The following is a 128,411-nucleotide window of genomic DNA, read 5'->3' as shown; positions in this document are numbered from 1 at the left end:
GTGGGTACATGTCATGGGGCCAATATGGAGCCTGTGGACAGTCCCATATAGGGCCCATTTTTCAGCTCATTTACCACCCACATGGGCCCCACATACAAACGCTGGCTGGGAAAGAGACACAAAATCGCAAAGCATGCATTACAACTACAAAAAGATGCAAACCAACAACACAAAATGAGGCTAAACAACCGTAACCATAGTTACTGTGCATATTATATTTGTGGGTTATTATAGTTACTTAAGTCACCATACTAATTTATGTGTTACTGAATACTGTGGCATATTTTGGCAGGCATAATTCCACGTTATTATTTCGGACTTACAGATTTAATTTGTATTATTACTTGCAGCAACTATTCCTTTATCATTCAAAGCACTTCAGTGATAATTTTAGTTATATACCGTAAAACTTTAAATAAACACTAGTCTCAATTAGGCGCCCGGTCTGGTTACCATGTCGTTCATTTTTATACTTTTTTTTTTGGATGTATAAAACCGGGCTGTTTGCTGCCTGCTGAAGCTAAGGTTAATTAGCTGCTGAGATCGTGCATGCAAAGATTCTCCACAAGTCAATCATTCAGCTCATTTTACTGAAACCATGAGCACCAAAGAAGATGGTAATTCATTCAGATTTACTGGGCTGGTACTGGGCTACTACTTCATTCAAAACCAACATTATATAAACAAGTAATATTCACACTGGTTTAAATAAACACTTTGATTGTATTTCCCGTCTCTGCAGTGCAGCAGCTTTGTGTGAGAGGAATTAAAAGCCTGTCTCGTATAAACACCTGCCCCAAATCTGGTTTAGGCAAATAATAGCCCAGGCTACTAATTTAAATATTATGGTATGTTCATGTGTACCTTTAAGTTGCTATTTTTAGTTAGTCCCCTTTGCCTCAAGCGAGAGTACGAGTAGCTAGCTATAGTTCCTGTGTGACATTGTTTTGCAGGGGACAGGCGTTGACGTAACAGACCTGGGTTAACATGTGCTGCAGTTGAGAGTGAAGTTTGATATATGCTGTCTTGACATATGTTGGTGTGAATTAAAGAAACAAAACAAGAGAATCTGTCGCTTGCTTATTACCTACAAGCCAGAGGGACTGGAGAACGCAACTGAACAAGAAAGTAGGGTTACACAACTATAAGGTATGCCTCTTGCTCCCTTAGGAAACATGGGGTGGCTTCTGCATATCTGTGCCCAGGGGCCCATTGTCTGATAATCTGCCCCTGCCTACAGAAGTATTTATTTTATCCTGGCCTGACTAAAATTAAGTAAAGTATTGGCAGTATTGTTGTGCAAAGTTATAGACTGATAACACACTTCAAAAATATGATTAAGTCTGATTATATATAATTTACAGCCTAATTTGTAAGAAAAAAAACTATTAAAGATGGGAAAGCAATAATGATAATGATGATAAGATCTCAAAATTTAACACTTAAATAATGGTTAATGTGAGAACCACAGAAGAAGATATGGGCTACAATAATATTATGGATGAATAACTGAACAGGCCTGCTGGAGGACCAGATTAACACTTCCAACAACCACACAGAGGCACAAAGCGACCAAAAGATGACAAAAAATACCTTAAAGAGGCACAAAATGACTAAAAGATGCATCAAGACTGCAAAGAGGTGTAAAAAAAAACAATGTAAAAAGAGACAAAGCCACCACAAAGCCTGTGTATCCTGCCCTATTGTCGCATAGTCCGCCCATGCATAACATGGCAGACATTCAGTGGGGACCATTGCAGCTCTATGTGATGTGTGATCACTTCAGATCTTTTCTATCCCTGAAAAAGCAACACCATTTTGCAGCAGGGCAGCATAGCACACAAATAGAAACGCAGTAAAAGCACAGTATGACTTTAATGGTGGAGTATGAAGTGCTCTCTCTCTCTCTCTCTCTCTCTCTCTCTCTCTCTCTCTCTCTCTCTATCTTGGGGAATGAATGAATCATCCTGAATGAACCACAGTTACACCTCTCCACCACCAGATGGCGCTGCTGAACTGCACTTTTTTTTTTCCAGTTTAATGTGCATTTTTCAGCGCGCGGGTTTACGACAGTGCGGCGTGTTTACGGCCTCTCATGATAATTGCAGTGATAGAGGTAAACAAGCAAACTCGGCGTGACTTTCCGCTCCTATAAGTGCGAATACCATAAAGAGAGGTAAGGACATTTGAGTTACAAAGGTAAGGTGATTTAAATACGCATGTGTGGGTGTTGTTTTCAGCTGATATCACCTGTAAATAAACATGTTTGGATGCGCGCGGTAGTTTCTGCTAATGTGACAGAGCAGGGCAAGATTTAATCCCTATGTTAGCTAACTCGCTTCACGATGCTAAAGGCGACGTTATGCTAACGTACATTTTAAGAGTGTGTAAAAGACTGTGAACGTGCCAGCTAAAGTTAAATACCTTTACTGTCAAGATAAAGACATGGAGTTGCAGGTTGCCTCACAGGAAAACGGCGTATAGGCGTTTAAAGGGCAAACAGCAGCAACCGTGATGCAACTTAGCTGTTAACATGCGGAAATATGCAGAATATGTGCATAAGTACTTGCCTCAGATGGATTTCAGTCTGTATGCATTAACATGGCAGCCTGCAAAACCTGTTTAGACACAGTAGGCAAGTCCTGTGTGTTCAGCCTTGCATGCAGGGCGCACCCAGTTATCTTATTGTCCTTGCTAGTTTGTCTTTGTAGGCCGTTTTAAACCTGCCTCTCATTTTTACTTTCAACCCATATTTCTAAATGCATTGATGTAAGTATTAGTGCCAATAACCAGGCTTCCTCAGCTCTGTTGCAATGGCAGGGTAGGAGATAAGAGTGTCACTGCTTTGATTGCTCAGCCTCACTACGTGCTTTCCTGCAAATATCCAGTTTCAGTGGCGCTCAAATGGTGTGCTTTGGGGGTTTTAAGATAACCACACAGTGATGTTGCAATATTCAACTGGGATTAAACAAAAATGTATGAATGAATATGTAATTCACTGTAGCAGTATGTTGTGTACACCCATTTCTTAATAAAGAAGCAAACTCTGCCCAGAAAATGAAATTAAGTTAAGTTAAATTTGATTTAATTTAATCTAGAAAGTAGCCAAACAACACTGAATGCTGCTGAACTCACACAGCCAGTAATATCTAATATTTATACTTACATCCAGTGCAGTAACTTTATACATTTATATATTTTATGTGCAATAATTTGAACTTATTTTATGTTCACAGCATATGTTGGCACTACTTGTGTTTGTATGTGAGCATGCTTGTGTGTGAATGATATCTTATCCCCTCCTTTATTATTTATTTATTACGTTTATAATGATTGCCGTTTTATTCCGTGCATTGAATTTTGTTGTAATTATTTACAATGACATTTTAAACAAGAAATTGAAATGAAAACCTTCACAGGGAACCTATTTTTTTTTCGCCGTTCACACATGGGAATCATTATTTCCCATTTAAAGTGATTTGCTATTGGGGCTTTGATGTAATTTTAAAAGGTTTAAAATGAATTCTTCATGAGTTATAGTTGGTTGTCAATTGTTATTTGATATGAGTAAAAAATACAAACATATGTCATGATAAGAGTGATAAAACACATTACAGAGGCAGTTGTGCATGGTAATAAATACAGGTGTGCCATGAGATTTTGGCATTCCCTTTGGTGCGCTATGGACAGTTTCATATGTTGAAGTGATGTTATAGTGAGGCAGCTGCACATACACAGGCTTAGCTCTATTGAATTCCCCATTTAAAATAACTCCAAAGTGTCATATCTCGGAGCACTGTTGAGTATGTGCTTTTCCCACCAATCACTGCAACTACTGATGAGTAAACAAAACAAGATGGCATGTTCTTTATGGCCACACTATTACACCATGTGCATATAGGCATATGATTGAAATTGCAATATGGCCAAGTGCAATATCCAAATTGCAGGAGATGGAATTTGTTGATAAAGGTAAAATGTGACTGAAGCATTGTGGTGCTGCAGAGATGGTCTGGCCTTCTAATCATATTCCAAATGTAAGGGAACATGTGTGTTTGGTACGCCAGCAAAAAATCATATTAGCATTTTTATATTTCTTTTGTTCAGTGAAGATGAAATGCAAAAATGACCATTCCGCTAAAACTGTGACTCATTTTGCCATCACAATATCTGTCAAAATAATCGCAATATGATTTTCATTTTGCATAACATGCAGACCCACATATGTCTCAAATGTAGTGTGATGTATTTGCTGTCCTTGGGACCTTTGTGTGGGTTTGCTTGGATGCACAACATGAGTTTGTGAGGAAGAGTTAAGTACAGAATAGTCATAATGCATGTCGTGCAGACCACCAGGTTGACGACTAAAGGTATGAGTTAAAAGAGGGACTTCATGCTAATTTCTTGTCATTTTGTGTTCTCTTTCTTCTGTAACAACAGTGACAATGCTGCTCCAAAATCGAGCTGTGTTTGCTCTTGGTCTTCGCATGTGCTCCACTCATGTGTCGAGAGGACATTTGGTGGACACAGCGAGACCCAACTCAGGTAAGAAAAGCAAAAAAAGACTCTTAGATTTATATAATGCTGATTTGCTGCTGTGTCAAGTCAGTATTGGTGCATCCTTCTTGGCAGGCACTGTGCATAACATAATTATTCAGTGAAATGTTCAAATTGAATGTTTTTATGACGCCTCACAAAAAGGTACAGACACATAAATAGACCTCTTTCTCAAATCAGTTGTTCCTGATTCCACTAATGCAAAGTCTGCGACTGAGGCCGAAAAACACTTTAATATTTCTACATGTAGTCTCAAAAAAACTTAAACCTCTTACTAAATATCACGACAAGAAGTTAAGAATGATCAGTAGTAACAAAACATATCAAGACAATGAAAAAGCACTTAATTTTCTGTTGCTTTTCCGACAGACATGTCTGAATTCCGCGAGGTCTTTTCCAAAGCCAAGCACATAGCAATCATCACAGGGGCCGGTGTGAGTGCAGAGAGTGGAGTACCAACCTTCAGGGGAGAAAATGAGAAGTGGAGAAAGTGGCAATCTCAGGTAATTTCTGAAAAAGCAAAACACACACACTTCTGTGTGGCTGTATTATTTATTTATTGTCCTTTATTGTATTTAGGTCAAAGTTTAGTGTTTGGTCTAATTTCCAGCTGTGGTTCAGAGTTGTTGCTGTGGAGTGGGTGTACTTAATGTTTACATAATACATCTTCACAGCTCAGTGGATTTATCTCAGCAGCAACAGCCAGTAAAGAGAGAAGTGGTGTATGTTGCATAATCTGGATGCTTGTCGTGGGCTGCAGCAAGACTTACCTCCAGGAACGAAAATAGTCTTTCATACAAAAAAAATCATAATCTGCTCCCTAATTTAGGTGTTTAAACTTAATCTATGCTGCTTTTAGAATCTGTGCAATTCCTGCCTCTGAATCTTACCTTTATAATTACTACCCTCTACCTAAAACTTGCCTCTGTTGATGCATCCTCAGGACCTGGCAACCCCAGAGGCTTTCTCCCGCACCCCGTCACGGGTCTGGGAGTTCTACCACTACAGAAGGGAGATGACTTTGGGCAAGAGACCCAACGCTGCCCATCTGGCTATAGCAGAGTGTGAGGCCCGGCTGAAGAAGCAGGGACGCTCAGTGGTCGTCATCACCCAGTGCATCGACGACCTGCACCGACAGGCTGGGTCCAAACATGTGCTCAAGGTTCACGGTGAGACTGAAATTGTGAAATTTCACAGGAAGTTTTCTGTTGCACTGAGTACTAATTGTATAGGAAAAATAATAAAAATAAACTGATGTGTTTTTCTTTTGAAGTTTACGATTGAACAAGTTGCCATCTGCAGACAAAAATGCTGAGGGAGGGTAAAATAAAAAGACATTAAGGTCCAGTGTGAAGGATTTATGTGGATATATTGGCAGAAATGAAATATTATATAATTAGTATGTTTTCTATAGTGAGTGAAAACAAAAATCATCGTGTTTTCGTTACTTTAAAATGAGTTGTTTATGTCTGCATAGGTTCTCAACCATGGCGATTGCCATGTTGCACTGCCATGTTTCTACAGTAGCTCAGAATGCACAAACCAAACAATGGCTCTCGATAGGGCCATCATAGTTTACGGTCCCTTGAGACCTCTGCGGATAACCTTACTCCTCGTGAAAACCTGGTGAGCACACATGAGCAGTTGCTAGGCTCGCGGCCCGTCTTGGACATGCCAAATGTCATCGTCAAAACACCGATTTTATTCAGTGTTTTTACTGGTTTTAATCACCTGGTCCGTTTGTTATGGAGAGGAAGAGGCCTCTGCTGATAATTCGGCTCCCAGTTACAACCTAACACTGAAGGAATGCTAAGCAGGAGAAGTTTCAGCTGGTTGCAATCTGCAGTCCCCGCCACAAGATGCCGCTAAATTTCCCCAAGTCTTACACACCGTTCCTTTAATTTATCAGGATTAATAAAAAAAATAATGAAGCAGACTCTAACTGAAATTCTGAAGCCTCTCTGTAGTCAGTGATTACTGGAAGCTATGATTGCACCATTGTGTATCCACTGGTTTTACTGGAATATGGAATCATTTTGTGATTCATACTGTAGTTGTTGGTCTTTCAAACAAACATCCCATGAGCCCACAGAGTTTAGTCACTTATTTAATGTCAGTACACCAACTCCAAAAAGTTTGATGACATAATTTGAAGAGTTGATTCTCGCATTTCAATCTTAACAAGACAGCTTTGTCTGACTTTTCTGTTTTCACACCGTTTTGGGCGGATTGTGGCAAAAGTGCTTGTTGTATTTGCTAAAATCTTGCTTTAATTAACTGTGTATGAGTCAGAAAAACAAAACTATCACTGTCAACAAAGTCTGTGGTGAGGGAGATGTTTTCTGTGACTCCGGCAGGCCTGAATGAAAAACAGCTGTGTTTTGCGTGTGTAACTGCAGGCAATCTGATGGAGACGCGCTGTGTGAGTTGTGGACATGTGACCGTGAACAAGCGAAGCCCCATATGCGCTGCCCTAAAGGACAAAGGGTAAAAGGCAGCACCTCTGGAGTATACACACACACACTGATAAACATGCAGGATTTGTAGGCTGATCTCGTCAGGTTGACCCCAGTATGGGTACAGTGTCATTTAACTCGCTGTGTTTGTTCTCTTAACGTGCAGCTCACCTCACCCAGATGTTGCTGATGCCCAGATTCCTGTGGATAAACTGCCAAGGTGGGATTACTGTCACTTCATATTAATAACTCCGAGGTCAGATTTACTAAGCCTTTGGCACTGCTTTTCTGACGCACAACACACCTTGCGTTTTCCCTTATTAAAGGCAGAATGAGTCAGATTTTCCTTAAATGTGATGTATAGACTCAAGCACAGTTGGCACTTTGTTAATTTTTAACAGGGGGGATGCCCCCACCATGTCTAATGTCTAACTTGCGTCATGATTCAATGATTCTGTGCCACTTTACTGGAGTTGTACCTTGTATGGTTTCATGTAACAAACTAAATAATTGAACGATATAAAATATTTTATTTTCTGTGCCCTTTATAGGGGGTGCGTTTGCTCAAAAGATGCCCCGTGCTTTGTCTCACAGTGCTGCTCACATTGCCACTTACAATTGCCAGTATCTCTGATCATATGATGTGACCTACTGGTTTTGATCTGCCCGAGGGAAGAATCAACATCAGAGTCTGTTCATTCCTGATCAAAAGCTCTATTTTTTGTTTTCTTCGTATCTCCTTAGAGCACGTCATGTGAAATTACTTCTCTCTGATTCACTTACTTCTCTGACTGTTGTCTTTTGTCTCGTCTCTTTTCTGTCGCAATGCTTATGGGAATGCACAGATTTAAATAGATGAGCAGGATTGTCAGTTACTGTTTGTAAAAATGCTCGCCAGTGAAAGTGAAAGTAAAATTTGCATGCATTTTCGTATTTGCATGTTTTGGATGCTGTGTCTCTTGGATGCCTGCTGCTTATGGTCTGGCACCTGGTCGCTACCTTTTTATAAAGCAAAGGCCTCACCTGAGCGCTGTGGGACTACGCGCCCATAAACCCATAACCCATAAAACTCTGCAGAAATTCAATTAAAATGTAATAATTCTCAATGATTTATTGTTTATGGGATAGGATGATGTCAGGGTCTGGACTCAGGGGATGGAAGAGGATGGCAGGTTAACAGAGGGGATGCATTTTTTTAATCTGCTGTGTGCTTGATGCGTCAACCTTTATGCAGCGGTGCACAATTCGCAGGGTGTGAGTGCGGGACTCTATAAAAACATAGCGACCATGTGCCGGATCATAAGCAAGGAGGAGCTGTTGAGTCGGGGAGGAGGGCCCAACTTTAAATGTTGTGTTTACAAACTGCATCCAAACCTATTCATTCTGCCTTTAAAGAGGTGCACCAGCCTGAAAGCACAATTTACCTGTCATCTTTGGTGCATTCATGGCAGCACTGAGGTGTCTCTCTCCTCTATTTATACATGCATCTGAGGGAGGATTGTGCAAATATCAAGAGGAATTGTGAGCTAATTAACATGAAAAATTCCCTGCTGTTAAAGAGCAGGTGCAAGGATGTTAAAAGGGAAGGTTGTGTCGGGAAAGAAAAGCATTAACGAACCTGTGTTGCACAGAAATCTATGGCAGCAAACAAGTCATATAACAAAGGAACAAAATATCTGAACATCCCATAACACCAAAAGCAAAGACATGACAGTTTGTGGTCATTAAACATTAACTTAACGTTCAATTAATGGTGGAATCTCAGTGTAATACCAGTTGTGCTCTTCAGATAAGAGAGATTAAGTGGAATTAATTTGGTATGCTTGTGAGACATGAGTTGTATTAACCAGCATCTCCACCCTCCACCTGCTCTGCTTTGAGCTGCTGCTGGACCTGCTGCTCCTTCCTGCTCAGCGCCCTCTGTGTCCAGCTCTCCCTCACCACCTGTTGCAGTTCCTTGTGCATCTAATTAAGTTCCCCCTATTCTTTTTTATTCCCTTAGAATTTGATTTAATGAGTATTCCATTAATGAGATAAATACAAGCAATAGATCTTTGGTTTTCTTGGCTAACAGCGTCATCATTTTTTAAACTTGCACCCTCCCTCTCTTTCACTGATAGAATTTATGTTGTGCTGGTGTAGCAACAAGCTGCTGCTCGAGTAAATCACTGTGAGTGCAAATTCAATGAAGAAAATATTTCTATGGAGCTCTGCCCCACAGGACTTGGTTTTATAATGGATTGAGGTAACCTGGGAATTACACTCAATCCCCATATTAGTGATGGTGGAGTCAGGGCTTCCATGTGAGGGTAGTGGTTTGCTATGAAAATTCTGACTTTCCCCAGAGACCTTAGGCTAGCAACTGTTGCTAAATATGGCCAAAGTGTTGCACACTCACAGACCAAAAAATTGAGTTTTAGCTCAAATGCACATACAAAAAATGAACATGGGTTATACTGTTGAACAATAAAGAACAGCAAGAAAGTGATGCTTTCATTCAGTTGTCAGTCATGTCAATCACTGCTCGTGAATTTCAGTTAAACTGTCAAACTAGGCAGCACTATCAACTAGAAAAGCACTCAGAAAGTGCAGACCTCCGCCAAGTAGGTGATATTCCCTCTCCCTCTGCATCAGATTTTGCAGCCTGCATCACAATTAGGTTATTTGCATCACTATGATTATTAGGTTATATATGCCTTCACCATGGAGACACTGTGGTGTATTTACTTTGTTTTTATTTTGTACCAACACAGAATATAATGGTTTTTTTTTGTATTTTTCACTTTCTTTTTTCCCAACACAGAACATTAATTACATTAGAATTACAACAATATTTAGCAAGTAGAACAAGACGTGCTTTCCGGCCACCAGATGGTGCTATTTTTACCGTCTTTAGAAATTGGAATTGCTGCTGAGGCTGTCAGACGATAGACTTTATTTATTATTTTATCCACTTTGCTTCAACCGATCAACACCAAAATTTTATCGTATGTTCCTTGTCCCATTATCCACCTTTCCTGAAAATTTCATCAAAATCCGTTCTTAACTTTTTGAGTTATTTTGCAGACAAACAAACAGACCAACACCGGCGAAAACATAACCTCCTTGGCGCAGGTAAATATGTATCAGGATTCTGTTAAATGTCAGATATCTTAAAGAGCTCCAGCACATACTAGGATATGATGTTCCTAACAGTTGTTTGGTGCTTTATCTGTGTACATTTTCTGAAGAAAATATTATTGCTAATGATTGATATTTGATCAAAATATTGCTAGTAGCAAACAAGAAAGCTAACTAGGAACTGAGGTAAAGAAACACCCCCAACAAAGGGCCAATGGCTAACACTTGTGGATGAAATCTTTTTAATAGAGAAATGTAAACACATACTGAGACTACAAGAAGCACAACTAGAAAGAAAATGGGATAAATGGATTCTATACAAGACTCAAAAAGACAACACAGGATTGGAATGATAGTCAATAGATGTAAAAATGTGTGTACCCAAGAAGTTTTTGTTTTGTTAGCTTTTATTATTTTTAAATAATTTTATTATCCTGTTGTAACCGACATGTCAGTGTCACAAAAATATTTTAATAAAGATTTAAGTGAAAAAGAAATGTCAGATGTTTATAGAAAGATATTTTAGTGTACTGTTTAGCGGGCGGTGCTTAGTTATTGGCCTGACTGTTTCCAACGTAGCAGGTGGGTCACAAAACATCTCATTTCACAGCTAAACAGTACACTAAAATATGTTTCTGAAAGCATTCTATTAGCACTATCTAGTTTGACAGTTTGACCGCAGTTCATGAGCCGTGATTGACATTACTGACAGCTGTGTTAGACACGTCTCAGCTCTGATTGGCTGTTTTAGTTAAGCTGTGGTGGACTCTAGGAAGTGTCATTCGAAGCAGTACGAGGAGGAGGAACATGATTTTTTTCACAGACTATCTGTCTCATGCACTGCTGTGAAAATTCAGCAAATATAACAAGAAGTTATTTTTAAGTTCTACATCATCATTCTTTATTCTTTATGGATTTTAAAAGTCAAGCATGTTCCACCTCTGGCCACACAACAAGTGCAAATACATGTGTGAATTTACACCTTTGTGTCGTGGCTAATTATTCTTTGATAAATGCAGAGTAACACAATTAATCCTCCGACTGTTTATCGCTGCTGTATCAAGGTGCGGCGAACCTGACTGCCACGGTCTTCTGAGGCCCAACTTGGTGTTTTTCGGAGAAACCCTGGACTCTCACATCCTGACCAAAGTGGAGAAAGAGATGGAAACATGTGATCTCTGTCTGGTGGTGAGTCATCCTCATGTTGACATGCATACATGTCATATATTCTCCTCTTGTGTAATATTACATGAAACAGTGTTTGTTCAGAATCAAGGACTAGAGCTGAACTACAATACTGTACATACTGTAGATCTTAAGCTGACACCGGTGTCATCGCTCCCTGATGTTAACCTCTAGGTGGGCACGTCTTCAATCGTTTACCCAGCAGCCATGTTTGGCCCCCAGATTGCATCGAGGGGCATCCCGGTGGCGGAATTTAACACAAATCCTACTCCAAAATCGGAGTACTTCACGTAAGTAACTGAGTGTTGAAAAAGATGCTGCCTGTCTGGTTCTATAATGAATGAAGTTAGCATGAAAATACATGAATTAAAAGGCAAACTAGACCGGTGGATAATGATGCATGCAAATGTTGGTATTTAGTGCCATCCACTGGCAGCATGAGCAACATTCAGGCCCATTCCCAGTATTTGTTAGGCTGAATCAATAGGTGCATCCCATGTCTCTTATTTAACATTTTCTCGCCCCTCGCTTTAACCAGAAGTCGCTTTGGTGCAGCATCTTGAAGGCTGTGTCAGAGCTCTTATTTGTGCTCTGATGAGTGAGGAGATAGAGCAGCTTGCGTGTCTTTTATTGGCCAGCAACCCTTTTTGGATCTCAGTTACCGATCGGACTGATCTGATCACAACATCACAGGAGTTTCATGCCGGACCTAAGACAGATTAAACTCAAGTGTGTCACTCGCAAGTTTAACTTACCATGTAATAAAAATAAATCAGCTGTTTAAATTTCTGCATTCATTAGACAGATTTTTCTTTTTATTAGCTGTTATTTCCCCCATTAACTTTCATTATAGATGCAGTTGAAGTCAGAGAGTCTTTCTGTCGGCTAGAAACGCTTTTAACATCATTCGTTGTCATATCCTTTCAGTCACACGTGAGGCCAATAATTTGGAGTGTCAGGTTTGATAAGTTACATAATATTTTCCCTGAAACATTTAGCATAATGAATCATTTCCAGTGTTCAGTGATCACCGTAATCATATTATAGGTTATAAAATAATGAATTCACCACCATTTATGAATAAATACAGAGGCAAAAAATGAATAAATAATGTAAACGCATTGAGCAGGACACAGTTCACAGTATAAATAAAGAAAGTAGGTTATTTGTGTGCAGGTGTTTTGTCAAACAGAGAGAAGACACTACCGCTTTGTGCCTGTATTACTACACATGCAAACACCACCAGCTCTCTACTGCTGTTGACGCCGACTGATATCTGATCCATCTGTGATCAGCTGCAGTGTCATAGGAAAAGGATGTTGCTTCATATGATGCTTTAGAGGCAAGGAGGTCTAATTTCTAGGGGTGGGTGATATGGCCTTAAAATAATGTCACGATATTTCAGGGTATATTTGTGCTAACGATGTTCTTAACAATATGACAAATTGGTAAAAAAAAAAAACAAAAAAAAAACAAACCCAACAACAACACATATCTATATTATTAATTTAAGAAAATGGAATTGCAGCAAAACAAGTGATGTAGTTTTACAGTTTGCCTTCAAATATTCAGTAACAACTAAACTAAAATGATCTCTTATTTCTTTAGTTTGTAAACAACCACAGGAACTCAGAGTGAGATTCAGATTTTGTGTACAAAATAAAATCTACCACTAATTCCACATTTAAACAGCTCCCAAATACAAAAAATGTCCCCTGGAATCTATTTATATAAATCAACAGGTGATTTCCTTCTTTTATTAAAATCACACATTCACATATATGGAGTTTATTGTTGAGCTGTGAGCGTCACTTAGGTCCACATTACCAGAGGTTTATGACAAAATCACTTGACGACACCGACTTGAGAGAGGAGAGGGAGAGACGCTGTGCTGCTGCCAGAGGAGCCGCTGAATGAGTTCCCCCTGAATCAAAATAGCGAAAAGAGTCTGAGAAGTCCGGGGCTGTTCATAAAACATTCAGGACGCCACAGTTTATTCCACACTACTGAAGCTGCTCCTCTTTGTGGAACCACCGCAGAGTCTGTAATAATTTCGTTTTCAGCCATGCTTGTTGTTGCCGTGGGTAACAGTATGACTTATAATGATACGTCATGAGTACCACAGTAAGAATTTTTTGTAACACTTTACTTGGAGGCATCTACATAAGAGTGACATGACACTGTCATAACTATGACATGACACTGTCATGAACATGTCATAAACGTTTATGACTGCTGTCATTAAGTGTCATTCGGTTTTTGTAATGACAAGTTGACATTGTTTGGGTTGTCTTGATTATGACAACTTGACATTAATCAAAGTGACATTACCAGAAGATGTCTTTGTCATGACAAGTTGACATTAAATTTGTTTGGGATGTCCTTATATTGACAACTTGACATTAACCAGGATGACATTACCAGAAGATGTCTTTGTCACGACAACTTGACATTAACCAGGATGACATTACCAGAAGATGTCTTTGTCATAACAATAATAATCATTATGTCAACTTGTCATAAACACAAAAAAAGGTGCATTTCTTGTTAATGTGAAGTTGTCATGACAATATGTCATCCTGGTTAATGTCAAGTTGTCAAAGTAAGGACTTTCCAAACATATTTAATGTCAACTTGTCATGACAAAGACAACTTCTGGTAATGTCACTTTGATTAATGTCAAGTTGATATAATCAAGACAACCCAAACAATGTCAACTTGTCATTACAAAAACCGAATGACACTTAATGACAGCAGTCATAAACGTTTATGGCATGTACATAATGTTCATGACAGGTTCTGTCATAGTTATGACAGTGTCATATCACCCTTATGTAGATACCTTCAAGTAAAGTGCTACCGAATTTTTCATATGATATTAAAAATGATACCAGTAACAGAATGAGATGAAATAGCACACCCCTACTAATGTCTCCAAAAACATAATTCCTTGCGTCACCTCTCCTCGCATGGTTTCCTTGTGTTTCTCCGTGCATCCACAATGGTGGGGACTAGACTCAAGGAAAAGACGCAAATTCAGCAAACATGGAGGCGATTAAAGAGACATGGGATGCACAGAATGAGTGATCTTTCACCTGTTAACCTATAATCCTCACCTTTGTTGTCTTTTCTGTGTGTGTGCTGTGGCTCAGGTTCCATTTCCAGGGCCCATGTGGAACCACGCTGCCTCCAGCTTTGGCGCGGCATGAGTCAGAGGTTGTTTAAAAGCTTGTTTGTAAAGAGAACAACTTTACAAACACCAACCAATGGCTTTTTCTACATACTAATGCAATCCAATGCTGGGCGGAGTCGGGGAATATTTTATTCCAAATGTTTGCCTTAAAAGCAGTTTAGCTCTCATTGCTTGGTAGCGGGAGAGTTAAGCTTAGAATGAGCTTTTTAAGACTTTGCAATGGGTCTCTTAATACTTGAATATACTGTATAGCTTAATAAACTGGAAATGGGATATTGGAAATTTGTCACTTTGAGTTAGGCAGGAGCGGTGCGGCTTGGTATTAGAAAGGGAATGCACTATGTATGTAATTATTTGCATAGGATAATATCTCAGATATCAGCAGGTATCTTGCAGATGCTGGCGAGGGACTGTCATATTGCTGTGGATTAGAACATACTCCTCCTGGTGCCAATGGAGAACATTCCTCTTTTCTCTTTCCACAGAATGAACAGATGTACAGAGCGAAGCATAATCTTGTGCCTTTCAAAACTGTTTACACAACCTTGACCAAACGCTCGCTTGAAACCTCAAGTGCAAATCAACCAATGTTACAGAGATGTAGTCAAGTGTACAGAGTTTGCTTTGGACCAAGGACAGAGAGGGTAGAGAGAGGGAAAATGTTGTCTCTCCAGTCCTGGTCTGATTCAGCATTATTCCCTTCTCATGCTCTTTGAATGTGTTTATCATAATATCAGTATCCTGTAGTCACATGTCATGGGTTAGTCATGATACATTTTTACATGTTAGAGTCTGTATTCAAAAACTATATGTGTTCAATAACTGTATATGGAATATGTGTAATAATGAGAGCAGTCTTATATTTGATAACATGATTATATTTTTTAACCACTGTTTTGCCCTTAAATATCGGGCACAATTCATTATGATAAAAAAAAACTGCCAATGCAGTTATACAGGACATAATAATTAAAACACTAAATCTACATTTGCTGTTTTGTGTCTTATTGTCTGCATTGAAAAAGCATCTGTGGCTTTTCTGAAGGCAGAGTGGAGCCTGCTGTGCTGTGCTGTGTTTGCCCAAAATGAACAGTAGATGACAGCATGTAGCTTTCCATCCAAAGCGCAGATTTTTACAGTAACACATAACTCTGCTTCGTAAGGCACAGAAAACATCTTTGTATCCGCTGAGATTCTTCTCTTAGGGCGCTTAAGTCAGCATTTCCTCTCACTAATGCACGCTAAGGCCATCAGTGAACTCAGATTCTTTACAGCTGAGCCGAGGAAACCGCGTCCACCTCAATCATGATGCTGCTGAAAATGGAAAAAGCAGTCTACGACACAAGGTGGCATCTTTTCTCCCTGCTGAACTCTCACAGAGATCTCAACACGTTTAATGTTCTTATAGTAGTGTTGTCACAATACTGGAATTTCTAACTTAATTATTTATTTATTTTTTTTAATCTTGTCCTACTGCTGCCTTTTTGCTTTGTTACTCTTTAAATAATCCCCTTCAAATCCTCTGTCCTTTCCAATGGACATAACTTTTCTAGGATGTGTGCCATCATCATCTAAAGTAGACTGCAATAGGGCTGCACTCCCTTTGTTAACAAGCGTGGCTGATCATGAAGCAAGGAGGAAGCTCAAGGCATGTTTCGGTCTCTAAATCGTATTGTTAAGGTACATTAATTGTGTTTAAACCGTGTTAAAGGTAAACATGAATGTTATATTACTTATACATGTTGATAATCATATGAAAGATTTATTGTGTTTACTCAGGATTTTTTCAAAAATGTCCGTCCCATGGAATGGACAGTGGATCTGAATGTCACCAGAAAATGAAGAGGAGACAGGGGTGTAAACATAGACAGTGCAGGCAGTGTGGTTGCACTGGGACCTGGAAGTGGGGGGCACATAGAGAGAGTGGGCCCTCCAACAATATGTTGGGTGGAGAATGGGCCCTTACGAGTGATTGCCACCTTGTCAACATGCCTGCGTTCAAAGAAGAATTCTCAAGAAATTAAAAGACAGTGCAGCGGCGCCCATTAGCTCTCCGGGTAGAGCAGATGCTCCAGGCAAAAAGGCCTTGTCCTTGCTGCAGTGGCCTCAAGCTCAATTCTAACCTACGGTCTTGTGCACGTCATCACCCTTCTCTTTCCCCCTTTCATGCTAAGTGTCCTATCAATTAAATGCAAAAAAGCCCTAAAAAAATGCGCCCTTGAAAAAGCTAAACTCATCACTATCATGTTTATTTTTTGCATTTTTGTAAAATATTCAATAGCATCTTTAACAAAATTGCATTCTTATTTTATAACTATAAATCAAATATTCTATACCTTTAAATCAACTACTGAAAATTTTAAATTAATTTTTTAATTTATTGTTTTCTTTAGTATTTTTTGTTGTATATAGATGTATGATGATGTGACGAGGTAATATGTGCATGGTAGCGTGCACCTGGACTCGTCATAATACCGTGCACCAGTGAGAAAAGATATACTGTTTAAATAGGGGAATACTGTTCTGATTTGATTTAGTAATAACACAATCAGTTTATAATACATTCGAACAATTAAATCCACAGAATATTCATCTCAGGAGGTTTTCAACATACTTTTTTTGGAGATACTTAAGAAATTAAGGATATTTTAAGTTGTGATGATGATTACAGTGCAAAATAAAAATGCAATGTGTTTTTAAGTATCATTTTATTCATTGATATGAGTTAACTGTTAATGAAAAATAAATAATCTCATGTTTATTGTGGGGTGGCACGGTGGTGTAGTGGTTAGCACTGTCGCCTCACAACAACAAGGTTCCTGATTCATCTGAAAGCTAACTGTGCTTTCAATTAAAGGCAAAAAAGCCCTAATCCCAGCTGGAGTTTGCGTGTTCTCTCCGTGTCAGCATGGGTTTCCTCCAGGTGCTCCAGCTTCCTCCCACAGTCCAAAGACATGCAGGTTAATTGGTGACTCTAAACTGCCCATAGGTGTGAATGTGAGTGTGAATGGTTGTCTGTCTCTTTGTGTTAGCCCTGTGATGTCCAGGGTGTACCCTGCCTCTTGGCCGATGTCAGCTGGGATAGGCTCCAGCCCCCATGTGGCCCTCAAGAGGATAAATGGTTACGAAAATGGATGGATGTTTATTGTTGAAAAAAGGTCAGTGAAATCCATTTATTGACATTTTTCCTACAAGGAGATTTTAGTGTTAAGAAGAAAAATGGACAGGAAAACAAACACACAATTAAGAATCCTAATAAAATAAAAGCTTATTATTTATAAGTGTATTTAGAGTAGAAAGTATTTCTTTGTGTGTTGGAACATTATTGGTCACTGGTTACATGTCTACCAGCTGTGCCAGGTTTAACCAAAGAGTGACCCTTTTTTATGTATTAGTATAGTTGTTAGAATCCTAAAGAAACTATCAATGATTCATAAGGGAATGGGCAAGTTGCAGAAATGTCTTTTTTTTTTGCTTGTCCAAGAATCTCATATTTTTCCTGCAGTTCCATGCGGAGGTCCCAGCCCCCAGATTTGGAAACAATCGTTACCTCGCACATCTCAGAGGCAGAAATCCATCTCCTTAACGTGTTCGTTGTCATTGACTGACTGGACTAACGTGGTTAAGTCATTCAGTGGAAATGAGAGAGACAGAGGGTTAGGAGTCATTCAAATTAGCCATGGAAGGTTATGTTCATTAGACAGTGTTATGATAATGTAATGACAGTCGTAAAGGAATTATCTCAAGAGAGCTAGGGAGAGTGCGTGCGAGACGAGAGCAGCACACACACACACACAGGTTCGTAATCCATCTCCAGTATCTCAGGGGAGTCACTCAGGGTTAGCTCATTTCATGCCCACTGTAGTTTCAGCACTCTCATTACAACATTTTTAGTCCACACAGCACCAACACACTACAGTTGGTTTAAATTGGTAAAACAGCCACATACTACTTCCTCTCAAGTTTTATTTTGTCTCCACTGTGGCGATCTAACCACTTGCTTTCTTTGCTCAACAATTAGCATCCAAATCAAATCCTTCTGTCTGTCCATAAAGTATCACCACCTGTTAATGTATATCATCATCATCATCATCATCATCATCATTGCCATGATTAGATTTCCTCATTTCCTCTTCTATTACCGCTGCTCCCCCTTCAAGGAAAGGTAAGGCCAAGTCCTATTTGTCATCAGAGGAAAAAGTACATGGAGGGGCACTTAAGAGAAATCTCAGCCGTCTGATACAGTCATTTCTGGGGCTGATGTGAACAAGGCTGCCAGAGAGCTGACAACTCTGCTCCCGAGTCCTGCAGCTCATTCATGAATGCAGTGGGAAGGAGTGGAAAGGTTCTCGTCTGACCCAAAAGCCTTGGGGTTAATAGACTCATCATCATTGGTGGGAGGTCTACAAATATCCCTCTGTCTCTTTGAATGAGGTGGTAGATTGACCGGGAGATGGCATCTCTGTGTGCGTAGGCATATATTGGTTTTAATGTGAGTGTCTGTATGTGTGTTTGACTGTGAATTATTTTGTTGGAGTCTTTGTGTTTGCAAAAAGCTGAGAGAGGTATTTGATGGCCAGCTGGATTGTGTGTGTGTGTGTGTGTGTGTGTGTGTGTGTGTGTGTGTTTGCTGTATCTGTACCAGTATGTTTTTCTTTCTGTATGCAGACCGGCAGAAGTGTCAGACTAAACCAGGTCAGGCTTGATGAGGAGCTGTGAACATTGCACAGATACGCATACTGTAGTTTTACTGTTACACAGAACTTGTCGATGTCCATTAGGCAAGGCATGGCTCATTCTACTGTTTCAGGAGTACAGTATCTGTATTTGAAATGGAGGAGGCTGTGTCTGCAGGTCCTTAAAAAGCCTTAAAAGATCTTAAATTCAACTTTATAAATATTAGGCCTTAAAAGTAGTAAAATAATCTCAAATTTGAACAGGTGAATTCTTAATTGCCACAAAAATGTTATGCAATTTCGTTTATCCATCTTTTAATATTTTGTCAAAATGAGTCAAGCTCTTCTGATTTTAAAAATCTTTAAACATATTATTGAATCTAATACTGTCTTTTTACTTTATACTTGCACTTACCTGGTTTAATAACCATGTTCTTACATAAAACCTACATCAGCACAGGTGTACATATTACCTTTTTATTTACACCTGAAATTCTTCGATAAGATAAAGATAATTTGTCCAGAAATCTGTCTGTGGTTTCGTCAGCACTGAATTTAAGTGTCTGATATCTATAGACACCCTGATTACATACTGACTATTTGAAAATGTGTGAAACTAATGACTGGAGTAAGTCTAAAAGAAATGGCTATATTTGAAAGGATAGATAACACAAGCCACAGGCAGCGATGACATCACAGCCAGACATTTGGAAGATCTATGTACTACTTTATCTATTTTAAAAAATTTTTTTTAATTTAGTACAATACCTACTTTAATGTTATACAATCACTTGGAGGCTGTGGTAACCTACAGTTACTTATTTTAAATCGGGGTAATCATAGTCAGCACATAAATACAGTATTAGTAGGACATGTGGTGTTCCACAGGTGTCAATCATAGGACCCTTGTTCTTCCTAATATATAAATGGTATGAAATTGTTAGTTTTTCTGTATGCCACTGATTTTTTTTCTTTAGTGGGAACAAACACACATCAACATGTCATTGCCTCATGTCATGGAGTACAGGGCTAATGGACAAATGGCTTTCACTACATGTGGGTAAGACTTGGACCCAAATTAGTGACAGTTTATCTTCCTCAAACAGGAAATTTTCTCAGACCAGATTTCCTAATGTCACCTGTAACGGAGTCACAGTAAAAGGCTCAGTAACCTATTAGATGGGTTACTTAATCAAAATCATCTATTTAAAAAATGTCCACAAGTTTAAGAAGAACAAAAAAGGTTACGTATAGCTATGCTGTCCTACAAAGGCTAACCACAGTAGCAACGCTAACACTTAAACTGAGGAGAATGGCTTTACATTGTTTCTGACTGTTCAGCTAAATGAGTAGGAAAGGGGCCATGCACTTATTAAAAAGTTATTCACAGAGTAATTTTTATGCCTGAAAAATATGATCCGTGATTTGACCTATGACCCTGAAAATGTACTCAAATTGTAGTTACTGCCTTTGTATTACCTTAAACAGCTATATGCAAAGGCAGAGTGCAGTAACTATAATTTGAGTCTTATCTTTTTTCTTTCTTTTTTTGTATTTGTTACATTTATAGATTTTTGTTTTAAAAAAACAGAAATCTTAAGCAGCTCTCACGTATTTTGTTGTAATTTTTACTTCATCAGCTTTGACCTAAATCAAGATTACTTGACATCCCCATCACTGATATTGCCATGGTAACTGTCATGTTATCAGTCATTTTGTCACTGACATCATCCTCATTCTCACATACACAATTCACCATAATGCATTTACTGCAATTTCCCTTGGCCCGATAGATACTATAGTTTTTGCCCTCTTGTCCAGAACAGAACAAGACTGAACCTGGAAATTTTGTCAGAAAATATAACTGTTTTGACTAAGACTGTAGTTACTGTGGTTAGCTTTTGTAGGGCAGCATGATACAAGAACTGACTATAAATGTAAATTCTGTTACAACGATCTTTTTAAGCGACAACAGGCCCACTTACAGACTGAAAAAATACATGCTGGTTACAGTAAAAGAACAGTTTTATTATCATTTAACTTATTAAACATTACAAAATGGCTTCAACATTTAGTAGCAAGTCATGTGTGTTTAATAAAATTTAATGTTTAAATAGCCAGACACTATTAGCAAGTGTTTGAGCATACTATAGGTATACTAATAGGTTGAATACTAGACCAGAATATATCAGATGTCATGAAAAACTGGAGTCTATTAAGAATTTTAATAGCAGGCGTTAAACATTTTAATAAAGGAAGTGGAAAGAGGATAGTGAAATGAAGTAAGAAATGTGCTATTTGTACAGTATAATGAATATTTTTTAACTATAAATTTTTGTCTTTTCGTGTCCATATTGCACGTTGGTTTGAATTTGTGTCTTTTGCTTTGGTTTTCGTCTTCGTATTTTTGTTTTGTGAGTATTTTGAAAAGTTTATAAAAATAGATCATAACCAAACCATGAATTTAATATATTTATGGCTTTAATTTGGCTGTATTGTTTGGAGGAAAACAGAACAACAGAGGCTTAGGTATGTTCTATTTATAGCACTTGTCAATTCACAACACTGGAGTGGAGACAGGCGCTTGTCTCACGTGAATGCAAACTCATGGGCGTGCACACACACACACACACACACACACACACACACTGCTAGCAACACATAGCCTATTAATCTCCTCATGGTCTCCTCTTCCTAACCTTTCCCTGAACTCTTTATGTTCGGCAGACTTGGCTGTGATACCAAAGGCTTACAGCTAATCGCTCTGTTGTCATGAGAACCATCGTTATTTAAAAGTAGCGATGGCACTAATAAACCTCCCCCCGCCCCTCTGTGAAAGACCCACCTGTCCCCACCCTGCTGTGTATTTTTTGACGCTTTATTTTTCATCTTCTGGATAATGAAAGCGTCATTTTCCCACGATGAGATGAACAATAGGCATAATTTGAGAAAATGTTTCATACACTAACTGAGGTGTCTTTCCTCCACCCACAACATGTCCCTGAGTTATGCTGATGCTGGTGCTTTTAGGTTGCCTGACAGGGAGGGAGCTGTTGTTTGAGAAAGGCTCAGATAGGGGCTCAGGTGCAAGCTAATCTGCTCTAACCCTGCACTAATTAGGATCAAGGCCAGCGGCCACTTTCTCCTGGTTATTGATCACCGGAGAAGTATTTGGCTCCTATGAGGACAGCAGCACAGGGCGCACATGAGAGGAAGCTCTTCCCTCCCTGCCTGCCGAATCTTGTTTGTGTCTTTGAAATTCAATATCCAGCTCCTATTCAACATTAGGCCTTTCCAAGTGTTGTTGAGTCTCATCCGTTTTGTCTCCAATCAGCTTGCTCTGTTTGTGCTTGCTTCCTAGATCAGTGCTCTTTAACTGACCTCATCTGACCCACTCAGTATTCATGGTAGGTGTCTGTTTGTTAACCAGCAGGACGGGCATCTCCAGCCGCCTCAGCTTTTTCTGTCTCTTATTTCTGCCTCCACCTCACTCTTACTTTCTCATTTCACTTCACTTTAACTTGAGATAGGCTTTGCTATATTTCCAAAGCTATTTCCACTCACCAAGTAAATTGCTGAGATATTCGGGAGTCGTCACTTTGGAGTCAGGAACATGAGCAATCAGAGGTTTTAAACAGTCCACACAAAATGTTTTGGAAGACAAAGCAAAGATGAATGGTAAAAATGATTATTATTATATTTATCATTATAAATTTGGAGGGATCTTTACTGATATTTAGGGAGGGCTCACTTGTGTGATCACCTGACTGCGTGTGGACTTTTTGTAGCTAGGCCGCCATGTTTCCAGATATCAGCCAAAAGCGTCGATTTCAGGGGGGATGCAGGGGACGCAATTCCCTAAATATTTTGGGTGCATTCCGAATCATATGCTTTTTCTTTTTACTTTTTGTAGGTAATGCAGTTGCCCTTAGTACGTACTGTTGCATGCAGTATGCACACAATCGGGACATACTACTGTCTCATTTCATTATGCCCTGAACTTTGATCCTCTTGCTTTTAAAAATGGAGATCAACCCAGAGAGCTCTGCTGTTGTTTCTTTGCAGTGTATGTAGTTCAACATTAAAGATAGAGCTGCACAGATTGTAGATTCGAACATATTATAATTGCAACAGTTAGATTACATCTGCAGTTCTCTGTAATTGTTAATTTTATAGTTGCTTGTAATATTTAGGGTTATTTTGTTCACTTAAACAGTTAAAATTCTGATTAATACTATTCGACTTGTCATCAGTAACTTGAATGCGCTGTCATCCATCATTGCGACCTCTGAGAGCTGTCAATCAGCTGTCAAGTCGTCATCTACGCAGAGGATTGTGGGTCAGAATAGCCAGAAAAGCATGCTGGCTTGCATACTGCAAAATCAGACCGGATGTAATAGAACATCGTGGTATATTTGGCATACTGCATTTCACCTACTGTGTACTGGGATATACTAAATCTTTTTCTGGCATACTATATAGTATGGTAGTATGGGTACTGGAAAGCACAGCTTGAATATGTGCATGTGTCCTTCCAATTAAACATAAAAGTAGCAGAAAACTTTTACCTTGACAAAATTAAAGACATTGCACTATAAATTGATGCAGGAAAATGCACAAATTGGTGCATAAACATTCACCAAAATGCAGGAAAATAAGCATTTGACAAACAAAATGTCCGCCCAATGCTGAAGTAAAACCTACACCCATGATCTCAGTGATTAATTTGGTGATTACAGTTTTATCAAAATGATATAAGTTAAGCTTAAGTGGTAATAAATCATAATTAACTCATCTTTTTTCCTTTATAATCAGGTTTAATGTTGTAGTAGAGCTAATATAGGTGCCTATATGTAGTTGTAATTAGTGCAGTGTCCTGCATGATCAGGTCTGTAAGTGAGCAGATAGATTTTTTTAGGAGAGCTGTCTCTTGTGTGTTTGTTTCTCTCCCTCTCCTGCTGTCTGTCTGTGTCCGTCTCTCTTACTGCACAGCCAACACTTCAAGCACTCATGTTCACCGAGGCACGTGATACTTTGGAAGACAGCCTTTGTGGGAGGGGACAAGGCACATGGACTGAACGCAAATACACAAACACACACAGCTACACACTCACACATTGCCTCTCCCAGATGACTCGAACTATCAGAAGCTTTAAGAGGATTTCACAATGGGGAGGGTGCTGCACTTGAATCTCATGCACCTGATGGCTATTGATCCATCCTAAGCTTGCACACAGACACATTGAAACAGACACAGTTGTTACTTTCTTGTTATTATAAACAAGCCTCTGACCTTGCCTCTTCATTTTTCAGTGTTTAGTGTTGTCGGGGGTTTTATTCTGCTGTGGCCTGCTCCTTTGAATTTAGGTTTACTTTAAGAATAGCATGGCCCCTGGTCTGTCTGTATAGCACGGATTGACTTGTTGGACAAAAAGCATCCAAACAGTAATCCACACCTTATAAAAGAAGAATAAATACACTAAGAAAAGGAAAATCCTGAATCGCTTTCTTTAAACAATCCCATTTCCATTATACTGTGCGGTTGAAATGTGATCCAATGAAATAAATGTGTCCACAAATTGTATACTGTAGCTGTTGGGCTTATTAGCAATGCTGATGTGAGTGGAAGATTAGAAGGGTGGTGTTGTCTGTAATGGAGGAGACGCTGAACGAGTCCCTCAGATGTGTAGGCTGATAAGCAAAAGGTTGCAATCAGCAAGCTGTCATGTGAGAAAACAGGATCATGTCATGTATACTGCTCAGGAAAGGAGGGTGATGCATCAGGATAACATTTAATGGTAATACTTGATGTATTAATTCTAACAAACCAGGTTTAATTTACATTTTCCTCTCAGTCGATGTATACAAATTGGTCAGTGTCACTTTACTTTAAGACAGATGATGATCTTTGACACCTTCTTCCTGTATTAACTTTTACACCGGTTACTTTAAATACTGATTTGCCTTCTCATATACCTATATCCTCCTGAGACCCTGCATCCTTATATGAGGACATCACATTCTGGGTTTACTTGACCTTATACTTCAATCTGTTCAACTTAGGCCTGTTGTCCTCATTCATGGACACTTTTTTGTCCCATCTAGTGGCCCTGGTGGAGCACCAAGAAGATGATCAAACTTGACTATCTAGTGCAGCTGCCATGGCAGGGCCGCATCGCCGTGTCCTTGATCTTCGGTTTTCCAGCGGACCGTTCGAGCAAGTCCGGCTTTTTTGCTGCTAACACTGCTGCCGGGAAACAGCGGAGGAGGAGCCGGCTGCTAATGCTATGTACCGGGACACTGCTAATGCTGCTTGCTGTGCTGCTGTAGCTCAGTCGTAACTGTAACTGAGGCTGAGACTCTACTGACTGTGTGACTGGTAGACGGCGGTGGGTGGCACAACAGGCCAAAACACAAATTCAAAACATAAACATGATTTGCAGACTGCAAAAATGTTTTTTAAATGCAAATATTCTGGCTGTACTATTGTCGGTGAGATCAGTATGTTATATGATTAATTATTCCTTAGTCTCTGTGACATATTAGGAGGATTTTATGACTCTTTGCTTTAGATTTCTTACATATAGCTCCTTTAACCATGTTTGTAATTTGATATGGCAACAAATTTGACCAAGGAAGTACCTGTTGAAGACACTAGGACTTTATTATCATCTTGTTTGAGGACATTGAGACTTTATTTTGGTCTTATTTAAGGACACTGGGACTTTATGATTGTTGACAATGCTTAGTTTTTTTATACGCGTTGGGTCCCACTGATCCCAAATAGCTAGGGGAAATTAAAAAAAGCATACTAAACAAAAGTTCGGGTCTCAGGAGGATATAGTTCTACCTCTAACACACATTATTAGAATGCAAACTGCAAAATATTTAGGAAGGAAAAGACATGCACATCCAAAGCCTGATAATACAATTCATTTGTTAAACCATATTTTTACACATTCCGTAAATCATTCCATAGATCTCAAGGCATAGCCAGAGGGAGGAGAGCGTCCGGTTTGGGGACCTCAGAACTGCATCACTTTGCAGATGATGTGGTTCTGTTGGCTTCCTCGCACCGTGATCTCCAGCACGCACTAGGACAGTTTGCAGCCGAGTGTAAAGTAGTCATGGATGAGAGTCAGTACCTCAAGTCTGAAGCTATGGTTCTCTGACAGAAAATGGTGGATTGCCCCTCAATCGAAGGAGTTAATGTATTTCAGGGTCTTTTTTACGAGGGTAGAATGGAGTGTGAGATGGACAGGCAGTTTTGCGCGGCATTGGCAGAGATGCAAGTGTTGCACTGGACGGTCACAGTGAAGAGGGAGCTGAGCCAGAAGGTTCGTCAAGGTTCCAACCCTTGAGCTTTGGGTAGAGACTGAAAGAATGAGATCACGGATACAAGCGGCCAAAATGATTTTTCTCTTTAGGGTTGCTGGACTCAGCCCTAAAGATAGGGCAAGGAGCTCAGACATCCAGAGGGAGCTCGGCGTAGAGCTGCTAATTCTCCATGTCGAAAGAGGGCAGTTGAGTTGGTTCGGGCATCTGATCAGGATGCCTCCTGGGCCCCTCCTGTAAGAGGTTCTCTGGGCATGTCCAACTGGTAGGAGGTCCTGGGGTAGACCCAGAACACGCTGGAGATATTACATATCTCATCTGGCCTGGGAACACCTAGGGGTCCCCCAGGAGGAGCTGGAAAGCATTGCTTAGGAGAGGGACGTCTGGAGTACCCTACTCAGCCTGCTGGCCCCACAAACTGGCCCTGGATGAGCAGATGAAAATGGATGGATAAATCATCTTTTGAACCCAAAAATAATTTCTTAGTCCACTGGGCGGGGATGAGTGCACTGATTCCAAAATCAAGATTCATTTAGCTGATCACATTTTCACACAAAAGATGCACAAAGCAAAACAGCAATAACTGGCTGTTAGGTTTTGTGTAATCATCTTTTTACCATGTGCATTACATTTTACAAATAATATCAACAAACAAGTAGGGAAGGTCCAGTCCAGATCTGATCAATGACCTTGCTGCCACCAAACTGACAAGTGCACCAACAGATGAATTATGTTTGCATCATGGACTCTGGGGTAACGTAGCTTCTCCATGTATTTGTTGTGACTGTGGATGATGTGGTCTTTGTAGAAGGGGACAAATCATTCTCCGCGCTGAATGAAGGATAAGCTTGTGGATTTTTTTCCCCCGAGTCCAGTTTTGATTTGGTAATTATGTGTGCATTAGGTTTTCAGCCCTGACAAATGGAGTTCTGCAGGTTCCTGCTCAAGGCTGGATTTGGACTCATTTCTTTTAAGTTTATGTGAAAAATAGCTGACTTGTGGCAATATTTGATTTATGTGTGGACTTTTTATTCTATTTCATAGCTAAAGGAAAAAAATAGATTCATCACCTTGTTATGAATATAAAATCTTATATAGCTCGTACTGCATCTCCATCTTTTCTTATCCTTCCAAGATGTAGCCGTTTCTCTGAGGAAACCAGGAGCAGCACACCTGACTGACAATCATGAAAAAAAAGGTGTTTTGTTTCTTAGCACATTTTAATTAAGGCTGACATTAGCTAATTCACAACATGCATTGCCAGTCCCTCTTGGGTCTGGCTTGGCTGTTTCATTTGCTGGTGTTGAGCCAATGTGTCTGTGATTATAAGACCAGCGATGCCTCAACCACATCTGGACACTGGTGGGACTTGCCGGATGCTGGGCTATCATTACAGATGATCACTTGATCACAGCGAGTGTAAAGCAGTGTTTAGATGGAGGCAGCAGCTCTGAACGTTCTTTTTAATATGCTCTGCTTTTTTTTTTTCATTCATCTGCTTTTTATCCTATTGTCCCCCTCCTGGACCAAACCAATGGTTTGTGTGTGAGCCTCCAGATGGGAAAACATCCTGCTGGTTGGAGAATTAAAAGCTGTGTAAATCTTTTTGCAAGAGAGCGAAAGAGGGTGACATTTTTCCACTGCTCAATCGGCAAGAGGAGCCACATTTGAGACGTGACCAAAGGCCTAACATGAAACACATTTGGTAGCAAGCGTTTGCTAAGATCTTTTATGTGCTATAGATCAGCTTTTGGAAAGGAGCTATACAACTGACATGTGGCGGAGAAGATTTTAATTGCTCCAGAGAGCTCAAGCTGTTGAATCATCAAGCTGTTATTCAAATAGCGATTTTGCAATGTAAATATGTCAGATACATAATCAGCTGTTTTACATCATTTCAGATGCTCAGCTGTTTCATGTCTTTCATTCTAAGAGGAGTTTTTTTTGTGTAATGAAAGAGCAAGAGACAGAAATAGAAAGACAGACGTAGAGGAAGCAAAGACGAGTTTTAGGAAAGAGGCACACAGCAGGGAGCGGGCTGCTGTCTCCTTGTCCGACGCCCTTGGAGTGCAGCTTTGTGGTGTGAACTCCCACAAGACCTCTCTTTGTTCTCAGAAGATGAGGGCTAGCAGAGTGTGACCACGCACTTACACCTGAAGCCATCAAAAGCGGAGGGAATAACACTTTTATACCGTACGATGCCTCTGCTCTCATCCCCCAATGTTCCTGGCCACAAACAGGCCAAGAGGTCCTCCTGGAAATACGGCACGCCTTCACACGAAGGCAAAGAAACCATCTGTCAATCAACTGCAGTCCAAAAAAGAAAGCACAAACCTGCATGTGTAGATACATAAATGGCATTTTGAATGTCAGATTTTCATCTTCTTTGAATGCAGTTTGACATTTGCATCAAAGGAATGTGAGATGTCTTGCAGAACTGAAAAACAGCAGAGCTCATTATTGAGATTAATTTAGGAGCTGCTACACAAAGTATATTGAAGTATTGATTGGCGCAATGACAGTCAATCAATGCCAGATTAATTACACTCAGACTATAAATGACGACACTGTTTTGTTTTCATTTGCATAACACCTCAGGCTTGTTACAGCACCCCAGTCACTCACAGGCAAACTACAGTAACACATTGGTGTTTGTGTGTCAGCTAATCAAGTCCAGTGGAAAGTGGCAAGAGTAAAAACCTTGTAGATAAGACAGAATATCAGCCTAAAAGCAATGTGTCCTACATCCCGTGTCCCACATCCTTCTCTCAGAGGAGCGGGGATAGATAACACAGAGGAGTGAGACTGGCAGGCAGACAAGACGGGAAGGTGTGGACCACTGTTGTGGACACAACAATATCCTGTGAAATCATTTAGTGTGACAGCAAGCATTTTGCAAGTTTGGTTAATATTTCAGAGTTTATATCAAGTAGGACTGGAACTAGCAATTACTTTAATTAGGGTCTGAGCACAAACATGAGAGGGGGCCCAACAGTCCCTCAATAACGCTGTATAGATTATTATTCTGCTGCACAATCACATTTTTGAAGAGCTTGGCATTCCTAAAAAGTCGTGAATATTGGCTCACAAGTCAGAACTGGTGACATTTGCATAGTTTTGCTGTGATATGGCTCAGATGTGGCCAGCAGGCTCTGTTGCATGCTGGGGGTTGGGATAAAGTTCCTTTGATGTTCAGAAAATTTGATGGGATTGCTCTCAACTTTAATTACATGTAATTTTTTTGTATGTATTCGCCTGACAGGAAGTCAGCCATTTTGTTTTTAGGGTGGTTTTTTTTTGGGTGTTTAGCTAGCTCCATAGCGCCTCCAAATATGTGGAAGGCTTTAGTTGGGAAAAAGTTGCTCTGATTTTTAAAGAAATTTGGTACCTACATTGCTCTCATTATTTCAGACATATTTCTCATTGGTTTTCATTGGCTCAGCTCCAAGTCAGCCATTTTGAATTTTGTGCATTTTTCATGGATTTTATGCTAACTTTTTTGAACTCCTCCTGAACAGTTTATCGGATTTGTTTCAGATTTGGTTGGTATAACCCTGCAACTACTGTGACACTAAACTGTCAAGGAATAGTCAGTACCTCAAAACATGACATCATAAGCTGTGTAACAACACACCATTTTAGGCACTTTACAGGTATGGAACTTTTCAATACTTCTCGTAGAGGATTCAACAGATCCATCTAGAATTCTGTCAGCATAATCTTAAGACCCTCCCAAAGCCAAATTAAGAAGCTTTTGTGTTTTCATAGAATGGCGTTGTCATGACGAGGCAGGCAATAACATGTTTTGGAATGACACAGGAAGCTGCTGTAACTTGCCGATACATTGTCCTATCTGCCCCTAATTTCACATGCTTAAAGGATAACTTCGGTATTTTTCAACCTGGGCCCTATTTCCCCATGTGTATGTGTGTGTATGATTCATAGGTACAACTCGTTCTAAAATTGGTTCAGTACTGAGGGAGGCGGATGCAGCCAGGAGCCGCGAAACAAGCTAAAACAGTAACGGGGGCAAATGTGTCCCGTATAAGTTTGCGCATTTAAAGTACTTTTTTTCACCACTGACCGGTTCAGATCGCCAGCGCTATCTCTGTAAATAGCATACTAAGCGTTTCGAACATTGTTCATATAACATTACCTCCACTGTGTCTGTAGCTCTCTCTACTTGTGGGGCAACCGTTTTCTTGAGGAAGAGGTGTTTCGGGATTGGATGTCTTCTCTTCTTCGGCTGGCAGTAGTCATCTTGGGAGAAGTGAGCATTACAGACCCGATGGTCTGCAAGGCACAGTGTCTAGACAGGAGTGTTAGCATCCATTTGTAGCACAACTAGCCACAACTTCAGCATCTCGCCATCCGACAAAGTCAGCCTATGAAAGCTGTACGGGGTGCTGCGCGACATCCTGTTCTTGCAATTCGGATAAGCACAAACACGAACCATTGTTTTCAATCGATGCAGTAAAACTCTCAACTGTACTCCGGGACAACCAGCGCCACTCTGAGTGGCGCTCAGCATGGCTCCTCTGTTTTCTTCTGGCAATATGCAAAGCACTTTTAATGCGCAAACTTATACGGGACACGTTTGCCCCTGTTACCATTTTAGCTCGTTTTGCAGCTGCCGGCTGCATCCGTCTCCCTCAATACTGAACCAATTTTAGAACGAGTTGTACCTATGAATCATACGCACACATACACATGGGGAAATAGGGCCCAGGTTGAAAAATACCGAAGTTATCCTTTAATAAGAGTCCAAGCCCAAAGATATATACATGTCTATATTGAGTCATAGTCACAGTGCCCAGTGATTTCAATGAAATTTACATGGTGTGGTCTACACATGATATACAGCAAAATGACATATAATTAGTGTGTGCTCTCTAGCATCACATAGTGGACACAGGAAGTCATATGCTATTTAAATTCTTTGTGCAATGTCCAAAATTTGTGAAAATGTATATGCACTTGTGCAAGTACCAACACTCGAGTAAAAGAGATATGATCGGACACCAGCAGCTCTACTGGGGTCACCCCAGAAAACCCTAACCCTGCTTCAGACAGTACGCTAAGGACATCGGTCTCGTCAAGCCGCACTAAAGGTCACGTTCTCAAATAGGTTCAGTGATCTTCCTAAGGTTGGCCAAGATTTTTTTTATTGTCAAGCTAAAAACAAAAAAAAAAGAAAAAGAAATATGCATGTCAAGTGAACTGCAGTAAATGTTTTACTGCATTGATGACTCACTTATGTAGCACCACCCACTGGCAACAGGAAGTGAAGCGATGAAACAGGTAGAGATGAAATGATATCTAACTCGTGTGCATAGTGTACATAGTGTCCAATAGTCATGGAAATGCGCAGCTGCATCAACTGGCATCCCCTCTATGTGTAGGAAGGTGTAAGAGCCTGTTCATCACAGCTTGCAGCTTTAATGATAGATTATTTTTGGATTGTTTGGTCTATAAAATGTCTGAAAAACAGTGGTAAGTGCTTATTACATTTTCCCAAAGCCAGTGATGGCATCTTAATGGCATCTAGTGTATACTCTACTTGCCAATTTTGCCTGATAATGCAGATAAGTTTTCTGTCAATCCACTCATCGATTGATCTACTAATTGTTTCAGCTTTAATACAGTATCAGCTCACTTTAAATTGTTGAATTAGTTCTGTTTATTTTCCTTGTAAAACACTCAGTTTGATGCTTCTCTGTGGCCAGACTGGCCTTTTATAGACCACAGCCTCTTGTTTTTGTGTCTCTGAATTTGGTTGGCTGCCACATACTTTACTTCTCTGTTTTTATTTCCACTATAGTCCATCCACTTCTCGTCCTCGCTCTGTCTGCCTGTCACACTGTATACACTCATTCAGTAGCTGAGTGAGATCAGTGAAAGCTCGGATACTAACAGCTGACAGGGTGCTATGGGAGGGGAACAGAAGGCATGTGAGTGTTCTGGTAGCATGGTAGAGTGCTGGACTTTGGCATGGGCCATCCATCTGTCACTTTCTTACACCCTGCCTGGCACTGACGGGTCATGGCAACGGCAGCCTGTGACGGATGACTAATCTTCCCCTGGTAATGAATGAGACACCACGGCATGAATGCCAAGAGGGTGCTGATGGTGAGGGTGGCTGCCTCACTGGCAACACAGAAATCATATGATGAATGGTATGCAAGCATGTTGTTATGCCGCGTCTGTGCCAAACTAAAAGTAGCTGGCAGCTTGGTGAGAATCTGTGATGAGAATATCATGAATCACGGTCTGGAAAACAGTTATATACAGTACATGTTTATCTCCTCCTCATGTGTGTCAGACAGGAAAAGGAAGAGCACAAATGAATCAATATATGGTAAAAAAGAAAATAGATTGCGCAGACTGTAATGATGGAAACATGTCATGTGTAGGTGGGAAAGAAGAGGACATTGCCATTATGGATGATGTATGCGCTGTTCTGTCACATTGGTGAGAGGAGCTGTGCAGCCGCACCAGTCAAATCGTCTTGACTGTGTGTTGAGTAGCTGAGACCTGTCTTATCTTCACCTCATAATGCGCAGGCGTGATCCTATCTGAGCCTTGCAAAAAGCTTTTACCATCTGAACTAGACGTCGTGTGCGCTGCTCTTCTTTGGCGCTCAAACGAATGCTAAAAAAAACCCAACTGATAAATATATATTTTTACAGATCGCGTGCAAATACAGCCAAGACATGAAGGCTTCTCTGGTGGCTGATCTCTCCGAACAACATAATTCAACCTGTGGATAGTGTGGAGCGCGTCTGTGGCCACCGGCCAGTCTCCGGCTATCTGGGACGCTCTGCCTCCAGCCTGCTGTGCGCGTCTTTTTACCGTTGGCTCCGCTCCGTGTCGGCGTGGGATCCGGTGTTCCGTTTGACCTAAGCTGTGAGCAGGTATTCAGTTTATGAATGGCACTGACATGGAGGAAATACCGTTTCAGAAAGTCAAAACCAGGCGGAAGAGAAGTCACTGTCCAACGGGCGTCCCTTTGACCACCATCGCGTGTGAGGACGAGTTCGACTGCAAGGAGCTCGAGTCCCTCTTCCAGAACTACAACCTGAAACTGGAGCAGACGTCCACTCTCAAAGCCCTGGCGGTCCTCATCTTCCTGTCCTCGACACTGGCCGTGGTGGAGTTGCTGTCCGGCCCCAGCCTCACCATCTCCAAGGGGTCCCATCCGGTCCACTGTGTCATCTTCGTCTCCCTCTTCATCGTAACTAATGTCAAGTACCTGCAAGTGACTCAGCTGCAGCAGATTGTCAACCTGACGCTGCTCTTCGGCTTCACTTTCTCTTTCCTCTGCTGTCCCTTCTCGCTGGGCGCGATGGGGATAGAGCCCCCGACGTCCCCGGAGCAAGGCGTGTGGCAGCTCATCCTGGTCACCTTCGTCGCCTATGCGCTCCTACCTGTGCGGACACTGTTGGCGGTTGTGTTTGGAATAATGGTCTCCATCTCGCATTTGATTGTGACTGCCACTTCTGTCACGGTGAAAACACAGAAACTATGGAGGACGGTACGTATGTGCTGCACGTTAATTATGGCGAGTTGTTTTTGTATTGTATTCTAACAAGTAATGGGCCCATAATAATCAGCATTGTATCTGTATCTGTGCACACAAGTATAATGCAGACCCATGCAGGGAAACACACAATTTAGACTTGATTTCAGCACCAGGGACAGCTCCCTGTGGTTAGACTAGATGGGATTTGCTCAGGCTTTGATCAAATTTGTCAAAAGTGTAATTCTTGGTTAAAAAAAAAATGCCTGTCAACTCAGCCATGTGAGCAAGTAAAATTATGAGCCATCAAGGGGAACTTTAGATGAGAAGTTTGATCTTAGAATCTGTTAAACAAACACAAAGCGAGACTGAATTTCTGCTTGATCACTTTTTCTTGCCCTCCCTAAATACTACAATATTAGCCCCAGTAATAGTGAAGTAGTGTATAGGCCATAGTTGATGTGATGCATACACAAAGGGGAAGGTTACGTGAGCTGAACCGGTGGTCTGGTGTCCCTGTCTCCCACAAAACTGTAAGCATCAGTCCGTTTTTCTGCACCAATTTGTGGATGAAATATCTTTAATTCTGTCACTGCTTTCATGTTTTTATTTGGGGGTGACAGATGCACATGTTCTGAATATTGAGTGGGATGTGTCCCCTGCATCCCCCATGAAATCCACGCCCATGTGCATACCTGTGGGCCCTTAAAAACAAAACAAACAAAGAGGAGAGAAAAAAAAATGAATGAGCAAAGCAGTCTGCATGCTCACCACTGTTTCCCTGGGGATGTGATTCAGGCCCAGAGGAGCTGGCTGGGAATGAAGAACCAGAGTGACATCCTGCTAGCACTAGAAGTAGGGCAAACAGAGGGGCACACACACTCAGATACACACGCACGCACACACTACTCTTTCACCACACTATATGCTTCAGTTATGGAAAAGAGGGCAAAGTCATTCATGTCATTTCCAAGCCGAAATAGAAATTGGTACAGCGCTCTCTGCGCATTTATATCTTTGTACCTTTCTCTATCACAATGAAACATACACACTCACATTTCTGACTGTCATCAGGTGCGAGGAAAGAAGATATTTCACATCAGTCAAACCCTCCAGGGGTAGTGGAATATTTCTGCCTCTGCCGTGCAGCATATGACATGAAGATTGTGCATTTCTTGGAGGCGAAATTGAGATTTTGATCAGTTCATCATGCCCCCGGATGATGACAGCGCGTTCGCAGAGGAGATTGTTTTCCTGTATGTAGGCTATGAGATACCTGCATGGCCATGTGAAGGACAGTGTTAGCTGTACTACCAGAGATAGCTAATCCATTAAGCTTAGAGATGAGCTGTGTGGCATGACCCTGCGCAGCCCAGGCTTGCACCAACCACCCACCTGGGTCTCAGGCACTCAGCCCACAGTACTGTCTGCTTTCATGGCTCAGTCTACCTGAAAATATCTTATTACTGAAGCAAGTGTGGAATATAACTTGGAAAACAGGGTATTGCTAGTTCCCTGCTCTTCAGCTCTGAGTCTTGCTGTCCTTGACTGAACATGTTTTAAATTGTGTACGTCAAGAATATAGACTCTATTCTTGTCAGTGCCATATTTTACAGCCTCGCTCTTTTAGTTAAAGCTTGGATTGGACAAACAGATACCAACAACCCTGAACAACTATTATATTGAATGCCAATCCAAAGTACATCCACAGCTTAATGACTGCTATAAAGAACGCAACCAGTCCCAGGGAGTTTGTCTTTTATTTCACTGTCCATTAACGTTAAGCACAACAATGATAACATGCATATTAAAGAAATATTTCACAGCTGGAAAGATGGTCTTTTCATAAAACTGTGCTGTGTGTAAAGCACATTGGTGCGATATGACCAAAGGAAACAGAGGAAAAGGGCTGTGGCATTTGCTTTTGCTCAAGAGGTAGAAAACCTACAACTGAATGCACTGCGCCACGCCGGACCAATAAACGCTTCCCCTGTAGGAAACAGAAAACAGTATGGTGGCCATCTGGTAACAAAAGGCCCGTTTCCACCGCAGGAACTTCGGGGTCATTTTACGGGGTCGGGGCTGTTGGTGCGTGTCTCAACTGCAGGAACCACCCCCGAAGGACAGAGTTCTGGAACTTTTACAGGGGCTAAACAAGTCCCTGCCTCGGAGTAGGTACTCAGAACGGCCCTGATAAACTCCTGGCTGGGGCTTGGGGATTACTTGGTGCTGATTGGATATACTGCAGGCGGGATGTGACGTTTTTAGCTGGGCTAACCGTTAGCTGTTAGTGGTGTCTGTAATAACTCCGGTCACGGTCCGTGAAAAAAATATTTTTTCCAGCGGATATCTTAGTTACAACATGATTGCACTAGCAAAGCAGTTTTGTGTTGCTATGTGTGGTATTTATTCAGTTTTGGGAAATCACAATGTCTAGAAAGCATCAGCTAACAGCAGCAGCAAAGCTAACATCAGGACGTCATTTGTTAAAAGCCTCCCATTGTCGGATACGACATGAAACTACTCCAGTTAGCTCAGTCATGTTGTAACTAAGACATCTGCTGGAAAAAATATTTTTTTCACGGACCGTGGCCGGAGTTATTACAGACACCGCTAATGGCTAACGGTGTCCCTACGCCCCTACGCCCCTACGTCGCCCCAGTCAAAATGGTCGCGCAACGATTACGTCACATACAGAGCCCGGTAACTTTACAGGAACCTTCCTCCTACTCCGTTCTCTCAGTGGAGACACGGCAGTTGAGAGGGCCGAGTGAGAGGATGTTCCTGTAGTAGTTCCTGCCCCCCAAATAGTACCAGGAACTTCTTCAGTGGAAACGGGCCTAAACAATCTGGAATTACAGCTAAATGATAAGCTAAAATATGTGTCTGAAGCAATATAGAAATAGGCAGCGCAGTAACAGAATCTGGTGTCATATTTGATCAGCCCAGTTTGATCTCAGTATTTTCAGCCCCTGTTTTTACAATACAAGAAACATTTTGTCCACAAATTCTCCTGTTACAGCCAAACAGTGCACTAAAATATATTTCTGAAGCCATTTCAGGTGAGAAATAAGCAATACAGTAAAAGAATCTTGGGTTATATTTGATCAGCACTGCTTAGTTTCACTGTTTGATCTGAGTTTGGTCTGCATTTCAAAGAAAAAGAGGGAGACAGAGGGGTAGCTCTCTCTCTCTCTCTCTAGCTGCTTCTATAACTTTACTCTTGTGTCTGGTGGCGGTGGGCACATGAAAATGCAGAAGTACAATCTGTAGTTTGAGCAGCAGTCCTAGAGCCAGCGAAATCTTAAACTGGGATATGAGCAAGGAGATCTGGGCACTGGTAAGACAGTGGGAAGTTAACCACAGTTCATTAACACATACTACCCACATTATAATACAAAGCTGGTTGAAAATGAGCAAAGAATCCTTTTAAATGAAAGCCCTAGTGTATAAAAGGATCACTCACAAATAATGATGTTCATAATAAAGGCCAGTGTAAAGGTTGTAGTTTCCTCACTGCATGAACATGTATGGAGCTGTCTTACTGATGATGAGTGATGCATCTGCACGAGTGAGCGTATTGCAGTAAGGTCAGTTATTGCCACATGAAGGCAAATTGGGGTTATCACCACAGATAAGCAAAGGAATGTTTTACACCACTCACCTCAGATGTCCACGTTTACTTACTCGAGGCTGTAAAGTAACTTGAGCATCATTCGAACATGTTGACGCTTGCCAGCGCTGCTGCCAAGCACAAAGACAGACTGCTGCTGCCAAAAACAGTCTTTTCAAGGCAATCCATTATTCATTGGACTGGGAAACATGCCTGTCTGTGGCAATACAAGTCTGTTAAATTTGCTGTTGTGTGTGTGTCATATGAAGGTTTAACAGTGCTTTTATGATGTTCGCTGAAACAGAAATCCTCCAGAAAATTACACTATATTTTTAGTTTAGCCCATAGGTGTTTGTTATAGGTTTTCCTGAGGTCAAATGTGCTCCATCATTGACTCCAGCTGCACAAAACACTTACGATGAATGACCCAAGATATGAGGAGAATAACTTCCTTTATTCTTATGAATACATAATTGCTGCCTAGGGTAACAGCTTGCTTGTGTTCACTCTAGAGGTGGATATGGGACCTTGTTTGGTTTGTGTACAAAGTCATAGCCAGCCGACCTCAGTCAAGTAGAAAGAAAAACTGTTTTCATTGTGTCCTGCTACAAGGTTGAAGCAGTCATGCTGCTGTGTATCTGCTGTGATGGATGAACCAGAGCACAGATTCTCACACACTTTAATGTCACACACCCCAAAATAGAGAAATATTGGGCCCCACCACCCTGTTATTCATCTGTATGTAGGAGGATGTTACATATAGTGTATAATCTAAATCTAATAGTTAATAATGGGATAGATTAGAGTGAATTTATTCAATTTAATTCAGTTCAATACAACTTTATTTATCCCTGTCAACAGAAACGCACAGTGGGAAAAGAAATAAAAATGCTAAAACACAGTAAATCACAAAACTAAAAGCAAATCAAAAGTTTTAAAAATACGTTTAAGGATTATATGTGGAGTCGATTATAATGGCATTAAAAATAACTATAAATACTGAAGAATATAAAATAAAAAACCTTAAAAGATACACAGCCTAATGAATTGAGAAGACTTGAGTAGAAGAATTGAGGAAAATTAGGAACACACTTTCACATACATACCCATAATGCAGGATTTATACTTCTGCGCCAAATCGATGCCGTACCTACGGCATACACTCTGCGTCAACAAAACACTACGCCATAGCCTGACGTGCACCTCTCCAGAAATGTAGCAACAAGTCGCAGCAAAGCAGACCTTCTGTCTATATTTGCAAGCTGAAACCATTTTCCTCAGTGGAAACGAAACTTTTATTTACTTTAATTTCACAGATAAGTAATAAATTGTGAAGACAATAAAGCCTCCACAAAAATATCATTTTAAGTCTTGTATGTGATTTATCCTGGCCTGATATCAGCAGAGCAGCATCTCCACTCGCTGCCAGGCTGATTTATACAATGTAAAATGCCATAGGCTTGTGCTAATAATGTTAGCATTGTTGTCTTTGTGTAGAAAATGAGTTTAGTGTAAGACAGTTGTTTTGTCGGTGAACAGAGCTGAATTTTGTAACGTTACCTTTGTTAAATGTTGCTGTTGTCCCTGGCCCCATATAGGTAGAGGAAAAGTCTGCTAGCCACTAGGCTAGTTTATACAATATAAAATGCCATAGGCTTGTGCTAAAAACATTAGCATGTTGTATTTGTGTACTTGTGTTGAAATTGTCGCTATTAAGCCATGTTTAAGTGCATTTTTGGGTGTGATTTGAATCAACTAAATTTTAAAGCACTTCACAGAAACCCTGACGCTGACTAGTGTTTTAGAGGTGGAACTGCAGCAGACACACTAATGCACAAGTATAAACACTTACAACGACGAAGGCTAAGTGCGTAGGCGACAGCGTAGGCTCTGAATAGAGCGATGCACAAGTATAAATTCTGCTTAAAGAATGCACTGTGCACCAGGCATACAGACATAAAATATCATCAGATAACATATGTAAACTCTGATTATACATATATGAAAATTCAAATGAACTTTTCAGTCATCATTCTGAAGCACATGTATATAAAAGATGAAACAGATAAAAAAAATTACATAAGAATGAATCAAATACATTCACATCACCTACTAAGGATTTCCCAATACTGTATTTGTCTTTAACAACTGTAATAAAGAATTTAAAGAGTGTGTTTCATGCTCATTTTCTTCCTCTGTTTGCAGTTGGTTGCCAACACAGTGCTGTTCACCAGTGTCAACCTGTCAGGGCTGTTCGTGCGCATCCTGACAGAACGAGCCCAGAGGAAGGCCTTCCTCCAGGCTCGCAACTGCATTGAAGAGAGACTCCGCATGGAGGACGAGAACGAGAAACAGGTACAGGCACCTGTACGCTGCTGAAAGTATGGGTAAAATTAGATGTGTGCTTGTTTTTTTGTCCTTATTTTCCCCCCCTCCCTCCCTCTCTCCTGTGCCGTGAGTCATTTCGACACATTATTCATTTCTGTTAGATTTCATGCCTTTATGTCTCGCACATTTCTTATCGCTACTAACACTTTGTCCTATGATAACTTTGTTGTGTTTGACTCTATAAATTTATATTAAACTTACTTTATCTCTTCTCTCTCTCTGCCTCTTTCTCTTTCATACACACACACACACACACACACACACACACACACACACACACACAGGAGCGCCTGTTAATGAGTCTGTTGCCCAGGAACGTAGCTATGGAGATGAAAGAGGATTTCCTGAAGCCCCCAGAAAGGATCTTTCACAAAATCTACATCCAGCGTCATGACAATGTCAGGTAGGATCTTCACATTAACACAATACAACTGCAGACCATTCCCAGTGATATTTAAAGCCCTCTTGAATTGACTTAACTAATACCACTTTTAACCGTGACACTTGGAGAGAGAGACAAAGCTCAAATAATAAAATAAACGCTGTCTCAATGCATTATAGGGCATGCTTAAAAGGAACGGAATAACTTGACTAAACATGTCCTTTGGAGAGAACACTGAGGGCTACGCAGTGTAGTGTGATCTGACCCAACAGTGTCCTAAAACATTAACACCGCCCCAGGCTGCAAAAGTGAAATATTTAATTCCTCACATTGAATATCACGGGTTATTCCCTGACTCACTTGTTTATTATCAGTCCTGATAACACTGAAACCCAAAGACATTAGCTTGTGCTTTCCATGTGTTTAATATGGGCGGCACATTTTTTGGAGCAATGATAGGGGAATTATTTCAGATCATCATATGACTAAATGTGGTCATATTCTTGCTGTGCTAAGGCTAATATGCCAGTGGTGCATATGCCAACTTCCTGGCCATCATATCTTGGCCATCATATTTTGGCAGCCCCCAGGAGAAGCAAGGCTTTTGTAGTCAGGGTTCCTACCGGGGGAAAGAGAAAGGCCGATTAAGCAATGCTTAGAGAGGAGGAGATTCCTCTGGCACTTATGCAATGTCCTGCGTGGTTGCCAAGCTCCCAACTGTTTGGGAGCGATGCTTTCTGTCTTAAGGTCAATACTTTCCTACAGATTGATGGCTATGGAATCTCAGCAGCTAACTGTGATGTTTGACAAATACATCTTCGGAAATGTCTTATATGTTATTCTTATAGTTTCTTCCTGTAAAGGGTAGTGAACAGATATTTTCTATTTTTCTGCTCCAGCGTCTTTCTTTGAGAAGTTACAGTAGCTCCTTTTTCAGAAGCTTAACAGTAACTAACAAAACAACAGTCATCACATCATCTTTCCTCCTCCCTCCCAACCAACAAACCAGCTCTCAATCAGTTTTGTTTGACGTTTTTGAATGCCAAATACTGAATGCCCTTCAGTGTTTGAGCACATTTGATGTCTTTGTATTGCTTATTTACTTTGGTTGTTGGTGGGCTGCTATTATACAATCTGCAGTGATGAGAAGGAGTTTTCAGATTGTCTGCATGAGAAAAGTAGCAATACCGCCCTGTAAAAATACACCATTACAATCTCAAGTCCAGGATTTAAAATGATAAAGAACAGTGTCATCAGCAAAATGTATCAAAGCTAGAAGTATTCATGACGCAGCAGAATCTCACCTTTCTGTCTTTAGTTAATATTTATTTTATTATTGTATCATTATTTATACTATAATCACCCCTGCCAAGGAGTTGTGTTTTTGGCTCTTTTTTGTTTGTTTGTTTGCCAGCAGGATTACCAAAAAAACTGCTGGCCCATCTTTTATTAAACTTGCTGGAAGAACCTACTAAATTTTGGAACAGATGCAACTTTCACTTTCATTAACACTGCAAGATAGTACATCTGGCCTTGGTGGAGGTCCTTCTGGTTATGGATGCATTACCATTTTAATTTCATAGCCAGTCGAGGGGGAGCTAATTTTACTACTTCATATACAGTTGGGTAGTTTAACCTAAAGCAACAAATTTAAACTGATGTTTGCATGTAGAACCTTCATCTGCAAAGTAACTATAGCTGTCAGATAAATGTAGCGGATGAAGTACAAGTACCTCAGAGCTGTACATAAGTACAGCACATGAGTAAATGCACATAGTTACAGTCCACTAGTGTAAATCTGCAGTCTGCAGTTACATCTAGCGCTCTACCTGACTCTTGCAGCTTTAGTTGGCTGTGATTGACCTTTTAACCCTTTGTCGCTAACATGTAAACACAGTGTTTAAAAGCATTACAGTCACTGCTCCATTCTCTGCAATTTATAAGTCCGATTTTTTTTCCAATTCTCCTTTTCATCACCTGCTTTAATCTGCATTTCTTACTGTATTCTTAAATCTCCTTCTATCATGCTCCAACATTTCCTTTTCTTATCTCCTCTCCCTCCTTTCCTCTATGTTATCAGAGCAGCAGGGAGGCTTGAGGAGGAGAGTTTGCTTAGCCCCAGGATTAAGTTGCTACAGGGGATTAAATGCAATGGAGACTAAATTCTTGTTGCATAACGCCGTGTGTGCGCGTGGTGGTTAAATATGGACACATCTCGGTGGAGCTCTGCTGATTGCTTTTGTGCCTTGAACTCCTTTAGATAGCGCCACCCTTTGAGAGTGATCTAGACTGGATGCCGACATGATTTATGTGATTTGGGTGGACTGTAATTAGAAAGTAAACAGTGTGGTGCACAATATACTCTGTGTTTTCTTCATTATGTTCTGAGACTGTGGGCAGTATTTGATCTGATTAAAATCCAGCCACGGGGATATTGTAGTAATCACTCACGAAAAAAAAAAAGAATATGGCTCCAAAATAACAAACCTGAAGTTTATTTAACAAGAAATGTGAGATATTATTGCTCCATATCGACATAGACTTTCATTGTCTTGAGGGCTGGTAGTACAGTAACTGATGATTAAAATATATTTAAAAATGCTCTTGAGCTGCAAACAACAATGATTGCTTTACAGAAATGACATTTTCATACCATCAGTAATTAATACTGAATTGTGTTTTCATTTATCAAGTCACGTCTATTAAATTGCTTTTTTATTAATTATATGATAATAATGTGAAAGCAGTGATAAATTAGCCGCATGCTCTGTTTAATATCACATCACTCTATTAATCAAGGACCTTTCAGGCTTATCATCACTCAATAATTTAGTACCCGCTTTAATACATCATGTATCTTCACCATTCTTTGTCTTTTAATTCACAAGCATTTCCATCATGTCTGTATAACATTTAATTCCACGCCCATACATACAGTAAATATACACAAAATATTAGTTTAAGATAAATTCCCACCAATGACGTCATACTAAGGAAACTACTAACTAAATAGTGGCATTATGTGTATCTGCAAACCCTTGATATGTTATGTTATGTTGCAGACATATTGAGCTCTACGTTTCTTCATGTTTCGTTTGCCCCCTAAATGTGGTTCATTTGGGCAGATGTGAACACAGCAATCACACTCAGGTGCACACCAAAACAACCGTAACAAGACCTTCTTGAAGAGGTGGTTCATTTGTGGTGAGAACGTTTTCTGACCTGGATCTGAAGCAACTGCAGTCACATGACACATTGTTTGGGTTAAACATGAGCATGTTATAGTCCTGGAAGATTATTAATGTGCACCTCCTCCTGTACTGCCTTAATATGCACATTCAGCACATCCAATGCATCAAAACATTGTTTTCTAGTTGGAGCCGCGCCTCGTTTTCAAACTGTATGGTTTGACTAAAATGAACAATGACAGCAATATAGTCCACGATGAGCAGCGCTAAAATCAACCTGCGTAGTTGTCCCTCCATTGTGACATTAGAAAGTGTCACATTTATCTTGCAAGTGTACTCCTCTTCAACGTTTGCTTTACTTCCTGGATTTTATCCACATGGAAATTCTGACCAATCAAGAGCAGCTTTCTCACGCAAGGCATTTTATGTAGTTCGCTTGTAAATGCTGCCGTGAGAACACGAACCAACTCTAGACAATTAGACAACTTTGGAACAAAATGAGCCCCTGATTCAGACCAAAGGGGACAACTCTAGGTCTGAAAGCACCCTAAAACCATTTGGTTATGGTAGGCCCAAGGGCTCAGGGGCCTCCTAGCCCAATGCCTCTTCCTAAAGTCACTGTTATTAAGGGCTTAGTCACTCATGTCAGTAACAGCCCCCAAAGTCCTTTAATTGCGCCCCTTATGTTTAAAACAATATTGTGTAATTCTCTCTACTTGGATCATTGTCACAGAGTTTTGTAAAGTTTGCAGATGCTCACACTCTCACAAAGAAGTTCCAGTCCATTCTTCTAAAATCTGCTGTAAGCATCTTGCACACTCGTCTGTGCGAGCGCCTTTATTGGCCCAGCGTCAGCACATACGCTGCCCACATACTGTAGCTCCATAGGGGCCCATTCGGAGTTAACCCTTGAGCTGGCTTGTGTCTTCCGCTACGTGATTAAATTGAAATCACATCTGCCAAAATAGCTACAGTAATGCCTCCCACAGAGGGAATGAGGAGATAATTAAGGGAATAACTTCCCGCCAATATGTGCCATTGGAGAGGAAATAATGGATGAGGGTGTGAGGGAGGTCGAATTAGACAATATTATTAGAGAAGTTGCAGTTACCACAGGAAAAATCATGTTTGTATTACATCTCTTAATCATTTTATGTGTTGTGCTTCGCCTGCTGTGGAGTTTTCTGAGCTAAAAACATGAGGTGGGGATGACTTTGAGTAGTGAATATGGTACGTTTGGTGTAGGCTCTGGCTGGGGTTAGACTAACTGATAGCTGTTGCCAAGTGTGCTGCAGTGTTTGTTCTGAAAGTTTTGCTGGAGGACATTCAAAATCAGATACAGTTGCTCCCAGGCTGTGATCCCTGTGCTTCTCACTGATCCAACTCATGAAAGAGTTGTGGGATTACTCAGTGAAAATGCTTTGTAACTCACCTGCAATTTCTATGTCAAAAAAAGCCTTGTGGTATTAATGCAGGCTCAGCACACACCCCAAACCCATATTTGTCATCATGATTTAGCTCGCCTGTACTGGCACACGTAGACACAGCTACTAATTACCAAGTATTTGTTCTTTTATTTAAAGTATGAACCTTTAAGATGTGCTGAGCGGGACAAGTTGCTCATATCGGAAAGGTACTTAATCATAAACATGTTTATGAGTTTTGAATATGCAGTTACTAACATTTGTGGCTTATTATTAATTCACCTGCACCTTTTGACCCATAATACATGAGGATCATAAAACTTTACACTCATGCTGCACTTTGCAATTTACACACAGATTTCTATATCTCTGTAAACCAGGGACAGCTACCTGACCTGAACTTTAAACGGAACAGCAGCCCCGTGAGCCATGCGTGCTTCACATTAAAGTGGAGACAGTGGTGTGCATGTGGTTTAAATGAGGTAAACACAGCCAAAAATAACCGAGTGCAGTGAAGTTCACACGGGGTCACGAGACATCGGGGCCATGCACTCAATGGGATGCTCTCTGCAGCAGGTCACGGCTGGTCTACGCTTCATGCACAGCCACACGTAGCCTCAGTTCACCTTTGCTCAGGTTGCTTTCCAGTATAATCCAAAACTTTGCTTGCCTGTATGAAAATTTCTGCCTCTGACATATATGTACCGAAGTACTCACTGTTAGGTAGTTAATTGTTAGTTTAATTCAAAGAAATTGAACATAAGAGAAAAATGATCCAAAATGCACTTCACCTTAGGGTGTTCTGCAGTGAGTGATGATCCCACCAGTTTGAACATGCTGGAGAAATGATAGGTATGGTAGAATGGAGTCTTTGTGATGAGCATCACAGTAAGAGAAAATAAAAGGTAAAATTCATCCAGGGTGATGTATTATTTTATTTTATTTTATTTTATTTTATTTTATTTTATTTTATTTTATTTTATTTTACTTTATTTTATTTTATTTTATTTTTTATTTTACTTTATTTTATTTTGTTTTCTTTTGTTTTATTTTTAATTTTATTTCATTTTACTTTATTTTATTTCAATTCATGTTATTTTATTTTATTTTACTTTATTTTATTTCAATTTATTTAATTTTATTTTGTTTTACTTTATTTTATTTTATTTTACTTTATTTTATTTCAATTCATTTTATTTAATTTTATTTTATTCTATTTTATTTTTTATTTATTTTGTTTTGTTTTGTTTTGGTTTTATTTTACTTTATTTTATTTCTTTTCATTTCATTTTATTTCATTTTATTTTACTTTATTTTATTTCAATTCATTTTATTTTATTTTATTTTACTTTATTTCAATTCATTTCATTTCATTTTATTTTATTTTGTTTTATTTCATAGGGGCAATACAATTTAACATAGTTCCAATACAGAGTATGAGACTGACGTGTTACACAGAGCGTTTATAGCTATTGCTAATTTTCAGCTCTTCTCCCCAGTTGGGCTTTTACATGTAGACCTAAAATGTTATAAATATATACAGTTTAAAATACTTAAATTTAGATTTACAATATGGTATTTTACAGTTGCCATCCACGCTGCTCCTTGTTACTCTATTAGTGTCTTGTCTTTGAATAAATGTGGAAAGAGGCTCTGGGGAAACAAAAGTTACAAGTGCAAATAAAAGGCAGAAAGAAGGGGCAATTTGTAAATTTGCACATACTATACTCTTTTATTGTTTATTTATTACTATCATTTGTTAGCTAAATTGTTCATGTGTGTTCTTGTTTGTAATAAATACAAAAAAATATTGAATTATTTTTTCGGGGGCTGGCACCAGGAGAAGCTTGCCTAGGGTGCTTATTGAGGGCAAAATGAGGGCCATGATTCCAGTGTGTGTTTTATCTTTTTAAGGGATGTGTGTATTAAACGATGTGGAGAGACAATTTATACAATACTGTCCGACAAAACAGCGCTTGAATTTGAGGCAGGCAGTCATCATGAGAATTGCAGAAATGCCTCTACGTGTCAAGTAGCTATACAAATATCATGAACCAGACGTGAACTGAGACATGTGTCGCTTCAAAGGAGTCTGTCAGCCAGCGCGCTAGGGATCATCCTAAAATATGTGTGTGTGTGGAGGGCGAGGATCTCGCCTGTGTAATATCAGAGAAAGATGCACTATAAGCTTCTCCGGGCAAACGCTGTAGTGCTACTGTGCTATTTTTAAAAACAGAGCTCTGAAAATAATTAGCATTGTTCCTCGCAAGCAAAATTAGTCCTCCACCCTGTGCTCTTATAATAGCCAGCAGTCTATGTAAAGATACAGAGAAGATGAATGAGTGTTGATCGACTCCAAATATAACAACATGATTTCATAGTGTAGTTTGCAGGCTTCCTCTCTTCACACAGCTGCCACAGAAAATAGTTTTCCTGTGAAAAGATGGTTGGATTTCCAGCTGGCTTTGGGATGATTACCACAGGTGGGACTGTGAAATGATGATTAATTTTACAATCAGCTTGTCTGAGTCTACATTTGGGTTACTTGAAGAGAATGACAGAAGGCTATGAGGCATATGGGTGAAATTTATAATCACAGATTAACTTTTAAGATGGCTTTTTCAAGACCAGAAATTGTTTTGGCCCGAAATCCAGAGCACGCACGAAACAGAATTTGTTGTGATAGTTTGAGGAATTAAATAACTGGGCATCAAAATCAATTTGGTGTTCATCCAGCTTTTTGCTCTGTTGTTGGGTAATTTCACCGCACACATTAAAGCAGCTTCAACTGCATCTGCACACTGCTTTGTTCACTGATGTGAAACGCATCGTAGCATCACTTCAAGTTCTTTTCAGAGTTTCACTGAATTTAAGTGTTTGCACTCGCACAGTACTTAACGTTTCAAATATCTGTCAGCCACAGATGGTTGCCAATTAAAACATTCACACAAATTGAATCTATTTCCCCTCGTTACGGTGACATCTGTGAGACAACAAAATGACATTTAGCAGCTCCCAGTTAGAGATCCAGCACTCTGACACACTGTGAACACACCAGCCCACATGCAGGCAACAGTCTGCTGTCACTTCGAGAGTCGCAGACAGGACGGGACAGTCAGAGTTTGATGACTAAGTCCCTTCACACTCTCTGTTGCCAACCAGCACTCAGGGCGAATCCTTCACAGGAAAAGTTTCCGCTCCGCTCTGATGCAGATTGATAATGAGTCCTTTATCAGGGGCAGGTGGACCCTATTAATATGCAGAAGTTTTCAACACAAGTAACCTTTCCTCCGGGGCCCATCGTCAAGTTATAATGAAACATGATGAATAAGGTAATCAGCAGCAATCACAGAAAAAAGGTTAGGGTATATAAACATGTAACATAACCTCTACCAACTTTTATGCTGTTAGATCTACCAGCAAAACAGCAACAGGGTACAAGTCATTTTCAGTGGAGGCAGGTGACATGAAGCTACAAACTGATGCCTAACCCTTGTCGCTGCTGACAGGTGCTACAAATCAAGAGCTCAGCTGGCTTCACCTTTTTTCAGCGCTGCAGTGACGAGGTGAAACATCAACAAATCTATGTTGTTTCTAGCTGTGGTGCTCCTTATTTAGCATCGTTAGCGGACACAATGCTAGCGTGGGGAGGTGAAATTCAGCAGTGATCAAAAGCATGGATATTTTTTTGACCAAATACAAACTTTAGATGATGCTCAGTCAAGGTGTTTTGTCGCAAGTTGCAGGCACGCAAGCCCAGGGTGATAGATTGCAGAGCACGGTGTTAATGTATCTGGTCACACCGTTGCAGTGTTGCCCATAGTGTGAACACAGCTTTGGAAAGCAACGTTTAAAGGTGACACTTAAATTCCTCACACTTTTGCATTTCAGAAGAGGATAAAACCATTTTGGACACATTTTCAGAAACGGTGTCCAAGCTTCAGGCCTCTAGCGACATTGTTGTGGCTGTTTCAACGTACCAAAGTTTTTAGTCCACTTAGTTTGTGAGGTTTCTCAGTTTCAGTCTCGTGTTTCCTTTTCTTAAGATCCACAGTGCTCACATGAGGCAGGGAAAAAGGTTCATCGAGAATCCAAAAAAGAAACAAAACAACAGGCCAAGTCCTTCCAAAATTATATCATGTTCAATCTGCTACCGACTATACATCCTGTTTCTATATATTCTCATCGTATTACCCGTTATTATACTTCAATACTACGTAACATGGTAAAAAACTTATTACGATTCAAATCAACACAAACTTCACATCATCTTTTACGCATGATGTTGTCCACAATCTCCTTTTGTTATGCACACTAAACTGTCTTACAACACCACACCTGGCATCAATAACTTGTGCCTGTATTCTAACACATAAATAAAGTAAATATAAACATACCTTTAGTATAGTCCACCACCATACACTATTCAGAATATACAGAAACTGCTGTGTAAATTTAAATATCGCCAAAACCTGTATGATATGTCAGATCAACGCACAAACTGGCTCTTACAGGCATGTTTCCCATTGAAATCTTGAAATGACATTTAAAGGCCAGTGCTGCCTTGTAGTCTGATTGATACAAGACTTTTTTGCCCTTTTTTAAAGGCGCCGTATGTAAGAATGTGGCCAAAACGGTTACTGCACTCAAATTCAAAATACTGCCGCGAGTCGTGTCCGCCCCCCCTCCCCTACAGATTCGAGGTTGCTGGACAGCAGCACGCTGGAGACTGATTTGTTTGCCCACGGGTGGCTGCCGTGGCAGGGCTGAGTCAACGCGTCCTTGATCTTTGGTTTTCCAGCGGACCGTTCGAGCAAGTCTGGCTTCTTTGCTGCTAACGCTGCTGCCGGGAAACAGCGGAGGAGGAGCCGGCTGTTAATGCTACTATGTACCAGGACACTGCTAATGCTGCTTGCCGTGCTGCTAACGTTTGTTTCTCAAAAAAATCGGGTTGATGACCCACCTGCACAGGGGCTACAATGTATGATCTAAAATTAATAACAGTTGAAAGTATTCGAAATGTCCATCCCCATCTAGCTATGATGCTAGTTAGCCAACTTTGGCTAAAGCTTACCTGTCGAGGAGAAGAGTAGCCACTTCGACATCCGATTTCAAATTCTTCTCCGCTTTCAACCGTCTCCACCGTTCAAAAGCATCTCCTATATAGACCCTTGCTTTGCCTCGAGTTTTGTCTTGCCGTTTTTGGGAATCATAACAAGGTCGTTTGGGTTTAGTCGCACCGTTAGCCATTGCAGCTCAGTCGTAACTGTAACTGATGCTGAGACTCTACTGACTGCGTGACTGGTAGATGGCGGTAGGTGGCGCAACAGGCCAAAACACAAATTCAAAACATAAACATGATTTGCAGACTGTAAAAAATTTTTTTAAATGCAAATATTCTGGCTGTACTATTGTTGTCGGTGAGATCAGTATGTTATATGAACATTATTCCTTAGTCTCTGTGACATATTAGGATGCCTTGTAGTCTGATTGATAGAAGACAATTTTTGGCCTTTTAACAAGGCTAAATAGTGCTGATTATTTACCGTTGGTAATTTTAAAGTGAAGTTCTGCAGAAAGATTCATTTCCAGGTCGTCAAGTAGCCAAACCACTAGCCTAAAGAGTTGGTATATGAGATCTGGAGTGAGACTCAATAGTCAGCTGTCTTTCTCCAGAATTACATACTGCTCCTTTAATATATACAACCCATCGTGCTGCTAAGGTTGTATTTCACTCGACAAGTGGAAGCTAGCAAATTTGGCCGAAAGTGGAAGCCTAATTTACTAACATTAGCACTGATTCTAACAGGAGCTAGCTTTGGTTTATGTTAGCAGCTCTCACACTCAGTGCTGTGTTCACCCTGCAATTTATAAAGAAGGGGATCTCACTAGGTTCAGCTGTCTCTCTTTCATTGCTCATTGTCCATAGAAACAGAAATTACCATGGGCAGTTTATGGACACTATGGACACTTTATAAACACCACAGCTGTCTGCTGTTTTTTGCACATACAACCACTTGCACTAGATGTGCTCTCTTTAATCCACTGCTCATTTTTATTCACTTCTCATTATTATTATTATTATTATTATTATTATTATTATTATTATTTATCATCGTTTGTTGTATTTTTGTACTTTATTTTTGCATGCCTAGTTTTTTTTTTTAATTTTTTTTAAGTTTAAATTTTGAATTTTTTTTATCTTTCTCCTTGACTGCTGTAACACTGGAATTTCTTAATTGTGGGATCAATAAAGGTGTATCTTATCTTATCTTATCTTATCTTACAATTGACCCTAATGCATGCTATTGTGCACATATTATCTCGTCACATGGTCAGAGACTTAACATTGGATAACATGAACATATGTATTACTCAGCGATCATCATTGCAGATCTGTACTTCACAAAAAATACCAAAGAAAATAATAAATTAAGAAATTATTAATTGAATTTAACAATTTTAATAGTTGATTTATAGTTATAGATTATTTGACTCATAGAAAAGTTGATTTATAGTTACAGAATAAGCATATTTTACTGTGTTTTTTATTGTGATATGGATCCCCCTGGGTCTGAAATAAAGAGTGAATTATTATTTTGTCATATATTTTTGTTATAGATGCTATCAAGTGTTTTACAAATAAAGAAAAAATAAACATGACAGAGATGAGAGTTCTTTGAACACAGGCATATTTCAAGGTGGCAGTCACTCATAACGACCCATTCTCCACCCAACGCATTGTTGGAGGGTCCATCTCTCTATGGGCCCCAGTGCAACCACACCGCCGGCACTGTCTATATTTACACTGCTGATTTGAATGATGACACTGGGTAACATACGGAGCACTCGCAGCAAAAAGAGCCGGTTACCAACACTAGCCAGCTGGTTAACTGCTTATGTGGCTGTTGGAGTCGTAGTGATATTGTGATTTATTTTCAGTTCCCACCTACACAGATATTGGAACAATTGCTTTACAGCACCAACATCTTCAGTCCAAATATTCATGCCACCTGGAGAACATTAACGTAGGAGGTGCTATCACAGCAGAAAAGTAGATTAATCTGAACATTTCTTCTTTTTTGGTGATTGAAATTCTGACCACATCAAAACACAAGTCAACACAAACACGGCTGATATATGTGCTGAAGTATTTTTATTTCAGTTCAACTTTAAACCTCGCTCTCAGTCCTGTGTACCAACTGTCAAAAAGGGAATACAAGTTGACCTGGAGAGAGGGTGACAGGGTCTTGATGGTTGCAATATATCCTAGAATGGCTCCTCACCAGCTCCTAACAGGACATGTCTCCACCTTGATCCCCATGAGAATGCACTCGCTTCTATTTTGAGTCTCTCTGCTTGACTGCGCTGCCAGTCAGTTAGAGAACGGAGCACGCTCTCTCTTTTTTTTTCTTTTTTTGCTGCTGCAAGGCATTAAATTTGAATGTTTGATTAGTTTACCGTAAAAGCATTATGCAAAGAAAATGTTTAAGTTGATTTTGGCTCAGTCGTCCTAAATGTCATTTAAAACAAATTCCTGAGAGCTGATCTGATCAGGCACCCAGTAATCTTTTTTTCCTGCTTCATACATGCTGCTATAAATAACCTGCAATGACTGAAATGTTTCTTTTTCTCTCTCTGTCACAGCATCCTGTTTGCAGATATCGTCGGTTTCACCAGTCTGGCCTCCCAGTGCACAGCCCAGGAACTGGTTAAACTGCTAAACGAGCTGTTTGGAAAGTTTGATGAGCTTGCCACAGTGAGTCCATTTCCCTTCTTTGAACACGTATCCCTCAATTAAAGCCGCTGCTGGCATGAAAAGCTGCTCTTTTTCTCTGTGTGTACACTTTGTCCAAACTTTGACACGGCAAGGATGAGTGTGTGTGTGTGTGTGTGTGTGTGTGTGTGTGTGTGTACTGCTTTGGCCACAGGCTGCTGGCACATGCCACTATTGTACCAGCTTAGCATGATGTCACTGTGAATACTGGAAGCCCATATGATGCATAATATGATTATCCAGTGCTTCATTTGAGGAAGAGTTGACAGACCTCTTTAATCTAGGCCAGATTTACCCAGAGCTAAACCTCGAGTCCACTCCGGTTGTCTGAATGAACTGAATAAAGGCACCACTGAGTCCTACTTGTCCCAATCTCTCTCTTGGTTCACATGTAGAAAAAGATTTCAGCTCTCCCATCTGTCAATATATCACTCTTTGTGATTTCAGCGCTGAAAATCCGCTCAACTTTTGCTGTGAATTTGACCGCTGCGGTTAATCTAGTCGCTTTGGAGTGTGACGCTATCCATGCTGGTGTTACAAAATCTTTTAATCAAAACAAAAACAAAAAACACACAGCTACCTTGATGTACTTTTACTTTAAATTCTGGTAGTCGCAATCAAAGCACATGCTGCAGAAAAGCTATGACATCTCTCCCTCTCGAACACTGCAAATTTGGCTGACACATGTATTTTTGTTGGTGAGAAGGTTGAGCCCCTGAGCCCCTGCAGATCCCCCTGCCACAGCCTTATCTACATGTAATCTGGCCTCTATTACTTACACTGGGCACATGCCCTTGTCAAATCCATTAATCCACAGGATTACAACTAACCCTTTTATGCTTTCATAGAAGGTTTTACTTGGCCCGTGTCGGGGGTTTCTATTTTTAACTTGTTTGTTTACGCGCACAAAATTAGAACTGACTAAAAAGAGAGCGTCTCTCATTTGACTTGCAATTGTCAAACAATTGTCATTGCCTTTCCAATTAGTCTTGGATCAGTTGCTCTACCTACCTCTTGCTGTTTTGCATCAGCTGTAGTCTGAATGTATTCCTGGGAAAGTTGCATTTTACCCTGAGATGCTATTAGCCAAAACAAGATGATTCCATGCATGGGTGGCTTATAAGACAATAGGCCCCTGGGCACAGACATGCAGAAGGCACCACCACCACTCCTGTATCACAGCAAGACACAGACTTCATGGTTGTGTAGCCTCGTTTTATTGTTTTGAATCTTTTTGTAGTCATTAGGCATCTCTATTGGGTTTTGTGTCTCTGTGGTGTTTTGTGTCCTTTGGTAGACGTTTTGCTTCTCTTTGTAGTTGCTTTGCATCTCTTTGTGGTCATTATGCAATTGGTCTCATTACGAAGTTGTCCAAATCTGATGCTTTGGCACCAGGTGCCCTTAAACTATGACATGCGGCCAGTCGCTGTCATAGTTTAAGGGCACCCGGTGGCACCAGGGTACCCTGGAAATCCAGAGTTCTCACGAGAGCACAATTTGAATTTGCTCAGCGAGTCACTCTGGCAACCAGTAATGATGCTCATTACCCATGCCGCTGGAGCCGAGCTGCACCAATCACATCGGTGTATCTGATATAGGCAGGCCAGAGGCGAGCTAAACAGATGACAACAGCGCTGCGACGACCAAGTCCAGAATCAGTCAGTAAACATTACAAGATGGCTACGAATGAACACCAGTTGTTTGATACGGCTTTGGCCGCTACAATGAACGAGTTAGACTTGGCTTTTTCTCTAAAAGAGGAACAGAAGACGGCGCTCGAATCTTTCCTTTGCAAGAAGGACGTTTTTGCTGTTTTGCCGACTGGATACAGCAAGAGTCTAATCTACCAGTTAGCTCCGCTGGTAGCTAAGCTCTGGATACGTCACCCCGTGTATTGCTCTGATTGGTCGTAGTGTTATCCAATTGCGTGCAGTGATATTTTCAAATGCATGCTTGGTGCCGCCCCTCGAGTTGGGCCATTTTCATTACTCATGGCCAGACTCTAAATCTTTCTAGATTTGGGTCTGGATTTCCAGGCTAGCATCAGGGGGAATCAGGCAGGACAAGAACAAAACTTAAGGCAGCAGAAGTCCAAGTAGGGTGGGTGGGAGGTATGGTGCATGGGTCCAACAGACACCGACCTTCACCCGGGAGAGCGGTGTTTGTGTCCCAGACCCTATTCTTTTTTCCTAAACTTAACCACATGCTTTTGTTGCGTAAACCCAACCATGTACATTTGTTGTTAAAGGACAAAAAACGTCAATTCACAGTGTTGTACCGAGGTAGCGCTTTTATTTTGAAAGAGACTGTATGTAAATGGTACATTTCCTGTCAGAATGAAAGTGTATTTTGAAAGAAGACAATGCACGTAACAAGCAGAACTTGACACGGTGTCCCAGAACGTCAACAACCAACGCACCCAGGGTACCTTGCACCTCGTATCTGGACATGGAAGGACATGACCAAACGTCGATATGTGACTATATGTTTCGTAGTCGTCTCTCTTTGTATCTCTTTGTAGTTGTTTTCTGTCTTTGTGGCTTTTTTGTCTCTTCCTGTTCAGCATGTGTTGATTTGAGTGACATTTTGCAGATGAAAGCCAAGGAAGGGCCCTGACACTTCAGGCCTGTTCATTAATCCATCCATGATCCCATGCATTACAACACACTCAGAGACACACTCTTATTTATAAATCAAGTCATGTCAACAAGTTGATGCACTTGAATTTAAGCCCTTTCCCCCTTCATTTCAAAGATGCTACAATTCATTTAGCTTCAACTGATACATTTTCACTTTCATCTCCCAAAGCGTTTTGGCTCGGAGGAATGCTATCTTGAGCTACGTCAATTCTGTTGTGATTGGAGCTGTCTCATTCTGTGGGTTACAACTGGTCTGATCTCCGCTTGGCTGCTAGCTGGGAGCCTCGTGTTACACTGAAAGGCTGTCCCCAGCCATGAATCTTGTCATCAAATGTTCTAGCCTTGCCCTGACCCAAAGCCCCACTCATTCTGATCCACTTTGGCAGGAAGTGGCAGTGCCAGTGACTCATAGCTGTGGTCACTGTGGGCACGCAGACTCTTCTCGTTCCATACGAAGAGCGGGCGATGCCACATGGCCACTGGGCATCATCTCATAATACCATTCCAGCACCATCCCCACACCACCTGTCCACTCTTTGGACTTGTCAAGCTGCATGGGATGTGGGCCAGGAACGCAGTGTACTCCTAAAGTGCTGTTGTAGTAGACTGAGTCTCCTCTCCTCTCCTCTCCTCTCCTCTCCTCTCCTCTCCTCTCCTCTCCTCTCCTCACACCATCCAGCCAAAATGCTAACACAATGGAAGATAACACAGAGAATATGAACCAAGCAGTCTCATCTCCTTTTAACATCAGCTAACAAACTCAAACCAGCCTTCTGAATTTGACACATATTCCCTTTCACACCTAATCTTAGACGTTAGATAAAATTAGACATTTTTGTGTTTGAGCATTTAGGAACATTTTGCCACTTTTCAACCTTAACTGCATTTCAATCATCACAAATACTCACAAAAGGAATGTACTATTTCCGTTTACCCAGAGACGGCCTTTGATTTACTCAATTTCAATATCAAAAACTGACATGTTATCTCCTTACAAAATTGATATGTGTTAGCATGTTAGCGGACATGGAGCAACGTTAACATTTATTGAGCGTCATGTTTTTGGCCCCCTGGTAAATGTAAGCTCTTGTTTGGTCTCCATTAACTTCTAAGGGAAGCATCTGTCTTTTTAGTTGCTAAATGCTCTACCATGTTCACCATTGTTGAAAACAGCTGCCTGCTGCTGGAAAGGAGGTTGATAAGAGCAGTGAGAGCAAACCGAAATGGTCTGGCTGCAGGACGTAAAACCAAAACAAACCAAAACAATGGGCTAAAAGATGCTAAAACAAAGATATGAAAATATTTATTAGGGACACTCTAACTGTACATTCAAACCAGAAGCTTCCAAAGAGGCAAAGTCTCTCACGGATGCTCAAGAAGCACGACTGTCGAAAATATTTGTGGCAGCTTTGGCCGCTCTAGTTGCTCATCACGTGAATCACTGAACGTTCGATCGTGCTTGTCAATTAAAGGAGCAGCAAACTAGCGTGGCTAACGACCTGGTTGCTCAAGTCGCCCAAGTCGCCGGGCTCTCATTGAAAATTTGGAAGCTCTGGTCATTGTTAGTTTGAACGTACAGTAAGAAATTTGCTCTTTCTCTGTCTGACTGTGCCAATTATCTGTACACTTGGGTGTCATGTGTTGCAAGTAAATATGCTAACCCAGAGTGAAAGACAGTGTAGCTAATGTGCTACATTAGCTTTGCAAGCCAACAGTCAGTAAGGGATATAATAAAGCAAAAAATAAATAAATAAAAACTCAACTCAGTGGTCAGGTTTGGACTTTAAATTTGGTTGCACCAGCATTTATCAAGTGTGTGACCCTATCCAACACTGATCATCACCAGCCACCACAAGTACAAGATGGTTTCCAACCTACAAAAACAAGCCAAGAGTTTACTGCTGGCTCCCACTGTTGCAGATATTGATATGAAGGAATAGGAAAAGAGACGGTTTGACTTCACTTTACTATTGGTTTTAATGCACATGTTCAGGATCTGAAATTAGCACCCTCCAAAGGCGACAAAATTCTTGGCAGTGGTGTGTTAAATTGTCGGGCCATCTGCCATTTTGGCAGACGAAGAACGGTAACAACAGAAAGACATGCCGTAACTGCTTTAAAAAAATACTATTGGCCACAGAACCTGATTGACTTTGATTGGCAGTCAGAGTTCATAGAATTCTAACCAATAACCATCAATAAAAATATGTGTTTACTATTACCACTACAATCAACTTCACTACCTCATGTGTCAGTTTTGTCTGAAAGAGTAGCTCCAGGTGTAGCGAGTGTGTGCTGGACAAGCAGAGAGAGTCAGTGGATCAGCAACCTGGTCTCACTCCAAAGTCGTCAAAATCCGGTGCGTGGGCAGTGACTTGTCAGACACTGACGAAAAAAGCTGTCCTTTAACGTCGGCATGATACAGTCACCGTTATAGTTTAATGGCGCTTGGTGGCGTCAGGGGGAATCGCAGTGGGACAGGAACAAAAAGGGCAAAGAGGGCAGGTGGGAGGGGTGGTGGATGGATCCAACAAACACCGACCTTCACCAGGGAGAGCGGTGTTCATGTCCCATAAGATTCAACCAAGTGCTTTTGTTGCCTGAACACAACCATGTGTGTTAGTTGTTGGCGGAAAAAGGGTCAATTTGCATTGTGGTACTGCCGTAGTGCGTTTATTTTGAAAGAGACAGTATGTAAACAGTAAATTTGCTGTGAAAACGGAAGTGAATTTTGAAAAAACAGGCACGAACTTGACACGGCGTCCCAGAATGTCAACAACCAGTGCACCCAGGGTACCTTTCACATTGTATCTGGACGTTGAAGGTCCATGACCAAACGTCGGTATGTGACGAGGTCGGAGGGAGAATGTGTTGGGATCAGAGCAGACAGCTGTTAGCAATCAGAGCAGAGGAGAAATTAGCAGTTAAGTTGTCAAGTGGTGGGAAATGTATTACCTTTTAATTGATTTTAATCAATATCAGGATCTTTCCCTTTCCTTAACCAAAGTGCTTTTGTTGCCTGGAGTCTGGACATGATCCCACCAATCTGGTGTCAAGTTCAAGACGTAAAAACTACTGTAAACAATACTCTTTCTGTCTTGGCCTGTGCCATATTAAGTAGGGGGTAGCTTGAAAATTGAAGTTTACAGGAAACCCACTCACACTGATCAGTATTTGCAGTCTGATTCCCGACACCCACAAGAACACAAGCTGGGAGTAATTATAACTCTTCACCGCCAGGCTGAGAATCTGCCGACATCGGGCGCAGACATCTCGGGAAAGCCTTGAGACCGTTATCACGACCCAAACTTGGTCTCTGTTATATACACCAGACTGACACACAAAGCAGCGACATAATTATTTCATACATTGCTGAAGCTGTGCACTCTGTAGAAATGGTCCAAAGTGGGCTGTGGGCAAAAACATGACAGCTGGATTTTTTAAGTGGATTAAATATAGGTAACATTTCAATGATTGTGGCAGTGTTTTTAAGGAAAGTAAAAGGACAGGGAGTATTATTTCAAAGATGGATGACAAGGATAAAAAATAACACACCAACTGGTCACTCTATAAACACTTCTTCCTGGCTGAGTTTCCAACAGTCTGTCCAGCTCCCCAAACAACAGCTTCTGTTGTGAGAGGGACTCTGTGATTAATTTATGGTCGCTGTGATGCTATATAACATTAATAGCTCTGGACTGAATGTGCTTTTGTGTCTGCCTGCATATGTGTGTGAGTGTGTGTGTGTGTGCACACGTGTCGTTCACCGTTTCCATGGCAGAGTTTCACAAAGCTTTTCATTCTTGTCTCTCTTTTCTCTCCTCTCGCAACACCTCCCTGCATCACAGCTCTAAGACTCCTCCGCTCCTTGTTTCTCAGCTTTTTGATTGACATGCAGCAGCCTACTTCCCTCAACTGTGTCTTTTATGCCCCGTGGTTCTCTGCACTCTCTTCCTCTCTCGTGTTTCCATTTTTAGGATGGCTCAATGATGTATCTGTCTCCTGCCTCTTACTTCCTCGACAAGGCAGAGTTCCCTTTTCATTCACACATATATGACTGTGAAGGGCTCACAGAACAGCCTGCATCGCATGTGCAGTGCGTGAATGCACGCTGGAGTTGACATACTTCATTACCATATTTGCATCCTGAGTCTTTTTACCTTTGTTTTTTTTTTCAATAACAATTCACCCAAGCATATCTGACAATCAGTTGTCAGATCTATTATTCCCTGCTTAAACATTTTACTGTAAGAACTTCATTAACTGGAGGAAGTGACAAAGCAAAGACTCATTTAGTCGTGAGCAACGTGAGGTGGTGCAATTTCAATTCTAATCTCACTGTGAGAAACTAGTTCTTGTGAAGATTCCCAAAACAGTGGGAAAAAACAAACTACAAACAATTATATTCCTGATGAAAGTGCAATTCTGCAAAAAGTAAACTTTTAAAAACCTTTTCCAACTGCTTCAAAGATGTGATCATTTGTACATCTGCGGGGTTATATAATGCAATATCCTATGCCAAGGAAAATATAACAAATACAACTGCTTAGGATGCTAATAAAAATGTATTATTTTTAAATTAGGCACAAGGACTGTTCACTGCCCACACTGTGACAGCTGCCTGCCAGAACCTAAAGTCTGGCTGTAAACACAGCTCAAATAACCCTGTTTGGGTTTGTCTCATGAGCAGGTGCAAGGATCACTGTCAAGTCCTGCAGTTTCCCTCAGACGCCTGTGTGCGAAAAACTGTGGACTGAAGCAAAACCCAAGCCAAACAAGCCAGCTTGAGATCCCGATGGGGGAGTACTTGAGAAAAAAATGCTTCTGTTTCAGGAGAAAAAAAGGAATCATGATGATGGTTGCCCTCTCAGTGAGCATACCATATAGCACTTGCACATGAGACTCACATGAGGCAGATTAAAAAAGGACGGTCAAAACTGAAGCAGCTGAGGCCAAAATATCCTGACTTTTAGTCACTACAGCTCCGTTTCCAACGAGCAGTACGGTTCAGTTCAGTTTCCGTTTCCACTGTGAAAAGTTGTGGATGGTACCAATGGAGCCGTTCTGTATTGTCCCCATGTTTGGTCCCCCCTCTGTTGGGGTACCTAGCACACAGATCTGGTACTAAAAGGTGGAGCTGTGAACACTGCAGTCTGATTGGTCAGTAGAGGACGGTCACTCTGCTCAGGGCTGAGTTGTGTCTGGTTTTGAGGCTCATGTGACCACTGTTCATACTGTGGAAAGTTTTATTAGTGAACTGTAACTATAAAATGAAAGGATGTTTTGCTGCCTCTCACAGCAGCTGGAGTCTGAGAAAAATAACCTAAATTCACCAGGCCGACTGCTGGCAACTTTTAAGTCGTTAACTTGTAATGTTTCTCAATGCATGAATTGATGACGTGAATCCATCAGCACACCTTAAATTTCACTGTGACAATTTTGACCATTACTCTAGTTTTTATATGACACACACTCTTAGTAATGTATGGATCTTAAAGCGTTTATATATATGTATTAATTTTGACCAGATTATGTGAACTACATATATTCTAGTCCTCACTTGGAGGAAAAAAAAAAGCGTTGCAGAGCTTTGTACCTGTGGGCTCTGACACTAAACCCCTGAGCTTGCCTGAGAATGACTAAATGCATAAACGTGCTAATTTTAAATATCCCAGAGAGACTCTCACTGCAGCCTGTTTTATTTTGTTCCGAAAATGTCAGCGTGTAACTCAGTTCTGTGGACAATAAACGAGGAGCAAACTTCTGTGTCCCCGGTGATGAGGAAATACAGTGAGCGCTGGACGGAGCAGTGAGTAAGGGAACTGTTTGCGGTGGAAACACTTGGGTCTAGGTACCATGTCTGAAGGGTTACTTTTGGTTCCAAAGGTACCATACCAAAACTGTTTGGTGGAAACAGGGCTAAATAAGGGTCAAGCTGCAAAAGCATTGGATCTTACACTTCCCATAATGCATCTGTAGCATTTTCTGTTAGACCTTTTCCAGCTTTTAGGCCCTGTTTACCAGGTACAGATATTTTTGAAAATGGATATTTTCCCCTTTCAAAACAAAATTTTGTCCACACAACATGTTGTTTACAGTAATCTCTGTCTACAAAAAATATACATTTTCAAAAATATCTCTATACGTGCAGACAAGTTTGTATAATGCTGCCTTTTTTCGTTGAAAATGTGTATTCTCCAAACCCACACAGTGGTAACTCTAATTATGACATTATCAGGGTTATTTTTCAGACTTGACAAAGGTGGTGCCACAATAGAAATTACACAACTTTCATACCCATTTTATGTGTAAAATCAGCCAAGAATTGATTTGAATTTGAATTTGGAAGTAATAAGCTGCATATTTTTTATTTTTCATATATTGGAAAAATGTTATTGAATCATACAGTTATCAATAGCTTGTTAGTTTTACCACAGTTCCTACGCATTGCTCATGTAATTTCATAGAAAATGGTCTTTAGGTGTTGTTTAATATAATGACAGAGCAAAGCTGACAACATAAAATAACAGTTTAATCATCTCGCTGAAATCTTGAATCACAGGTCACACTGAATAGATTGATAAAAAATATTATGTATTTATGTTTAGTTTTGCAGACATTGACGTAATTCATATTATCATATTAAGCTTCAGAAATTCTGTTTCCATTTGCTTCAGAGAGCTGTTCTTTTATGTCATTATCTTCAGTGTATGATGGTCATATCTGTTGCATTACTCACATACATGTTACTCCAGTTCAGAAGTATCTTAACAGCAGCCACATATATTTTAATCTTTTTTAATATCTAATCTTCTAATCATTTCAGGAAAACAATACTCTGTGTTTCCAGTTCCAGTCAAATGTTCAGAAACACAGTGCCATCTTTGTAAATTAACCGCTCTTGGATGCTGAGCATTTGTTATTTCTTGTATCACATCTGTTAAATATATCTACATGAATATGCTTACAGATCTCCAACACCCGCTCGCTGCAACCCACCAGTTCATGGTGGGTGGAGGAAGTGTTGATATATTATTCATTTGTTGCTGCACATAAATTAAAGCATATTAATTTAAATCAATAAGCGAGCTGGGTGACAAAAATGGTAATATCCAGTCAGTGCTCGCTTGCAGGCAGAGACGGAGAGAAGTCAGCGGAGCAGGGGGAATGTTGAGAGAACTTCTGTATGCGCTCTTAAAGATTTTGCCAAACAGTGGGCCCTCGCAATGAATCATTGTCGGCCTGTATCGATGTAATGTTGACATGAAATAATTCAAGCCAAGGTAGGAAAATGTTTGTTAGATCTCTGTAATGGCCTAATATAAAATGCATAAAATAGTGTGATTGCTCAATTAGAATTAAGACAAGTGTTTCAACTCTGCTACAAATCTACATGTTCAAACAGCTGCAGAAGGGCAGATTCAGGGACAGACAGCAGCAAACACACATTGTGTCTCATGTCCTTTCAACCCCCAAAGGCCACAGGAGTGGAAACCCTAATCTTTAGTCCCATCAATAATGTGTACACAGCACTGATCTTTGTCTTTGTGTGGAAGACAAAGCACGGTGTGTACTGCTCTCTCCTTTGGGGACTTGTAGGAAATGAACTGCTACTCTCAGCTGGCTCATCTTTTCCTTCATAATCATTTACTGAATGTTCCCCTTCCCTGTCTCTGTGTCCCTTTTTGTCTCTCTCTCTCTTTGTCTGTGCGCACTGAAGTGTTTGCTAATTTGCATCTCTGCAAGCATACGGGTGTACTGTTTGTGAGGTGCCTGGTATAAACCCACACCACACCTTTTATATATTCTGACCTCACTGAAAACGTAATGTTAGTGATCCAAAACAGTCATCTTAAAGGGCAGTTCACCACCAAATCAGAAATACATATTCTCCCTTCACCTGTAGTGTTATTTATCCATCTAGAGTGTTTTGGATATCAGCTGTAGAGATGTCTGCCTTCTCTCCAGTATAATGGAATCAAATGGCACTCGGTTTGTGCTCTGAAATCATGACCAGGTTACTCAAGACAATCCACAGACCTTGTTGTGAGCAGTTTCATGTAGGAGGTGTCAACGTTATAACCATGCAGACAAAAGCATGCATCTACTGCTAGCTCACCTAGCACCACCGGGCTAGCTAACATCACAGCTCAGTGAGGATGCTATTAAAGTTTACATCTCACACTGTCATGAGCATGAGTCTCTTGTCTGTGAGTAGATGCACGCTTCTGTGCGTTGATGCAGTTGGTGGGTGTGCTTCAGTTGAATGAAAATAGTTCCTGCATGAAACTGCTCACAAGCCAGTTCAACTCATTCAGGATATCTTTTTGTTATCTGGCTTGATTACCCTAACACTGGCCTTCTGGATAACCGGTACTACAAAGCTGGTTATCAAGTAGTTCGGTCAAGTCTGGCTTTTCCTATCCAGCCACAAGCGTGTTTATGTGATAGAGGCAGGGGCGTTAATTATGAGTGACATCGTCAGAACCATGAATGAACCAGTGGCGGCTGCTGGTCTTTCAAACAGGGGGAAGCTCACTCTAAGTTTACATCATAAAATTTGTCATACTGTAGCAAGGCAGTAACTTTTAATAGAAGCTGTTTTTCAACCACACTCATGCCATAGAACCACAGCAAACACACCTCAAATATTTTCAGATGGGTTTAAACAACTGAACTGTGGTGAAAATGAGCTATATCGCTTATGGAAATAAGGAACTCTGGACGGCACTCTGTCAGAAGACTCCACTCGCAAATATCCGCATGGGACTGAGCTTGAAATGCAATGATGCTGGTGTGTATTTCCAAAGCACTGTCAATCACAAAGGGGTTCAGCCTTTTAGACAATTCCAATTCCATCATCATGCAGACACTGAGCGTCCTCTCCCGCCTACCGCTCCATTGGGTCCCAGGGAAGCTGAGCCTCCCTTGAAGTGACGATTTTGTCGCATTTATCCAATGACAGTCTCGCTTTGCTGCATGAAAAAAACCTGCTCAGCGCTGTCTCATAGGAATGCTTGGATTCTCCACATCCACCGTGCTGACACAAGAATGTATGACAGGGAGGTCGCGTTTGAAAACTCGTGATAAACAGCTGCCGTTTGAACATTATAGTCATGATGTGAAACGCATCCTAGCGCACGTTTAATGCAATGTAAATTCTTATTTTAATGTAAATTCAATAGTGCATATTTGACCATTTCTTCCATGAAATTTTAGGGAAGTTCACCCTCCCTTGTTGTCTCAGAGCAGTCACCCCTGGAATGAAGTAGGGTACTTCATTCCATATGAAATGCTACCAAAAGTGTCTGTGACTACGAGAAAATGTCATTGGCGTGGGATGTAAATGATACTCTGTAATCTTATAATGGAAATGTAGAAATATTGAAAATACTGTCCAAAAAGTCACAGTTGGCCGAGACATTATGTGTATCACCAAGCTATATGTGACATTACTATAGAGTATTTTTTGCTGGTTAGTTGGATGATGATGAATATGTCACATAAAACACTTTGCAGACTGTTTCCGTTACTAAAGTAAATGGTGGAAAAATAGCCTAGTTAATGGCTGATGAGGTCTGATCTGACTGAAATGTTGCATTTATAATAACGGGAGCCAATTTTATTATATCATTACTTTATCATTATTATTATTATTATTATTATTATTATTATTATTATCTTTTTTCCAAGCTCACGTGACACAGGTGTTTCTCGTTATTTTGAGCTGCAGTTATGGAATCAGAGTGTAAAATAGCAACACTCTCACTGCAGACTAAAATAAACTTTGCATAAGTTAAAATCCTGCTACAACATGTGTTTAGTGTTGTAAACAAGCTCTTTGTTTGTTAGAAACTCTGTTTTCAAACCAGTGGAAATAGAGCCCTGAAACAGTGCAATGACCTACTATTAATACTGACCTCTAACAATATGTAGGCTACTCTTTTTTACCTGACACTCCGTACTTTTGTCCCTGGATACTTTTCTCTTTGATAATCTCAGTGGTCAGAGGTTGAGGTGTTGACAGGCTGTGATCCAACACTCTGAAGGTAACCTGCTCTGGAGTGGGTTAGCTGTACAGCGTAAGTTACCCACGGATTCATCCTGGTAAAAAGAGAACCCGCTTTGTTGTACTGAAAACCCAGAGTGAACCCTGAAGTTACCTCGCTAACTCTAAATCCTGCTCTGAAGTAAATAAGCTGGTCATGATTTCTGGAGAGAGACAGTTTTTCAAAAGTATTTTTTGGCACTTTGAGCGCCACAAGCCGAGCGCCATCTAGTTCTGTAACATTGGAGACAAGGCAGACATCTCTATGGCTGATATCTTCAACACTTTGCCACCCACACCAGAACAATCTAGTCTGATAAACAGCACTGCAGGTGAAGGGAAAAATATGTGTTTGGGATTCTAAGGTGAACTGTCCCTTTAAAAAAATGCTGTGCTTCCTTTAATGACAACTGTAAATAGGTGTCATACTTTACCTGTCCCTAATTCACTGCACCCATCTTGACCACCCAGATTGCCCACAATGCTTCAGTCACATGACGGTGGTAATCCTGCTTGGGACTGAATCAGCCCCTATAAGCCCTCACAGTGCAGATTAGCACAGGAAAAGTACAGAGTAGGAGACTCTGTAAGTACCAGGGCTTTCCCCTGCTTCCTGTAGCTTCAGCCATGTCTCACTATAGCCCCATCTGTTGCTGCTCTGCTGTGACCTGAGTAACCCTGAAGAGATCTCACTGGCCCTGTTACTGTAACAGAGAGTTTTAGTGTCACATAAAAATGGGAGACACCTGGAGAGGATAGCATTTAAGTGTCATCTCATAGAATTTGTCCAGCAGCTTCATGACAATAACATTGCATTTTGTCTTTTTTGACCTCTGTGACTCATTGGTTTTAACATCCATTCCAAGGTGTCCATTTAAAATGGAGCTGTGAACGAGCCTCATCTTGAGTATGATGGAGTTAAGTAGCAAAAAACTTTCAAGCTAAGATATTTTCATGTTAATTTTAGAACTGAGCTCATCCCACTGACCATAGATTTGATGTTTTGTATTTTAAGAAAAGATAAAACAAGATGACACTTAATTGATCCCCAGGAAAGAAACCGATGAAGCAATACAGCGGCACAAGAGACAAATGAAGGAGTTACATAAGAAATAAGTTCAGAACCAAAAATATACCACATGGAAAAGATATATCAGATTTAGAGAGGCACACACTACAGTCTACTCAGGACAAGTGTGCATAATAAATACAGTAAACACTGTGTTAGTTAATAAGAAGTAAGTAAATAATATACAGTAACCGGCCACTTTATTAGGTACACCTTGCTCGGACCAGGTTTGTGGCATAGATTCAACAAGGTGCTGGAAACATTCCTCAGAGATTTTGCTCCATATTGACATGATGACATCACACAGTCACTGCAGATTTGTCGACTGCATATCCGCAATTTGAATCTCCCGTTCCACCGCATCCCAAAGGTACTTTATTGGACTGAGATCTGGTGACTGTGGAGGCCATTGGAGTACAGTGAACTCATTGTCATGTTCAAGAAACCAGTTTGAGATGATGTGAGCTTTGTGACATGGTGCGTTATCCTGCTGGAAGTAGCCATCAGCAGATGGGTACACTGTGGTCATAAAGGGATGGACACGGTCAGCAACAATACTCAGGTAGGCTGTGGTGTTTAAACCATGCTCAGTTGGTACTAAGAAAATCTCCCCCACACCATTACACCACCAGCAGCAGCCTGAAGCGTTGATACAAGGCAGGATGGATCCATGCTTTCATGTTGTTTACACCAAATTCTGACCCTACCATCTGAATGTTGCAGCAGAAATCCAGACTCATCAGACCAGGCAACATTTCTCCAATCTTCTATTGTCCAGTTTTGGTGAGCCTGTGTGAACTGTAGCCTCAGTTTCCTGTTGTTAGCTGACAGGAGTGGCACCTGGTGTGGTCTTCTGCTGCTGTAGCCCATCTGCTTCAAGGTTGGACAAGGTGTTGTTGCTTCAGAGATGATCTTGGAACCAGTGCTTTTTTGACTTCCTGTTGCCTTTCTATCATCTTGAACCAGTCTGGCCATTCTCCTCTGACCTCTGGCATCAACAAGGCATTTTGGCTCACTGGATATTTTCTCTTTTTGGGACCATCCTCTGTAAACCCTAGAGATGGTTGTGCTGAAAATCCCAGTAGATCAGAAGTTTCCAGACCATGTCTACATGCCTAAATGCACTGAGTTGCTGCCACGTGATTGGCTGATTAGCTATTTGCATTATGAAGCAGTTGAACAGGTGTACCTAATAAAGTGGCTGGTTAGTGAATATAGATTAATATGTGTATAGTTACATGTCATAAATCTGATATATAATGGCATTACATGTCAATCTAAGTACCTAATTATTTGATCTCAAATCATTTTGATTCCTCATTTAAGATCAGTAGTTATTATTTCAATTCTCAATTCAATATTCAGGACAATATTTCAACAGAAAATGTATCCTGCAGAAAAACTACAGGGCTGCTTAACACTCTGCAACATGCCTCTCTCTGTATTGCCTCATTTATCTGCTACTGAGTGCTTTTTCCTGTGTATAAGATTCTGTTTTACATAAACAGCACACATGCCTTAATGTCACTGCTCACTCCGAGAGCATGACCACAGCATGCAAAGCTACACGAGGTAAATAGTTGCCGCGAACGAGCCCTAGCTATCTCTCTTTTCTGAAACTCACATGGCTGGCATGTTAAAAATAGAGCATCCGTCTTGTCTCGTGCCCACCGATGTGCATAATTATGAGTCTTTGTGCTCCTCATATGCGTGGCCACTGATCACATCACCTCCATGGAGACAATAAAGGGTTATGAGAAGGCGTCCGCGGTAACCCACTCTCCCTGGTAAAATCTCTGTCTGTTGCTCATATCCTCTAATAATGGGTTATATTTGTAAGCTGCCTTTTCATGCTGCCGCTTATTGTCCCTAAAGAGTGAGAGAGTGACTCACCTTATTCCCTAAAGTGAGACTGTTGATTCAGTGCTGCATTGTGATGTGTGTGGTGTGGTTTCTGTGTTGGTGTGAGTTTGAAGTCTCGAGAGCTTGAATGGGATAATGAACATGCAGCACAAATACCGGTCCATGTGGAGATCCAAAGCATCATCATGTATGTTGTCTAAGTGTTTTTGTATGATTAATTTATCTGACTTTTTTTTTCTTTTATTGACTTATTCTGTCTCTCTGCCTGTATTTATTTGACGACATCAATTTCTCCTATTCATACGAGTCTTTTGGGTTGGGTACTGTAACTCTGTTGCATTCAACTGTCTCTGTGATTGGTAATTTTGAGCTTTAACACAAGTTGTTGATGGTGACATACATATGCATGCTACTTTATGCTTTATGTGTTAGCCCCTCTTCCTAGCCAGACACACCAAACCCATGTCTAAGAACTAGTGGCAATGAAAGCCGACTGTTGCATCACATCACATCGCCTGTGTCTCGGCCAAGAAGCTGCACTTGAACACACCACAAAGATTACAGCCAACTAGTGTTGTGTCGTTCACGAACGAATCATTCAAAAGAATGAATCTGTTGAGTGAACGTACTGAACTGAATCACTTCCGGAACTGATTTGTTCATTTCTCAGTTCAGTTGAGCTCAGCAGCGAGCGTGCAGGCCAGTAGCGGAACTGCCGATTTGGTCCGTTCGAACGATGAATCACTCGCGAGTCGCGGGGACACTAGGGTGCAGGGAGGGACTGCCTAACGAGTGACAAATTACTCGGTGAATGAATCACTCGGTGAACGACGTCACCCTGATCCCTGAGTGATTCAAATCATTTCTTCTCAGCAATACACTTTCATAGGGAACATTTTCTCCAAACAAGCTATCGATGAATGAATCTTTTGAACAAATCTTAATCAACTGATTCGAGTGATTCAGTAACATCTAAAGAACTGCTTTGCCCATCACTACAGCCAACGGCCAACTAGTACGTACGTTCTGCACCTGCGTGAGAGAAAATAACTCTCCATAACAGCAGGTGGTGGTAGTCTGTAATCGTCATTCAAAAACAGCAACAGAAAGACTGATAGGTCATGGATAGATTTAAGATGCTAGTTAGCCAGTTAGCACATTAACAACACAAACCAGTGTTGAAAGAACAAAGGATATGTGCCATGTGCTAGCAAACAATCACACAAACAATGTCTGCTAAAGAGCTTAATGGCTTAAAAAAGTTTATTTCTCACACCTCTCTGATCTCACACCAGCTCAACTTTAATTGTTTATTCCTCTCTTCTGTTTCTCTTGTCTCTAACTGAGCTGAACTGCCAAACAGAAATATATCTCTCACCAACCGGCTCCGCAGGCTCCGACACTGATGCAATATGCTGAATTAACTGACACGGGCTGACTAGTGCCAACAGTGCAGGACACACCACAAAACTAGGGCAACAGACGCTCATCGACAGCCTGATATTGAGTGATGGCCCAGTGTTGGCTTGGTGTGTCAGGGAAGAAAAAAGAGGGACTTAAAGCCATAGTTTAACCTTTTTCTGGAATACACTTGTTTTTTTTTTTTTAATTAATTCAGAAGATTTTTACCACTTGCACAATTATATGCTAAGTATGAAGGTAGCATGAGGACTAGACACTGCAGAGAGTTATGTGCTGGAGTATTTATCAGCCAGGAGCGGTGAGCGAAGAGTGCTGTCATCACTTTGAGGTTGCCAGGCAGGCAACCTGTGGAAAGTTCCTGCTCCCAGCCAAGAAATACTCCAACTCACTGTCCAGCACACACACACACTGTGAAATCACATTTTCACACTTTCGTTTTTGTCATGGATTAAACAAACGATATAAGAGATTAATCGGTGCACTTTAGCTAACTGACTCCCAAAAAAAGCATTCCTCTAAAAAGTTTTACATCACCACTGCTATTTGTTTGAAATTTTAAGGCGTCACATATTTTGACATATTATAAACATTACAGAGTTGTGATGAAGATGTTCCATTTAAAATAATGAATGAGGTAATTTTGAGAAGCCATAACTCCTGCAACCATAAACTCAATCGACCTTGGAACTTCCAGAAATGGATGGCTTGAAGCTACACTTACAAATTACACTAAGGATATGGATCAGTGTAATGGATAAACTATAATTAAATGTCAGAATTCCTAACTCAAGCACCACTGCTCTCCGACACCACCGGTGCAACTTTGATTAAACTAAAAAATGATGCCTTTTGGTACTGTTTAATAATGATTCTTAACACTAACTGAGCTGACCATAATGATTAAAGGTTGATTAAAGGTTTTAGGGCATAGGTGCTTTGGCACTACTTGTTTAGGTAAAAATGATTTTGTTACTGACTGGCTCATCTTTCTTTTTTGATTGGCAGGAGAACCACTGTCGTAGGATTAAGATTCTGGGAGACTGTTACTACTGTGTGTCTGGACTGACACAGCCCAAGACGGACCATGCCCACTGCTGTGTAGAGATGGGTCTGGACATGATTGACACCATAACGTGAGTGTTCATATTAGGTTGAGTCTGTTATTTTGCAACTTTTGAATAGCACTAAATCAGACGTATTTCAGTAGTGCAAACGACAGATGATCTAATCCTTATCTAGGCTCTCTAAATAGAAGCTAAAGAAATCTTCCCTTCAGTCTTCATTCTATTCTAAACTCTGTTTAACAGAGTCCATGTTACGAGATTTCCTTCAAGTAGAGCAAACTGCAGCCTGATCGGCCATGTGTGCTGCGAGTGAATTCTAGCACTGAACATCTGAGTGAGCAGACATACAGTTGGCTGAGAGGAAGAAAGACTTAAAGGGGAAAGAAAATAAGATATTTTATCGAGCTTGAAAGAGCTTGTTTTCCTCGCAAACCCTGCACAGTTTGGAAGTGTGGTAAAGAAAAAAGACCAAAAGAAGTGAGAGATTTAGGTGCAGCAGAAGATTTAATCAGAAACTTGACTTGACTAGAAGCCTGTTAATTAAGATTAGACTTTTTCCTCAACACTGATTAAATAGGAGTGCTCAACTTAGCAGTCTGTTTTGTTCATTGTCCATTTTGTACAGTGTTTGTTCCCTTTGCACTCCGTGACTGATTGCCACATCTATTTACGCATTATGCTACAGTTTTATATTATTTAGTTTTATGTATCTGATCTCAATCATTGTACATGGAGATTGTTTTTATCACTGTTATAGTAAAAAAATGTTGGTTAAAGAAACACTGATAATTGTTTTTAAAGTGACAATTCACCCCAAAATCAACCATAATCATAGAGATGTCTGATTTCTCTCAAAAATAATGAAATTAGATGGTGCTCTGCTTGTGGTGCTCAAGCGACAAAAAATAAAACAAAACAAAACAAAATTAAATTAAATTAAAATGAATAAGATAAAATAAAATAAATTAAACTGAATTGAATTGAATGAAATAAAAAAAATTAAATTAAAAATAAAATAATAATGAAAAATTCTACAGCAATGTCTCATGTTGTGTCTATAGAGTTTAGTTTGACAGACAAGTATTATTTATAGACATGTATTATAAGTCTGTGAATAGGTCTTCAGTCAATAACTGTACAGTGCTCGTCATCATTAATTCAATCATTCAATTCAATTCAATAGAACTTAATTTATCCCGAAGGAAATTCTTCTGTCAGAGAATGCCTCAAATTACAGCAACACTAAGAACAGTAACCATAATTTAATGTTCACAACCAGTAACAACCAACAGGTTCCCCAGGTCAGGGTCACTCACTGGTTCCAGTTTTAGAAACAACAGAGTATTAAATATCTGGCAGAATATACAAAAATACAAGATAAGAAGTGTTTTCAAGGAGCAAAAGCAAAACCAGTGCCTAACAGAGTAACAATAGGAGTAAGATAAGTACAACGAGTTACTAAAAATGAACTTAAATGGTGGAAAAAACAGACTGCACCTCATAATCAATGTTATATTACAATGAGAAGTAATATTGCACATGATGTTGAGAAAATATTGAGCAAGATACTGAAAAGTAGTACATAATGTACATCATGTAAAGTAACAGTGTACCTAATGTAGGTGAATATTGCTGTCAGTGTCCTTTGTTTAATGTTTAATGTCACATTGTGTGATTTTTGCCCGCTGCCTTTTTATCCTCTGCCTAATTATAGACATTCTGAAGATAGAGATAGAGATGTAAAAATAGATATGACCTTATGACCTCACTCTATAACACCACGTGTGTTCTGCCCCTGCAGGTCAGTCGCAGAGGCCACAGAAGTCAACCTAAACATGCGCGTGGGCTTGCATACGGGTCGGGTGCTGTGCGGAGTGCTGGGCCTCAGGAAATGGCAGTATGATGTGTGGTCCAATGATGTGACCCTAGCCAATGTGATGGAGGCTGGAGGACTACCTGGGTCAGTACTGGACATTTTACATGAATACATGCCTCAGTAGCTGTGGATACTGCACATGCACACTAATTATGTGATCTAGAATTGCCACATGGAAACATTATGTCTAACATTGTCCTGTATATTCTTTAACCAAGAGTCTGTCTTAATGCTGGTAATTGTTTTAGGACAAATCGGGAATAAATGCAAACTACAGAGGAAACAAGTGCACCAAACTCAGCCGCGTGTTTTTTTGATTTTCACCTGTTAACATAAAAATAAAATGAAAGCAAAACTACCTTTTCACAGCATTTTTAAATAGACTCTTCAGCAGATGACTGAATCTGTTGTGGCCATGACTAGTAGCACCTGCCCCCCCAAGCATGGCCTAGCACTGGCACCCCCTGGCAAAAATAATTACAGGCTGACGTTATTGTCTGTAGGCTGTGGTGTGCTCATTTTGTAAGTTACTGTGTATATATTGGTATCTTCTGAAACTAGACGATCTAACTTTGGAGCACTATTAAGCCCCCTTCCTGACAAGCTATTGTGTCATAATTGATACCAGTGGATGTCTTAGAATGTCTAGATTCACAAGATAGAAAAAAGAGCATGCCACAGCCTCTCAAAGACAGTAATGTCCGCTTCCAATTATCATCCATTGGCATAAATCATGTCGCAATAGCTTGTTATTGTTTGACAACCCCTATGAAACATTTCTGGGGGTGCCACTGGTTATGAGTCTAGTTAGTTTTTTTTTTATACTTTTAATTGTCATCATATCATTTCATGTATCTCATTACAAAGCTCAAGTATTGAAGAAATTCTTTTTTTTTCCAGTGAGAAATTATGTGAATAGGTGCGTCAGCAAGTGATACATCAGAATAACAAACTATTGATATACAATTATAAATGGATATAGATAACGTAGTATGTTAACATCATTATTGTGTCATAGAAAAACATCTTTGATTCCATTTCATATTCAATGTTCTTCCTACAATATTTCATGGTTCATAATCAGTTTTTCTTCTTTAGCATTTATTCCTGTACAGCAACATAAGGCTAAGAAAAACAAATAAAATAAATAAAAATACATGAAGTTCAAATACAAAAAAAGAGTAAAAACGTGCTCCCTTGCATGACTGTTAGACCTGATACAAAGACATAAAATCCCAGTAGCTTCTATTCATGAATCTTTTCCTATATAATAATAATTTGACGACTTAGATCTTTTTTTCAATCAGTTTCCCTTATTTTATAACTTAAGTACTTCATCTGACATATTTGCTAAAGCGTGTCTCTCCATTTGTCTACCAAGGGACATGGTTTCTCAAGTTTCTTGTTATCTGTTTCATTGCTGTAATACACAGTATCTAGCATAACACAGTTCAGGATAATATTAATTTTCTTCTGTATATGATTCCAAAACAATTGTAATTTTGATATACTTTATATCTGGCTTTATAGTGCTGTGTATTATCCCGTCCCATCTCTGCCTGTGCTCCACAGAAAAGTCCACATCACCAGATCTACACTGGAGTGCCTAAATGGAGATTATGAGGTGGAGCCTGGAAACGGTCACGAAAGGAACGCCTTCCTCCAAAAACATGAAATTGAAACCTTCTTTATAGTGCCATCTCACCGACGGAAGGTACTGCATTGTAATTCTGTGCTGACGAATGGATATTAAACCGTATGTAGCCTTCAGCAGAGGGAAACAATTCAGATGACGGCATGAGTTGTATCTTGAGATTACACGTCCTATAAGACGCTGGCCTTAGTTGAACCTTTAATACCTAGACAGTGTGTACACATTAGCAAAGCTTCTGCAGGACGTATGCTAATCAGTATTATTGGACCTATGTAGGTAAGACAGAGTTACGGTGGCGCTGAGAGCTCGACGCACTCCAAATTAAGACAACACGTGCAGACAAACAAACATCTTGCAGTTGTGTCTATTTGCGTGTTTCTTTAGCTCGCAGTGTGTTGAGCTCTCAGGGCCACCATACAGAGCAGGCTAGGTAAAAAAAAAACAGATTTATCTTGACCAGTTTTTACCTCTATGCCAAGATCGACAATAAAACCATTCCTCAAACAGAAATATAGTGTTGACTAAAGAATCCAGCATCATATGATGGAGCTTTCACACATTTGCTGTTGAGCTGATCTCTCTCCCAGCCTGTAATGGATTGGACTGGAGCTATAAAGCCTCGGGCATCTATCATCTCAAATCTGCACAGTGCTACAAACTTAGAGAGATGTATGTGTGTGTCAGCACACACACATAAACATGCACATCTCCAACAGATGTGCCGAAAGCAGCTGGAGAGGGAATTTCAGTCTTGGTTCTGTATCTCTCCTCTCCTCTCCTCTCCTCTCCTCTCCTCTCCTCTCCTCTCCCATCCCCTCTTCATTTCTTGCAGCAGGTTTCATGTTATGCAACATAAGGCTGGCACATAGGTTACATGGGTCCGTACGTGAACCTGTACCATCCCAGTTGCGTGTGTTTTTTTCCTCTATATGCCGGAGACTTTGCTAATCCTCTTAATAGAGCTGATGGTTAGGCTTCATCAAAGACATGGCACAGAGAAAGATGTGCCCTGACTAAGCTGTTTTGAATACTCACTCTGCTATTGTGCCTTTAATTACTCCTGCTCAGGGACACACTTCCAACTTTGTGTTTCGATTAAAAAAAAAAAAAAAAAAAAAAAAAAAAACGTCCTGTGGGTCGTTTTAGAGGGCAGGAACAAATGACCTATGTGGTCGTATGGGTTGGAAGACTTGTTGATTTCTTACTACAGAAGACAGTTCCTCAAAATCATTAATCTATTTCACTTCTTCTAAAATAGCCTATAAAACAGAAATGAGGGCAGCAGAGTCCTAAAACTATTAAAACCACCTAAGGGAATGACCTACCTTATTTCAACCACTTTGTAATGTAATTCCTGAGCCTGATAATAATGACTGCATGCGTGTGTGTGCATGAGCACGTGTGCATACTGTCCAATGCCTGTGCATGATTTATAGACCCTTACATAATACATATTACTGTGTGGGGTATCATGACTAAATCCTTGTTCCCGTTTCTTATCTGGTGACAGATATTCCCAGGATTGATTCTTTCGGATATAAAGCCCGCCAAAAAGATGAAGTTCAAAACTGTGTGCTACTTACTAGTGCAGCTTATGCACTGCAGGAAGATGTTCAAGGCTGAGATTCCCTTCTCCAATGTCATGAACTGCGAGGACGGTGATAAGGTATAAACTCTCAGTGTCTGTGTTGACGTTTCTGTGTTTGTTCGTGCTGTGATTTACGTGAGTAGAGACGAAAAGATATGCAGTTTGAATGTCTAGAGTTTCCTTCAGTAGTGAACGCTTGTTAGACTTAGCAGGATTTCTAAATGTGGCCCTTTATTTAAACCACAAATTGAAACTGTATTGTTTTTATAGATGGTATTGTGTAGCCATACAGTATAAGCTATAAGGACATTAGTGGTGAAAACTACTTATATCTCTCAGGCAAATGTTTTCTGTAGAACGACACAACCATTAGGAAGCATTTAAAACTAATCTCCTTCATATGAAACATTCGTATTTAATTGATATCCCTGGGTGTCTTGTACAAAAGCTTCACTGTCACACCAGGACTTGGCTGTTCCACAATTTCATTTTTAAGACATGAGCTAAAGCTCTTTTGAACATTGTTCCAACAGAACAGAGTATTTCGATCATCCATGAGGCCTTTGGCAAACATTAGAGGAGCAACGATGTGTGTTTGTGGATTCCTTCATGGTTTAGTGGTTTTCTTAATGTGAACTCTCGGACATACAGTAGATGTTAGCGTGTGTACGAGATGCTCCCGTATACATAGCTGTTACACTAATGCTCTCTGTCACCTCACTGAATATTGTACATTGCCCTCTTGCAGTGATATTTGCAGCACAGCCAGTTCCTTGTGTTTGTCTCCTACGGACACAGATATCTGCTGTAGACTAGGAAACAAATAATAGATTAGTCTATAAACAAACAAAAAAGTGGTCACTATTTTGACATTCTATGAATCAATTTTATTTATTTAGTTCTTTATTCGTGGTGTATTTGACAGGGACAGATACAGTATGCATGGATAAACTGAAAACAGCTATTTATTGCAAGTATCACAGTGTTTCTAGCAGATGCTAGTTTGCAAAACACATTCCTAGCATGGCTTTTATGAAACTTAGAGACTAAAACAGTGAGGTAAAAAGAAGGTTAACCAGGGGTATAAATATAGACGGTGCAGACAGTTTGGTTGCACTGGGGCCTGTGAGGTGGGGGCCCATAGAGAGAGAGAGCAGGCCCTCCAACAATGTGTTGGGCGGAGAATGGGCCCTCATGAGTGATAGCTACCTTAGAAATATGCCTATGTTCAAAGAAGAACCTTCATTAAATTTTCTTTGTAAAACAGTTAGTAGCATCTATAACAAAATGATCTGCTTAATCTACAGAAAGTATAAATAATTATTCTTGTTATTCTACATAAACAAATGCAGATGCTGATTGCTTGGTAATATATATTTGTTGTTGTCCAGTGTTGAATCTCTGTTTGATTATGTGACGAGACAATATGTGCACAATAGCGTGCACTATAAGGTCCATCATAATAGCGCGCACTGTTTAGTTAAGTTTATTTAAGAAGAACGAGTGCAAAATAATAAAAACACATGGTATGAAAATGCCAGAATTAGCCAAAAGGCTACCTAAAATACAAGAAAGCACAAAAAGCAAACAAAAAATAAAAATAAAACAAGGCACGCAGTTTAAAAGACTTTGAACACATCAACAAGAAATGAGTTTACATATTTTTTTTGTCACAAGAATGTAATGATCCTCAAATTTGTGATTAGGTGCTAAAACTTGAGGCAAAAGTGATGAGATATTAAAGGACATACAATTTTAAAAACTACTAGAGGCATTAGTGACATATTTCCATATAGAGCAACATTGCAACACCTGCAGGACATATTAAGAGTTTATTGCCTTCATGTCATATTAATCAACTACTGTATTAACTGAGGCCCATTGTAACCACCTTACACCACTGCTGAGTTAAACTGAATACAGAAAGGTCCACATTAAAAAGCTCACATTAAAACATTACATTTAAAAACTAGACATGAGTACAGGTTTGTTGCTGAGTTAACCAGGATTTGGCAGCTCTCTTAAGTGGTGCAGCAAATTTCAAGTGATCAGGTAGCAAGCTCCAGGACTTTGTTCCTTTTACAAAACAAGATGTCTGAGCAAGGGATGTTTGCATTTGATTGAATTTGATTCAGTTTTATTTATAAAGCCCAATATCACAAATCACAATCTGCCTCAGAGGGCTTGGACCCTTACAGTGGATAAGGAAAACTCCCCCTAAAAAACCCTTTAACAGGGGGGGAAATGGTAGAAACCTCAGGAAGAGCAACTGAGGAGGGAGCCATCTTTTTGCAGAATGGAACCTCACAGCTGCCACACATTTCTTTGTCATTCATTTTGAGGTTTTGGATGGTTAGTTGGACAAAACGCGCAGTTCAAATCAAATCAATCAAACGATTTATCAAGAAAATAACTGGCAGATTAATCAAATCAGAATAATTGTAGGTTGCAGCCTTTTTCTCAATCACAGACTCTCGTAGACTCTGTTTGTGACATTAAGGTGTTTTTGCGACACACCAAAATGTCGCACTAGTTGGGAATCATGACACCCAGTATTCCACTTTATAATAATCACTATTCTAGATGTTCAAATATTTTTCCAGGCTTACAATGAAAATATGCAGTGAGGTAGCTGAATTAGCAAACCACAGTGCAGGAGAAAATAATTTAGTAATTTAAATGGCTTCACAAACCCTCCCTCTTAGTCAGTAAATATATGGTGTTCACATGATGGGTAATCTATCGTAAGACGACAGGGACTGATGTTATGATCCCATCAGCTATAATGACCTCAGCATGTCAGAGAGCAACATACCATATCCCTCACATATACTGTTAGTGACACTGGCAATCTGGCCTAATGTCAAAGAGCTTACTTGACCTTGTGTGCCTGAAAGGAAATCTTGTGGCTGGGCAGCTGTACAATTCTTGCACCACCTGTTTTAATCCAGATTTTCAGGTGTGTGTGTGTGTGTGTGTGTGTGTGTGTGTAGGTGTTGGCTATGTATTTTTCTTGAAAAATAGTTCCCATGAGGTTATGTTAGGGTTAACACTACAGATCAATAAAGCATGTAGCATTATGGTTAAGGTCAGGATAAGCCCATGTCATCACAAACATCGAGCAGATTTGTGTTTTAAATATTGATTATGAAAGGTTGATTAGGCATCATTTCCCCACTTTTATAACATCGCCCTCTGCAGCTGCATCCAGTGTAGATCTCCACCTCACACTAAATGATAGTGTCACCTCTTAGAGCTACATTTCAAGTAATGACAATGTGCTCACATCGTAGACAGACAGCAGATTAGTATAAAATGAAAGACAAATCGAAAAGTGGCGACAGGTTAAGTCATACATGCACCTTGTGCTGAACGGCTGTTTTACATTCAGACCACACACACTTGAATGGTGTGAAGTGACATATGCATTCAAGGCACGGAGAGGAGCAATATAAGGGACAAGGGATGAATGAATAGGAATTTTGGTGCAGCAGACACGGCTGTGCTGTGTTGAGCACAATATGGAATATAAGGAGAAGTCGGCGTCGGCAGGTCACTGTGCTGCTGTCTCATAAATAACACAAAACCAAAGCACAAGGGAGGCACTGAGGAATAAGGGGTGGAAATGGATAGATGATGGAAGAAGAAAGACTGGATGGAAGGAGGGAAGAATAAACAGAAACAGGGAAGGTAATAAGGAAGGAAGGATGAAGCAGGGGAGTGAAAGAGGTAAGGATGAACAGACAAAACAAAGGAGGAAGAGCAGGAAGAAAGATAAAGAGACAAAAATGAGAGAAGGAAATAATAGAGAAAGGAAATATAGACAGAATCAGAGAAGGAAAGAGAGGTAGAAAGGAAAAATCTACAAAGGCAGGGAAGGAAGGAAAGAAGGACAAATACACAGAGGCAAGGGGGACATGAGGAGGAATAGATAGAGACAAGAAAGAAAAGAAGGAAGTAAGGAAGAATATCTGAAAGTGGAGAAGAAAGATGGAAGTAGGGCGGGATATATAAAAGCAGGACAGGAAGGAAGAAAGAATGTAATGGAGCAGGGAAGGTAAGAATAAAGGGAAGCAAGGAAGTAAGTAAGCATGATGTTAGGAAGTATAGATGGAAGCAGAGACAGAAAGAATAGAAAAAGGAAGTATAGACAGAAGCAGGGGAGGGAAGAGAGGGAAAGGAAGGATATACAGAGGCAGGGGAGAAAGGAGGTAACTGAGGAAGAATAGATGGAAAGAATGAAGTAGGGAAGAATACATGGAAGCGGAAAAAGGAAAGAAGGAAGTAAGGATAAGGATATAGAAGAACAGAGAAGGACGGATGAATATTCTGAAACAGGAAAGGAAAGAAAGAAGGAAGAATATACAGAAGTGGGGAAGGAAAGATTGAAGTTGGGAAGAATATATAAAAGCAGGAAAGGAAGAAAGAAAGACTAAAGGTATACAGAAGCAAGGAAGGAAGTAAGCATGAAGTAAGGATGTATAGATGGAAGCAAAGAAGGAAGGAAGGTTAAGGGTAAGGACAATAAGAATGTACAGAGCCAGGAAAGGAAGTAGAGAAGGGAGCAGGGGAGAAAGGAGTGAACGGGGGAAGAATATAAGGAAACAAGGAAGGGCAGAAAGAAGTTGGGAAGAATATATGGAAGCAGTCAAGGAAGCTATTAAGTAAGGATATAGGAGAACAGAGAAGGAAGGACAAATATACTGAAACAGGAAAGGAAAGAAGGAAGTGAGGAAGAAGTGGGGAAGGAAAGATGGAAGTAGGGCGGAATATATAAAAGCAGGAAAGGAAGGAAGGAAGAATGTAACGGAGCAGGGAAGGTAAGAATATATGGAAGCAAGGAAGTAAGTAAGCATGAAGTAAGGAAGTAAAGATAGAAGCAGAGAAAGGAAAGAATCGGAAAATGAAGTATAGACAGAAGCAGGGAGGGAAAGAGAGGGAAAGGAAGAATGTACAGAGCCAGTGAAGGAAATAAAGAAGGAAGCATATACAGAGGCAGGGGAGAAAGGAGGGAACTGAGGAAGAATAGATGGAAACAAGGAGGGAGAGAAGGAAGTAGGGAAGAATACATGGAAGCAGTCAAGGAAGCTACTGAGTAAGGATATAGAAGAGCAGACAAGGAAGGATGAATATACTGAAACAGGAAAGGAAAGGAAAGAAGGAAGAAATGAAGAATAGATTGAAACAAGGACAGAAAGCAGTAAGTAGGGAAGAATAGCCAGAAGCAGGAGAGGAAAGAATAGAGAAAGGAAATATAGACAGTAGCAGAAAAGGAAAGAGGACTTAAGGAAGAATGTGCAGAGTCAGGGAAGAAAGGAAAGAAGGGAGGATAAACAGAGGCAGGGGAAACAGGAGAAAAATGAGGAAGGATAGATGGAAACAAGGAAGGAAAGAAGAAAGTTATGAAGAATATTCGGAAGTGGGAAAGGAAAGACAGAAGTAGGGAAGAATATGTGGAAGCAGGTAAGGAGAAACATAGCGAAGCAGGAAAGGGAAAAAGGAAGTAATAAAGAATAGACGGGAACAGGGAGAGAAAGTAGGAAGTGAAGAAGAATAGATTGAAGCAAGGAAGGACAGAGAGACTAAAGAAGAATGTACGGGGCCAGGGAAGGAAGGAAAGAAGGAAGAATATACAGAGGTAGGGAAAATAGGAGGAAACTGAGGAAGGATAAAAGGAAACAAGAAAAGACGGCAGAAAGGAAGAACATGCAGAAGTAGGAAATGATGAATATACTGAAGGAGGATAGGGGAGAAGGAAGTAATGAGGAATAGACGGGAACAGGAGGAGGCAGGAAGTAGGAAAGAATAGAAGGAAGCAGGGAAGTAAGGAAGAAACGAAGGAAATCAAGGAAGTCAGTGAGCTGTACACATTCATGTCATGTCATGAACTCATGAGCAGTCTGGTGATCCTTGCTCACCCTTTGCTCCCCTACTGTGCCACCGAGCTACACAATTCATCCAGCATGCTCACTTACATGTGCACACACCCACCTACACACACAAACACACATACACACACACACACACACACACACACACTCTGCCATGTTAACTCTCTGGCTTTGCTCCAATGCCCAATGTTTTGCAAAGCTGCTCTCTTTGGCTGCCGAAGACACTTAGACACAGTGGGGTGCATTCAGTAATGAAGTTAAGTGTGAAGGCAATGTCCTAATTTGAAAGTATAATCAGCTGCCCGTGCTTATTGTTGACTCTTATTCACCCTTGTTCCTAATATGATAATCCTCCAGTAGTGGAGCGAATACAGGGCGCTGCATTGCAGCCTGTTTATCATCACACTGTCGTTTTTCAAGTTCCACATTTTTTAAGTGAGGATTTCTTCTTTATCTCCACCAGCGGAGGGCCATGCGGACAGCTCCACAGAAGCTGAGGAGTCGTTCCAACACAAACCAGGCTAATGTGATCCAGAGCAGCCCCAGAACCCGGGTCAACCGCTACATCGGTCGTCTGATCGAGGCCCGCCAGACCGAGTCAGACACAGCAGACCTCAACTTCCTCACACTCATGTATAAGTGCTCTGAGCGCGAGCAGAGGGTGAGAGACTTTAGACGCCTGTAGCAGTGAGATGTTGAGGATGCAGCCTCTGAATGAATATGTTGGTTCTCACTCTTATCTGGTCTCTGGCATTACGCAGTACCACCAGGTTCCTGATGAGTACTTCACCAGCGCAGTGGTCCTCTCTCTGATCCTAGCTGCCTTGTTTGGCCTTGTCTATCTTCTCATTATACCACAGTATGTACAGCAGATTCTCTTCTTGTCCCTTCATCTCTCTATTGCTTTTTCTCTCTCCATGCATCTCTTTAATTGGCTCAGGTCTTTTAACTAACCCTGCCATCTTCCTCTCTCATTTTTTCCCACTCAGGGGCACAGTGGTACTTGTTCTTCTCGTCTTCTGCATCTGTTTCCTAGTAGCTTGTATCATGTACCTGCATATCACTAGAGTACAGGTAAATACAGCTGCTCTCTTATCCCTCTTGTCTTCCTTTCACTTTTTACTCACATGTTAACTTCTTCTCTCTGATCTGGTGCCTCAGAGAGCCGGCGAGTTTCTTCATTTAAATTTCTCTCTGCTATCATTCTTTTTCTTTTTGCTGACTAAAGAGAAATATGTAAATGTATTTTATACAGCCTTGTAATAGCAATTCAGTATTCATTGGCTTCAAGATTACTTTCTAAGCCTCTGTGCTGTGTTTAAACTCAGATGGCTGGTCTATTAATTTCAGCTTTTGTTGAGGTTGATGGTCGTTCTCAAAGCTCCTAAGCTCCTGACCACATCAGTTTAAAAGTTTTTTTTATATTACCCTTTGTGGCTTTTATTCACTCTTGTTCTCTTTTCTCTACTAACCTTTGCTACGATTACATCTAATTGACATTTGTATATAAAGTAATGAAAAGGTCTGCACCACTATGTGCATGCAAAATATAGCTTACATTAGCAACACTTTTGTTTTTGCTCCCATTTCTCAAAGGTTTAAGTTAAAGATCCAAGTCTTTTCAAGCACACAAACGACGTATTTCTCTAAAATTTTGGTCGCAAATTTATTAGAATTCAAGTTAGTGAGCACTTTCCTTTTCTAAGATGATCCATTGACCTGTGTGGCGCATCAAGATGCTGATTAAACAGCATCATTACTTCCCATATGTGCCTTGGGATGGTCACAATAAAAGACAGTGCAGTTTGATCACACAACACAAAGCTACAGATGTCACAAGCTTTGGCGGAGTGTGTCATTGGCAGGTGACTGTAGGACTATCTCCCAGAGCTGTTGCCCGTGATATAGGGATATAGGGTTGCCCCCAGGATATATGTTTAGTAGGGCTGCCCCCCGACTAAGAATTTTCCTAGTCGACAAATAGTCATCATTTAGGGCCATTAGCCGACTAGTCGCCTGCATGTTTACAACATTAATTTAATTATTAAACGATATATTTTGGTGGTTTGAGTTGAAGGTGTGAGAAAGAATAGTATCAGTAACATTGTTAACACTGTGCTACATTACAGAGAAATACAAACCGTACTAATGAACCTTCATTAATATAGGCCTATATTTTATCTACAAGTGCACGTCACACACTGAGCGAGCCGCCTGTTAATGACGCTGTGGGCTAACGGGCATGTAGCTACTTCCATGTTTCAGATGATACGTCATGTTTGTAGTCGACCAATGAAGATGAGTTTACATATCATCTTGGGTTCGTCCTTCACCTTCTCAAAATGATCCCACACTTTGGATTTCCTGCCCGACATGTTATTAACTAGCCTGTGGAATAACTGCAGGTACCAGCCCTGGAAATAAACAGCTGAGCGTGGCAACTTCCTGTGTCTGTCCTTTCAAATTAAACTTCCACATGGTTCAGTCATGTAGGATTTGATTTATATTGACAAGGCGCAGCATTTGTTTTTTTGTTGGTTTGTTTGTTTTTCAGCAACTAATCAACCAATGAAATCTTGCTGACTAATGAGCTTTCTGGTCAACTAAGATTCGGTTGACTATTAGGGGGCAGACCTTTGCCCTTGACAAATACCCCCCAAATTATCATAGCTTAGAAAAAACTAATAGTGACACTTATAAAACAATTTAAACTATAAGACCCAAACTGAAACAAGCAAACCCACTTTGGAAACTCGCTGAAACTAAACTGAACTGAAATCAAAAATCAAAAACGAAAATAAAAATAAAAGCTCACGAGAAATACAAAACTATAATAACTCTGCTGCTTACACATCATATAATGTTCCTCATGTTGCTGGTTTCCTTCGCCTAACTTTTCTTCGTTCTTGTCTCAGTGTTTTCCAGGGTGCCTGACCATTCAGATTCGCACTGCTCTCTGTATTCTCATAGTGCTCTTAATCTACGCTGTTGCCCAGGCCTGTGTGGTAAGTGGGAACGGCAACAGTAAAAATGTCATGAGCAGCTAGTAAGAAAAATGTCGCCATATTTTGGTGTGTAATTGTAGCTCCCTTTTGGTTAAAAAAGTGTATGCTTTGATGCTAGACTGTGCTGGTGAGATGTTTTATTGTTACAGTCATATATCAGTTGAGTTGTTAGAGCAGGCTACCACTGAATTACTCTCTACTTTATCATCTTTATGCACATGCATCCTCCATTTGCCTCCGTCAGGTGGGCTGTATGCCCTGGTTGTGGGGTAGTGCCAACACCAACAGCTCCATCGTCATCATCGATTTGGACGGCGGCGCTAACCACACCATGGCGGAGCTGCCTTGTGACGGTGCCCGCTACGCCTTTCTGTCCTGTGTGGTGGGCACACTCACCCTGGCACTTTTCCTGCGGGTGTCATGGCTGCCAAAGATGGCGCTAATGCTCCTTCTGGGGGTGCTGTATGTCACCGTGTTGGAGCTCAGCGGTTTTCGCAAGACTGCAGGGTGAGAGGTTCACGGCACAACATGACCACAGACACCAAGACGCACACAGTCATGCAAAACACTGTTTGTTTGCACTTTTTATTCCTGTCATTTCCGGAAGTTACATGAGTCAACAATTGGCGGAGAATGTCGAGCCACGGTTTTTGTGTTTGTTTGAGCCAGAGAGGGGACGGATGACCAGGCGTTTGGAAGAACATTTACAGTACATGTGCTGAGATGTATGTGTGTGTAGGAGTCTTTGCTTGTCTGCAGCCCACACACTCTTTCATTTTCCACCCTTTGAAGCAGCACATGTGCTCATTAGTTCCAAATCAGAAGCCTGAAAGGACAATGTGGGCTGGGTGATGGGAGTGTGTTAGCTGTCTCAACCCAGCACAGAGGGGCCTGGCCAATTTTATTGGAGCTCAGATCATAAATGGGCCTCTGAAAAGTGATTACGTTGAATTTGTTAAGGTTATTAAGATAAAGATCCCTTTTGAAAAGCTCATTTTGTTTAGATGCAGTTAGACGTCAGTGAGTAATATAATGCTGTGCGGTCCAAAATTTCTAGCACATTTAAGCTCTTTCATTCATGTGTATTCCTGAGTTTAACATTTTGTTTTGATGTAAAACAATACATATACATTATCTTCCAGTATTTATTTAAAGGAATAGTTCACCCAAAAACAATATCATATTAAATAGTCACCTCCTTAGGCTCTCTGTGGTCCCAGAAAAAGTTTTCTATTGAATGACATTATGGAGAAGTGAGCATCCGGAAAATAAATCAACAAGTTCTGCTGAACTACTGATAAAAACAGCATTCCCCATGAAGGACTTTGGTGTTCACTCAGTGAGCACGCATTGCACAGTGAAATCCGTGTCAGGTCAAGTCAAGTCAGGCAGTTATGGGAGTATAATCCACAACTGCTTTGTGAAGTAACAGTTTAACTAAGATACTTGTGACTGGATTTCCATGAGCCCCCCATAGGATACATGACACCTTAGTAATGTCGCATTGGAATTTTTAGAAAGATTTTTCTTTGTTTTGTAACTTATTTTGCTCTCTCTATTAGCTTTCATTTTTGGGGTGCTCCACTCGCCTGTTCAGATCCCCCATCCATTCTAATGGACATAACTTTTCTAGGATGTTTAGATCTATAATTACTGTTATCTGACTCCACCAGGTTTCTTTTTTGTTTGTTTATTAATATGTGGAGGTTTTGAATGAACTACTTCCTGGAGATACTTCAGAAATTGAGGATATTTTGAGTCATGACGATAAATACAATACAATATACACATGTACAGTGTGTTTTAAAGCAGTGGTTCCCAACTGGTGGTCTGCAGTCCAAAAGTGGGTCGTGGGTCCATTCTGAATGGACCACAATTGACTCGTATCAAGTTTGCAAGAAAACAAAACTCTTTATTTTTGAAGTAGAGTGAATTTCTAGCACAGAGCTTTTGTTTTGGAGTGCAGTTTCCTACTGTAGAGTGAGTGACTACCGGACAGCTTCTTGACAGAGACGACAAACTAGCTTGACGACATGGCCAAACACAAGTATGACGCTGAGTTTATTAAACTGTGTGGACCTTGAAATAATGACTAAGGAGAAATCCGGACCCTGTGGTTGGACCAGTTGGAAACCACTGAGTTCATGAAAAATAAATAAATAAAGGTCTGTTAAGACTATTTATTGCCATTTTTACTATTAGGTGGTTACTCAAGTTCAGATCCTCTGTGTCTTTGAAAGGACAGAAACAATTTTGCTAATAATCTTAAGCAGAAAGCCACCATTTCGATATGTTTTTGTGTGCGTGTGTGTTTGGGATATAACTGGGTTCTGACCATATTTACAACATTTGATATAAAACTTATTCTGGGACCACAGAGAGTATATGTACAATTTGTATTGTTTTGAGTAAACTATTCCTTTAATAAAACTTACCTTGCGATTTCTCAGGACACTGTGGAGGGTCCATTCAACCTTCGTGTGTAGTTTTGTGTGTGGTCCACTCCAGTGCTGACTTGTGTGTTGGTCTCTTCCACAGTGGGGGGTCCTTCCACATCCGGGGCTACGAGCCCATCCTGTCTCTGTTGCTCTTTGTCAGTGCCCTGGCCCTCCACTCCAGGCAACTTGACCTCAAACTACGCTTGGACTTCCTATGGGCTGTGCAGGTCAGGAAGTGTGTGTGAAACAGGCTGTGGATATTGTGAGGCTTAAATATCATTAACATAAGATTTAATAGAAGTGTACCATAGGAATGCAGCCATTTCAGCTTTTATGCATGTCAACTATGGGGGGGGATGTATGGAGGGTTTGTATTTATAGGCTGCCAGCTGTCTGTTCTTTGGCAAAAAAACAAGGGTAGGAAGCTTGTTTTCATTTGGCACCAGGAGTGTTTATAAAAGGACTGCTTTGCATATTGGGATTGCAAAAGCTGAATTCTAAGCTAAATGATTATTTAACTAGTTGCATTAGTCATGTAATAGCCAAGTCTACTCAACTATGACACATACAGTCCATGTTGTGTGGCTTTCTACTGACCCCGTGTGGTGACAATGTGAGACAAGCTACAGTCCTCATGGCTGTATCTGTATATTTTTCTTGTGTACTACATCTGCTGTCAGGCGGAAGAGGATAGAGACGGCATGGAGAAAGTCAAGCTGGACAACAGGAGGATTCTCTTCAATCTCTTGCCGGCCCATGTGGCTCAGCACTTCTTACTGTCAAACCCCAGGAACATGGTGAGCCTCGCTAATAGACAGGCAGACAGACAAACAGACAAACAGGTAGATAAACAGACAATATATAAAGCACCTTTGATGTCTTCTGATTCATGTCTTCTTTTCTGTTTTACTGTATTACGTCTTGTCCCGTCAGGATCTATACTATCAGTCCTACGCTCAAGTTGGTGTCCTGTTTGCCTCGATCCCAAACTTCAATGATTTCTACATTGAGCTGGATGGCAACAACATGGGAGTGGAGTGCCTGAGACTTCTGAATGAGATCATTGCTGACTTTGATGAGGTGGAAGGCTGATTTTTTTTTTTTTTTGTACTTTGAACATCCTTGACCTCTCGGTGATTTGAATTGTGTTGCACTGGTGTGTTTATTTGAATGTATGTGTGTTGCAGCTCATGGATAAGGAGTGCTACAAGGATATAGAGAAAATCAAAACCATTGGCAGTACGTACATGGCAGCTGTGGGCCTCGTCCCCACCATTGGAACTAAGGTGGCGTGTTATTTTATGCTTCTGTGTGTGTTGCATATGTATTTATTTATTTTATTTAATTATTTGAAGGATAGTTCCTTAAGATGAATCATCTTGTTTTCAAGGGAGTCCTTAGAAATGAATGCAGTACATTGTAATTAAGCCAGTATGAAGGGTCATTACATGCATAGATGCTAACTGCTCTGTATACTTCCTCTGTTTAGGCCAAAAAATCTGTTTACGACCATCTCAGCACAATCGCAGACTACGCCATTGAGATGTTTGACGTCTTGGATGAAATCAACTATCAGTCGTACAACGAGTTTGTGCTGAGAGTGGGTAAGTCTACCCTTAGTTCACAATGTGACCGTGAGAAACCTTTGTTCTTTAGTACTTTTTATTTGTTGTTAACATGTTCTTATGTTTATGCAGGAATCAATGTGGGTCCAGTGGTCGCAGGGGTGATTGGGGCGCGGCGACCTCAGTATGACATCTGGGGAAACACGGTCAATGTGGCCAGCAGGATGGACAGCACTGGAGTGCCGGGAAAGATACAGGTATTCAACACACACTGGATTATGATAATTATCTAAAAGTCATTTTATTATATGGGGAGATGCGATTGATTTGCAGGAAGGGATATACAAACAAAATTGTTTTTGAGTTATTAAATTGATTTAAATTTTTCTACATTGAGTACTTTTACATTTGATACTTACACACATTTTCCAAATTGTACTTAATACTTTTACTTCAGTAACATCTTACTCAGCAACGTATTTGACATGGCTGTATGCAGGAAGGCTCAACACATTATTGCCGATGCCTCACATCCATTACATTCACAGTTTGAGCTGCTCCCATCTGCCCGGGCGTCAATTTAGGGTCCCTAGAGCCAGTCTGAACATATATAAGAAGTCCTTTATTCCCTGTGCCATACAGGCAGTGAACACAGAATGAACACTACTGTTTTTATAAGACGTGCTCTCTTTTAATATTAATTTGATTTATTGCTCCTACCTGCCTATTTGTACTATTGTATCATATATATTGTTTAACTGTATGTTTTTATTGGTGCATTTTGTTATGTGAAGATGATTTTTGAGAGAAGCCAAAAGACAAATTTCCACTGAGGTACAGGGCTTTTTCAAGTAACAGTATTTAAACAGTGTGGTATTAGTACTTTTACTTAATTAAAGGATCTGTATACCTCCTCCACCACTGTTGCTAACACAATATACAGCATCATAAATGGTTTGTCATTGCTGGGTTTTGCATTTTCCTATAACGCCTGTACAGACACTCTGGAAAATCACTGTTTACTCTGTTTAAGTTCATTTGAAAATATGTGGATTCCACTTCTGCAAAAGTTACTGTTACAGCCTTTATACGCCAAAGTATTTGCACACGTCACAACACCTGCCCTTATGTAGTGTTTAGTGGGTGTTACCTATACAAGTAGGTGACTTATGATAAAGTGGGAGTCATAATTCAGCACCTTGGGAAGAGTAGATTTTGATGGTTAAGAGTGTTTGGTGCACCTGGAGTTGACTTCTTTTATTATTTTTTCTCTTAACAGAAAATTAAGAGAAATTTGAGAGAATGTTTCTGCATGAGGCCCAATGTTTGAAGGGAAAATTGAATAAAAACATCAAAACTACAGTTGTAAAGTTGAAATTTATACATCATAAAAACAAAAAAAGCTTTTGAAACTTTCGATTTACTAGTCCATCTACATCCCAGCCCTCACCTATGGTCAATGAATTTCCTCCACGGGGTGTCTGGGCTCAGCCTTGGAGATAGGGTGAGGAGATCGGACATCCGGAGGGAGCTCGGAGTAGAGTTACTGCTCCTTCGCGTCTAAAGGGGTCAGTTGAGGTGGTTCGGGCATCTGATCAGGATCCTCCTGGTCGCCTCCAGTTAGAGGTGTTGCAGGCACGTCCCGCTGGTAGGAGGCCACAGGGCAGACCCAGAACACACTGATTGAATTTATGTGAATAGATACACATGTATGTTTCCTTGTTCCTTCAATACAGGTGACCGAAGACGTCTATCGCCTGCTGAATACCAACTACGACCTGGTGTGTCGCGGCAAAGTCAGTGTCAAGGGTAAAGGTGAGATGCTGACCTACTTCCTGGAGGGCAAAGTTCAGGGCGTGGGCACAGCAACCACGTCTTCAGTGGTGCGATCCGCCAGCCTGGCACGCCGGATCCACTCCTGTGGCAAAACAAGCGTCCCAACTAATCTGGGCAGCGTCTCTTCCGCCGCCAGCCTGACCGCGTACGCCAGCATGGGCAGCAACATGCAGATGAACACCGCCAACAGCAGCAACAGCCAAGCGACATGCCTGCCCTCGTCCTGTGTGCCTGCAGTGGGCGAGGAGGATGAAGAGGACGTGGAGGTGACAGAGATTGAGATCGAGGCTGTGGCAGCTGTTGCAGATGTAGCAGTGTAGGAAGAAAGACAGGGAAACAAACTTCACTGAAAATACAGGAAAGAAACCCTGTGTGGAGGCCAGAGGAGACAAGACAGGGCTCTCCAGGTATTTCCTATAAATCCTGAGCTACTGGCGCATCCCAGAATATGCTCATTCAGGATACAAACTTCCGGAGAAATGACATGGTGATACAGACAATCATACTCGCTTTTAGGGATTTTTAACTGCTTGCCACTCTTGGAAGACAAACGTGGAGTGAAGAAAGAAACCCGGAATCTCAAATCCTCTTTTTAACATCTCTATACCAGATGATTAGATTTGTGGTGTTCCTGGGTTCCCTCAGATCCAGGTATAACGTGCATCTTTGTTTTCTATGTGGTACATATTCCATTATGTACAAGGGATATGTGCATTAATATCCAGAAAAAGACTGACCATGCTATTGCTTTTGCACTGTCTTTCTGATTATGCCAAGGATACATTGCATTACTTAACAGTGTAAAATGGTGTTGTTTCTTTTTTTGGTGTGTGTAAGCATGCATGCGTGTACTTGTGAGTGTGTGTATGCATGTGTGGTTAATTCTGAATTGTAACGAAACAGCACAAAAATACTTTTTTATACTCAGAGCTCACTGGATGAAATAGGCTTTTTTTTTTTGAGACATATTTACAGTTAATAGTGCATGACTTTTTAAGAGTTGACAGCCATAGTAACGGTACTCCTGTTGAAAGAAAACCAAAGTATTGAGCTTTCCATAGATCTTTCATTTTACTGCTTACATTGCCTCAACATACTCGAGAGGAGAGAAAATGTCGCATTAGGTTGAACATATTTGGCATACGGGACTCTTTTAGACGTCATCAGTTGACTTAAAAAGTGTCTTTTTGAACCCTGGAGAGACAGAATAAGATTTCCCGAATATCTGATGGGGGTTTTTTTAGCTCTGATTCACAATAGTTTTATATAATGTGGCATGTATTAAAGGAGAACTTTGATATTTTTCATCCTGGACCCTATTTTCCCATGTTTTTGTGTCAAGAGAGAGACCGCTGCAGCCACAGCGGCAAAACAGGCTGCAATGTGCACTGTCAGTTTACATTCATTAAGGCTCAGATTGTCATTGGAAGTGTCCTACAGAGAGGTGAAATCTTCCTTACATTTCGCTCGTCTGTTTGTTACTGTGACGAAGTCTTGCTCAAGGAGAGGTCTCAGGCCCTGATCACACAGAAATCGTTTTAGCAACTGGAGGCAGAGTTTTTGATTGTTTTCATTGAGTGTGTTGCGATCCGCTTCGTGTTTCTGCGCTCTAGGTGCCTGGCATTTTTGCCAAAGCACTCTGAACTCCTTGAGTTGAAAATACTTCCACTCAGAGCAGAAAAGCACCCTATATCATCTCTGCTTTTTTCCCATTGTCCAAATGGATTATTTGAGAGATGGGCCTTCTGTGAAGGTCACGACAACAAGTTTACGGTTGGTAAACAATGGAGGAGAAACCAGTGGTAGTGGTTGCTGGATATCCAGAGCTATACGGCTGACAATGGACAGCAGGTTGTCAAACTGCCCCTGAGTCATCCTAAAATATGCCTGGAAACAGCCATCATGGAGGTGAAGCTCCTGGACCAACTGGTAGTACTCCCCGTGATCCACCCTTATTTTTAGGGTCTCATGTACCCACACAGATCTCCCTTTCCCTGTGCCCAACACACTACTTAATGACAGCCTCTCACCCTCAACCAGAGCTACAGCAAGTACCCTCTGCCTGAACATTTTATTAACTAGCTACTAATTACTATGAATTTTTTAGATTGATTCATTACACGGGAAGGTTAGTGTAAGGACGTGATAGGTGGTTGCCTGGCAAAAATAAAAAGATGCAGTAAGCGTTTTTTTTACTAGTTGCATTCAGTTTTTAAAAAGGCAGTGCGGTGCACCTTCTGTGTGATCGGGGCGTCATTCTGTAATTTGTGAGACGTGACTCGTTGCAGTAAAAACAACGGTGGTAATGTTAGTGAGAGATTGGGAGAGTATTGCTGGTAAGAGTTTGATGTGCTGAAGTACACAAAGCATGACTTATTGTTAGTTATCTAAAAGATTTTTAATCTCATGGCTGAATATTTAGCTGACCTTGACAATGTTGAAAAGTCTGTGAGATTTCAGAACAAGACCTCTTGTCCAATGAGACTTGGTTACACACACTAAAAAGCAGACCAGTGAAAGATAAGGAAAATCATTTAATTTCTCGAGCACTTATAGTGGACATAAATTGACGACAATTGCCCCAAGTGATTACATTGCAGCCTGTTTTGCTGCTGCAGCCGCCGTGGCCTCTTTTAATACTGGACAAATTTCAAAATTATTGTTGCAATTAGATGCAAAAACATAAGAAAAAGGATTCAGGTTCAAAAATACTGAACATTCCCTTTAAGTCTACACACAGACAGTGGTGGCTTTGACACTGAGGAGGCAGTAAAGGTCAATGAAAGGAACAGATCAGGTGTTGACCTAAAATGGAAACTAGTTAATGCCAAAACTGGACCAGTCATGAAGTAGGATCAACATCACATAGCGGACCAGTACACCCCTATGTATGGTGCTGACATCTTTGTAGATATCCAGGAAGACATTCATCCGCACAGAAGAGAGCACATACATTACTTAAGCACATACAATAAGGACACGACTTCTACAAATGCACGACCTAGTCCTTTAGCCTAAGCCTTTTAACGCTCCATGTACATTGACACATTTTCTCGAGACCACAGAAACTTTGGTGCAGTGTCGTCTTTCAGGCCTACATTACCGTACTCCAGCTTTTTTTTCCTTCACTATATTTAAGCTACATCTTCAGTTTTCCTCAAAAGGAATATAAGCTTTAGCACGTCTCTCAGATGCAGTCTCAAAAATGCGAGGCACTTCAGATATCTTTGTAGCCTATATCTTTATCAGCGTTGGACTTTCACTTGATCTGCAAAAGTGTAAATACATCATGTTTCAAGTTTTTGCCTTACTTAATAAGCTTACAGTGATTGCAACCTGCCTTTTTAGATATATTCACTTTGATATGCAGATCATACTTTTTGTAAATAGCCAAAAGCTGTAAACTATGTTGTATCTTGTACAGTGTAAAGTTGGGTTATTGAATATTTTGTAATAAAGACAATATTGGTGTATAAAATACCACATGAGTATGACTATGACTCTGTTAAGATATAAGATACAGGGATATAAAACTAGTAGGTGTATAGGATGGTGGCTGAGGGAGCAAATTAGCCTTTTTGTTGGTTTTTAGGATGAGCCGTACGAGGCAATATTTACATTCTGTCCCCCAGACCTCAAACGCAGCATGCAGCACAGCGAACGATCAGCAAATATAACTTTTTATGGGCAGTTTTCCCTGTTAGTTCCACTCTATATAATTTAATTTCTCACACCTTCGTTTATGGCTCTTAAAATAACAGCTTTCACGCTACAGAGCAAACTATGGCAGACAATGACAGGTTTATTATGCCAAAGAGTGGACTTCCACAGGCCACAGCCAGATGAGTGTCAGCATGTCCCAAACACTGTGTGGGGGCCAAAATTGTTTTTCCAGCACTGATGTAGAATTTGTCTTGGGGTTACGCAATGTAACAGTTAAGTCAACAAACGCCTGGCTTGTTTAATAATTTTCAGTGTAGTACAGTACTGGAATCACGTCTGCTCTGGAGTGAAATGCAACAAATTCAGGTCAGTTATTAATAATTTGCAATGAGCTGCAGAGTTGATTTATCCTGACGGAGGAAAACAGATTTTTTTAAAAAGTCCAGCTGTTGTTATCACCGTCAAGTTCCCTGAGTCCAAGCTCAAGTTGACATTAAGCAATGAAGGGAATCCAAGGTGAACGATGGTTCACAAATAACACTCCCCCTCCTGTCAGCGGGGCCAAAAAGGGTCACCATGAGTAAATCAGGTTTTGGTATTCATCAATAATATCATTTCAGCAACTGAGAAAACTTGTTGATGAGACTTTATTTGTGAATATTTCATTTTATAGTAATCCCATAGGATGTCTCCTAGAGTAACTATGTATTTTTGGAACTTATTTTAGGGAAAATACAGACAGCGTATTGAGGATTTAAGTTTAGTCAATATTTATCATTATCAACTTTAAAACTTGAAAGATGTTTTCTTGTAAAAACAAAAGAAAGATTTGAACTTTAGACACTTGCTGTAGCGCCACCACCAGGACTACTGACTTGTGTTTGCAGCTGAGCAAATCTGGCATAGGACTGGACCTCTGTGCAAAGTTTGGTGATTTTTTGCGCATGGGAAGTAGGATTTCCTCAGAAAAACAAGAACAAGAACAAGAACAAGAAGGTCCTGGCAGGACTGCCTGCCCGGCCCCTAAAAATGCTTATCGTTCTTACCAAAATTCTGGCCTCTTTCACAAACAGCGTGAACTTATTATGCACAAATACAGGATTCATTAAGATATTCTTACGTACGTGTTCGTACTCTGCGAACAAATTCAGAACTGCCTCAGACCATGTGCACAAATGATGAAGGCCTGGCTGTCCAAAAATATTCAAAACCTTTAAGGTACTAATGCATTGGTCAAATGTATCTATGAAACTGACACCATTTCATCCTTATTAATTATTACCAGAAGTAAAATATTCACGTCCTAGCTTTTTTTTTCATTGTTTCTGTTGACTCCCACCATTTTTAGTGCCATAAAACTGCGCATATATAAAGGGTATAAAAGATTCTGAATCACCTTCATGCAGGTGTTCAGACACCTAGCCTTGCTTTCCATTCACTAACATATGCACAGAGGTAAGAACAGGTGCACACACTTCATGAATCAGAGGGTACTTTTGCAATTTTTTCACTTAATTTGTGCACAAGGTAAGAACATGTATGTATATATTAGTGAATGAGGCCCATTGTAGTTACCTTAGAGGTCCATCCTCATAGAGCCAGTTCATATTTTAACATTTACATAATGTCTTCGAGCTTGCAGTCTGCTTCTTCACCGCCATTATTGGCACATCCCTGCGCTTCTTTGTACATTCCCACAACCAACTGTCAGTCAATGGAATAGTGTGAGAGTGTCAGGAGGAAGGTGTGTGTGATCGCCAAAAAAAAGAAAAAGCTGCACAGCACTACTGAGGTCAAGAACTCCACAGGGTGCCTTGGAGTTTCATACATTTCCAATTATTGCTTTTTTTTAACTTCAGCTGACTTAAATAATCTGAAGGTTGTATTAATTAGCTTTACATTAATTTTCCAGTATTGGAAGTGTACCAAATTAACACATGACCCTTGTTCTCTATAATTCATGTCAGATTACATAGATTTTTTTCCAGGATTTCTTTTAGGAAATTTTTATCCTGAACTTTTTAAGAATGGGTTAAGCTCTGAATTTTTTTCCCGTTATTTTACAAAACTCCCTACGGAGCTGCAGACCACATTACAGGCTACAATTTACACAACTAGAGTAGGACTCTAGTTGTGTAAATTCATACCTTTTCAAAATTTGCTTTTAAGTAGATATGTCAACACACTGATTTGATTTTCTCGATTCACTTTTTTTTTTCACTTCATGTGTTAAGAAGGAGATCAGATTCCACTTGTCATCTGTTTGCAATCAGGCTTTCACACCTGATTTAAATAATCAGCTAATGAGAACCTGAACCTGCAGGATCCTGACATGAAAGGGAAGCTCAGCCATCCAGCTACATGGACATCCAGCTGCAATTTGTAAGTTCTAAACCACTATTTTTTATCTTCATGTATGAAAAATGTATGAAAGTCCACTTTTTTATCCTATCAATGTGTCATGAAATGGCCTTATGTTAATTTGGCTCTGTATCTAAATGGTGAACAGCGACTGCCTCTGGAGCCCATACAGGAAGAGCCAGAGCAGGAGGATGAAATCGAAGAAGGCAAAACAGGAGGAGAAGAGGAGGATTTTCAATCTGAAGTAGGTGTGGATACAAAGGAGGTGGTGGCTGAAGACGAGAGCGAAGAAGATGAAGATCACGCTGCTCAGCTGCGGGTGATGAGAGCCAGGCGACTACCTCGCTCCCTCGGACAAGAGAGTTTTCTTCAAATCCAATCTACCAACAATCATGAGGAGGAAATGGAGAATTTCTCTGAGTCAGATCGGAGCACACGAGGAGTGGATTTAAGTGATGGAGCTACCCCACCTCTGCAGACGAGGTTAGGAAATGAGAAAAGGTTCTGTCGCGGTGTGCTGCGGACAGAGGTCAGTATTTTTGGCACAGTTTACATTCAAATTAAATATCTGACTATTCAAATACAAAAGAGATAATGCCCTGTTGCTTTTAAGGTGTCCAAGATCAGGTGGCCAAAATATGCATCTCCTAAACCATTGGTGCAGAGGAAGAAGACAGGCAGGAAAAAGAACAAGAAGATTGTGAGTGTTCATTTTAAAGAATGATATTTAAACTTTCAAAAATACAGATTATAGGCCTCATGTATTTTTTCACCAACATCCTCAAACATTTCAAAGGAGGAGCCGTTCCCTGAGTGGCTGGTGCACCTGATGGTCAACATAGAGGAGGCAACAACTCACCAACTGGTAGTTGAGTAACACTCTTCACAGGTCTCACAAGGTGAACGTGAATCATGCAGGGTACGCCAACCAGTGACCCTGTCGATGAGCACTGAATGTGGAGCACGTCGTCACGGCTAGAGCGCCATATTATGGGTTCGGCACTGCCAGAGAGTAAAGTCCAATGTGCAGTAGTGCAAGTCACAGTTTCTTTTTCGTCATTCCCAGTAAATACGCAGAAGTAGTTAAGGGACAATAGTAAGGCATACCAATGTGAAAACATGTGTCCTGTATGATGTCATAATATTTTTGTTGTTAGTTTTTGAGTAGTAGTCAATAAATATTTTTTTTTTTACCAGCTGCAACAAGGTTACAACAGCTGGTATCGTTTTCACCTTGCGAGTGTGTGTGTGTCATCATGGCAAAATGTGGTTCCTGCAACACCTATTGCTTTGCACACTTTGCCAATGTCTGTTTCTCTTTCGGTTGGACAGATTTTGTCACCACAATAGCACTGCGACCAGGCAAGCTGCAGTCACAAGACCTTACAGATGTGCAGTTGAGATCACAATAAAGGCAGAGTTTGAAGATGGATGTGGTCTCAGAGAAAGGGTCAGAAGTAGGGGGTTAGGAAGTCGGGAAGGGGACATTTTCCCCTCCTCACGCTTTACACCTCTTGCCCACATTTGTTGAGGATAGCTGTAACATGGCTAAAGTGGTCCCTTAACAAGATGGTCTCTACTTTTTTGTGCTATCTTTTTTTTCATTTAAATTTTTTGGTAGGTGTATCTCCTGTCAGAAATACTAGCAAAGAAGAAGAGAGACCAAAATAATTTCTATATGCACATCATTTTAGTGTTTGCCCAGATATCAGTGTGAAAGGTCACTGCTCCTCATAACACACCTAATGTTTTTCATGAGTCTCCTTTCTGCTGGTGGATGTATTCAATCCTTTGGGTGCTGTATGTGCAACACATTCTCACTCCGACCTCGTCACATATTGACATTTTGGCTGTGGAATTTCCACATCCACATATGACGTGCGGGGTACCCTGGGTGCGTCGGTTGTTGACTTTCTGGGATACTGTGTCAAGTTCTCTTCTTTTAAGATACACTTCCGTTTGCACAGGAAATTTAACGTTTACATACAGTCTCTTCATAACTTCCTTAGGCCTTATATCAGCAGTAGAAGTGCTGTGCGGCCATTGGCTAGCCAGCAGTATACACACACAGGGACTAACATGTACGTACAGCCTGACTGGCTACTACAACAATAAATAAAGAAGTTCAGATTACAGCACATGCAGAGGGACTGTGACTTCTCTGCTCAGGATGCTATTACTCCATTACATCTTTACATAGAGAAAAGTTGTTTGCTGCAGCATTAATGTTCTAAATGTTGCATACAGCAAGAAAGAATACCAAAAAATCTGTAAAAACTCAATGTAAAAATGCTCCATGGCTTAACAACCTGCATTTAAGTGATAATTTTAGTTAAAATACAATAATAAAAGCAGAATGTACAAGTTATAGTTATTATGCAGACTAATTCCCCCTGTCAGAACAGTGTATTATATTAATGGATTATTTTTAGTGTTGCATTTACAGTATGCAGTACTTTAATTCATTAGTCACAGGGAAGTAATCATAACTCCTATGCTGTTGGGTTCTTCATTAATAAGCTCACTGTTTGCATGTACAATATTATTCTGTAAAGTAACTTGTAACTATAACTGTCAAATAACTTTACTGGAGTAAAGAGTACCATATTTGTCAAAGTATAAAAAAGCATAAAATGAAATCAAGTTGTTTATATAACCATCAAAAACATGTACATACAAATATGAGTCCAACACCACCTTCTCACCACCACCAGCACCAGAGTATTAAGGATGTATTAAGGATCTTTGCTATATACCGTAAAACTTCAATTAGTAGCCCGGGCTATTATTTGCTTAAATCAGTGAACTCAAGGCATACATTTTACACAAAACTGTTGCTCAGCAAAGATAAAAAAAAAAAGATAAAATATCATTTATGAATATGAAACTGGTTTCACAGCACCTGAGGATAATGGCACAACACCACTTTATCCTATTAAAGGAGAAGTCCGGTATTTTGCACTTTGAGCCCCGTTTCTGGGTTGTTTATGATGAAACAGAGTGGCTAAGACCAAAATAGTGACGACTGCTCATTTTTGGAGAATTTGTCTTTCCCCTGCCTGGCTGAACACTGCTGCCTATGGCCATGTGTGAACCTGTCCTAAAACCACCCTAAACATTCGTTTTCAAAGCCATGAAACTCACCGAGTGGTCAGTGGTGTTCGTTGATGTTCTGACATAAAAATCGTAGCAAACTATGGCTTCCATCCGTGTTTTCACTATTCATCTCAACTGTGGAACTATTTTTCCAGCTGAAGGGGAAGAAGAAGGTTGGCGTTGTGTTCGAAGGCATCGTACTGCGAAGGTTGTTTACAAGCGAGTCATCCATTGTGCAGTTGTTTAAACTTATTACAAAACTTTTTCGTTCGTTCTCGTTCTTCCTCCAGGAGCGCACACAGCACTGTCGAGCTGGCGTTTTCGGTGAGCTAAAAGACTACAATGATTACAACCTTGTCGTAAACAACCCCCTTTCCGTTTTCGGTGGTGGATTACTACCAACGGACAATGAGGCTTCTATAGAAAACCAATGGATTAGACAAAATGTCAAATAAATCATCACAGAAACCAAACTACGATTTTTATGTCAGAACATCAACGAACACCACTGACCACTCGAATGTTCAGGGTGGTTTTAGGACAGATTCACACATGGCCATAGGCAGCAGTGTTAAGCCAGGCAGGGGAAAGACAAATTCTCCAAAAATGAGCAATCGTCACTATTTTGGTCTTAACCACTCTATTTCATTATAAACAACCCAGACGTGGGGCTCAAAGTGCAAAATACCGGACTTCTCCTTTAAAACAATATCCTTAACTTGGATTCATTTTTATGAAAAACACTTCTGATTGGCAGACCCTTAGGGACTAAAGGAATATGAATAACTTACCGGGTAATCAAGGAACACACATATTCTGACTTTATGACCGCTTCAGAAGAAGGGAGTCACCACTTGTTTTTTTGTTGTCTTCTCTGGTGCTCATGGTTTCAGTGAAATGAACTGAACCGAGCTAACATTTAAACATTTATATTTGTATGTGTGATCTAAGCAGCTAACTAATGTTACCTCAAGAGGGTAGTCAAGAATCTGGCTTCATTTATCCAAAGAACTTTCATAGAAATTAAATGCTTGGCAACCAGACCAGGCGTCTAATTGAGACAGATCTTTATTTGTCAAAATGTGTAGCTACACCGGGCTAGTAAAAGACACTGGGTGTTCGATAGAGACTAGGCTTTTTTGAAGTGTATGGGAACATATGTTGTAATAATTATAACACAAACTACTGGTAGATAATCTTTATTATGTGTCTATCCTGGTCAAAGTGGGTGGGTATCCATTTAGGTAACAAACTTCCCAAATGAAAAGCTCAAGGTCACAGAGTACACAGCCTGAGTGGTGTCGGTGTGTATATCACACATAGAGTAAGTCAAGGTATCTGACGTTGCCATACATAGCTATGACAAATACTACACCAAGGAAACAACCATTTACTACCGTCAGTCTTCAGACAAACATGTTGTGATGTTCGGGTTATGCAATGCTAAAGGGGAGTGATCTTGTTTTTCTGCCTGCCCGATAAGAGGAGCCTTCATCAAAGAGGCTGAAGGGACAAATAGGGTCTAAGAGTGAAAACACTGTCAGAGCACAATCTGTCAGCATTACTTCACAAGAATAAGTCTGTCAACAGTCATAGAGTTTTTTATAATCACCACCTCATAGCCTGTAAGTCCTTTAACATCCCTTACTGTGGAGTGTACTCATTACTGCTTTGTTAATACGTGGCTTTAAACAGCAGTTTTCATGTGGTTGTTTTCATAACCTCAAAGATAAAGACCGTGATTGGTAATTTGGACGTCCCAAAACAGGGGTTGTTTTTGATGTACAATGACTTTATGTTCCAAAGTCAATATTGACAACAGACCTTGTGAACCTGGCGCTATGCACGTCATGCAGGGTCATCCACCGTTTAAAGCGGCTTTGTCAAAAATATTTTATATCTGTGGTCAGTGTGTCAATGATTAACGCCTATGGAGGCCAGACATCCATATAAATACAGCTGGTTCGGAGAAATGAGTTTAGAGAGAAAAGTACAGTCATACTGAGCAGTTTGCCAGCAAGTCCAAAAAGAAGAGCATACCTATTTGAAGCATGGAGATGCCTGGATTATATGAGAAGCTGACTTCCGTGGCAGCAGTGGCTCTAGCTGTCTTGGCCGTGGTGAGGTCGTCCCCGGTAGTGGGCCCTGAGCCCATCCGTTGTGCTACCTGTACGCAAGAGAAACTCAACAACTGTCCTGCCATCCCAGCAGACTGCAGGCAGGTGCTGAGGGAGCCTGGGTGCGGCTGCTGCATGGCCTGCGCTCTGGAGAGAGGAGCGTCCTGTGGGATTCACACAGCCCACTGTGCCGAGGGGCTCCGCTGCACTCCCAGACCCGGTGAGACCAGCCCGCTCCACGCTCTGACCAGAGGGCAGGGGGTCTGCACTGAGGATGTGGGCCAAGGTAGTCTTAGAGTTTCATGTTTTTTTCTTCTTCATGTGTTAACTGTTTGTATTTGACACTTTTATGATCTTAAAATGTAAAAATGAAACATTTTTTAAAAAGTTTTAAAATTTCTCAATTAAATATTATATTATTAGTTATTTTCTTAACCTGTACAGAGGAAACTGATGGAGCCCCTGACCACAGCTCCCTGCACTACCTGTTGGATCTCAACCTTCCTTTGGACCACCAAGACACAGAGGGCCAAGAAAGCATCAAGGCCAAGGTCAATGCCATCCGCAACAAAATGGTAGAACAGGTGAGAAATAAAAACGTCACTCTTGGATGATTCAAAGTAATTTGCCTTCCCCCCACTTGAGGGAGCACTTGAGGAGCTTTTTTAAAAGATAGATAATTGGGATTGATGTAGTTTTTGTAGTTGATATATGGTGTATTTGTTTAGATAAGGGTGTAGTTCTCACTGTATGCATCTCTTTTTTTTTTTTTGCACAGGGTCCATGTCACATTGAGCTGCGTGCAGCACTGGACATGATATCCGACGCTCAGCAGAAACAAGGAGAGAAGTTCACAACTTTCTACCTCCCCAACTGTGATAAGCACGGCTACTACAAGGCTAAGCAGGTGAGGACTTTAGGATTTCACAACATAATAGTCCACCTGCCAAAAGACACTCATCCGAAAGCTAACTGGGTGATTTATTCATGCGGTTTTTACCATCTCTGTTTTTCTTTTAGTGTGAGTCATCTCTGGTTGGACCGCCTGCTCGCTGCTGGTGTGTCTCCTCCTGGAACGGGAAGAAGCTCCCAGGATCAAGTGACCTGCTCGGTGACTCAGAGTGTCATCAAGAAGTCACTCACTGAAGGATGGACTCACCCTTCAACACAAACACATAGAGACACAAACATGTGTCATGAAGTGAAAGTGTGAATCTACTTGCAACCACCTGATGAACTGACTTCCCTTCATAAAAAACGCACTCATTCACACAAAGTGTAACATCCGTTCTCAGAGGGGGAAATTTCCTCTCATTTTATTTACAAGATGTATGTATCAAGACTTATTTATTCTCACTAGCATTAACCATTTGTCATTTTTAGATGTTTTATATGTTTGCCCATTTTTTTCTGATTGTAAATAGGGCAACACTGTATACATTTGTGTTTCTGACTAAATAACTCCATTGCTCAAAACCACAGGTCCACAGCTCTGCCAAGCCCATTTCAGTCTTCAGGATTACTTTTTTTTCTTTTTTTTTTAATTCATTCAAAAGTGGAGCTGTGCACGGTGCGGAACAACACAGCTGCTCATTCATTCAACGTGTTGACATTGTCTGAATGTATCTCCATTGGCGTTTCCTCAATGGGTATTGGGGGAAATATTTAAAGTGCCGCAAGTATGTGCACGGTGGCCAAGCACAAACATATCAGGGCTCATCCAAGCCACCATGAGGTTTGGGATGGGTTGATCTGCATTTGTCTACCTCTACTAGTCTCTGCAGGTCCACAGGTTTAGCAGAGGATTTGTAAGGGCTCTCTTCTCAGCTACACCTTTCTCACTTTAGTGACCTATATTTGTCTCTTTTTTTTCCCCCTCGACCTACTCTAGCATCTTTTTTGTGTATTTATTATGATCCACTCATGTGTTTCTGCTTTTGTTTGTTGTTGAGCGCTCATGTGCAGTGGACCAAAGTGTTTGTGAATGATATTTTGCCCGGAATGCTGCTATTCCATTATTGGTTTCATTGAATAAGTGTGTGTATGTATATGTGTATGTATATATATATATATAATATATATATATATGTTCTTCTAATTCTGTGGATGTGCATCCAAATAAATATTATTTTATCACAACTGGGTCATGTTTACATGTGTTTTTCAACTGCCAAAAAAGTCTGTTTCATACCAAGTGGCAATTTTAAGGACTAAAAAATGAAGCCAATGAGAAAGTGCAAAAAAAACTGTAGTTCCTCTAATGGCCACTTGAGGCTGGCTCAAAAAGCAATTCAACCCCCACACACCCCCATATTAAGAAAAACTTTACAGCATAAACAAAGATGTTTATAGCTTGGTACAAAAACATTTTTTTTGTCCCTATAGATACATATGGATACATTTTTATAAAGGAACAGAGTGTGAGACATAGGGGGCTTTAGTGGCATCTAGTCACGACCATGACCTTCAGAATTCCTTCAGTGTTCATTATTCAGGAGATTTTTACTGGGTGCCCAATTATCCTCAGAGGTATCGACCTCTCCAAAACAAATGGGCTAGGTGATTTGAACCGCCACGGGGTAAAACAGTCTCACGATGAAAAAACAAACAAACAAACAAACAAAAAACAGTCTATTCCCAGTGCTTTCTTTTAGGGCCTCTATAAAAAAGTCAAAGGGTAGTGTGACATCCTAATCACAAAAGAAAGTCATGGTAAAGTATGTCATCAAAGAACCATGAAAAATAGTCATGGTATAGTATTGTTGTCAAAATTCATAAAAACAACTCATAGTATAGTATGTCGTCAGAAACCATGAAAAAAGTCATATAATAGTATGTCTTCAAAATTCATGAAAAAAGTCACAGTATAGTTTGACATCCAAAATCATGAAATAAAAAGTCATAGTATAGTATGTCGTCCAAAATCATGAAAAAAGTCATAGTATAGTATGTCGTCCAAAATCATGAAAAAAGTCATAGTATAGCATGTTGTCCAAAATCATGAAAAAAGTCATAATATAGTATGTCATCCAAAATCATGAAAAAAAACCCATAGTATAGTATGTCAACAAAAATCATGGAAAAATGTCATAGTATAGTATGTTGTCCAAAATCATGAAAAAAAGTCATAGTATAGTATGTCGTCAAAAACCATGAAAAAATGTCATAGTATAGTTCATTCATTCATCTTCTAACCGCTTCATCCTCTTGAGGGTCACGGGGGGGCTGGGGCCTATCCCAGCTACATCAGGCGAGAGGCAGGGTACACCCTGGACAGGTCGCCAGACTATCGCAGGGCTGACACATAGAGACAGACAACCATTCACGCTCACATTCACACCTACGGACAATTTTAGAGTTATCAATTAACCTAGTCCCCAATCTGCATGTCTTTGGACTGTGGGAGGAAGCCGGAGTGCCCGGAGAGAACCCACGCTGACACGGGGAGAACACGCAAACTCCGCACAGAAGGGCTCCCACGCCCGGGATCGAACCGCCAACCCTCTTGCTGTGAGGCGACAGTGCTAACCACCACACCCTAGTATAGTATATCAACCAAAACAATGAAAAAAAGTCATAGTATAGTATATCGTCCAAAATCATGAAAAAAAGTCATAGTATAGCATGTCGTCCACAATACTTAAAAAGAATAAGTCATAGTATAGTATGTCGACCAAAACCATGAAAAAAAGTCATAGTATTGCATGATGTTCAAAACCATAAAAAAGTCATAGTATAGTATGTTGTCTAAATCCATTAAACAAAGTCATAGTTTAGTATGTCGTCCAAAACCATGAAAAAAATTATTGTTTAATATGTTGTCCAAAACCATGAAAAAAACAAGACGGCATCATCATCCCCACATCATATACATGACTAATGCACAGAACACTTTTCAGATAAAAAGTCTAACAGTAACATTCATGTATGATGATGACATCCCCACTTTAGCCTGGCATCCTGGCTTCCCTTTGTCATAACATATTCCTGAGGAAGCATTAGATGTGAACCCCAGTCTCCTGCACCAAGGTCAGCAGCCTTACCCACTGAGCTATGCTGCCTACATATATGACTGTTTCTCCAGGCACATTTACCCCTTTATTTGAGCATTGGACTTTAAAATTCACCTGCCCTGGATAAGGATCATACCTCTGAATTCCCAAGCAGCTCTTCAACAGCCTGAGCTAATCCACCTCACACTTTTGCTGTGTTTCACGGAAGCTTTCCCTTTCTCCTCTGGACAGCAGCCTTTAAAATTCACCTGCCACAGACTAGGATCGAACATTCAGTCTAAGGACTTCCAATCGGTCCTCTAACACTTTTTTAACACTTTGTCTGTGTTCCTTAGACCTTAACTTTTTCCATCAGACATCAGCTTGCAAAACATACTGACTGTTCACCAAAGAATTGAACCCTGATCCTTTAACCTTCAAACCAGTCTTTGATCCTGCTGAGCTAATGAACTGGAGACACATGAGTTCTGTTCGTTGAAGATTTTCAGTCTCTCTTTTGGACAAAGGCATTCAAAAGTCAGCTGTTAAGGTGTCCCAATAGAAGGAATTAATTGGAGACAGCTGTTCAGAAGGCAGGCTCTCTGATTTCAAGACATAGGCTTAAACTGTATCAACCTATCAGCATCATCATATAAGGATGTTTTCAATCTTGACTTGTCCTGAGGGGGACACGAATACCAGTAATAAATTTCATGGCAGTCCACACTTTGCATGGAAATATACAAAGAAAAATCATACACTTCATTTGCACAAAGGCATTCAAAATTCACTGAGCATCAACTAGTACTGAACACACAACATCAGAATCTGTAATCAGTCCTCAGACACTGTGAGCTATTGAAGTAGAGAGCTGTTCTGTCTTTCCTCTGAGTGTTGTAGCTTAAAACATGTTAGGCTGTTAGACTGAACACTCAAGACTACAAGGCAGTTTGTTATTTTCTTTCTAGCGACATCTGCCCAAAAACAAGTCCTTCATCAACTTTCTTACAAATATGTACAAATGGAGTCTTTCAGAGTTCAGTGTTTGGATTTGAATGTGCAAGTTAAGGAATTACAAAGATCTCTTCATCACACTGAGCTACATTTCCGCTACACGTCCTGTGATCAATCTCATCCAGAAAAAAGTTTACCTTCACCAGTAATCTGGTTTGGACAACATTAGCACGTAAACAATAAAAAGACACATAAAAAATATATTTTATTGCCAAGTCAGGAGCTGATGGTTGACTTTGGGAAGAAGCAGGGACCTTAATGTCAACGGGTCCTCAGTGTAGAGAGTGGATAGCTTCAGGTCCTGGGTGTTGCATACTGTTCCACCTCAGACGCTTGAAGAAACTCCAGCGATATCCAGATATCCCCTCCAATACTGAGGAATTTCTAGTCTTACACCATCAACAGCATCCTGGCCCCCTAATCATACACATATATTTATTATTGCACTCTTTTTATGATGCACAAACTAGAGGAACTGAATTAACATTACATTTCACTGGAATGTACCTTATATAATAACATGACAAATACATTGACAGAAGAGCACAGAAGATTATTCCAGTCCATACTGTGAAGAAATATTTTGTATGTTTTCAATATTCAACATGAAACACAGCAGCTGGTGACAGAAGAGATGAGAGAAGATGTTTCTTCAGGTGGTCTTATGATGTTCCTTTTCTTCCCAGATGTCATCCATTGACACTGCATAATTATCTAAAAATGGCAAAGACAAGCACCTCTCTTAACATGTAACACAACTAAAAGCTAAAGTAAAAATCACACAACAATAAACTTATAGCTATATGTAGTACATTGTCCAAAACCATGAAAAAAAGGCTTAATATAGTATGTTGTCCAAAATTTAAAAAAAAAAAGGTCATACTACAGTATGTCGTTCAAAACCATGAAAAAATGTCATAGTATAGTGTGTTGTCAAAAATCATGAAAAAAGACATAGTGTAGCATGTTGTCAAAAAAAAATCATGAAAAATAGTCTCAGTATAGTATGTCATCCAAAATCATGAAAAAAGTCATACTATAGTATGTTGTCCAAAGTAAAATAAAAAGTCATTGGATATTATGTATAATTTTTTAAAAAAATTATAGCATAGTATGTCGTCCAAAATCCTGGAAAAAAGTCATTGTATACTATGTTGTCCAAAATAATAAAAAAGTCATAGTATAGTATGTCGTCCAAAATCCTGAAAACAGTCATTGTATGTTGTCAAAAACCATGAACAAATGTCATAGTATAGTATGTTTCCCCAAAACCATGAAAAAATGTCATAGTATAGTGTGTTGTCCAAATTCATGAAAAAAGTCATAGTATAGTATGTCGTCAAAAACCATGAAAAAAGTCATAGTATAGCATGTCGTCCAGAATCATGGGAAAAAAGTCATAGTATAGTATGTCATCCAAAATCATGAGAAAAAAGTCATAGTATAGCATGTCGTCCAGAATCATGGGAAAAACGTCATAGTATAGTATGTCGTCCAAAATCATGGGAAAAAAGTCATAGTATAGTATGTCGTCCAAAATCATGGGAAAAAAGTCATAGTATAGTATGTCGTCCAAAATCATGGGAAAAACGTCATAGTATAGTATGTTATCGAAAACCATGAAAAAAAGTCATAGTATAGTATGTCGTCCAGAATCATGGGAAAAACGTCATAGTATAGTATGTTATCGAAAACCATGAAAAAAAGTCATAGTATAGTATGTCATCCAAAATCATGGGAAAAAAGTCATAGTATAGTATGTCGTCCAAAATCATGGGAAAAAAGTCATAGTATAGTATGTTATCGAAAACCATGAAAAAAAGTCATAGTATAGTATGTCATCCAAAATCATGGGAAAAAAGTCATAGTATAGTATGTTATCGAAAACCATGAGAAAAAGTCATAGTATAGTATGTCATCCAAAATCATGGGAAAAAAGTCATAGTATAGTATGTCGTCCAAAATCGTGGGAAAAAAGTCATAGTATAGCATGTCGTCCAGAATCATGGGAAAAAGTCATAGTATAGTATGTTATCGAAAACCATGAAAAAAAGTCATAGTATAGTATGTCATCCAAAATCGTGGGAAAAAAGTCATAGTATAGCATGTCGTCCAGAATCATGGGAAAAAGTCATAGTATAGCATGTCGTCCAAAATCATGGGAAAAAAGTCATAGTATAGTATGTTATCGAAAACCATGAAAAAAAGTCATAGTATAGTATGTCATCCAAAATCATGGGAAAAAAGTCATAGTATAGCATGTTATCGAAAACCATGAAAAAAGTCATAGTATAGCATGTCGTCCAAAATCATGGGAAAAAAGTCATAGTATAGTATGTTATCGAAAACCATGAAAAAAAGTCATAGTATAGCATGTCGTCCAGAATCATGGGAAAAAAGTCATAGTATAGTATGTCGTCCAAAATAACAAAAAGTCATAGTACAGTATGTCGTCAAAAACCATAAAAAAAAGTTATAGTATAGTATGTTGTCCAAAATTATTTTCAGTTTTTACAATCCACTGGACATGTATGGCTTTAAATTAGGCTTATTTCAGGGCTGGCTGCTTGAGTGACAGGCTACAGTCCGAGTGAACTCTATACATACAGTCACTTCTGACTCCAGAAAACCAAGATGGCAATGCCCGAAACGCTCAAAAATGGGAGTCCACAAACCAATGGGTGACATCACACCACCTACATCCATTATTTTATAGACCCTTTTACTGTAAGTAAACAGTATGACTTTTTTGGTGGGCGGGGCTTAATATTAGCTAGCCCTAGCTCGCAAGATCTGTTGGCTTGTTTTAGACAATGGAGGAAGATGATGCCAGTGCTGCATTCAGAAATACTCATTCCAAGAGTTACAAAGGATGATGACACCTGGACTGTTTTTCTATCGAAGCTAACGTGAGCTGATGCTCTAAAAGGTTAGCGTTAAGGAGAAATCCAATATTCCTCTTAATACCTCCCTAATTTCTAAATAGGTGCACAGGATAATAACGGTATTCATCCCTACAACAGTAAATACTTTTTCCTTAACCTGATATGACATGCAAGCATTTTTGATGATCGCCTCTGTCCAGTCCTTTTGTCTTATCACATTTAACAGTAGTTTGTTTTTTGGTTTTGTGCGTGATTAAATTTAAGTTTTGAACCATGTCTCCTTCTATTCCGGGGCCCAAAAACAAAACAACACTTAAAGACTCCTATGTAGCCTACAGCCCTGTGGTGGCGAGTTGTGTTTCGCCTCCAGCTAACAAAATGGCGTCACTGTGATGTCTGCCCTAAAAGGTTCTATACAGTCTATGTTTCATACACACTCAAAGCAAAAAAAATGCAAAACCTGGATAATTTTATACTGCCTTTATTAAGTAAAAATAGACCTCTGAGGGATGCATTGTACATGCAAACAGCGTATTTACTTAAACCAAGGCAAGTGATGACAATGATCACTGGCAACACAGAGATCAGAGATAACGGTTTGTGGCCTTTATCCCAAAAATTCAGCTTATGCAAAGTGACAAAAAAACAGTAACAACCACAGTACAGATTACTCTTGTTGCTTCAGATCCAGCATTAAAAAAACTTTATATGCACTGTGGTGTTTGAGCTGCACAGTCCAGTCCAACTCCCTGAGAAGCAGGAAGCAACCGGAAGAATGGAATTCATAGGAATAGGAATAGTAAGGCACTGCATGCTTACTCCTACGGACATATTCATACATACATACATACATTTTGTGGTTGCGGTGACCACCACACACATTGTCTTTATAACAAATCACAAGCATACAAATCATGATTACACATCACAAGCATGTACACGTGTGCAATGCCACTTAATTGTGCGTAAATGAAGAGCACTCTCATCAATGTTTGTGACGAGCGTCTCTGTGTTTTAGAATCAGAATAAGGCTTCTGAGACAAATTTTTTTTAAAGTGTATCCTCTTCTCAGAAGTTGTCCTGGTTGGGTCAGAGACAAAAAGCTTATGAAGAATCCATCCATCGCATAAAAGTACAGTATCTGTGACACAGAGGCTTTTTCTTCCCCCTCCTGGTACTCTTCCTCTGTTCCCCTTGCTCTGCCTCAGAAAAAAGGTCCCACAAGCAACAGATAGAAATAGCAAACATCCATTTATCGGCTGAGCCATCTCTTGACCTCTCTCCCAATATCCTCAGTGTCTCCATTTGTTTACAATTCTTCTTGCTCTCACTCCCACCCTCCCTCCCTCCATCCCGCTCTGCTCCTATTGGCTCTCAGAGTTGTAGTACTGGGCGTCTCCTCGCTCCTTCCCATCAAAACCTGGCAAGGGCTGCCCGTATTTGTCCACACACCAACAGAAGCCTCGCTTTCTGCCTTTGGATGGACGGCACTGAAAGTGAAGCAAGGGACAAGGTGAAGGGAGGGGAGAGAAATAAGGGGGGAGGGTGTGCAGCTAAATGTGTAAATCCAGTTGAATATGCAGCATTATGAGTAACAAGCCACTTTACTCAATGAAGTAGAACAGCAATAGTTAAGAGGCATTAATGGTCAGATTGTGCTGAGTCGACGCAGCCTTGGTTATCCAGCGCGCTGTGGTATTTTGAGCTGCTTTTATGGTCTACCTCCTGTTACACACACATATAGAGACCTTTAAGGTAAACAGAAACCTGGTAAAATATTTGCTTAGTCCCGTTTGTGAACAACTGAGAACCAAGATCTATTTTCAGAAGCTGGTGGCCAGTACGAATCATCTGTTGCTGATTATACCCCACAGCTCCAAATTATGGGTACTACAAATGACTTACAGAGTCTGTGGAGCTACCCAAGGGCTGTTATTTTACTGCCAATTTTACTAAAGGTCAACCTCCACTCTAGTAAAACATGCAGCCATTCATTTCAAGGGCTAAAGCAACTGTGCTGCTGCTCCACAGAGCCGATCAGGAAGGAGGACATCCTTATTTAGTTCGATATTTCAGTGGGATTTGACTGAGAGGCTGATTTGAGCTGAAGTAGGGCTCGCTTGTTATCAGATCACTGTTGCATAAGAGGAGAAGCTCTTATCTTGCCTGCATTTTGGGGGGAGCATAGCAATATGTAAGGAATTCTAATTTTCAGCTGCAAGACAAAAAAAACTGAGGCATGAGGAAAGACTAATGCAGAAATCCTGGTTTTATGCAGTTTACTGAAGTAAAGTGTATCTGCTTCCAGCATTAAATCTGTCCTGGGTATTTTTTCTCTAGAAAAGACATCAACTGTTATTAAGAGTTGTAATAAGAGATGTTTTTGGTTAAAATTATGCAAACGTCCAAATTAAATGGACCAACATAAAATATCTGCCGATCTTTCGGCACCTCAGGCTACGCGGTACACTAGCTCAGTTCTACATAAACAAAGACAATGAGCCTGGCGTTGTGAGGCTGGTTATGAGATGATTGCAGGTCAAGTAGAACGCTTCCATTAAGCAGGAGGGACTGCTATGTTATAAGAAAAGCTGCCTCAGTGATGCAGTGGCGCGGGAGCCCTAAGTGCCTCCATATGAATGCGTCAGAACCACTCATTTATTACAACCCGATCGTGGGTGAACCATGTGAGCGTGGGGATGGCTGCAGCTCTATTTCTGTGCACGCTTCTCAAAAGTCCAGCAATTATGGGGGGAGCGCATCGGGTGCCGGCGGCCACCTTGACGTCTGTCTCCCTGGGAGGGTTCCCGTTAAACGGCCATCGTCCCAGCCGTCAACCCCACTGGGGTTTGGCCCCTGTGGTTCCTGTCTCCAGAGCCAGTGGCTAGGGTCTACCTCACTGGTGTGGTGGTGCAATGATGAGGCTCTAATGACTACCAATGAATACAGGAGGACAGCTACAAATCTGTAATTGGGCTGCAGGAGACCTAAAGTTTGAGTCACAAGACTTAAGCATTGAAACTTTATTAATGTAGCATGTAAAAAAAGGAAATGTGGGTTTCCTTTTTAGAGCCTTTCAAATTTGTAAACAAAGTGAAAGTTTTTATCACGTAGATCTTTAAATAACATGCAGCGTCTCATGAACCTGATGCATGAAGCCTTATTTTAGCATGCAGTCAATGTCAAACGATGCTCCGCTGAATGTGCGTTTTTTTTTTTACCTGCTTTTTCTTATAGAAGCCCTTCTTGTCACAGTTTGGTATGCGGAAACCTCTGGGGTTGAGAATGTCTGTAATCTTGAGGCTGCTGAGAATGCTCTCAATCTCTCTCCGACAGGGACCCTACAGATGAGGGAACACATGAGCAGTTACTCTATGTTCTCAAACACTTAAAGGTCCAGTGTGCAGGATTTACAGGGATATACTGGCAGAAATGGAATAAAACATAATAATACATTTTCTTTAGTGGGAAATCACCTGAAATAAGAATTATTGTGTTTTTGTTATATCTTAAAATGAGCTGTTTATATCTACATGCAGAGCAGGTCCTTGTCTGCTTCTATAGTAGCCCAGAATTGAAAAACCAAACATTGGCTCTAGATCTAGATCTCCATTTGAGTTTTCGGGTTATTTTAAAGATAAAACTGCTTTATCTTGTGTTTTACTGGTTTTAATCATCGGGACTGTTTGTTTTGAGAAGAGGATAATCTGGGGATAATTCGACTCCCCGTAAAAACCTCCTGGACGTCTGGATCTTCAATCATCAGAGGCAAAAGGTGAGCACACATCAGCAGGTGTTAGGCTAGCAGCCTGTCTCTGACGTGCTAAACAGTCGGAAACACTGATTTCTAAAATGAAATTGCTTTATTCAGTATTTTACTGGTTTGTTTTTGGAGAGGAGACCTCTGTGGATAATTTGGCTCAAAGTTAAAGCCACCTGAACATCTGGATCAGAAAAAACATGAGCACACATTAACAGGTGCTAGGCTGGCAATCCATCTGCGGTGAGCTGAACAGCATTGTAAAAACACTGATTTGTAACATGAGACTGCTTTATTCAGTGTTTTTAGCAGTTTAATCATCTGGTCTGTTTGTTTTTGGAAGGAAGAGACCTCTGCGGATAATTCGGCTCCCAATAAAAACATCCTGAACAATAGGAACCGAGGGAATTCTAACTGGGGATGTTTCAGCTGGTTGCAATCTGCAGTCCTCTCCACTAGATGCCACTAAATCCCCCTTAATCTTACACACTGTTCTTTTAAACATCTCCAGCTCCAACTTTAGGGGTGCAGACAAGGCCATTAGCACAGGCTAACATTTCATTTTGCAGTGTGATTTTGATACGAATTCTGTTTTTCAAATAAAAACGTTAACAAAGCTGACTCACGCTGCATCACACACACCACCCTGCCGTAATACCTAAACAATGGTGGCTGCAATATGAAAGAGGTGACGGATGTGAAATTAATTCATCTGACCGACTTGTAGCAGCTTAACAGCCAAAGCTGCTTAGAACTCTTACACTTTACACAAAGGATGGGGGGATAAAGTGAATTCAAAGAGCTCAAAGAGGGAGCCAAAAGGCTTGTCCTCAAGTCCAAGTACTCCAGTCACTAATCAAAGCAGCCAGTCAAAGCCCATTACTAGTGTGTGCTCACTTCTCTGGCCAAAGAGAAGATCAAAATAGCAGCAGGGCTTCCCAACAGGCACTCACATAGGCCAATCCATCATTCGCTGGCTCCCAGTACACCCGGCACGCGGACGCCTTGTGGCCAAACAACCGCCTGACCCAGGTCAGCCGCAGGGCCATCGTACCCGCTCGCTGCCATGCCATTCTACTGCGCACGATGCCTGCCAACCATCAGCGCCGCTACCCAAAACATTTCATCACCCGCAGGGGGAGAAAAACACCAAAACACAGAGGAAGAGGAGAAAAACATTCCTCCAGTATGCTCTGAAGACAGAGAAAAAAATGGTTGTGGTACTTACATACTCAGGCTCCTGTTTGGTCTCTAGAGAGAAGTTTTGTTGGTCTGTGATGAGTGGTCCCGGGAGCTCCTCCATTTTAAAGCTCTGGGTTCGCTTCTGCTGCTCCCGTCTGAGGACCTCTGACTTGGCAGAGGGGAAGTAGGGGTGAAGCGGAGGTCTCGGGGGTCCCATGGGTCTGTGGGTGCTGTACAAGGTCTGAAAGCCTGAGCCGGTGGAATTCCTCTCCTCGTCCTGAGTGTGTACATTCTCTGCTAGAGTTTGACAATGACATGTATTTATTAAGAAAACAAATACATAAAGGGAGGGATTTAATCCTGATTGAGACGTATTGATAGTTCTCAGCAAGCTGGAGGTCACATTGAGGGTCACGAGGGATCCAGTGTTCAGAAGCATTCCCTGAGATGATTTATATCTTTGCATTTTGGCAGGAAATGAACAGAAATATGCAAAATGACTACCTCCACTTGATTCAACATTTTTTAACTTAAACTCTGAATCCATGTAGTAAGAGTGCAAGCTAATTAGTTATTCTATCAACCTGAAAGTCAACATCAGGGAACACCTTCCTGATACTGAGTTGCACCTCTTTTTGCACCATTAAAGTCTTAATAAGACTTAAAAATATTTCTTCCACCTGTCTCTTCCTCCACCTCCTCTTTGCATGATTATTTAGGGTGAAATCAGTAAAGGACTGTGGCTTTGAACTGGATTTCTTCTCTTATTATATATGGAGTTAAGAAGTAAAAACTGCGTCTTCTCAGCAAATCTTCCTTTGTGATTAGAAGTATGTTGATTCAATGAGGGTAACAAATGTAAGTCTGCACAGTTAGTACACATTACTAAGCATATGCAACGTTTTATGGCGTTCTTAAATGTTAATAAACAAATATAAAGTATCCAAAGTGCGCATATGAAAAGAAGGTGCACGCACAAAATTTACCTGGCAGTTCATTGACTGGAGGTGTCGGTCTGGCTGTAAGTCGCCTATTTGTAGCGTTTGCACAGACCCCCCGTCCCTCCAGCAGAGCCTGCAGAGGTTTCGTCTCACCGGGCTGATGCTGACAAGTGAGCCCGGAGCCACATCTCCCGGTGTACACGCCGCACGGCTGGCCGAAGCTCAGCGCACAAGTCATGCAGCAGCCGCAGCCCGGTTCGCGGACCTTCTCGGCGCAGTCCTTGGGTAAAGGTTTGCACAAAAGCCGCGCTCCAACATCACATGGCTCGCATCTGATAACCGGTCCGACCGCACCTGACCTCCGGGTGAACGATGCCAGAACAAAAGTCATGCAAAGTGCGCGAAAACAGGAATCCATTGTGGCGTCTGAGAGCATAGGGTGTCAAAGTGAGGAAGCGCGCGCACTGTCCTGCTGTGGTGACTTTTCACTGGACAGCTTCTCTCTCATTCACATAAAGCCACCGGACAAAACATCTCAATATATAGACCCCGGTGACTGTAGTCACACCCCCGAATAGCTTGTGGTCTACTGATGAATTGCCTCGGCTCCGTTACTCCTTTAAAACCACCAGAGCAAGTGCAGAGCGGGAGAGTAACATTATGGTATGGAGCTTTAAGATTTACTTTCATAGAAATAATATAAATAAAAAATAAAATTTAGCAACCCTTTACCTTAGCTGAGAGATTTAGTTTAGATCTTAACATTCTGAATACATTTTAATACATAATGCAGTTGTCAGGTTCTTAGACACACTGGAAATACACAGTGAAATAATCATGTCAACACACAGCAGTGTTTTTAATGTGTATCAAGTCTCACACAAAAATCCAAGCATCTGCCATACTCAGATTCACTCATAGGGGGCGCCAGTAGTGTGTGTGTGTGTGTGTGTGTGTGTGTGTGTGTGTGTGGTGCAGCTCTAATTTCTCAATGATTCACTGACACTTGCAGTGAACCTAAACGAACAAAATGGCTGTTTGTGTATCAGTTAGTCATGCTGTGTTACCTCGACTTCATGAAGAAAAACTTTGATTTTCTCACATGCCTCCACTGAATATGGTGAACATATTGATTGACGGATTGATTGATGGAGTGATTGGTTGTTTATTGATTGATTGGGGTCCACCTTAAACAGCAGCAAAAATATATAAAAACATCTCTTTCAAAAACTCTCACACAACCCATGCTTATAATCCAAGTCTCATTTATCTGCTCATCGGTGCTTCCCAAACACATGCATGTTCACTTAAAACACCTAATATTGGAGTCTCACTGTGGGGACAGCATAGATGAGTGGTAAAGTTTGAAGGCATGCAAGAAAAACAAAGTTTTCCTCACCAATTCAAGGACACACAGCACAACCTATTGATACATAAATGTCCATTTTGTGGGTGAAGTACTCCACATTAATCTGCTCTATGTTCGTGCGTGTTCTTCTTCTGGTTGTGTGTGCGTTTAGTGCTGTTGCTCACAAGTGTTCACACAAGTGTGTGTGTCCACTGATCTGCAGCCCAGGAAGCTGCTGCACATGACCCTGCATGACCTGTTTATGGTGTAAGCGTATAAACTATGACCAATCCATGCATAAGATGATTATGTCAAGCTCTGATACAGTATAAGCCAGAACAGTGGAGCCATACAACTGGGACTGTTAAAGAATAGATACAAAACTAGAGGTGGAATGTTACAGAGTCCTTTGCCTTGTATGCCTACTTTACTTTCCACTTTATTCCTCTTACACTTCAGAAGCATACAATGTACTTTTTACTCCACTACATTTATTTGAGAGCTGTATTTACTGGTTACTCAGGGCCAGACCAAGACTTTTGAGGGCCCTAAGCAGGATTTGGTCTGGGGGGCCTCCCTCATTGTAACGTGTTGCCATTTTACAAGGCACTGGACCAACTTGTGCATTCGTAATGTTAGTTTAAGTGCACATCATGTACAAATTAGCAGTGGGACGTTATTCGCAGCAACTCAGTCTTTAAATAGATCAGTGGTTTCAAACTTTTAGCACCCAAGGCACACCAAAGGGCAAGCCAAAATCTCAAGGCACACCTGTATTTATATCTGTGCACAGTAGCTTCTATAGAGTGTGCCAGTAAACCCGGAACTCCGTTAGCGCTTTTAGCACTTCCGGTTCTCTCGTCTAAAAGTCAATACGTTTTTTGAATGAGATTTTGGTAAAATGCCTCAAATAAGGTCTGTGGTTAACAAAAGCTTAAGCGGGTTTCAGGTTTTGTTCTACAACATAAAACACATCAGTAAATACCCTACTTGTAAATTTTGAAGCTTTTACGTGTCGTAAAAAAGGCGATTGCTAACAAGTTGCTCAATACGACTACAAACCCTGTCGGGGACATTAAACGTCATCACCCCTGAACAGGCGAGAGTGCTGGCAGTCCGCCATTACAGCTTCTTATTTAGCTTAAACAGTCCGATTTCCCCATTATACAATGTTTTTAAAATAAAGCGGCCGAAATCAGTTGAAAGCTTAGTGGCGGTGACGTCAAGAGTCATGCGACCGTGGAGTAGTCATGTAGTCCGTTAAAGCCTAACGTTAGCTTTTTACTTCCGGCGATCGCATTTAAGCTTCAAATGTGGTATGAAAAGTGTTCATATGTGAAGATTATCTCGCTGAACAAAACCTGTAAGTATCATAAACTTGTGTTAGCCACAGAGCTTATTTTCTGACATAATCCAAAACGCAATGCAAAAATCACATTCACTTTCTCTTCCGGGAACCAGCGCGATGCTAAACTTCCGGGTTTTGATGTCAACCCTGGCACACTCTATAACATGTGTTATTACTCTTATCATGACATAAGACAATAAAAATAAGAAAAAAATCAGACAGGTAGCTTTTGTGATGCTGTCTACAGAAAATAAACAATTGTTGTTGTAATGTTGCTCCGTACAATAAAGCGATCTATTGTCCCACTCACAGCTTTCTCCTTTTAAATGTCATCATCCCTCACACTGGCTGCCAATCAGGACTTCTGATGTCTCACTCACTAATAATTCCCATGCTCGGACGGTGACAAATAGCTCCCCCGTGAAGGTTTTTTTTTTTTTTATTAAATTATTTTAGCTAGAGTTTGCCTCTTTATTAGGAAATGAGTGAGCACAACATGCTGATACAGTCAATTCAAAATTAATTCATAACTTTTTGTACAGGCCCAGTTGAATAATGCAATAATGATGTGTGGTTATCACAAAATCCCACGGCACACACCATTTGAGAACCACTGAAAAAGACTATAGTAATTGTTTAAAGTAAATTTATCTATTACCCCCTAATCCCATGAATGGTCCTTGTCAAAGCCTTTTTGCCTGATCTGGTTAAATTTTGATACTTATTTTAGTGTCAGTGTCTGAATGTAAAGGGCTGAATTTCACCTTTTAGTGTCAGTGTCTGAATGTAAAGGGCTGAATTTCACCTTTCTTCATATGTAAGATGTTTGAATGTAGAGAGGATATGACACAACCAAAAAGATATAATGCACACGGCAACCAGTCAAAAGCAAAAGGAGAACTGTTTTATAGAATACTGACATAAAATTGCCCAAAAAAAGGGCAACATTTCTAATAACAGGTAAAACATAAACAGTTTAATAGGAACCAAAACCATGGCAGTTAGATTGGAGCTCTGGTTTGAAAAACTATAGGCAAGTGGTTTAGTCTTATTTTGATCAAATGTTTTTAAATGTTCTTTAACTGATTATTAGTGACCTTTTATATACCAGGGTTTAAAGTACATTTGTGCTCATATGAGGACCTTCTGATAATAATGACACAATAAATTCCAAACTGGCTCAAAGATCTACAGTGTGTTGTCAGTGGTCAAATTGCCATGAAATGTTAGTTTTTGTTTAGGAAATTCAATTCTAATTTTGTTATTGCCTCTCTTAGTGGGCCCCCAGAGACCAGAGGGCCCTAAACAACTGCTTATATTGCGTAATGAGTAGGGCTGCCCCTAGTTACTCAGCAGAATAATACTTTACATACAAAACTAAGCGGCACGATGGTGCAGTGGGTAGCACTGTCGCCTCACAATGCCCCTGGTTCGAACCCAGGATGGAGGAGCCCTTCTGTGGGGAGTTAACATGTTCTCCCTGTGTCAGCGTGGGTTTCCTCCACGTACTCCAGCTTCCTCCCACAGTCCAAAAACATGCAGGTTAACTGGTGACTCTAAATTGTCCGTAGGTGTGAATGTGAGTGTGAATGGTTGTCTGTCTCTATGTGTCAGCCCTGTGATAGTCTGGTGACCTGTCCAGGGTGTACCCTGCCTCTCGCCCAGTGTCAGCTGGGATAGGCTCCAGCCCCCTCGACCCATAACAGGATAAGCGGATACAGAAAGAGAATGGTTATCTTATTATATATATCCTTCATATATAGCCTACATGACACAACTCAACAGTATGTGAAATCTCCACCTCGAGCATCTAGAATATTAACATGCTGCTTACACATTAATCTGTCAGTATACTATAATGTACAACAATATGAGTACTTTACTTTTAAAACTTGTTCATACAGTTTACAGGTCCCTTATGTATTCATGTATGCAGCTCATATGATGTAGATAAAGTTTATCTGTGTATTTCCCTCAGATTGAACTGTGGCTTCAAAAAGTGGGTCAAGTGGGCAAATGGGTAGCATTATCAGATCTCCTATGGGGTTTCATAAATAGGACAAAGATGATCCAAGTGATGAGATTTCATGGTAAACAGGTTTTATGCAGGCCACATTAAAGTCAAAATATGATTTAGCCACAAGATCTGCTGCTATCAGTCGACACAATCACTTTTGTTCCACCACATTTCAGCGTTCGGATACAGAACATTTGCACGTTATTATGTAGCAGATATGTTGAAAAGTTACATTTCAACAAGGCTGTGGTTAAGATATAGTGAGATTAAGGCACAAAAAAACACTTAGTTATGGTTAGGAATAGATTGTGTCGTAGCTTAAAGCTCCCTAGTTTCAAGTGCACAATCCCTGTTGGAAAAGCGGTAAATATCTTGATAAAAAACAGTCACTTTTTCATGCTGCTATCCCCACACAAAGAACAGCAACAGGTCGCTGAAAACACCCACGTTACAGAGCTAAAAGGCTACTAGAAAAACAGTGAGGGGTCGCTAAAAAACAAAGTTTGGGGGCTAAAAAGCTGCGTCTTTTCAGTCCGTAAACATGGCTAAAAAGCCTCAAGAACTACAGCAATGGGTCCCTACAAAATACCCACGTTTGGGGGCTAAAACACAGAACATAATTCAAGGTGACCTGCCCATATGGCATTAGGTGCTTTTGACCCGTGCAAAAAAAAAGCACCTCATGTATCTGTTCCTCACACATACAGTATACAGCAGTGGTCTCTGAACTTGTTGTTAGGACGTGTGACATAGTTGGGCGTGTTGTGGTCATTTGTCAGTGCTACAAAGCAGACCTTAAAATAAGGACACATACCACACATGTGAGTGAGAAAATTCCTGAGTAATTACATCTGTAGCGTTTTTAGGTCATATTAATTGCTTACAGATGAGGAGAGAGGGACAAAAAAATGTCCAAAATGCCTCAAAAGAATAACAGCAGGAGAGGCGAGGTGTACAGTTCCTCTGCTTTTGAAATTTCTTGGAAGCCAATGTCAAATCGGTTGCCAACAAGCCCTGGCGTACTGCCGCCTGTTAACAGACAGGTCTACAGCAGAGCAGTGCTCCGTGGAATGCCAAACATTTGTTTCATAAGCTGAAAAAAGCCTGCTGATTTTCCTCCCTCTCCTCCGCTCAGAGCTCTTTGGAAGGGGGTCTCTCAGCCACCTGTGCATATTCAGCATAGCAGAGGAGAGCGTCGGGCACAGGGAGTAATGTAGTGGAGGAATGTTGTCCCGCAGAGCAGCCACTCAATAAAGAGGGAGTGTGAAGAATTTGCTTCTGCACACACAGGATATTACTGTACATGTGTTTAACATAACCTGCTGTCAAAGGCTACGCTGGTCAACCGCAACTGCTTGTCAAATCCTAATCCGGAGCAATTTTCCACTGTTTTAACTTGATTTGGACAAATCAGACACACTTGCTCGAAGCTCTGAGAGTGGTCTTTCACTGCAATGAAGCCCTTGGCTTAGCTACTGAGTGCCTGCTTCTGGACGTCACAGGTATTCTCACCTCATCTTGAATAATATAAAAGCAGTAAGTTGCTGCCCTCAGTCAATGTGAGCAGTCATTTTCATAATGCTGCCACTATCAGGGATTTAGTCATGACTAATTTAATCTAGTCCAAGTCAAGACCAAGTCAAGACCAAGTACAGAGCAATTGAGTCCTGTTCAAAACCATCTTTGTGGCTGGTGAAAGCAAGTTCATTATGGTGGAAATCATGGACACATAGCCGTTTAATGTTAGCTGAGCACAAGAGGAACCTTGCATGACCTAATTGTACGCGACTGGTCAAACATATGAGCCAATGCAGCAGCTGCAACTGCCATTTTTTACAACCAGTTGTCACATAGCTGACACAAAACACAGACAGTTTGTAACAAAAAAAAATGGAAGAAAACATGGACCAGTGGACCAATGGTGAAGTCCAGGCTTTAATTAGCGTATATACGTATGTGTGACGTCCAGAAAGACAATGTGATTTTGACTTGACAGAGTAAAAAACAACGAATAAGTTTTTTAGGGCTGTCAAGCGATTCAAAAATTTAATCTAATTAATTCCATGCCCTGTGATTAATTAATCTAAATTAATCGCGTGCAAAAAACTTTGCCGTGAAAGTATTTTTAAAAAATAAATTTAAATTAATTTTGGCAGATGTGTCAGTGGTAAAGCTGCTGGATTTTGGACAGAATTGATTCGCTGCTAAATGCTTCGCGTTGAGGTGATATACAGGCTTGAAGTACTCCGATAGTATGAAAATTCCTTACTGCAGACATTGCAGTTCAATCTGAGCATTTATTAAATGTAAATGTTGGCCAAGCAGCGTCTTTTCGTCTGCCTCCATCCTGTGACAAAGCCTAGTTTTTTGTGTAGGGGTGAACTGACCCTTTAAACAAAATTTATGGCACAGTGATGTTCCTTTTAGATATGATTTATCATGGGCAGGGAGAAAAAAGAAAGTTTCCATCACTGATGTGTGAGCAGAACGTCTTATTAGCATTCCTTTCATCATTATTTGGACGGATGTCATAATAATTCTTCCTTTCAGTAGCTTCCCCACTGCTGGCTCTGTTACTGTTATTCTGTCGGATGGAGCGGATGGTGTTACTGTAGTGACGGCGAACAGCTCAAGAATCTGCAGCGAGGGCCAAAGCTCACAGACTGAAAAGCACATAGCTTGATCAGCTGGAGGTCTGCAGAACATGTCTGGGTTAACCCAGGAAAACGCTGCATGTGTGTGTGTGTGTGTGTGCATGCTCCTCATTCTCAAACACCAACCTACTCTTTCCCCATTCTTACCTGGAATTTGGGATAGCAGTGGGGGTCTGGTGTGTCTAGTGTGGGCATATAGCCTATTGTATGTAGGTGTGTTGGGATAAGAGGGGAAGGGGTGGGACTGTTTAGGAATGAGGCTGCCACAGATCACATGACAAGTCTGGTACGGTCACTGTTATTCTTTTTTCCCCCCTTTAGTCTCATGACCGTCTCTCATATAATTGCCCCTGTCTGAGAGCTTTTCGTGCAGACTCTCATCACAGATGAATTGGACGCAAAGGTCTCTATTATGATTAATATGATCATCCTTTCCCTTTGATTCCGCTCTGACTGGCACCCACACAGAGCTTCGACAATTATCCGATTATTAGATGTGGTTTGAATGGTGGACAAAGTAAAGAGCCAAAAGGAGCAAAGGCCACCTTTCATCTAATTCCAGGGTCGGTTAATTATTTTTTTGGAGTGGTCTGTTCGTGGAGCTGTCATGGTCCCCATTTCTGGAGGCTTGGCCCCCGAGGCAGTCCAAGGCTGTAATTAGGCCTGAGCGAAGTGGAGGACGGAGAGAGAGAAGCTCTCAGCACTCAGCCTGACGGATTGCAGAGTGCTCGGAAGTGGGCTGAGAGTGGCGCCGCTCACTTTGGGCCCCGAATCCCCCCCAGCCAGTATCACTTCCTATGTCTGTATTTCTCTGTCTCGTGTAGACACATGAGGGCTTTTGAACATGCATTCACACATGTATGTACATTTCCTCACATGTGCAAAACATATTGACTCTGATTTTTCGCTCTCTTTCGGTCACCCTGTCACTGAGCCATATTGTTTTGGAACTACAGTGACTGAATTATATGGAAAGCGCTGATTTTAGTGTAAACACGCACTGTCAATAAAGCTGTTTCGAATTGAGTTCAAAGTACTTTTTCATTCATGCTTCATTTATCATTTTTTCCTCTGAGTGTGTGTGATCCACAACAATGGCGTCAAAGGATTTAAATGCAAATGAAACAGACAAGTACATGTAATTTATTCTTGCACAATCACGCATCATTTTCTAACTGACACCAACACGCCATTACTCATGGTAAACAAAGACGAAATTATAGTTGGTGGAGGAGGGAATATCCCTTGCAGATGCAGGCCATACAATGCTCCATTTATTTTATAAGTGATGGTGGTCTGTGGTTGCAAGATGTGGTTCGATGCTGAAATGAAGAGAAAAGACAGAGACTTATCACAGTCAGTGTTAAATGTTTAGCTGCCTCTGACAGGTCCGCCAAGCTAATCTAATTTACTTTTTATAGGATCAGCATGCAACTCAAATTCTTTTATCCCCTCTTACTTTAGCCCTATTTCACATGATTCCTAAACATTTTGTTGTTTAATCTCTTTTATGTAATTGTTAATGTGTGGTTTATTTTTGGTGTAGTTTATTTTGGTGATCTTTGTTACAGTTAATTCCGATAAGCCAATGGAGAGAAAGTACTTAGGTAAATAAGCAACCCATTGCCAGAAAAAATGTTGGCATCATCCATTTCTGCAAACGTTACATTTGCACGTTATTATGTAGTGGTTGCATTGCAACGTTTCAGCAACGCTGTGGTTATCATGTTGTTAGATTTAGGCACAAGAACCACTTAGTTATGATTAAGAAAAGATCATGCATGCAATTGGTTTCTGGGGCACGGTCCTTGCTGGAAAAGCCGCAATGTCTGGGTAAGAAACAACCACTTTTTGTGCCATTATCTTGGCAGGAAACACGGCAACGTCTCAGCAAGAAACAAATGCTTTTTGTGACATTATCCTGGCTGGACACACAGCGATGTCTTAGCAAAAAACCATCCACAACCACTGTAAAAATTGCAATGGATTGCTAAAAAAAAACAAGTCTGGGGGCTAAAAACCCGCTGGAAAAGTAGTGATGGGTAGCTGATAAACACCATTTGGAAGCTAAGAAGCTACATGAATCAGAGCGACAGGTCCCTAAAACATACCCATGACTGGGGCTGAAAAGCTACAGGAAACACAGCGATGGGTGCCTGCAAAAGACCCATGTCTGGGTGCTGAAATGACACAGAAAACATAGCACCAGGTCTCTAAAAAACACCCAGGTTTGGGGGCTGGAAACACAGCAACAGGTCTCTAATAAACATCCATGTTGTTGCCTAAAAAGCTGCTGGAAAAACAGCGACAGGTCTCTAAAAACAACCATGTTTGGTGCCTTAAAGCTGCTGGAAACACAGAGATGGGTTGCTAAAAATCACCCACGTTTGGGTGCTGAAATGACACAGAAAACATAGCACCAGGTCTCTAAAAAACACCCACATTTGGGGGCTGGAAACACAGCAACAGGTCTCTAATACATATCCATGTTGTTGCCTAAAAAGCTGCTGGAAAAATAGCAACAGGTCTCTGAAAAACACTCAGGTTTGGGGGCTGGAAACACAGCAACAGGTCTCTGAAAAACACTCAGGTTTTGGGGCTAAAAAGCTGCAGAAAATACAGCGACAGCTCTCTCAAAACACCCACGTTTGGTGCCTTAAAGCTGCTGGAAACACAGAGATGGGTTGCTAAAAATCACCCACGTTTGGGTGCTGAAATGACACAGAAAACATAGCAACATGTCTCTAAAAAACACCCAGGTTTGGAGGCTGGAAACACAGCAACAGGTCTAATAAACATCCATGTTGTTGCCTAAAAAGCTGCTGGAAAAATAGCAGCAGGTCTCTAAAAAAACACTCAGGTTTGGTGCCTTAAAGCTGCAGGAAACACAGAGATGGGTTGTTAAAAATCATCCATGTTTGGGTGCTGAAAAGCCTCTGAAAACACAGCAATGAGTGGCTAAAAAAACAGTTTTTGCTGTTTGCTGGTGCTGACTAGTGGTCTGCAGCTTGGCAGCTATCTCGCCTTGGTGACACACCACCCACCATCCCCTCCCCCCAAATGACAGTCAGCTCATACTGTACGGCACTTGAGAAACGTTGATATGATAGATATGAAACGTGCAAATGTAACATATTCGTGGTTTGCAAAAAAGCACAATGCCAACATTTTTTGTGGCGACTGTGGAGCTTGGTGGGAGGTATTGATGGAATACTTGAGCTTAAATTCATAAATTCACATCACAAAGGCAGCACTTGACCTCACTGCGTGTTCTTTCTAGTTCAGCCACTATGACTATGACCTATTGAGACCCCTCCACAGCTGTAGTCAGTGATATACTGTATCTGTAGTAGACTGGGAGTCACCTAGCACCCGTCAGCTCTGTAACTTCCATCCCTCCAGTTAATGGGTCACCTTTTACTGCGGTCATGAAAGCAATACATCACAGACTGCTCTGGTTTCTCTCTATGTGCAGCACAGAAAAGTTCGGCTTTGAGAGTCAACATACATTTTGAAACCAAAGAATAGCTATATACTATATTACTCATTAACAAGTGATGATCCATTGATGGTGTTGGGCATTATTTCGACCCAGTCTGAACTATTACGTGGCCTGATATGAAAAGCCCACAATTAATCTCACAGTGCGTTTTGAGGTTTCGGCGTCTGCTGAAAAGCAAATTGAGGGGGCCTCAAATTGTGCAGCCATGCCAGAATGCACTTTCTATTTTTGCTCCCCAACCTTTATTCTGCCTCAGTGGAATGAGATGAGCCCTGCCCCTCTAATTAAGTGGCCGTAAAAAAAGCTGCAGGGCCGGGGTGCACGAGGAATGAGAATGAGCTCTGTCAGCCCGATAAACACGGCCTTTCACCTCCACATTATCTGCAGAGTGAAACTTGATTGGCGTCTGCCTGCTAGAAGAGACTGGTGTAATTCTGCAAAGGTTATTGGAAAGCTGGTATTTGTTGAGATGGGCATACTGTATGTGACAGGCTTAATCAGTGTCTGTTACGGGTCCTTGCTAAGGCCAGGAATGTCAACACAATGGCTGTGATTATATTACAGAGGCTCATCAGTGGTTTCCATGTGTAGGAAATAAGCCTGGCTTTGCTCTCAGGCTATTTCTCATCTTTTTCCTCAAAATAAATTCTCCTATATTGGCTTTGTAATAGCAAATATTACAAGGTATAAATCAAGTTAAATGGGAAACTACTGCAGTATCAGGTTAGGCCTGCTTAGCTCTTTCATGCTCACACACACTGTTATTACCTGTGTGAAATATTGTCTTCTGACAGGGTTCCTCTGCGGTCTAATAATGTTGGTTTTCTGGACTTTCCCCGGCTTCTTTTATTTCAAGGCCACTCCGCACTAAATAACAGAGGAAGATTGGGCTCTGGGCTCTCTGCAGTCACCACACCTGGGCCTTCACTTCCTTCCTGCCCTCCCCGGGAATTCTTCACTTTCACCACCTGCAGAGGGACAGTAGTGGAGGGTGGGGGCGGGGGGGTGGGGTGGGGATGGGGGTCTGTCCCATTACACCTTTCCTCCCTCTTTGGCGAGGCTATGCAATTTATTCCCTCTCAGCACCATTAGAGCAAACCTGTCCAGGCTTGTGTGGAGGTAAAATCCACTTTTACTGCACTTCATAAATGAGACAGTGGACATGTGTGTGCATATGGACTGAGACAGAAAGACACAGATGAGCGGTGCTTGTGTAAAAAGATGGGACGACGATCCACTTAGGTCTGTCACCATTACTGTTTCACCTTTAAGCAACAGCTAAGAAAGTTAATTTTGACTGGGGAAATAAGCCACGTCACAAAACCACTTGACTCCACATGTTCAGGTTCAAGAGAGTTGTTACTAGCGTCCTCTGCTGGCTGAAAATTGAACTGAAGTTATTTATATTTCTACTCTAAGTATGTTTCCAGCAGAGTCTCCTCATTACTGACCCCAGGGCAGTAGTGTGGTGATCTGCTTACTTTTCACATCCTCCTTTGTGTTGTGAGTTTAGACACGGAAGACACTAAGGCTTGAAGCCAGCCTGTGGCTAAGACTTGTGAATGGTGTCATTGGTTCAGCAGTGTGCTTAACCCCTTTAATAGCAGCATACTGGTGGCTCAATTGTACCAACGCATGGTGTGCAGTCAAACTGTATTTAAATGTCAATGTTAATGTCAATGTTAATGTCAACTTGTCATAATAAGGACAAGGTCAACTTGTCATAATAAGGACATCCCAAACAAATTCAATGTCAACTT

At 40.6% G+C, this 128,411-nt stretch overlaps 4 protein-coding genes across 6 annotated transcripts; 3 read left to right on the top strand and 1 right to left on the bottom strand.

The window, feature by feature from the left end:
• The first annotated feature begins 2,049 nt into the window (after window positions 1–2,049).
• LOC125902222 (NAD-dependent protein deacylase sirtuin-5, mitochondrial-like) lies at window positions 2,050–14,627 on the top strand. Its single transcript, XM_049598415.1, has 9 exons — window positions 2,050–2,176; window positions 4,441–4,545; window positions 4,927–5,060; window positions 5,501–5,726; window positions 6,957–7,044; window positions 7,180–7,233; window positions 11,198–11,321; window positions 11,493–11,608; window positions 14,471–14,627. Exons 2-9 carry the CDS (start codon window positions 4,446–4,448, stop codon window positions 14,541–14,543), a joined length of 915 nt encoding a protein of 304 aa, XP_049454372.1. The 5' UTR covers window positions 2,050–2,176; window positions 4,441–4,445; the 3' UTR covers window positions 14,544–14,627.
• An 18,232-nt stretch (window positions 14,628–32,859) lies between these two features.
• On the top strand, window positions 32,860–94,158 carry LOC125902213 (adenylate cyclase type 1-like). 2 transcript variants are annotated; one of them, XM_049598400.1, is made up of 20 exons: window positions 32,860–34,056; window positions 39,860–40,009; window positions 40,327–40,445; window positions 52,684–52,795; window positions 70,860–70,987; window positions 72,720–72,878; window positions 74,367–74,508; window positions 75,959–76,114; window positions 82,391–82,588; window positions 82,689–82,786; window positions 82,917–83,001; window positions 84,843–84,932; window positions 85,177–85,439; window positions 87,471–87,597; window positions 88,051–88,212; window positions 88,304–88,450; window positions 88,558–88,656; window positions 88,860–88,974; window positions 89,068–89,192; window positions 90,672–94,158. In XM_049598400.1, the coding sequence occupies exons 1-20, from the start codon at window positions 33,448–33,450 to the stop codon at window positions 91,089–91,091; spliced, it is 3,504 nt and encodes a 1,167-aa protein (XP_049454357.1). In that variant the 5' UTR covers window positions 32,860–33,447; the 3' UTR covers window positions 91,092–94,158. The 2 variants fall into 2 exon arrangements, with proteins under 2 accessions (XP_049454357.1, XP_049454358.1); XM_049598401.1 differs by having other exon boundaries at window positions 32,861–34,056; window positions 88,051–88,167.
• Window positions 94,159–101,862: 7,704 nt separating this feature from the next.
• LOC125902705 (insulin-like growth factor-binding protein 1) lies at window positions 101,863–104,065 on the top strand. The gene is made up of 4 exons (XM_049599244.1): window positions 101,863–102,294; window positions 102,453–102,592; window positions 102,787–102,915; window positions 103,029–104,065. The coding sequence occupies exons 1-4, from the start codon at window positions 101,943–101,945 to the stop codon at window positions 103,152–103,154; spliced, it is 747 nt and encodes a 248-aa protein (XP_049455201.1). The 5' UTR covers window positions 101,863–101,942; the 3' UTR covers window positions 103,155–104,065.
• Window positions 104,066–111,252: 7,187 nt separating this feature from the next.
• Window positions 111,253–116,282, bottom strand: LOC125902035 (insulin-like growth factor-binding protein 3). 2 transcript variants are annotated; one of them, XM_049598123.1, is made up of 4 exons: window positions 115,828–116,282; window positions 114,888–115,138; window positions 113,121–113,240; window positions 111,253–111,389 (listed from the first exon to the last, which is right to left on the bottom strand). In XM_049598123.1, the coding sequence occupies exons 1-4, from the start codon at window positions 116,216–116,218 to the stop codon at window positions 111,264–111,266; spliced, it is 888 nt and encodes a 295-aa protein (XP_049454080.1). In that variant the 5' UTR covers window positions 116,219–116,282; the 3' UTR covers window positions 111,253–111,263. The 2 variants fall into 2 exon arrangements, with proteins under 2 accessions (XP_049454080.1, XP_049454081.1); XM_049598124.1 differs by having other exon boundaries at window positions 111,259–111,389; window positions 114,888–115,135.
• Between the last annotated feature and the right edge of the window lie 12,129 nt (window positions 116,283–128,411).

Source organism: Epinephelus fuscoguttatus, linkage group LG15 (genome assembly GCF_011397635.1).
Source record: "Epinephelus fuscoguttatus linkage group LG15, E.fuscoguttatus.final_Chr_v1".
In the NCBI taxonomy this organism is placed as follows: Eukaryota; Metazoa; Chordata; class Actinopteri; order Perciformes; family Serranidae; genus Epinephelus; species Epinephelus fuscoguttatus.
The sequence above is the reverse complement of the archived record's forward strand: the minus strand, read 5'-3'. Positions and strand labels throughout refer to the sequence as shown.

Coding starts and splice junctions, on each gene's coding strand:
- LOC125902035 (XM_049598123.1), bottom strand. CDS start 116,218: ATGCTCTCAGACGCCACAATGGATTCCTGTTTTCGCGCACTTTGCATG. Junction 113,241..114,887: donor CCAAACAGGAGCCTGAGTAT/GTAAGTACCACA, acceptor CCTCATCTGTAG/GGTCCCTGTCGGAGAGAGAT. Junction 111,390..113,120: donor GCTTCTATAAGAAAAAGCAG/GTAAAAAAAAAA, acceptor CTTCACTTTCAG/TGCCGTCCATCCAAAGGCAG.
- LOC125902222 (XM_049598415.1), top strand. CDS start 4,446: ATGCTGCTCCAAAATCGAGCTGTGTTTGCTCTTGGTCTTCGCATGTGC. Junction 5,061..5,500: donor GGAGAAAGTGGCAATCTCAG/GTAATTTCTGAA, acceptor ATGCATCCTCAG/GACCTGGCAACCCCAGAGGC. Junction 7,234..11,197: donor CCTGTGGATAAACTGCCAAG/GTGGGATTACTG, acceptor TGCTGTATCAAG/GTGCGGCGAACCTGACTGCC.
- LOC125902705 (XM_049599244.1), top strand. CDS start 101,943: ATGGAGATGCCTGGATTATATGAGAAGCTGACTTCCGTGGCAGCAGTG. Junction 102,295..102,452: donor CACTGAGGATGTGGGCCAAG/GTAGTCTTAGAG, acceptor TAACCTGTACAG/AGGAAACTGATGGAGCCCCT. Junction 102,916..103,028: donor GCTACTACAAGGCTAAGCAG/GTGAGGACTTTA, acceptor TTTTTCTTTTAG/TGTGAGTCATCTCTGGTTGG.
- LOC125902213 (XM_049598400.1), top strand. CDS start 33,448: ATGAATGGCACTGACATGGAGGAAATACCGTTTCAGAAAGTCAAAACC. Junction 70,988..72,719: donor GACATGATTGACACCATAAC/GTGAGTGTTCAT, acceptor CTGCCCCTGCAG/GTCAGTCGCAGAGGCCACAG. Junction 88,657..88,859: donor TCCCCACCATTGGAACTAAG/GTGGCGTGTTAT, acceptor TCCTCTGTTTAG/GCCAAAAAATCTGTTTACGA.